General features: G+C 46.7%; 3 protein-coding genes and 1 pseudogene across 6 annotated transcripts in view; 3 read left to right on the top strand and 1 right to left on the bottom strand.

The window, feature by feature from the left end:
* Ccin (calicin) overlaps positions 1-73 on the top strand; it is a 1,911-nt gene extending 1,838 nt beyond the window's left edge. The window contains exon 1 of the mRNA XM_032887087.1: positions 1-73. This exon is cut by the window's left edge and continues 1,838 nt beyond it. Coding sequence (XP_032742978.1) covers positions 1-12 — 12 coding nt within the window. The 3' untranslated portion in view covers positions 13-73.
* Positions 74-35,781: 35,708 nt separating this feature from the next.
* On the top strand, positions 35,782-55,112 carry Clta (clathrin light chain A). Of its 4 annotated transcripts, XM_032891542.1 has the most exons (7): positions 35,783-36,145; positions 41,690-41,727; positions 42,713-42,830; positions 48,292-48,403; positions 52,456-52,509; positions 53,678-53,713; positions 54,671-55,112. In XM_032891542.1, the coding sequence occupies exons 1-7, from the start codon at positions 35,929-35,931 to the stop codon at positions 54,840-54,842; spliced, it is 747 nt and encodes a 248-aa protein (XP_032747433.1). In that variant the 5' UTR covers positions 35,783-35,928; the 3' UTR covers positions 54,843-55,112. The 4 variants fall into 4 exon arrangements, with proteins under 4 accessions (XP_032747451.1, XP_032747442.1, XP_032747433.1 ...); XM_032891560.1 differs by lacking the exon at positions 52,456-52,509 and having other exon boundaries at positions 35,782-36,145; XM_032891551.1 differs by lacking the exon at positions 53,678-53,713 and having other exon boundaries at positions 35,782-36,145.
* A 3,725-nt stretch (positions 55,113-58,837) lies between these two features.
* On the bottom strand, positions 58,838-99,438 carry Gne (glucosamine (UDP-N-acetyl)-2-epimerase/N-acetylmannosamine kinase). The gene is made up of 12 exons (XM_032891529.1): positions 99,295-99,438; positions 84,552-84,757; positions 78,926-79,377; positions 74,541-74,693; positions 72,366-72,578; positions 67,162-67,249; positions 66,004-66,214; positions 63,498-63,627; positions 62,966-63,187; positions 61,378-61,560; positions 60,220-60,336; positions 58,838-59,380 (listed from the first exon to the last, which is right to left on the bottom strand). The coding sequence occupies exons 1-12, from the start codon at positions 99,343-99,345 to the stop codon at positions 59,145-59,147; spliced, it is 2,262 nt and encodes a 753-aa protein (XP_032747420.1). The 5' UTR covers positions 99,346-99,438; the 3' UTR covers positions 58,838-59,144.
* Positions 99,439-113,922: 14,484 nt separating this feature from the next.
* Positions 113,923-117,778, top strand: LOC116885759 (annotated as a pseudogene).
* Positions 117,779-119,727: the final 1,949 nt, after the last annotated feature.

Genomic DNA, 119,727 nt, shown 5'->3' with positions numbered 1-119,727 from the left:
CAAAGAATTTAAACAACTTTTTAAGCGGGAGAATAAGTAAATGCATTATTATTCACAATTTAATGACAGAGAACAAGGGAGGAATGTGGCTTTGGATTCCTTTTACTGATGGTCAATGCATGGGTCCGAAAGTGGAGCGCTGGACTAGGGTTCCTGATGGGCAGAGGTCAGGGTTAATGTTTCAATAGAGGTAACTGGCAGAGGTGGAGTTCTCTGGTTGGTGGTTTGCAGTGGGTAGATTTATTTATTTTTTATTTATTTTTGTTATTCCAGCACTTGGGGGGGGTCTCTAAACTGAGGCAGGAAAAATAATTCTTGGTGGTGGGATAGAAGTTCCTCCCAGACCTCCAGCGCCTGTTTGCTTCAGGTCTACTGGGGAAACAGGAAAGGACCTGTCTGAAAGAGCAGTCGTGTGGGCAAGTCCAGGGACAAGCAGGTCCACGGCCTGTTGTATTTATGAACTCAGGGTGGTTTATGTCTCATTTGGAGGGACGTTGAGAATTGCTTACAACTGCTTCTGGTTGGAGAGGTTTGAAGAGAACTTTCTCAGGAATGTGAGGTTTGAATGGGGAGGGGGCGGCTACAGTAAAGGGAGAAGAAAGAGCTCCTTATCCATAGTGGAGTGGAGTGATGCTGTAATAAGGAAAGGGACGTATGGCTTGAGGACCAGTTCAAGAACCCACTAGGTTATTCTGGGTAAATTAATTTCTATCTCCGTGTCTTAATTCCCTTTTCCGTAACAGAGCGATAATGAGACCACCTACCTAACAGTGTAAGTGTGGCCTTTTAATGAGCAGAATGCCCAGGACAGAAAGTCCCCAGCATGCATTGTGCTGAGGGCCCCACCCCCACCCTGTTCTGTCCCAGGATCTTATTCTGTAGCTCAAGACCTCTTGGGAACTAACTCACTATGTAGCTGAGGCTGGCCTGGAATGATGAGCCCCTTGTCAGCCTAATGTCTCGTTTGTAGCTTCAAGTGCTAGCATTACAGCCATGTGCTCCCACACCTGACTCAGAATTACCTTGTTAAAGGATACGCCCTGCTCCATCCCAATATTCCCAAGTTCCATTGCTTCTGGATGCCCCAGAAGGGTAAACTGTGTCAAGAAGGCCCCTCTTATGAAAACCAATTACCTGAAGAATTCCCAAATGTTTTCTAAATTACCCCTTTAGATAACAGGTATAAAGTCTGGAATTCAAAATTGGAATATTTTGGTCCAAATCGTATTATTCAGAAATGCAATATAATTGTTGTTTTTAAAGCTTTATGAGAAATAAAGCCCCCCCCATAATTGACTTATTTACAATATACAGCTTAGTGGGGCACGTGACTCCTATAATCTGAGCAGTTAAGGTGAGTTACACAGTGAGCCTCAGGCTGGGCTGGGCTGCAGGGGGAGTCCCTGGTTCAGCAGGGGATGGGGGCTGGAGAGATGATAGCTCACTGGCTAAGAGCACTGGCTGCTCTTGCGAAGAATCCAAGCTCGAGTCACAGCACCCACATGGTGGTTTACAAGCATCTGCGACTCCAGATCCTAGGATCTGATTCCCTCCTCCTGGCCTCCATAGTCACTGCACAGGATACACATGGTGCACGGACAGATGCACAGACAGGCAAGCAAAACACCGATAGGCATAAAACAAAAGAAAAGCCCAACAAGTAAACAAAAGGTATGCAGCTTTTGGGGTGCAGTGGTGCACACCTGTAAGTCCAATGTTTCCTGGAGAGGATTGGAATTTCAAGGTCATTCACAACTACTCCATAGGAAGTTTGAGGCCAGCCTGGTTGCATGAGAACCCTGTCTAGCTAGGCATAGTGGCAAATAGTTTTTTATCCCAGTACTTGGGAAGCAGAGATCTCTGTATTTGAGGCTAGCCTGGTCTACATAGCCAGTTCCAAGCCATCTGAGACCCTATCTCAAATTATATATATATATATATATATATATATATATATATATATATATATGCAACTATATGGTTCTTAGTCACTCACAGAGCTGTGCAATCATCACCGAAACTTTAGAATATCGTCTGTCTCAGAAAGAAACTCTGAACCCGGGCATCATGGCTCATACCTGTGGTCTAGCACTCCCAAGTCTGAGGCAAGAGTTTGCCAGGAGTTCAAGGCCAGCCTGACCTACCCAATTCTAGGTTACATAGAGTAAGACTTTGTGTCAAATAACACCCCTCCCCCCAAAGACCTGCAATTCTGCTGACACCTCCAACCTCACCTCCTCAACCCTAGGTAGCCACAGGTCTATTTTCTGTCGCTGTGAATCTCTGTTTGGGACAGTAAGTGAGATGTTCGTGTATCTGATCTGCCATCCCCGACTTAGCTCTGTTAAAAGGCCACACATTTTATACCATAACGGCTGATAAACACTTGGACGATTTCTTCTTTGGGGCTATCAGGAATGATACTGCCTTGAACATTACTATACACATTTTAATGACAATGTATGTTTTCATTTCTTTCGGGTGAACACTGAGGAGAGTATGTCCAGGAGTTCTGGGTCTAACCAGCTGAGGATAGGACAGACTTGGCTTCCAAAGCAACTGGTCTCACTCTCACCAGCAATGCATGAGGGCTGTGAGGGCTCCCGTCTGCCAGGCCTCCACCCACGCATTCTGTCCTTCTGCATACTAACGTGACGTGACACCTATTGTGGGTTTGACTGCATTCCTCTGAGAGTTAAAGACAAAGGACAGGGCTGTCTGACTACGGTGCCTGCCTTTGGATCCCTTTCCCCTAACTGGTTGCCTCAGTAGACGATGCCATGTGGTCTTAAGGCTGTTTGATATCCACAGGAGGCCTCTTGTCTGAGGAGAAAGGGAGGAAGGGTAGATGGGGAGGTGGGGAGGAGAAAGGACGAGACTGGGAGCAGAGGAGGGAGAAGCTGTGATCAGAATGTGTAAACAATCAAAAAAAAAAAGGACAATGAACACTTTTTCTTGGGTTTATTGGATGAGTTATTAAATAGCCTTGCTTTTTCTGTACTTAACTGCTATCAGAGAAATCGCTTCTATCAAAGAAACGGGTTTTATCTGAGGCAGGATCTTGTTATGAAGTTGGTCTTGAACTCAGATCCTCCTGCCTCACCTTTTGAGTGCCAAGAAAGAGGTTTAAAATGGAGTAAAGGTTAAGGGTGAGACTAATGCTGTAGCATATCAGCTCAGACCACAGAACAATGGGGAGTCAGTCTGTCTGTCAGCCTGTTACAATATCCCAGACTTGCTAAGAGTACATTATAAGCCAATCCTGGTGGCGTACACAGGTGCACTGTGGGAGTCATAGAGAGCCACCCTCCTCCGCGTGGGTCCCAGGAACCAGTTAAGTTGTTAGGCTTGACAAGCACCTGTGAGTTTAAGGTTAAAATCTCCAGTGATGGCCAGACCTGATGGCACAGACCCGTAATCCCAGCCCTCGGGAGGTGGAGAGGCAAGACCATCAGGAGACAGAGGTCATTCCTGGATGTATAGGGTGTTCCAGTGGGTGTAGCCTGCAGACTGACATCCTGTTGACTGGTTTCCCAGGGCTGGAGGGGTTTGAAGAAGCTACTATCAGAGGGTATGGTCTTCCTCCAGAGGTGATGGAAATGTCCTAAGAACTGTAATTGCACATCATTGAATATATTTGAATATATGAAACATGTAAATTCTATCTCAATAAAACTGTTTATCACGGCCTTGTTCGTTCCCACTCTCCTCCCTCACTCTGAGGAAAGCCAAGTTCTGTGTTGTCTGAGCCTTATTCTGCCTAGGTGAAATTTTCAAGGGCTGTGTTGGCAGCCTCGACTTTGGCCTCAGGAGAGCTCCTGAGCCAGAGCCACCTGGCTGTCATGCTCACCCAGAGCTCTGGCCTTAGAGACCGTGTGAGATGATGTTCGTTACGAAGGGGCCGAGTTTCGAGATGGTCAGTACACAGAAATAGACAAGACAGGTTACCTATCCCTTTAAGTAATATAAATTACACTTCAGAGCTACCTGTTACTGCTTTCCTGGCATATTTTCTACCTCTGATGAAGTGTGCACTGTACGTGGAAAGGTCGTGGGGTGTCTATGGAGAAGACGGCTTGGACCTGGGTTTAAGCCAGTAGGAAGTCTGTATTAGTCAGCCGCAGCTACACCGGGTGTTCAGGATGGCAGTGTAGCCCTGAGCCTTCCTCAGGGTGAGCTTTCAAGCACAAAGATCACGTTGTCAACGTCGGTTGACAAGAACAGCCACAGGCAGAACTACAGATGCCAAAAAGCAAGGCCAGTACATTAGAGACTTTCCCAGAACTGTGAGCTCTGACGGATTAGGGCTTTGTTGTAATTCTGGCCGGTGGTGCAGGTTTTACAACCTGAATGGGACTTCCATCATGGAGTCAGCTGTGCTAAAGTCTGGGGGCCTACTAGTTACATAACGAAGGTCAGTCTAGGATAAAAAAAAATGTTTGTGGCTCTGGGATCAAATCCAGGGCCTTGCAAAGCTAGCTATCTCCAAACCCCGACACAATTCTTTTTTTTTACAATTAGAGCTTTATAATAAATATTTTTTTTTTTCGGAGCTGGGGACCGAACCCAGGGCCTTGCACTTGCTAGGCAAGCGCTCTACCACTGAGCTAAATCCCCAACCCTTATAATAAATATTTTTAAAAAGGGATCAATAGATCGTGGTGGTTAACACTGGTGATCCTAGCACTCAGGAAGCTGGGGCAGGAAAATGGTCTTGAAGTCAAGACCGACATGGACTATAGTGATGAGGCGCTCTCAAACCACCAAAAGAAAAAAAAATGGGGAGGGGGCAGGGTAGGATGGATTAGACAGAATTCAGGGGATGTGCGTCTGGAACACAAGCAGGGTCTGAAATGCTTTATCTCCATGTTTTTCTTTTGCTGTGTTGGAAACGAACTCAGAGCCTTCTTCCCTCTAGGCAAGTGCTTTACCAGTGAGCCACAGCCCTGTTTACTGGTATATTTAGTGGATGAAAGTAGATCTCAAATCTAGGTTCCATTATGTTTAGTGTCTTTTTTCTTTTCAGACAGTCTCATCGAGTAGCCCTGGCTGACCAAGAACTCAGAGACTCACCCACCTCTTCTCCATCAGAAACATTTAAAATATTTTTAAAACATTTGTGGTGTGTGTGTGTGTGTGTGTGTGTGTGTGTGTGTGTGTGTGTGTGTGTGTGGTGTGAGTGCCACGTGCGTTCAGGTACCCACAGAGGCCAGAAAGGGTTGTATCCCCTGAAACTGGAGGTACCGGTGGTGTGGGCCACCTGACCTTGGTGCCGGGAGCCAAGCTCTGGACCTGTAAGAGCCGAAGGCCCTGCCAGCAGCTGGGCCGTCTCTCTAGCCCCTGGAACCCAACTAGAGAGCAGCTCAGGTTTGGATACCAGGGTCACTCGGTAAAAACAGACGTGAGGACCTGAGTTCTCACGCCCAGCACCCACAGAACATCTGGCTGTGGTGGTGCCCATCCGGAAGCCCAACGCTGGGCCAGGCAGAGGCAGGCAGGTCTTAGTGCTCCATGCAGCCGGTCTGACTGAAACAGCAAGCCCCAAGTTCACCGAGAAACCCAGTCCTCTGGCCTGCACACCCAGGCCATGGCACTTTCCCACACTGGTGTCCGACTATGTCTACTAAGATAATAAAAAATAAAGACGTTTTGCCAAACACTTTGTTTTTTCTTGGTGGAACTCTTTTTTTGTTTTGTTTTGTTTTGTTTTGTTTTTTTCACGAGGAAGGGAAGCATTTATTTGGCTTACAATTTCAGGTTACAGTCCATTACTACAGAGAAGTCAAGGCGGGAACTCAGCAGATCATCACATCCCACAGGCAAGAGCAAGGAGATGTATGCACCATTGTTTGCTTCAGCCAGCTCCCTCCTCTCTCATGCTGCTCAGGACTCCCTGCCTCAGTAATTTTGACACTCGCAGTGGGCTGGGTCTTTTTACATCAATTAAAACTCAAGGCAATAGGTCATAGACATGCTGTGTCATAGACATACTGTGGTAGTTTGAGTGTAAGTGGCTCCTATAGGCCCATAGGGAGTGACACTGTGAGGAGGTATAGTCTTGTTGGGGGAAGTATATCACTGTAGGGGTGGGCTATTGTAGGGTTGTAGGAGCGCCCCACTCCACCACTGGGCACTGCCGCTTGGGAAGGCAGAATGGGGGGGGGTTTAATTGCGCTTCTCCCACTTGGCTTCTCCCAGGTGGGTGCTGGGCTTCAGAGAGGCACCGAGACACCACTCGGGGGTAGGAAAACTGTCTGAGATGTGGGAAAGCCAGAGCTGGTTCAGGGGGTCCCTGGACCTGTGATAAGGCTGGGTCATGAGGTTCTCAGACTCTTGAACATCCAGGAGCCACTGGATGCAGAGAATGGAGTTGGGGACCTGCAAGCCGGGAACAGCGTCTAGCCAGGGGCAGAGGGTAAAGGGAAGCTCCAGCTTCTCTCGCAGGGTGATTGTCCTTAGCTTGGCAGTGGATGCAGGCTTGGTGGCAGCTGTGCCTGCGAACACAGAGAGGCCTCTACGGGAGATTAGACTGTGGCTCTGTAGAGGAGGGCCTTCTTTATGGCTCCTCATGGGGGATCTGGGGCTTGATGAGCCTTGAAACATTGACTTCCTTCCTTCCTTGTCATGATCAAGCACAGGGGGAGGGTCCAAATCTCCAGGCCATAACCCAGGAGGAAGTGTGATGCCATGTGACAGTACCAATGACGTGTGTCCTGCAGTCTCTTGCACCTCTGTACCCTGGTTCCATCCTCAGCAGGCAGAGTTTAATTCTGACAGGTCAGGGGTGCAGTCCATCATCGTCAGGGCGGGAGCATGGCAGCATTCAGGCAGGCACGGTGCAGGAGGAATTGAGAGTTCTACGTCTTCATCTAAAGACTGTCAACAGAACTCTTAGTGGAGCTCTGGTGGAACTCTTAGTACTAAGCCAGGTGTAGATCTCTAATCCCACCATTTGGGAGGTAGAACTAGTTTAAGGTCATTTTCTGTCACACTGCAAGTTCAAGGCCAACCTGAGCTACAAACCAACAGACCCTGTGTGTGTGTGTGTGTGTGTGTGTGTGTGTGTGTGTGTGAGAGAGAGAGAGAGAGAGAGAGAGAGAGAGAGAGAGAGAGAGAGAGAGAGAGATCAAGAAGGCGTAGAACTCTTGGCTTCTCCAGTGTTATGCCTGCCTACATGATGCCATGCTTCTCACCATGATAATAATGGACTGAATCTCTGAAACTCTTAGCCAGCCCCAGTGGAATGTTTTCCTTTGAAAGAGTTGCCATGGTCATGGTGTCTCTTCACACCAATGAAACCCTAAGAAAACCTTGACACAACAGGGCAAGCAGGTCAGGTTGTTTAGGGTTGATGAGGCAGATAAAGAAACTGTGCATGACTATTACCATTTGAAAATCATCTAAATGACTATGTCTTCTCAAAGTTAATTAGCTTGGCTAGGCTATGAGACTAAATTACATTTGAGAGAAAAGTGGTTTTTGTTTCATTTTGTTTTTTGTTTTTTAAATTAAACAGAAAGGGCCATGTGTAGGTTGATGTCAAGGTGATACATGACTGGACAGTAGAGAGTGGGGTGGGGACAAAGTTTTTGTAAGGGGGGAGAGAGGAGGAAGGAGGGGATCGAGATGGAGTCTATGGAGGAGGATGGTTCAGTTTTGCGAGTGTCAAAATTTTATCTTGTCTTGGTGGGTGGTTTATATCTTTATCAATTGGCAGTGAATTTATTGTGTGAATAAATTGTAGATTGAGAATGTAAATCTAATACTAAATTACAAGTTTCTGGAACTGTGATTTTACTGGGGTAAAGAGGACAGCGTGTGAAAGAAACGGCTGAGAGGCAGTTGGAGCGTGCGGATCTGGTTCTGCTGCCCTTGAGGCGAGAACCATGGGCTCTGGGAACAAGGTGTGTGTGTGTGTGTGTGTGTGTGTGTGTGTGTGTGTGTGTGTGTGTGTGTGCATGTGTGTGTGTGCGGCGTGCATGCGTGTGTGTGTGTGTGTGTGTGTGTGTGTGTGTGTGTGTGTGTGTGTGTGTGTGGCATGGTAACTACCACCTAGGGAGACCCGAGCAGAGGGGGCGCTAAAGGGAGACAGCCAGGGTGGGCAGCTTCGTGGACTGTGTGGCAAAGTAGCAGTCAGATCGAGCAGATCCAGCTCTCGGGAACTGACAGAAAACATTCCTTTTTAATTTTTACCAAAACAAACCTGGAATTCACTGAGATAGGCTGGCAGAGCAGCAAGCCTGAAGGGACAACCCGTGCCTTGTGCCCAGTGCTAACGGACATTACAGATGTGTACTTCTTTTTTTTTTTTTTTTTTAACCTTCAACATAATTTTTAATCGTTCAGAAACTCTTACAGGGCTTGATTGGGTGTTTTTTGGTTAGTTGGTTGGTTGGTTTTCTATTTGGTTTTTCTAGACAAGGTTTCTCCAGATGTGTACTTCTACACCCAGATTTTCACTCAGTGCTGGTGATCACACTCAGTGCACTTGCTTGTGCAGCAAGCACTTTACATATACATATGTATAAGGCCACTTTTGTGGCAGCGAATTAGTTTACCTGCTTTTGCTCCCAGCAGGTTGTATGCACTACACCCACCCAAGAGCTCTGGACTCGTGAATGAAACACACACACACACACACACACACACACAAAAGCTAATTTTGAAATGCTTTGACTTGCTTAATGTCTTGGCACTTCCCAACCTCCCCAAGGCTAGCAAACACACCACTACAGTATTCCTGGCTTAACACCTTCTAAATCTAGATTTCATCTCTACTACCTCAGACCCAATTGAGGGAATGACCCCTAGGGTCACTTTCCCAGAATCTTACATGTCAGCAGGTGACCCTGAAAGGGATGGTAGGCATTTTGTGTGACTCCTGGGAAACCAGCCCCCCGCCCCAATCACTAGCTGCAGCCTTCCATAGATTTGTGGCTATCAGTCACGTAAGGGCAACACCCCAAAACCCCTCCACAGGTAGAGGACATGACCACAGGTAGACTCAAGACAGATCTCCATTATAATGAGGTACCTAAAGGCCTGGAGGCTTAGCTAATGAACTTTCCTTCCCAGACACTCCTCCCTGCAAAAGATATCTAATCTCAGGCCCACCCTGAGAAGTGGGGTACGGTTTAACTTATCCACCTTCCACCATGACAATAAATGTCTTAAAACCAGGGACTGCCTTTTTTCACTGGGATCTGCCATGGGGAGCCATAGAGAAGGCCTTTGCCTACAGAGCAGCTGTGGGTCCATAGAAGGTCTCCTTGTGTTCCCAGCCAAGCCATTATCAAGTCAAGGACACCCCCCACCACGGGACAGCCAGAGCTCCTCCTCTTTCCCCTTGGGCCCTCGGGCCCCCACTGTGTTCTCACCTTTTCTGTGGCATTCCAGCAGCACCTGGATGCCCAACAGCCTGAGAACCTGACAGCCCCTTGCAGGCCAGAGACCCCTGAGCCAGCTCCAGCTGTGTCCTGCACTCAGACCGCACTTTCCCCCGCCCAGAGTGGTGTCTGACAGCTGCCCTATGGCCGGACTCCCGCCTGGTGGCGTGGTGGTATGGGGTAAGCATGGTCAAACTTCCTGGGTCCTGCCTCCCCAGCGGCCGAGCCCTGTGGCAGAGCAGACATGGGACCCAATAACCCTACACACCACCACTGCCAGGTATCAGGGCTTCTAAGCCGAACACAAGTAGCCTCCATCTTCTTAGCGCCCTTGTCACCCAACCTTATAGTCACCACTAACACCTTATAGTGATTGATATCAATTTCCTACAGCCCTTCTTTTGGCTAAGACCCTTTCTACTTTAAGGAGTAGGAACTGTGTCATAATCACTCACTCTAGATCTATCAGAAACCCCAGAACCTGGGCTGGCCCTCGGAGAATACTGAGGGAAGGTTCCACACAGGTCCACTCCTTGCTAAAGCTGGGTTCTTTCCTGATTTGCTGGCCAGGATTCCTTTCTCTCTACTCCTTCCTTCTGGCCCACACCAAAAGCTCCCATCAACACTTGAATATGAGTGTCACCAAAACCTCATAAGTCAAAGGTTTGGTCTGCGGTTGATGGATCAAATCATGGGGGTTCTGGCCTTCTCAATGATTAACCTGCTGATGGATTCATAGCATGATAGCATCATTGGTAGAGACGCCAGGGCCTGCTGAGGAAGCAGGTCAGTGAAGCATGCCTTGAAGGTTGTATGTGGGTGGTTCTTAGCCTTTCCTCATAGGCTTTCGACTTCATCTGCCATGAGGTGAGTCACCCTGCTCCCCTACCTGTGCCCTGCCATGGTGTTCTGCCTCATCAGCCTCGACAGGCATGGTCCAGAAAGTACTTAGCCCAGTTATTGTGGGTTAACTGACACCTCTGAAACCATGAACAAATGCTCCCTCCCTTAAACCGTCATAGTTGGGGAAACCAGCACAGCCCTCAGCTTCTTCCCCGGTCAGCTTTTCTATTCCAGTGTCAGTTTTCATATCAATAAATGTCTTCTGCCTTCCAAGTCTCAGGCATCTAGAGGGTCTAAAAAAGCTCCCCACCCCCACCCCAGCCAGACAGGATCCTAATATCTATCTATCTATCTATCTATCTATCTATCTATCTATCTATCCACCCTATCTCCAGGACTGGCCTTGAACTCCTGATCACCTTGCCTCAGCCTCCCCAGAGCTGGGAATGGGACACTACATTCCCCTTAAAATGTGCTTAGCCCTGCAGAGATTTGATTAGCCAGGGCAGACGGATACCCAGGGTACGCCCACCCTCTCAGAGGAGAAGGGATGGAGGATGGGGAGAGAGATTGTGTGAAGGGGGGACCAGGAGGAGGGGCAGTGACCTGGATGTAAAATGAATAAATACATTAATGGAAAGAAAAGGATTAAAGTTAAATGAGGTTCTAAGAATGGAACCCTACGACCCTAATCCAATGAGAGTACCCATTATTCCCACTGGCAAAGTTTGCACGTTCCAGCTCTGAACCTTTAAACACTTGCATTTCTCTCTAAAGTTCACGAGTATTTTAAACTGAGCCCCAAATCACCTCTGTGAAGTTGTTTAACACACCAATTTGATTTGGCAATTTAAGTGTTGTTTTTCCATGTGGTATGTGTCAGGGGCAGGCTTCTCTTCCTGTCAGCGAGGGTGCAGAGGATACCTGGAAGAGAATGAAGGACAAGAGATGCCAAGAAGGACACCAAGACAAGAGTCTGATCAAGGCAACAATTTTATTTTTTCCCAAGGCTGAATTTATACCATAACAGGGGTAACAGAGAGAGGGGAAGTGTGAAACATTTCCACAGGCCAGGGACACAGTATTCATGTGGTCAGGGAATTGGCTGATGTTGACAGGATGTCAGAAAGGTCACAGGTTTGTCATATCTATTAGTCAGCAGGATGTTGGTTTTTCAGAAAGGTTACAGGTCATCACATTGGGTATCTTGACGTCAGATGTCTTTCTCAGCAAGGTCAGAGCTTTATCATCATTATTCATCCTGACCACCAGATCTGTATTAGTCTTCTGCAGCTGACTGGGGATTTTCCATGAACCCAGTCATACTTAATTCTAACCATAATAATAACATCAATAATGGAGGGTTTCAAGGGCATCACTCCTAACATCTTCCAACAAGGGAAGTCAGGGTAGGAACTCAAGCCAGGAACCTGGAGGCAGGAGCTGATGCTAAGGCCCCTGGGAGAGTGCTGCTTATGGCTTGCTCCTCATGGCTTGCTCAGCTTGCTTTCTTATAGCTCCCAGAGCCACCAGCTCAGGAGTGGCATTACCCCAGTGAGCTGGGCCCACTCACATCAACTGTCAGTCAAAGAAAATGCACTACAGACTATAGGGGCCTTCCTTCCTCTGTAGCTCCATTCCCTGGAGACTATGCCAAAACTTGTGGTGGACTCAACTTTCCCCGTCCCTTTTGTGTCAGCTGGCTATACCTAGAAACACTGTCTACAGAATTCCCAGTGGCCATACTTGTCAGGGACTCAGGAAGCCAAATCACATTATCTTCCGGTCCTCATTTATGAACTTTCCATTCTCACGCTCAGATCAACGATAACCTGCTTATAGGTCTCCCTCCCACCTCCTCTCCATCTGCCTGACTCCACCTCTATGTTCACTCCAGGGTCCCCCACCCGCTTCTTCCCTGTCTCTCAAACAGCTTACTGCCTTTTTGCACATACTTCCTGGATCCCCCCTTACCACCCCTCAACTCCTGGGGACCCTGCCTTAGTGTGAGGAGGGTCCCGCTAACTCTGTCCTGAACTGGGAGCCCTGCCTAGGCATGAGCAGGACCCCCTCTGTCCTGAAGCCTCTCACAATCTTTTCACCTTGCCAACTTCTGTTCCTCTCTGCCATCCACCAACTGCAGAAGCACCCTTTCCAGGAAACCCACAGCATCACACTGTCCTACAATCAGAGAGCACAATAGAACACCCACCTAACAAAGGCAAGACCAGATATCAGCACCAAAAATGACCTCGTCATCTCAGTTTCAGAAGCCTAAGATAATCAGTACCAGGCAGGACACCGCACCTCCACTAGAGCCCAGCAGCCCTCCTGCAGGAGACCCCAAGACGTAATAGAACTGTCACACAATACTTCAAACTAGCAATTATGAATATGTTTGTCTTAGTCAGGGTTTCTATTCCTGCACAAAGCATCATGACCAAGAAGCGAGTCGGGGAGGGAAAGGTTTATTCAGCTCACACTACCACATAGCTGTTTATCACCAAAGGCAGGCAGGACTGGAACTCAAACAGGCCAGGAACTTGGAGGCAGAGGCTGATGCAGAGGCCAGGGAGGGATGTTACTTACTGGCTTGCTTCCTGGCTTGTTCAGCTTGCTGTCTTATAGCACCTAGGACCACCAGCCCAGGGACGGCACCACCCACAATTACCTGGGCTCTCCCACCTTGATCACTAGTTGAGAAAATGCCTTACAGCTGGATCTCACGGAGGCATTTCCTCAATGGAGGCTCCTTTCTCTTGTGATTAACTCCAGCTTGTGTCAATTTGACACACAAAACCAGCCAGGACAATGTTCAAGGACCTTAAGGAAAGTATGAATAAGTCTGTTAGTGAAGTCTGTGAAAACACAAAGGAACAGTGGAATCAAGTAACGTAGGGAAAATCTCTCTGCACTGTGCAGAAGCTCACCTGTCAATAAAAAGCTGATTGGTCAATGAGCTGAGGTGAGACTTCCGGGAGAGAGATTGAAATTCTAGGATAGAGTCAGGAGCAGGAAGAGATTTCCCCTGAACTCTGAGGAGACAGACACATGAAACTGAGGAGAGGTAAGCAGCCGTGTGACACTCATAGAATAGAGTAAACAGGTTAATTAAGTTACAAGCTAGAGGGAAGGAGCCAAAGCTCTTGGCCTAGGCATTTATTCGGAGATAATTTGGTCTCAGAGTCGTTACTTTGGAAATTTGAGTGTGTTTGGAAAAGCCTGTGGTTACAGTAATAAAAACAGCTCAAGTCAGGACAGAAGAAATAGAATCACTAAAGAAAACTCAAACTGAGATGAAACTGGAAGTAAAAATTTTTAATAAATTAAAAACCCTTAGCATCGGGGCTAGAGAGATGGCTCAGTGGTTAAGAGCACTGACTGCTCTTCCAGAGGTCCTGAGTTCAATTCCCAGCAACCACATGGTGGCTCACAACCATCTGTAATGAGATCTGGTGCCCTCTTCTGGTGTCTGAAGACAACTACAGTGTACTTAAATATAATAAATAAATAAATTTTTAAAAAAGTATAAAAAAACCCAAAAAACCTTAGCATCAAGGCTCACCAACAGGATACGAGAGATGGGAGAGAGCATCTCAGGGACTGAAGACACGGTTCAGCAAACCTCGGTCAAAGAGAATGTCAAGCTTAAAAACGTCTAGGTGCAAAACATCCAGGAAATCCGGGGCACCACACAAAGACTAAACTTATGAATTACAGCAATAGAAGACAGGGGAGAAACCCAGGTCAGAGGCACAGAAAATATCTTCAACAAAATCATGGTTTAGCCAATATTCTATTGCTGTGTGGCCACGGCAACTCTTATAAAGGAAAGCACTTAATTGGGGCTTGCAGCTTCAGTGGTTTAATCCATTGTCACTGTGACAGGAAACATGGCAGTGCGCAGACAGACATGGCATGGTGCTGGAGAAACAGCTTGAGAGTTCTACATCTGGATCTGCAGAGAGCAGGAGAAGAAAAACACTAGACCTGAGTTGGGCCCTCATACCCACCTATAAATAAGACCTGGTGCCCTCTTCTGGCTACAGGCATACATGCAGGCAGAATGCTGTATACATAATACATGTATTATATAAATTTATTTTTTAAGCTCTGAAGTTCAAAGTCTCTTCTGCGACTCATGACAATCTCTTAACTGCAACCCCTGTAAAATCAATATAAAAAAGCAGACCGCATGCTCCCAACACACAATGTCACAAAACGTACATTACCGTTCTGAAAGGGAGGAAAGGGCCACAGTGAGGAAATGCTGGGCCCATGTCGGGTGTCAGTCGCCTTTCAGATCCCCGGCTCCTCTCGGCTTTGCTGAACACATGTCAGCTTTGCCACACGCTTCTCTCTCGGGCTGGTTCCACATTCTGTTAGCAGCTCTCCTTGGCAAGTATCCCACGGCTCTGGCACCTCCAACATCTTGGTCTCCAAAAAACTCTAGGCTTCAGTGTCACAGGTTCACACAATGGCTGCTTTGGGCCTCTGTGCAGGGACACCCCTGACAGCCTCCTGGCCTCAGCGCTTTTCCTTGGTTGGAGAGTTTTGTTGTGGAATATCCACTAGAGAAGACTGCTCCGGCATGGGTTTAAGCCGATAGGAAGGCTTTATTGCTGGCCGGTGACTACCCTGGGTATTCAGGATCCTAGTGTAGCCCCAGCCTTTCTCGGGGTTAGCTTTTAAGCACAAAAATCATGTTCTGGGCTGGCATACTTCAGTCGACAAGAACAGTTAGCTAGAAACAGAGCTACAGAAGCTAAAGAGCGAGGCTGATGCATTTAGAGGCGTTCCCAGAACTATATGGACTTGGTGGATCAAGCCTTTGCTTTAGTTTTGGCAGCTGGTGTTGTCTATGAGCTGTTTCACAGCCTGCATGGTACTTCCATTGTGAAATCACTGTGCTAAGGTCGGGGTCCTGTTCCATTCTCGACTGATCTTGGTGTATCAGTGGACTCATCCAGCTTTAGAGAGGTATAGTTGGTCCCATTAATTTTACTGAACTGACACATAATTGGCCGCATAGTTTAAGATGGAGGACCTCCATGAGAGAGCAGTGAGCTGACCCTGTCCCTTGCCGGCAGCAGCACTCAGGAGACAGGCACTGTGTGTCACTTGGGCAGCACAGTAGGGCTGGCCTTGGTGGAGGGGGAGCAGATGAGCTGGCCCTAAGAGAGAGATGACCTGCCTCACCTGCAGTAGCTGGAAAAGCTGGCCCAGAAGAGATGAGAGCAGGACAACTAGCCCTGCCCCCTCTTCACTGGCCGTAGCACTTGGGAGAGGGCACCATGGACCTCACCTGGGCAACACAGTGGAGCTGACCCTGGTGGCGAAGGCACAGGTGAGCTAGCCTCAAGTGTGTAAGATCCCAGCCCCTCACAGGCTGTAGCACTTGGGAGAGTGGGCCTGGTGCAGCACAGTGGAGCTGGCCCTGGTGGCGTGAGAGCTGAAGAGATATCCCTACCTCCTGCCCATGGTGGCATGGAGTGGCTTAGGCAGAGCGGTGCTGGAGAGCTCCCCCTGGTGGTGCAGATAAGGGAGAGCCTATGGGCTGACCAGCTCAGCTACACCCAGGCTCAGATCCAGGGCTCTGAGCCCCCCACCCCGCAAATCTACATCATCTGTGAACAGTTGGTGCATGAAAGGGCCAGCCCTGCCATTCCAAAGCTGCAGGATCTCCATGACACAGAAGAATAAGAACAGGTAGGAGTCCTAATGAGGACCCAATATTGATGGTGTCACAGAAGCCAGAGATATCAAACCAGACCAATGACTCATTACAATGGACATTTGCAAGTAAAGTGTGGTCAGAGGAGTATACTGAGAGACACACTGTGACATACACACTGAACGCTTTCACGAGATGTTTTCTATGCTTTGTTGTTGTTTGTAAGTGAGTTTTTATTTGGGAGGGGGTAGGTTGCAAGGGTAGAGGGCAGATATGGAGGGACAGGGAGATAGATGAGTAGGACTGGGGTGCATGATGTGAAACTCACAGAGAATCAATTAAAAGGTTTTAAAAAATGGAGGGTCTACCATTAATTCAGCCAGAACGAGAATTAAAGGCCCAGTGTGCTGGCAGCAGAGTAAGCCAGGGGGACCCAGAGAACAGAGACTGGCACCAATTATCTGACAAATTATATATTTGTTTCTTTTTCCATTTTGATTTTCCCCAATCATAGCAAGATTTTTTAAAATTACTCCTGATTGAGTAACATAGAACAAGTTTTCCCAAAGTCATAAACAGTGTCCATTATCTCACGAGAAGTCTAAGTTGCTATCCTGGGAAGTACAGGGCTGCACGTCTGAGTGTGACCAGCAATCCTGGGTGGTTTCTGGCTGGGAATGGTTAACTGTATTCCCGGTCCCTTCCTGTAGCACAGAGTCCGATTCCCCAAGTTCTCCCTGTCTCCCAAAGACTGGAATCTTTTTAAAAGAATTTTCCAGGAAGCTTCAGTTTCACAACCCCAGTTTTTGCAATGGAAACTCCCCTGTTCCCAGAAACCAAGGAACAAGCTACAGGGCATGCATAGATTTATAAACTCGGCATTCCTATCTCAAAAGATAAACTCTTTCCTTTCTCCAAACAGCAGACACCTAAGGTAGACATCAGTAAGCAAAGGCCAAGATGGGTGTGGGTTGCTGGTCTGCAATCACACTAGCTCTCAACTCCCCTGTGTGTCTTCCTCAGTTCCCTGGTCCAGACCTGAGGTGGGTGGGCATTGGCCCAGGACTCTCTTTTCATACAAACAGAAGACTCGGGAGAAGGTAGAGGGCCAGGGAGTGGAAGAGCCCAGGGCCCAGTGAAACCTTAGTTTTAATGAGTCCACAGTCTGCGAGAAAGTCTATTTGACAGTAGCATCAGCAGCTTCTGCTTGCTTGCTTGCTTTCTTTCTTTCTTTCTTTCCTTCTTTCTTTCCCCCAATTTTATTTATTCTTTTGTGTTATGAGTACACTGTAGCTGTCTTCAGACACACCAGAAGAGGGCATCAGAACCCATTACAGATGGTTGTGAGCCACCATGTGGTTGCTGGGAATTGAACTCAGGACCTCTGGAAGAGCAGTCAGTGCTCTTAATCAGCGAGTCATCTCTCCAACCTGGCTTCTGCTTTCCTTATGTAATGCTAGCTTCCTTCATCACGGTAGAAGCAGAGAGAATCACCTCGTAGGGTCCTTTCCAGGTTAGTTCTAGAACCTCCAGGCTAGGTGCTTGACCTGGATTGGGTATCACTGAACTCAAACAAGGGACAACTGGTGATGGACTTGGAGGTCAGTTGGATCTCTCAGATAGTTTCATGACTAGGCTGTATGGAGAACTGGAGGGCCGTAGTGACTTAAGAAAGGAACGGTTAGAGATTTCTGCCAACTGCTGATGTCTGAGCCTGGGAAACATAGGGGAGTCTTCTAGATATAATCTCAGAGGGTAAAGCCTTCCTTATATGGGGCTCAGGGGGCCCAAAGCAAATCAAAGCAAAGCAAAGAGGTCTGTCCACCTTTGCAGGACTCTGGGTCACACAGGCATTACACAGCCAGCGTTCCGTGTTCTGTTTCTGGTGTTCCTCAGAGGAGGGCTTCAATGGCATGGGGTCCTGTGGGTGTGAGGTCTTGACTAGAGTTAACGTCTTCGTTTGTTCTCATTTGTCTACAGCACTTAGACGAGTGGGCCATCCTGTAGCTACAGGGTCTAATCAGTTGGGAAAGCGTGTGATAGAACATTTCAAGTTGGGTTAAAGTCCTTCTGAGGTTTTGAGACATCTGCACCAGGGCTGGAGTAGAAGACAGAACTGTTTTAAAAGTCTGAAATGCCTTTTGTTTAGTCTCAGTACAGTTTAGGGGTTTGGTGCACCCCCACTTTGTGCTGGTGTATAGAGGCCTTGCTATTTCCACAAACTCTGGTACCCAAAGACCTCTCAAGTGGTGTCTTAGTCTTGGGGTTGGGATCTGAAGATGGCAGCACTCCGACTTGGAAACCGGCTCCCTCTGCCTCTGCTCAAGTGGGGCACAAGCCAGGCAGCCCTGATGTATGGAACTGGGCTTTAGTCACCATTCTGTAGCCAAGGTCTGTAACTCTAACAGCAGTCCCTCGGCTGGCTTTTTTATATTCTATTTTCCCAGGAAACCTCTGACAGGAGTGCAGGAGGTTAACACTTAGGGTCTCATCAAACAGGGCTGGAGGATGTTTAAATTGTTGAGGCAACCTGGTCCAGGTAGGTGGCCCACTGTAGCTGCCCTCTGGGTCTGTCCATTTAAAAGCAAATATGGATTGACTCACTTCTGCCAATGTGAGGCAGCCTAAGACAGTATATATCTGTTTCTCTGGAAGAACCAGACTCATGAGAATTAGAGGTCCTAGGTTTCTTTACAGGCAGGAGAGGTATATCCCAGGGTGACTGGCAGGACATCACGATGCCTGTCCCTCCAAGCCTGGCGACATGGTTGGCAATTTTCCCTTTTGTCTCCAGGGTCATTGGGTATTGTTAAATATGGATGGAGCAGATGAACCAATTAGTTGAACACTTATAGGAACTTGGTTGTAGTGGCTATTCCTGGTTGTCAGCTTGGCTGTATCTGGAATGAACTACAACAGAATTGGAGGGCTCACCTGTGGTCCAGATCTTGAGGCTGGGAGATACAAGTTTCTGACCAGGATCTTGGCATAGAGATCTTTAGGGATAGTAGCCATGAATCCCAGGAGACTAAGGCAAGGAGATCTCTGAGTCCAAGGTCATCTGGGACAAAGCAAGTTCCAGACCCAGGCTTGGAGGTACACACCCTTAATCTGGACCACATCTTTTGCTGGAGACCTACATAAGGACATTGGAAGAAGGAAGATTCTCTCTTCTGCTTGCCTTGTGGGGCTGAGCTACTGCTAGATTCCATTCACAGCTGCTGTTGACCATTGTTGGGGAATTGGACTGCAGACCGTAAGTCATCAACAACGTCCTTTACTATATAGACACTACCCATAAGTTCTGTGACTCTAGAGAACCCTGCTGGTATCTGTAGGTCTAACAGCATCTCAGCAGAGAAGGTGATGGTGGCTTATGCAGAAGGCCTCATGGCAACCAGCTCTCTGTTGTTAAAACACTTTCTGAGCTACCTCAGCAGCTGGGATCTGTTTATAACTTTAAATTTTTCTAAACTTTATATTTTTTTCTAATAGCTGGGACTGACTGGTTGACAAAGGAAATCTTTTTAGTAGCTACCTGTAAGCCTTCTAAAAAGGCCCAAGCAAAAGTAGTTTAGTTTCAGACCTTGGTCAGTGTTAGACAGAAGAGAAAACCCACTCTATCCAGCAGCAATTCTCCCCACCTGGCCCTGGGAGGGTTTCTATTTTTTTAGAGAATGGTTAGGTTTTGAGTTTTCCAGTTATATGGATAATGGGTTGAAAAACAGACATAAACCACAAAAGACAGAGTAGAGCTTCCTCCCTCTGCCTCCACTAGGGTTGCTTAGAGCAGGAGGAGGGGCAAAGGGACTCTCACCTCAGGCAGTGTGTGTGCATTCCAGGGGCCCTGGACGAGAACCTAGCACCTCCCTACCTCCACAGGACCCTGAGTGGGAGTCAAACAATAAACAAACAAGTGTTCCTGCTCTGAGATTTGAACAGGTAGAAGCTTTTTGTGTTTGTTTGTTGGTTGGCTGGTTGGTTTCTCTGGGTGACCTGGCAGAGCCAAAAGAATTCAGGTACCTGAGGGGGAATAAATCTTAAGCCAATTACACCAGAGAAAGCCACTGGTCATTACAGGGAAACCAAACTAACAGAAATAGAAAGACACACAGAGACGCACAGTAAAGACAACCAGTGGTGGCCACCACACATTCATAAACATGAACAGATAGGGGAATCTAGTAACATCTCACATGGGCCCTGGACACGGGATCAGCAGCCGCCTCTAACCTCTCCCAAGTCTCCAGATAGAAGGTGTCTTATCTAGACTTACCTCCGGAGGTGACAGACTTTGTAATTTAGTTCCATTTGGGGTGGAAGTATCAGATTCCTCAGGGTAGAGGTTGATCCTGGGGATCTGGATCATTCCAGGATCCTACCCTGGAGGAGTCCCTTGACCACCGCAGTCTTCACCACGCCAAGGGCCTCTGAGACTCCCAGTATCTCTTGGGATCTTGGTGGGACCTCCAGAAACGTTGTGTGGCATCCACCAGAGAAGAATGTTTTGACATGTAGTTAAGCCAACAGAAAATCTTTATTAGCTATCTGGTGGCTACACTGGGTATTTGGGATTGAAGTGTGGTGGGGTTGAGGAGTCGCCTCACAAACACAGGACGCCCATCTCAGTCAGACAGGGACAGTTTATTGAGCATTTGCCCCAGGACAGATTCGAGAGCTGGCTTCGACCCTAGGTCAAGATCCTACAGAGCTTTTAAGCCTTGAACTCATAAACATCTGTGACAAGTTATTAGACCAACCAGGATTTAGGAATAGGGGACTTCCTTAGGAATATGTCTTTGTTGTACACTTACTCTGCTCCCATTAGTTGGGTATTCAACTGTGGCAGGGGACTTGACCTGTCTAACATTCATACCTGAACTTGTCAACCAGGATGGGACTTGTCTTGCCTAACATGAATGTCTTAACTTGCCAATCAGGATTTCAGTTACCCCAGGACTTACCCTTTCTGCCAACTAGGATGTCAATTCCCAGGGAGGTCTTGGGAACTTAAACTTTATTTGACCCCTACTCAAAGTGGAAATCTTATTCCAAATACCTTCTTATATTGGGGCAGGTGTCTCTCCTATGTTGGGGTCCATTCCAGGGGCAGCTTATAAAGGCAGAGATCATAGAAGCTCACACACAGGTGCAGGAAGTGCTGCCTGGCAGTTGGTTTGGGTCCAAACCTGTTGTGGGTAACTCTACAGAGCAGCTCTAACTGACCTCTGTTGTGACTGGATTCCAAGAACACCAAAGCACAGCATTTAACAGAATATGCAATCAAATTAATCATGAGAAAGTTTCCTAGTAATGGCACAAAATGGCAGGCTAGACAGGTAATAGTTACAAGGCCTTAACATTTTACCTAGGCCATAACGCACTTAACAAAAACAGTTAGCCAAAAGTAGAATTACAGAAAAAGCAAGATTATTACATTTAGAGACATTCCCAGAACTATGGACTTTGATGGATTAGGCCTTTGTTTTAGTTTTTGCAGGTGGTGCTGTCTACGCGCTTTATTTTATAGCCTGACTGGTACTGGCACCATGGAATTAGATATGCTAAAGTCTGAGGTCTTCTAAAGTCTGGGGCCCTGTTACAATTCCATAACCCCTTTCTTGTATCCTTGACTCTAAACCCAAAATCATGTGTCTGAATCTGCAAAGTTCTGTTGTTTGCTGGAGTCAAAACATGACCCCCATTATTCAGTTACATCTGCATCAACTTCTGTTTTAATGGTTTCCTTCATAGGTTGGAAGCTTAGCTCAGTACGGTCTTGTCCTAAGGCTACCACTCCCTTTATTCTATTCAGCATCAGGCTTTTTTTTTTCAAACTTAATCTCCTTGAGTCTGGACTTGGCTCCACTATACTTCCTGGTGCTCCTTTTCTCTTCAAGTGCTACACTTTGTATTTTTCCTTGTTCAGCTTTCTCCTTTTCATAATATATCTGTACAAGAGTGTCCACTGATAACCGTATGACACAGTCAATGCTAGGCCATCTTGAGATCTCTGCCAATGCCATGAAGCCAAAACTCTTCAATTTAGCCTCAGACAGATTTCTTTGGTACAAAAAGCAGCCACATTCTTCTCCAAAATATCACAAGGCCATTTACTAATATTCTTTCCCTCTGAAGCCTCTTGAGCATTGCTCTCAACACTACTGTCTTTCTCTACATTCACACTAGTATGGCCATTAAGCACTGCTTAAAGCATCCAGAGCTTTCCTAATCTAAAGTCCCAAAGTCCACATTCCACCAGAGAGCAGCGTGGTCAGGCCTGTCTCAGCAAAACGCCATTCCCAGTACCAACTTACGTCTTGGTCAATATTCCAGTACTTTGAAGAAACACCGAGACTGTGACAACTCTTACAAAGAGAAGCATTTAATTAGGTTCTACTTACAGGTTCAGAGGTTTAGTCACCACATCACAGAAGAAAATTTGCCTAACCTAAAGGAGATACCTACCAAGGTACAAGAAGCATACAGGGGGTTGGGGATTTAGCTCAGTGGTAGAGCGCTTGCCTAGCGAGCGCAAGGCCCTGGGTTCGGTCCCCAGCTCTGAAAAAAAGGAAAAAAAAAAAAAAGCGTACAGGATCTAAAAATAAATTCTCCATAACACACTATAATAAGACACCTAAACATACTATACAAAGAAAGAATATATTAAAAGCTGCAATGGAAAAAGACCAACTAACATATAAAGGCAGAGCCATTTTATTAACACCTGACTTCTCAATGGAGACACTAAAGTCCACAAGGGCCTGGAAGGATTGTCTATAAACTCTAAGAGACCACAGATACTAGTCCAGACTGCTATACCCAGCAAAACTATCAATCAAATAGACAGAGAAAGATAAAGCCAAATTTAAGCAGTATCTGTCTACCAACTGTCTTCCAGCTACATAGAAGCCACAAGAAGGAAAACTTCTATGTGAAGAGGTTAACAACACCCAAGAAAATGGAAAGAATACATAACCCCAGGCCAATGAATCAAAAGAGGAAAAAAATCCACACCGTAATAACAAAATAATAACAGATCAATGAACACTGCTGTTATGGTTTGCATATGCTTGGCCCAGACAGTGGCACTATTAGAAGGTGTTGCCTTAGAAGGAACACCCATGAGCCTGCCCCACATGTGGCCCATACATATACAGCCACCAAACTAGATAAGATGGATGAAGCAAAGAAGTGCAGGCCGACAGGAGCTGGATGTAAATCTCTCCTGAGAGATACAGTCAGAATACAGCAAATACATAGGCGAATGCCATCATTAAACCTCTGAACTGAGAACGGGACCCCCGTTGAAGGAATCTTAGAAAGGACTGAAAGAGCTTGAAGGGGCTCAAGACCCCATATGAACAACAATGCCAACCAACCAGAGCTTCCAGGGACTAAGCCACTACCCAAAGACTGTACATGGACTGACCCTGGGCTCCAACCTCATAGGTAGCAATGAATATCCTAGTAAGAGCACCAGTGGAAGGGGAAGCCCGTGGTCCTGCTAAGACTGAACCCCCAGTGAACGTGATTATTGGGGGGAGGGCAGTAATGGGGGAAGGATGGGGAGGGGAACAACCACATAGAAGGGGAGGGGGAGAGGTTAAGGGGATGTTGGCCCGGAAATCAGGAAAGGGAACAACAATAGAAATGTAAACGAGAAATACCCAAGTTAATAAAGATGGAGAAAAAAATTTTTTTTGATAAATTTAAATAAGTTGGTTGGGGCTGGAGAGATGGCTCAGTGGTTAAAAGCACTGACTGCTCTTCCCGAAGTCCTGAGTTCAATTCCCAGCAACCACATGGTGGCTCACAACCATCTGTAATAAGATCTGATGCCCTCTTCTGGTGTGTCTGAAGATAGTGTACTTAAATATAATAAATAAATAAATCTTAAATAAGTTGGTTGTTGTTTAAAGATTGTCTGTTTAAGTAAGGGAATAAATATCACTCTAATTTTCAAAAAAAAAAAAAGGTGTTCCCTTGTTGTAGTAGGTGTGGCCCTGTTGGAGTAGGTGTGTCATTGTGGGTATGGATTATAAGATCATCCTCCTAGCTGCCTGGAAGCCAGAATTCTGGTAGTAGCTTTCAGATGAAGATGTAGAACTCTCAGCTCCTCCTGCACCATGCCTGCCTGGTGTGGCCCCAATTAAATCTTGTCCTTATAAAAGTGGCCTTGGCCATGGTGTCTGATCACAACAGTAAAATCCTAACTAAGACAACTGCTAACTGATAATTCTCAACATCAGTGGTCAATTCTTCCAATAAAATGACACAGACTAACTGATTGAATAAAATAACACAATCTATCTTTCTCCTGCACTCAAGACACACACCTTAACATCAGAGATAGACACCATCACAGAGTAAGAATGGAAAAGGGTATTCCGAATGGTCCCAGGAAACAAGCTGGTGTAGTCATTTTAATATATGAAAAAAAAAATAGACTTCGAACCAAAACTAATCAGAAGACCCAGGGAAAGATACTATAAACTCATGAAAGGAAAATTCCACCAAGAGGATATTTCAGTTCTAAACATCTATACACCAAATGCAAGGGCATCCAAGTTCATAAAAGAAACACTACTACGGCTAAAATCACATATTCACACACACAGTGATAGTGTGAGAATGCAATACCCCACTCTCTCAGAAACAAGTCATCCAGACCAAAACTAAGTAGCAAAATGCTGGGGTTAATCAATGCCAGAATTCAAAAGAAACTAGAAGACATTTACAGAACATTTAGCTCAATACGAAAGAATATACTTCTCAGTAGATCATAGACCTTTCTCTAAAACTTACCACGTACTTAGGCACAAAATAAGTCTTAACAAATAAAAGAAAATTGAAATAACACCCTGAATCCCATCTGACCACCATGGATTAAAGCTTAATATCAACAACAATAGATTTTGTTTTGTTGTTTGTTTTGAGGCAGGATTTCTCTGTGTAACAGCCCTATCTGTTCTGAAACTCACTTTGTAGACCAGGCTGGCCTCAAACTCACAGAGATCTGCCTTCCTCTGTTTCCTGAGTGCTGGGATTAAAGGTGTGGGCCACCACTGCGTGGCTAGCAACAACATCAAATTTAAAAACTCTTAGAAATTGAACAACTCACTGAATAAAAAAATGGATTAACATATAAATTAAGAAGGAAACTAAAGACTTTTTAGTATCAACCTAAAATGTGAAAATGAAATCACAACACAAACAAATGAAGGTGGTTGGTTCTAAGAGTCAAGTTCATTGCACAAGTGCCTACACAAAGAAAATGAATAGATCCTTATATTAACAACTTAATGGCACACCTAAAAGACCTAGAACAAAACAAATAAGTGACACCTAGTAGAGGGGAAAAAATTAATCAAACTCTGGATTGAAATAGATCGAATTAAAAAAACCAAAATTGTTTACATAGACTCAATGAAATAAGAGTTGGTTATTCAAGAAAATCAGTGATATTTTTTTTTTTTTTTTTTTTTTTTTTCTGAGCTGGGGACTGAACCCAGGGCCTTGCGCTTGCAAGTGGTATACACTGAGCTAAATCCCCAACCCCGAAAAATCAGTGATATTTATAATTTTAGCCAAATTGAAAGATAGAGAGAAAAGATTCAAATTAATAAAATTAGAGACAAAAAGAGCACATCACAACAGAGGAAACTCAGAGAATCATAAAGACATACTTTAAATCTGTAATCTACCAAACTAAAAAACCTAAGAGAAACGGATAATTTTCTTGACATATACCACTTACCAAAGTTAAATCCAAATCAGAAGGGTTGGGGATTTAGCTCAGTGGTAGAGCGCTTGCCTAGCAAGCTCAAGGCCCTGGGTTCGGTCCTCAGCTCCAAAAAAAAAAAAAAAAAAAAAAAAAAATCCATATCAGATAAGCAATCTAAACAGACACATAACCCCAGGAAAATAGAAGCAGTAACCAAAAGTCTCCCAAAGAACAGCAACAAAAAATAAAACAAAACAAAAATTCAGGGCAAATAGACTCAGCACAGAATTTGACCTGAACCTCAGGAAATAATTGTTACTCCTTCCCAAACTATGTCACAAAAGAAAAACAGAAGAAACACTGCCTAATTTTTTTAATGAGGCATTAATTAGTCTGATACCTAAACCACACAAAGACCCAACCAAAAATATCTACAAACCAATTTCCCCAATACACATAAAGAGCCAACGAAAAAGAAAATTACAAACCAATTTCCCTGATAAACATACATATAAAAGTTCTCAATAAAATACTTGCAAACAAAATTCAAGAACACATCAAAAATTTCATCCACCATGATCAAGAAGGCTTCATCTAAGAGGTGAAGGGATTATTCAACATTTGTACAAAATAAATGTAATCCACCATATAAACAAATTAAAATTAAAGACAAAAACCTCATTGCAGAGAAGGCCTATGAAACATCTTTCCATGATAAAAGATCTCAAGAGATTAGGGATCAAAGAGAGATACCTCAACATAATAAAGGTGACTTACAGCAAGCCTGTAGCCAGCATCAACTTAAGTGGAGAGAGAGAAACTCGAAGCATTTCCCCTAAAATTAGGAACAAGACAAGGTCATCTGTTCTCTCCATACCTATTCAATGTGGGACTTGAAATACAGCTCAAGCAATAAGACAACTGGAAGAGATCAGGAGCAATGATAGGAAAGGAAGAAGCCAAAGTATCTTTGAATTCTATCTAAAAGTTCTACCAGAAAACCTCTACAGCTGAAGAACCCTTTCAGCAAAGTAGCAGAATACAAAATTAACATGCAGAAACCGAGAGCTTTCCTACATACAAAAGTCTCATGGACCAAGAAAGATATCAAGGAAACAAAACTTTTTGCAATAATTTCAAAAAATATTTTGGGGCAACTCTAACCAAGCAAATGAAAGACTTGAGTAACAAAAACTTTAAGACATTGAAGAAACGAATTGAAAAAGATAAAATATCAGAAGATGAAAAGATCTCCCACGCTTGTGAATTGGTAGGATTAATATAGTGAAAATGGCCATCCTATCAAAAACAATCTACAGACTTAATGCAATTCCCACCAAAATTCCAATACAATTCTTCACAGGATGATTTTCAGTGTCATAAGGAAACACACACACACACACACACACACACACACACACACACACATGCACACACACACACACACACATGCACACACCCCACACCACAGTATGGCTAAAATAATCCGGGATGAAGAGGAACTGCTGGAGACAGCAGCGTCCGCAGTCTCAGGATGGACCACGAGCTATGGTAGTAAAACAGTGTGGCACGGGCACGAAGCAAACGTGCTGAGCAGTGGGATCAAACTGAAGACCCAGACCTCGATGTACAGACCCATGGACACCAGATTTTAAACAAACCCAGAAATATTCGCTGGAAAAAAGACGGCATCTTCAACAAATGGTGCTGGTTAGACTAGATGTCTGCATGTAGAAGAATGCAAATTGGTTCAAGTCTATCATCCTGTACAAACCCCACGTCCAGATGGATCAAGGACCTCAATACGAGGCCAGATGCCCTGAACTTGATAGAAGACAGAGTGAGAAGCAGTACTGAACTCATCGGCATAGGAAAAGACTTCTTGAGCAAGAACACCATTAACACAGATGCTAAGATCAACAACTGATAAATAGAACCTCACGAAACCGAAAGGCTTCTGTAAGGCAAAGGACACTGTCATTCACACAAAGAAGTAGGCTGCAGAATGGAAAAAGATCTTTACCAGCTACATCTGACAGAGGGCTAATATCCAAAATATAGAGCTAAACCAACCCATCCCCCAAAACCCACAAGGACCCCCTCCCTGAAAATCAAGAAAACAACTCAATTAAAGAGGGGATACAGACTAAATACAGCCCCCAAAAGAGGAAACATAAATAACATCTTTAACTCAACATCCTTAGTCACCTGGGAAATGCAAATTGAATCTACTTTGAGATTCCGTCTCACACCAGTCAGAATGGCAAAGATCAATAAAACAAATGGCAGCTCATACTGGTGAGGGTGTTGGGTAAGAGAAACTCTCTTTTATTGATGGTGGGTGTTGGAATAATTTTTTTGTATGCTGTATGAGGTGTGTTTCTGTCCTTCACCTGCCTCAGGCATTCTCTGATTGACTTTAATAAAGATCTGACAGCCAATAACTGGGCAGGAAGTAGAAGGCGGGACTTCCTGGTAGAGAGAGGATTGTGGGAAGAATCAGGAGCAGGAGGATTCCACACAATGTAACACCAAGGTGGAGGAAACAGGTGCCGGGTCTGAGAGAGGTAACAGGCCATGTGGCACATATAGACTAGAATAAACGGGTTAATCTAAGTTAGACAAGGTAGTTGGGAGGTACCCAGCTATAATAAAAAGGCTCCGTGTCATTATTTGGGAGCTGATGGGGTGAGACAATCTGGCAATAAGTGTGAGTGTAAACTACACAATCATTATGGAAATCAGTGAGGCAGTGCCTCAGGAAACTGGGAGATCTACCTCAAAACTCAGCTATACCACTCTTGGGCATATAAAAGACTACATCCTACTGCAACAGTGGTTCTCAACCTGTGGGTCGTAATGCTCTTGGGGTTGTTGAATGACCCTTTCATAGGACTCACCTAAGATCAGAAAAAAGATAATTTATATTACAATTCACAACAAGAACAAAATTGCATCTATGAAGTAGCAATGAAAATAATTTTATGGTTGGGTGTACCACAACGTGAGGAACTGTATTAAAGAGTGGCAGAATTAGGAAAGTTGAGAACCATTGTACTACTGAGAAATTTGCTCAACTGTGCTCACTGCTACTCTGTTCATAGTAGCCAGTGTTGCAGGATATTGGTGATTGTACAAAGAAAACTATGTGTTAGCAAAACAGGGAAGCCTAGAAAGATACTGTTTGTCAGAGGTAGGTAGGTGTGTCTGGAAGAGCTGCAGTTTGGGTGTTGCCTCTAAAGGCCTAGTAGATAAGAATGCTAAAGAATTGAAAGTTCCTGCCCATTTCAAGGCAAATTGCTTGGGTGAGGTCTTTGGTCTCTGCTCTATGACCTGAAGCAAAGTCAGCTGGATGGCCTTGGGTTGCCCCACTGTACAGGTGACATGGTTTGGCCCCCACTGACTTGGCTTGGAGCCACTACCACCACCATGACCGTGGCCTGGCTCAGCCTGGCCAGGGTGTAAGGAGGAGCTCGAGACGTCTTTTATAGCAATGGACCTTTGAGAGAGCTCTACTGGCTTTGTTTTGTTGGGGCTTTCTCCCTAGGGATTCGTTCCTTGGGCTAGCAGGAACCTCAGAGAAGCGGCTGGCAGGACGCAGGTGAAATGGGATTCTAGGGGCCCTCTTGGGTTTGGAGGAGCTCAAGAGAAAGGTAGACAGATAGAATGACACAGACAGAACGATTTCCGTAGCACTAGCAGTTTAGTTGTAGAATCAGACTGGTAAGAGACCTTTTGTTAGGAAAATAAAGTTAGTTGCTGAGCTAGCAGGTTTCTACCACAGCTTCCGCCTCCAGTGTCTTTATGGGAATAAATATTAAGTAAATCTAAAAAGATAATTATTACAAACCAGGAATTGGAAACACCCTTGATGCCTGTCTAAGGGTTTCTATTGCTGTGAAGAGACACCATAGCCAAGGCAATTCTTATAAAGAAAAATTTAGTTGGGGCCGGCTTACTGTTCAAAGGTTTAGTCCATTACCATCACAGTGGGAAGCATGGGGGCATGCAGGCAGCTGTGGTACTGGAGAGGTAGCTGAGTTCTACATCTGGATCCAAAGGCAGCAGGAAGGACAATGAACCACTAAGCCTTACTTGAGCTTCTGAGATCTCAAAGCCTGCCCCCAGTTAACCACTTCCTCTGAAAATGCCACGCCTACTCCAACAAGGCCACACCTCTCAATAGGCCTCTAGGAGTCTATGGGGCCATTTTTTTTTTTTTTTCCGGAGCTGGGGACCGATCCCAGGGCCTTGCGCTTGCTAGGCAAGCGCTCTACCACTGAGCTAAATTCCCAACCCTCTATGGGGCCATTTTCAAACTACCACGATGCCCATCAGTAGAGGAATGAACCAGGAAAATGTGGTATATTTACACAATGGCATATTATTTGTTACAAAAATGAAATCATGAGATTTTTTTTTGAGGTGAATGGATAGAAGTAGAAAAAAAGTCATCCTGAGTGAGGCAATGAAGAATTAAAAAGTCAGATATGGTAGTATGATGCTTGGAGTGAGCATGGCTCCCAAAGGCTCATGCTTAGCTCCCAGCTGATGAACTGTTTGGGAAGGATTAGGAGGTGTGACCTCTTGTAGAAAGTGCGTAACTGGGGATGGGCTTTGAAGTTTCAAAAGCCTATGCCAGGCCTAGTGTCTGTCTGTCTGTCTGCTGCCTGTGTGCATGAGGATGTATGTAAAACTCCCAGCTACTGCTCTGGCAGCATGCCTGTCTGTTCCCTGTCCATGATGAACATGGCCTAACCTCTGAAACTACGCAAGCCTTTAACTAAAGGCTTCTTTCTATAAGAGTTGCCTCGGTTATGGTGTCTCTACACAGCAACAGAGCAGTAACTAAACTGGGTATATATTCTTTTTTATGTGGATATTAGCTTTTAAGCCTTCAGTAGGCAAGTTACTAAGTGAACAACTGCAGAGGTTAATATGTAGTGAGGAACTAGAGGGGAGAGAAGAATCCTCCCCCAAGGAGGGGAAAATAGGATACATAGAGGAAAACGGCAGGGAGGAGGCTGGAACCGGAGGAGAGAGTGGAGAGAGGAGGAAAGATGGGGTAAGGGAGGAAGTACAGGGAGGGCAGCTAACAGTAAGGTCATTTGAATGGGCCATGGAAACCTACTGAAGTAGAAGCTTCTGAAAACTCTACACCCTACCAGAGGAGAAAGTTAAACACTAACTCGACTCAAACCCTTTTACCTACATCTGTGATGTTCCTGCATGGTAACAGTGGCATAGATGTTGCTGGAGAAACCAACCACCAAGCAGTTGGATCTAAGGCCCACACCGCATGATAGAACCCAGGCCTGTTCTGGTGGCCAAGAACCTGAAACTACATAGGCCATGGACCTAGGGAAAAACCAAATACTATTGTTCTGCAAAAGTAAAGAAGCAATAATGTGTGTCCTAAGAACATTCTGCTCTAGATCGGTGCCTAAGGTCAGTGACCCGGATCAGTGTCTCCCTCGGCTATCAGCAGAGAGGCCGTCTCCTGCAGTAGATAGCAAAGAGACTTGAGGCTGAATGGTGTGTAGAGTGGGAGAGACCTTGGAACACTTAGTCCTAAGTGGGATGTCACCATCAAATCCTTCCCCTCAGGGCTCAGGGAACTCTGAGGAAGGGGACACACAAAGATTCTAAGAGCCAAAGGAGATGAGTGGTACCAAGGAAACTGTCTCCAGGTACAAAAGAGCCGATGAACACACAAACTCAGAGTCCGTGGCAGCATGCATTGGGTCTGCATAAATCCAGACCAGATGCATTCCAGCACCGAGACGGAGAAGTAGGCTTATGCTCCCATCCCCAACAAAGGAACGACCTCCAACTGACAACGGCTTGCAAAGAAAAAACTGGTTTCCTCAAGTCTCAGTGGCCAAACAACTACACTTAAAGAAAGGAAGGCCCTGTGCCAGCAGCAGATGTCCAGCACAAAACAAACTCAAAGGAATCTGTCTTAGTTAGGATTCCATTGCTGGGAGGAGACACCGCCACAAAGGCAACTCTTATAAAGGACAACATTTAATTGGGACTGGCTTTCAGGCTCAGAGGTTCAGTCCAGGAAGCACAGCAGCATCCAGGCAGACATGGTATTGGAGAAGGAGCCGAGAGGAGACAAATTCCACACTGGGTATAGCCTGAGTTTATGTATGAGACCTCTACCTCCAATGACCACACCTCCTAGTAGTGCTACTCCCTTTAGGCCAAGAATTCAAACACATAAATCTATGGGGGCCAAAGCTATTCAACCCACCACCTTTCCCTGCCTAGCTCCCACAGGCTTGTAGCCATAATTTCCAATGTTTCTTAGTTAGGGTCTTATTGCTGTGAACAGACACTGTGACCAGTGTAAGTTTATAAAGACAACATGTAATTGGGGCTGGCTCACAGGTTCAGAGGTTCAGTCCATTATCATCAAGGTGGGAGCAGGATGCAGGAGCTGAGAGTTCTACATCTTCACCGGAAGGAAGCCAGGAACAGACTGAGCATCCCCAGGCAGCTAGGAGGAGGGTCTCCAAGCCCACACCCACAGTGACACACTTCCTCCAACAAGGCCACACCTAATAGTGCCACTCCCTGGGCCAAGCACATGCAAACCATCACACAATGCATTTAGTCTAACTTCAAAGTCCCCATAATCTATCATAATCTCTAAAAGTTCAAAGTCTCATCTGAGATTCATGCAGTCTATTAACTGTAATCCCCTATAAAATTAAAATAGAAAAGCAGATCACATAGTTCCAACATTATGGGGTATACATTACCATGCCAAAACATCATAAGGAAATACTGGACTAAAACAAGACCAAAACCAGCTGAGTTCGTTCCAAACTGTATCTCCATGTCCATCTGCATATCCAACTCCTTTCAGCTTTGTTGACTGCAACACAACTCTTTCTCTTGGGCTGGTTCTACTCCCTGTTAGCAACTTTCCCAGCAGGTATTCCATGGCTCTGACGTCTTGAACAATTGGGGTCTCCAAGGCTACTTCGACGTCACAGCTTCTTGTTCTAATGTCTGGAATCCACACATGGTCTGCTGGTCATATCTCTGGCTCTGCCCTCTGTAGCACTCTAGGCTCCACCATGCTACTGGGGATGATTTCTCTATGCTGGGTTCTTCCACTGCAACTAGGCTGCACTTCTGCTAACAGCTCCTCAAGGGTTCTCTTCATGATGTGAAACCTCTACTTCTTTGCGTGACTCCTTCGGTCCTGGGCCTTCAACTACCACTGAGGCTCTACCTTGACCCATGGCTTTTCCTGACCTCGTGCATCAGCTGCTCTCCATGACCCTTCCATGCCTTCAAAGCCAGTTCTACATGGGTGACTCTTGCACACTCCCAAGTCTGGCTGTCAGCACAAGATCCTTGACTGTACAGCCAGAACCACATAGCTGAAAGATGCTAAGGTCTCCTGCTTGCTGGGACTGGAACTTGACCCCCTTGTTCAGATACATCTTCACTGGCTTTCTTCTTTGCAATGGTTTCCTTCACTGTCCAAGCTTGGCCGTCATGGAACTTGCCCTGTAGACCCAGCTGACTTTGAACTCAATGATCTGCCTGCCTCTATCTCCTGAGTGATGGGATTAAAGGCTTGTACCACCATTCCTGTACCTAAACTTCTCTTTAATTCCTTTTTATTGTAGATATTTATAAGCATGGCCATTATGCCTCAAGATCTGGATTAAATGTGAGTGTGGATCTGGATCAAGATTGGGATCAAAGGCAGGCTGTCTTCCTGCTTCAAGGTCCAGATCGCGGGTACACCCTCCATTTCAAGACTGTAGCTCATTCCAGACATAGTCAAGTTGACAACTGTAAATACCCATCGCAACCCATCCCTTGTCAACCTGACGCAACATCATATCTCCTGTGCCTAAGTGAAAACAGTAACAAGGTCATCATAATGCCTAGTAAATTTAGATTAGGTGGCAATGTCCCCTTTTCAATATCCCTTTCACAAGATGGAGCTTAGGTGGGTGGGATCTTCTCCAAAGTCACCACTCTCTTAATTTCATTTAGTCTCTTTAATCTGTTTACCTTCTTGTACACAGGATTTAGCTCCATCCCACTTCCTGGTGCCCCTTCAATCCTTGAATCATACATTTTGTATTTTCCCTTTCTAAGCTTGCTACACCTGATCAAAATGCTCTACGTAAGAGTGAACCGCAGACCTGGGTTGGTGATTTAGCTCAGCGGAAGAGTGCTTGCCTAGCGAGCGCAAGGCCCTGGGGTCGGTCCCCAGCTCCGGAAAAAAAAAAAAGAAAAAAAAAAAAAAAAAGAGGAACCGCGGGCAGAGTCTATGGTAGACTTTTTGAGACTTCCCTTGTCAATGCAATTAATTTGAATCTTTTTATCTCAGCCTCAGGCAGACTCTTCAGACAAGCAGCTCCATTCTTCCCCAAAATATCACAAGAACAGTCTCTAGGCTACATAGTAAAATTCTTCTCCACTAGAACCTCTTCAGCCAGACCCCCACAGTTCAAGTCATTCTCACCACCACTATCTCCCATTGCTTCTACTACTCTTGCCCATTAAGCCTGGCTTAGAGCATTCCACAGCTTTCCAAAATCTCCATTACTCCAAAAGCATGGCCAGGTCTATCACAGCAATATCCCTGGTACCAACTTCTACCTTAGGGTTTCCATTGGTATGGAGAGACAACCTGATCAAGGCAACTCTTACAAAGGACAACGTTCAATTGGCTTAGTTTCAGAGGTTTAGTCTGGGAAGCATGGCAGCATCCAGGCAGACATGGTACTGGAGAATGAGTTGAGAGGTCTATATCTTTGGAATATTATTTGGAGATTATTTTTTATATTGCTTTGTTGGGTTATGCTTTGGTTTTTGTTTGTTTTCTTATATATATATGTCTTAAACCTTACTGGTCTTTTGCTTGTATAGTAAGGTTTCCAATTTTGAGTTTTTGGGCTTTGTTTCCTCCCCCTTTCCCCCCTGTACTCATGTTCCTTGTGATCTTAGTTTTTTTTAATTTTATTAATTTGTTAATTTCATCTTACTTTTGTTTGTCTTTATTTTCCTTTTTTTTTTTTTTTTAAGACTTTATAGTATATACACTATTCTGCCTACATTCCAGAAGAGGGAACCAAATCTCATTACAGATGGTTGTGAGCCACCATGTGGTCGTTGGGGTTTGAACTCAGGACCTCTGGAAGAGCAGTCAGTGCTCTTAACCGCGGAGCCATCGCTCCAGCCCCCTCCAAATTTCTTACAACCATGCTTAGAGTGGTTCAACCATGCTTAGGATGGTTTTAGAAGGCCCGGATGTAGTTCAGTGGTAGAGAACTCGCCTAGCAAGTGTGTAGTCTTCTGTTCCCATTCAGCAGAACTAAAGAAGTGGTTTCTGTAGTTACTTAAAAAGCAACAACAACAAAAACAAATCAAAGATAGTGTATTAAAACACACAAGGCTGGCCAGATGGCACACTGGATAAAAGGTGCTACCACCAGGCCTGATAACTTGAGTTCCATCCAAGGGAACCCACAAGGTAGAACTGGCTCCCACCGAGTTGGCCTCCGATCTACGCACGCACTTTAAGTAACTATAATTTAAAAAAAAAAATAGAACTCACATTTTCTTGTCCTTACTATTTCTGAAGGCATCTTGTTTGACCCAAGGGTTGGTTGGTTGCTTAATGGGGTTTTCTACGTGATGCCCAAGCTGGCCTCAAATTCCTAGGCTCAAAGTGACCTTTGTCTTTTTGTTTCTTTCTTTCTTTTTAGGGTGGTGACATTAAATGGTAAATGCACTTCTCTTGGGTCTATGTACCCATAAAATTTTTCAATTATCCAGGAGGGAGGCAATGTAAGATTCTTCTACCAGTCTTCCAAGCAAGGACACTGAGGTTCAGAAACACCAAGTGGTTGGGGGTTGAGTAGTCCGGAAGAGCTCATATCCCTGGTCCCCGCAAACTCCTCAAACCCTACTAACGGCTGTTCCAGGTCACTCAGGCTCCGGACGCTCGACGACTCCCAGCTTTCCAAAGTGGGCATTTCCGCTGGCTCCTCCCTCCGCTCCGGGTCACGAGTTGTCTCCAGGGCTCCACCCCTTTGCCAGCTGATAGGGTAACTTTCACCTTCTGATTGGCTGTTCTTTTTGTGGCTCGCCAACCTAACCGGATATAGAAGCAAGGCTTCCGCTTCCACCTTCTCCCTCCTCTCCGCTCGTCCTCCGGTAGCAGCCGCCAGCACAGTGTCCGCTGCTGGGCGGGGTGTCGGCGGATCGGTCGGTTGGTTTCGGCTTCGGTGTCGCTGCGTTTGAGTTGGGCCGTCATGGCTGAGTTGGATCCATTTGGCGCTCCCGCCGGTGCGCCCGGTGGCCCCGCGCTCGGGAACGGGGTGGCGGGCGCCGGCGAGGAAGACCCGGCCGCGGCCTTCTTGGCGCAGCAGGAGAGTGAGATTGCGGGCATAGAGAACGACGAGGCCTTCGCCATCCTGGACGGCGGCGCCCCCGGGCCGCAGGCACACGGCGAGCCGCCGGGGGGTCCTGGTGAGAGGGCTGCGGCGTTCGGGCGGGAGGACCTGCGGGCACACTCGGGTCGGTTCTCTTCCGCGGGACTCGGGCTTCTGGCTGAAGCTTTAAGAGCTCAAAGAGGAAGTGAGACCCCGGCTGGGTCATTGCACAGACCTCCGCTGCTGCAGGCTGCCGGTGAACGGAGTGCTGCTGGGCCGGGGCGGAGGGGAGCGCAGATGCTGTGACTGTCAGGATCCGGGCCCGTTCTGTCCAACTTTTCACCAAGCACTTGCTTGTGCTTGAAGCCTGGTCTGGGAAGCTGCCGCATTGGCGCAGTTTGGCCAGACTTACAGACGTGTCTGAGTCCACTCGGAAATTGCTTATTAGGAAAAAGTAAGAATAATAGAAACTTTGGGGCACACGCGCCAATAAAAATGTCAGCGTAGTTCAGCAGTTAAGATATATAAAATGTTGGATTGTGGGGAGGAGAGGAAGATAAGGAGTTCTTAGAAGATGGGCTGGCCGTGGAGAAACTAGTCCAGAGGATAGGTGTTACGTTATATACATTGCATAAATTGTTGAGAGTAGGACTCCGGGTGCTTGTCTTTGGAAACAGCTTTGGAGGTAGTTACTGCCTCAGGGATAGTCCGGACCGATCAAAGAGAGAAAAAGAAGATGAATGTGGAGTGCAGTGTGGGCCTTTTCACAGCAAAGCATAAGGAAAAGAGAAGGGATAGGATGACAGTCTGGCCTTTGGATGGCTTCCTTGTGTGATGCTCATGATTGTGGTATGGGAGGAAAGATGGAGTGGAAAAGGCCTATTCAGTCCCAAAGGAAGTAGGAAATTAGCTAGAAAAGAGAGAGAGAGAATGGCTTTCCATTTACAAGGAAGAAAAGCTTGGCATTGCAAAGCATGCATTTAGGTGTTTGGGACATGGGTACTAGAGGCTTGCCACCAGCCTGAGTAACATAGGGGGAACGAACGCTCCATCAAAAAAAAAAAATGCAACTTAAAAAAATAAAATGGCAGTCTCTGGGGGAGAAGGAATATCTACACTCCAAACTTCGACTGTGAGGCAGGTCACTGAGGAGAGCAAACAGCATGGAGACCTCGAGTGGTGCAGGCACAGGCTTTGGTGCACCAGAGTAATGCTTTGTGGGTATTCCAGGCCAGAGATCACAAATGACCATTCTAAGCAAAAAGAATATTTTGAGGCACACAAGTCATCCCCCAGCAGGAGCTGACATGGGAACATGTACTGTACCCCAGGTTTACAGTTTCCAGCAAGCTGCCTGGACAGAACTGGGCCTTAACCTAGAGCTGAGGCCGATTTTAAGTGACAGGGGCTGTTTTCTTTGGTCTTTTGCATTTGCCTGAGAACTTCTAAAATGTGCGTCTTACCCCCATAGTGTCCTTCCTTCACTTAATAGAAAGCTGAATCCTAGAGAGTCGTGACTTAGTTAAGAAGACAGCTGCGCCTTGACTCAGACTGTACCTGACTCCTGCAGATGTGTCAGTGGGGTGCACTTGGATGGGAGAAACGCTTTGTGGATGTTGAATTGGGAGAGGTAGCACCATAGAAGAGTGTATGATTCTACGGTCAGTGTCGTATGTGTTCAGGGCAGAAAGTGCCCTAACAGCACACAGCTCAGGGAAGGCAGCTTGGGAAGATAAAGTGGAGAGACTAGAACTGCACAGTTGGGCCTCTCCCAGCAAAGGGAAGGAAAGGGATGATTGCTGACTTAGTTCCTGGGAAAGACGTTTTTATGAACTAAGCATTTAATGACTTAATGCCAGATCCTGACAGTGTGTGGTGACACTGTAGTCTCAGCACTTCCTCTTGGGATTAGAGAACTTTCATACTCAACACAGTAGTGGTTGGGATTTGGGCTATCCTATGCTGCTTGAGGGTGAGTTTAGTCACTTAAGGTAACAGCCATCACTGCCCAGCCGGTTTCTTCTCTGTCGTAAGATACATAATGTATACCACACAGTGTTTTTAGAATTACATTAATTTGTCTGTAAAGTGCTTACTGGTGTGTAAGTAAGCAGCCAGTGAATTTTAACTACTATTTTCCTGGAAGGAGGAGGGGCGTTACAAGGCTTGGAGGCTTTGAAAGAGTAGGTGGGAGCTCTGCTTTCCAGAGGGACAGAGGAAAAGACATAAACGTGCTCCTTCTGTGGGGAAAATTCCCATGGGAGATGTACACAGGTTAAACAGAAGGCTGGGATTAGGAGGTAACCAACAGGTGAGATGGCGGGGATGGGGGGCGGGGGTGTAAAGAGGAAGGGCAGATGGTCAGGAGGGAGGCGGGGCAAGTCCAGGTATTGAAAAAATCCCTCACTGGTGGGGTCTGGCAGGAGAAGAATCTAGAAGGGATTGAGGAACCACTGAGCGTGGCCACAAGGTCCTGTGCTTCCAACGAGCCCAAAGAGATGAATTAAGGGGTGTTTTCTGGAAGGAGATTAGTTTTATTGGTAGAAATGGGAGAGAGAAATAAAGAGTGTTACACATGCTCTTTAAATATCTGTGCATTTACTGCATCCAAACACCCCTTACACCTCTGCTTCCACACAGCATCTGCCAGCTAAGCTGAGGGGTTTCGGATGAGAGCTGTTTCTGTGTCAGTTAGGCGGTGTCCTAAGGTAGCAGGCTAATCAATCAGTGCTCAGCGAGGAAGCAGCCCTAGGTCTGCCGGACCTCACTTGCTGACATAAACATAAGCTTAAAGTTGTTTTGCTCCATGGAAACTTTACTCTGGCCCTTGGTTCTTTAATTTTGGGCAAGTCGGGTGGTGGTTTGAGACAGGGTCTGTCCCTGTATCCTGGACTCTCCTGGAACTTGGTGTAAAAGCTGGCAGAACTCAAATCCTCTGCTTCTGTCTCTAAAGTTCTGAGATTAAAGCATGTGCTATTGTGCCTGACTTGGCCTTTGTTTCTTTCTAGACTTTCTGGTTTTTTGAGAGGGTTTCTCTGTATATCCCTGGTTGTACTGGAACTCACTCTAGATCAGGCTGGCCTAGAACTCACAAAGATCTGCCCATCTCTGCCTTGAAAGTGCTGGACTTAAAGGTGTGCCCCACTACTGCTTGGTTTCTTTCTGGACTTCTTAAGATGCCTGAGAAAGTCTCTTCTGGATCATTGGAGTTAGTGTAGCTATCCTAAATCAAGGGCCATAGATATAATTTCCCTGTTCCTGTAGACTGTCCTTCACTTGGGTCATTTGATTCAAGTAAGAATATGAGAAGAGGACTGGAGACATGGCTCAGTGGTTCAGATCACTGGCTGCGCTTTCAAAGGAACTGGATTCAGTTCTAGTATCACATGACAGCTGTAACTCTGGTCTCTGGGGATCTGATTACCTCTTTTCTTTGCAGGCGTTGCATACAGGGCAGCACACACACACATACAGGCAGAGCACCCATACACACAAAATGTCAAAAGAATAATGGAGTATCTAATAAAGAGCTCGCTGCAGCAGTAGTATGGGAGCAGTTGAAGCATTCCTCTGTGGGAAAGAAACTGTTACACAGTTTTATGCCTCTTAGCTACATAGAAAGGGGAATATGCTTGACAGACACAGGCAGGAGGGGGGTTGGGGAGGGGGGAAGAGCTCAAAGCATGTGCCAGAGGGTCGGGATGAATCCTCAGACCCAAAGGACAGGCTACAAGTCGTTTAGGAGGTGTGGGATGTGCATTGCCCTGGTTTTACGTAGAGAGTAAGGGCCAAAGTCTTCTTTTGGAAACGGCCCTAAGCTGAACTATATTAACTGTGTGGCTGTGAGGTATTAACCATACTGTAGGACTGGTCAGGCTAGCCACCGCAGGCTCTAGGATGTAAAACTCTCTCACTCTACCTTACACAAGAACGAATTCCGGGTGAAGTACCAGAAGAGGAAGGGCCAGTGAGATGGCTCAGTGGGTGAAAGGCCCCTGCTGTCAAACAAGATGGCCTAAATAAAGTATAATAAATTATTTTTAAGTACCAGAAGAAAAATACAATTGTGGCATAGTCTGTGCAGAAGCCACGAGTTGGTAACATTGGCAGACAAATTGCAGTTCTCAGTATTAATGTCCTAAGCCAAATTGAAAAACAAAATGGGGTGTTGGGATGTAACTCAGTTGGTAGAGTGCTTGCCGAGTATGCATGAAGCCCTGGGTTCAATTCCTAGCACCATATAAACCGACTTACACGGTGGTGTAGACCCGTCTTCCCAGCACTTGGGAGGTGGAGGCAGAGTATTAGAAGTTTAAGGTCATTCTCACCAACATACTCTTTGAAGACAGCCTGGGTTACAGTGAAAGCCTGTGTGCGCGCGCGCGCGCGCACACACACACACACACACACACACACACACACACTCACTCTGAACGTGGGAGATGGCTCAGGCTGGTTGAGTACTCCCTGCACAAGCTTGCCACCCTGAGTTAGATCCCAGTACTCGTATAAAATCTGGCTGCTTGGTGGATGCCCATGACCTCAGAGTTGGGAAGAGACAGGAGGATCCCTGGAGCTTGCTGGTCTACCAGCAGACCACGTCTCAAACAATAAGGCTGAAAACAATTGAGGGGAGATAGCAAGAACCCCTGAGCTCCACGTGTGTGCACAGAGAGAGGAACCTGGGGAGGGAGGTGAACAAAATGGGAAAATACTTGCAACAGAATAGGTTTCGTAATAAAGGAAATTCAGAGATCAGAAGACAGGAAAAACAGGCAAATCTCAGACAGTTCATAAAGAAGAAAGTCAGGTGTCCGATACAAATACCTGACAGGGAGTAGGGACCTTCGCCGTTGTGCATACCTTGTGACCCAGCATTCTAAACAAGGAACTATCAAAGGAGTAGTTGACTACACCAACCTAATACTTGTATTCACTGTTAGGAACCACTGTTAAGATCGTTAGGCCATGTGCTGCCTACCTTTGGTGTCTTGCTGTGTGGCTGAAGCTCACCTGGAATTTGCCCAGGCTGGCCTCACAACCCTTGATCTCCTACCTCAGCTTCTGAGTGCTGGCACTATAGGCGTGTGTGAACATGCGTAGTTCATATCTACACCCCAACCCCTGTGTGTGTGTGTGTGTGTGTAGGTCGGAGGAAAGCTTGCAGGAATCCTGTCCTGCTGTTTGGGTCACGGGGATGGGACTCGGGGTGTCAGGCAGCTTTTTTTTTTTTTTTAAAAAGTGCAAATGAGTGTTTTGCCTGCATATGTGTTTCTGCACCACTAGGGTGCCTGGTACCCATGGAGCTCTTCGAACTGGAGTTACAGGTGGTTTTAAGCTGCCCTGTGGGTGCTGGGAATCAAACCTGGGTCCTCAGAGGGCCTCCAGTGCTCTTTACCCCTGAGCCATCCTTCCAGCTACCTTCTCCACTAAGTATTTTGCCTTTTGATCCCATGGCCTCACTGAGGCATGCGGGCTAGGAAGCTGTCTTGTCACTGAGCTCTGCTCCAGCCCTGCCACCACTTCTTAAAGGCTACTTAGTAGCGCAGAGCTGCTACAGTAGCAATACTGTGTTCTGCTGTATAGTCCTTAGTCCTTCCCTCCAGCCCTGATTGACAGGCTGGAATCTTATGTCTTGCAGATGCGGTTGATGGAGTGATGAATGGCGAATACTACCAGGTAGGAAGTGCTCTTAACTATATTAAGTGATGTCTTAAGTGTGATTTGAACTGACTGACCTAAAAGAGACCCCAGTGCTGGTTCACTGCCTACCAGAGTGGACAGTGGAAGTGGTAGAAAGAGCTTTTTTGAAAAAAACAAAAATTGAAACACTGGTCGTCATCCTCAATTCAAGCACTGTGTGCCTTAGGCCATACCCAGCACTATGGAAGTCACTAGTGACAGTGTAGTCCTGGCTGTCCTGGAATTCACTGGACTGGGCTGGGTTCCCTCACAGTTTCACTTGCTCCTCAGCTGGAATCCACCACTAAGCCCGGCAGTCACAAGAACTTTAAGTAATTCCCCTTTTCCCTTTGTTAGAGTCTAATAAGGCTAAGCTGGTAATGATCCCCAGGTGGCCACACAGTATAATTCTCCAGTCAGTTCGCAACTATGGGTTTCCGTCAACCTGTTATTAGCTCTCAGGTCTTTACCCACCACAGAGAAGCCTCCCTGCCCTCTGACTCATAGTCACCCCCATTTTTTGATCCTTCCCTGATTTGACTACAGTTGCTATACATTTTCTTTTGAATTCTTTCCTAAAGTTTACCGTTTGGCTAGATGTTATTCAGTGACTGTTCCCCTGTGTGGTAAAATGGCTTCTGAAGTCTTAGGCTCTAGGCTTGGCTTTGCTCTGTGCTTATTAGCTTTGAATAAGCACATAATCTCCGAATATGTCCCATCCAGCCTCAACTCTCCTGTCACCCACTGTGTCCACCTTTTAACAGATAGCAGCCAGTCTGCCTCCCTCCTGAGAGCGCGAGGACCCAGCTCAGTAGTGTCGCGATGCAGGAGGCTCTCTGGTGGCTTGTAGGGTTCTCTTACTGCTTTAAGTAATCCTTTAACAGTTACAAGCCCGCCTTCTATGTGACCTGACGTTCTACTCTTGTGAAAAACATTTCAGAAAGACTTGGGGCACTGATGGATATAATTGTTCTGTGTTAAGGAGAGCAATGGTCCAACAGACAGTTACGCAGCCATTTCGGAAGTGGATCGATTGCAGTCAGAGCCTGAAAGCATCCGTAAGTGGAGAGAAGAGCAGACAGAGCGCCTGGAGGCCCTCGGTAAGGAGCCCGCTTTGCTTTCGGGGGTCGGCTTCCAGGAGGGTGGCTGACAGAGCTGGACTCTGATCCCCTTTAGGCTTGCATCGGCCATAGTGTCTCTGTTCAGTGTTGAGGAAGTTGTATTTCTCAGCCTAAAGGTCACAGGCCACTGGCAAGGATAGGCTTCATCAGCGGCTACTGCATGAACTCGGGAGTGTAGGGAGGCGCCTTCTCCAGAAGAGCCCTGCGTTTGAAGTGAAAGGCTCAGTTCAAGATTGCACCTTGCTGACTGGGTGCCTGGGTCCCGTCTTTCACTCTGTCATCATCTGAGGGAGTCAGTGATGCCGACTGCAGCTGAGTGCTGTTGACAAGCATATGGGAACTTGAGGTACTGCTCGTGTGAGCGACACTGACGGTTCACTTCTCATCTGAAGGAAATGTTAGGAAATGTCAGTACCGTCCCATGCTGTGACAACATAGTGGAGAGGATCAACTGAAGGAAGGAGGTTTAATTGGCTCACAGCTTCAGACATGGCTGCTGGCTCTATTGCTTTCAGGTCTGGGAATAGCAGATAGGAAGCAGAGAAGTAAGGATGTCATACAGTTCAGAGGGACTCTCCACAGCCACCACTTCACCCAGCCTTTACCTTCCCCTGTTACCACATCTCCCAGTGGTCCATTCAGTCATGGATCAGCCCATGGATTAGGTCGAGTCCAACAGATAGCACCATGAGCCTTTTTTTTAAAGTTCATAATTGAATTTGTATGTGTGAATGTTGTAGCAGTGTCTTAGGGTTTCACTGCTGCGAACAGACACCATGACCAAGGCAACTCTTATAAGGACATTTAGTTGGGGCTGGCTCACAGGTTCAGAGGTTCAGTCCATTATCATCAAGGCAGGAGCATGTCAGCATCCAGGCAGGCCTGGTGCAGGAGGAGCTGAGTTCTACATCTTCAACCGATGGAAGCCAGGAACAGACTGAGCATCCTCAGACAGCTAGGAGGAGGGTCTCCAAGCCCACCCCACAGTGACACACTTCCTCCAACAAGGCCACACCTTCTAATGGTGCCACTCCCTGGGCCAAGCACATGCAAACCATCACATTCCACTCCCTGGCCTCCATAGGTTTGTTCAAACACATGAGTCTATGGAAGCCATACCTAAACATAACATAATAAAAAAGTACGTTTAGTCCAATTTTCCAAGTCCCCATAGTCTATAGCAGTATCAACAATGTTAAAAGCCCAAAGTTCAGAGTCTCTTCTGAGATCCATCAATCACTAAACTGTAATCCCTGAATTAAGACAGGCAACCAGCTGGGCAAACTCCAAACTCCGCCATCTCCATGTCTGATGTCAAGCGGTCTTCAGATCTCCAACTCCTTTTTCATCTTTGTTGACTGCAACAAACTTCTTTCTCCTGAGCTGGTTCCACTCCCTGTTAGCAGCTTTCCTCAGCAGATGCCGTGGCTCTGGCATCTTTAACATCTTTGGGGTGTCCGAGGCAGCTTGTTTCAATGTCTTGGATCCACACACGATCCTCTAAAGGGCTGGCTTCACTTCTCCAGCTCTGCCCTCTGTAACACTCAGGTTGGTCCACTCCACTGCCTCAGCTGTTCTTGGTGATCATCCCATGGTACTGGCATCTCCAATACACTGGGGTCTTCTGTTGCAACTTGGCTTCACCAGTAGCCTCTCACAGGCTCTCTTCATGGTGCCAAGCCCCAGCCCCTTTGCATGACCCCTTCAGTCCTGATCTGTCAACTGCAACTGGGGCTGCACCTTCACCAATGGCCTTCCATACCTCACAGTGCCCAGCCTCAGCTGCTCTTCATGACCCCTTCAAGCCTTCAAAACCAGTACCACCTGGGTGACTCTCACGCATTACCAAGTACAGCTGCAGCACGGGGTACAACCTTGTCTATCTCTGGAACACAGCTTCTCTGTGCTCTCAGAAAACACTTCCCAGAAGATTTCACCTCAGTGATGCTTGTCTCTTTCTTAGCTCCAGGTAACCAGCATCTATTGTCCCAGTCGTCTCCTTCTCCTCTTGAATATAAAGCCAGGGACACATGGCTGAAGCTGCTTAGTTCTGCTGCTTGCAGGAGCTGGAACATGGCCCCTTGATCTATTACATTATCACTAGCTTCCTCTTTTCCAACTCCTTCACTGCCTAAACTTGGCTGTCCTGGATCTTGCTCTGTAGATTGACCTTGAATTTAGAGGTCTGTATGCCTGTCTCCTGGGATTAAAGGTTTGTGTACTAAGTTGTACTAAGTTGTCTGGTTCTAATTCAGCTGGGTGGGGTCTGTGAACAGACACCATGATCAATGCAGGTTTCCTAAAGGACAGCATTTAACTGGGGCTGGCTCACAGGTTCAGAGGTTCAGTCCATTATCATCAAGGCAGGAGCATGGCAGTGTCCAGGCAGGCCTGGTGCAGGAGGAGCTGAGTTCTACATCTTCACCCGAAGGAAGCCAGGAGCAGACTGAGCATCCTCAGGCAGCTAGGAGGAGGGTCTCCAAGCCCACCCCGACAGTGACACACTTCCTCCAACAGGGCCACACCTTCTAATAGTGCCACTCCCTGAGCCAAGCACATTCAAACCATCACAAGCAGCATGTCTGTCTGTGTAAGTGTGTCTGGTACCTGCAGAGGTCAGAAGAGGTTGTTGGATCCCCTGCACCTGGAGTTACAGATGGTTGTGATCCATAATGTGGATGCTGGTCTTCTGCAAATCAACAAGTGCTCTAAATTCCAGAATCTTCTCTTGTGCTCTCTACATGAGTCTTTTTAGGGGATCCTATCATATCCAAATCATAACATGGACTTTTTTTCTTTACCTTACTATCCCTGTAAGGTAAGGGATCTTTTTGCATTTTAAAAAAGTATTTATTTTTTATGTGCATTGGTGGTTGTGACTGCATGTATGTCTCTGTGAGGGTGTTGGATGCACTGGAACAGGAGTTTCAGATGATTGTAAGCCACCATGTGGTTGCTGGGAATTGAACCCAGGACCTCTGGAAGAGCAGCCAGTGCTCTTCCCTGCTGAGCCATCCCTCTGGTCCCCCCTTTGCATTTTTATGAATAAAGGTATTGAGGATCATAAGTAGATTACATTTGAAGCACACAGCTAAGGAGTGTGGTAAAAACAAGTTTGGGATTGTCTGCTCTGCTGAGGCTCCACATTCACCCCACGAGCCACGTGGCTTTCTACGTGCATTTTGTGTACAGGGCCATCTAACTGGGCAGGCCAAGCCCTACTGTGGCATCAGCTTCTTGTTTCTCTGGCTTTCCTGGAACTTGATACTTCGATCAGACTGGCTTCAAATTTACAGAGAACCATCTGCCTCTGCCTCCCAGGTGCTGGGACTAAAGGTATATGATATCATGCCTAGCCCTAACAAAAATAATTGTAATGATTGTTAGAATACATAGAAAGAATATAGTCCAATCAAAACACTTAAAAATTGTAAACATGTCAAGGTTCTATTTTGAGACCCAGGATTGGACTCAGGCCATCAGGCTTCTACCCCAGAACCATCTTGCCAGCCACAAAAGGGCTGTGATTGGGAAGTGATTCCAGTTTGCAGTTAGGTTAGGTAGTAGATTTTTATTTCCTTGAAGCTCACGTGGCCTCCTCAACTTCTGGAGTCTGACGGCAGAGGAGTTTATCCTCTGCCCTGTGTGTGCCATGGCAGGACTGTCGGCAGTTCTCTGCCCGTGTGTCAGAGGCGTTAGTGGGAGCTCACAGTACAGTCTTGTGTGAGTGCCAGGCAACTTCCGGTGAGTTAAACAACAAAGAAGAGAGTCTGTAATAGCAGGACGCCTGGAGATGGCTCTAGACACGGCCTGGCCCAGGAGGTTAGGACGTGTCTGGCAAAGGGCAGATGCCCAGGAACACTCTGCTTCTTCAGGCCTTCCTTTACTTGATGCCACCCTGCTTTCACTCTCCTCCAAGATGCTAATTACAGGTTGGGCTCTTACTCTGCGCTTGGAGACCTCTCTGGATTACTTGATGGTTATATAACCATGTGATTATTTCCAGGTTTGTGTACTGAAGTGAGTCAAGTGTGAGCTTGAGAGCAGACTGGGTCTTTGCTCGCCCCTTATCCATGGCAAGCTTACTCAGCTTTTTGAGGGCTTTTTCCTCCCTTACTGCTGAAAAGGAACTTAAAATTTATCTTCTTGGGAGTATTGTGAAGATTGAGGTCCATGTACGACACGTGCCAAAGAGCATGTCCCCAAGACCATGTTTAACTGTTAGCAACTCACATGTGCCACTAGCGGTGATCATGCTTCCCTGCCTTTGTGACAGGTGGCCTTCAACCAACATCGTGCGAAACTACATTTAATCTAAAACTTGACTTTGGTGGCTAAGAGTACTGACTGCTCTTGCAGAGGACCCCAATTCAGTTCATAGCAACCACATGGTGGCTCACAACTGTCCGTACCTCCATCTCATGGGTTTTCATGCCTCTGGCCTGCATATGTGCTGGATTGTGTGTGAGCACACACACCAAAAAAGAGCTTACAAAGGAGAAAATGTTTGCGAATCCAGGCTAGCAAACCTGCAGATATGAATTCTCTCTGAACTTACTACTGTCTTAAGCCTTTTGGTGATTGTTAACCGGTGACCCTGTGTCCCTGGCCCCTGCAGCTCCCTCCACCCCGGTCTTCTTTCACTTAGCTCTGTTACAAACTGACTTGTCCAAACTGGAGTAGATATTCTGTGGTCCTGTGTCCTACCATTCTCTGATTTGTGAGCCATTTCTACCTCTGCTAATTTTACTGTTAGTTTCCTGCCTCGCCAAATGTTTCTGCCATATTTATAATTAGAGTAACTTTGTGTTGTATAAAAACATTCGGGGTGTGGACTGTGTACATTTCTAGAAGAGTTAGAAGAATCTGTTCAGTTAGTTGGGAGAGTACTCGCCCAGCATGCACAGAGTCCTGAAGTCAGTCCCCAACGCAATACAAAACTGGGCAGAGTCACACGTTTCTGTAAATTAGCATTCAGAGGGGGAAGCAGGAGGCAGAAGTTCACGGTTTTCACCAGTATCATAGGTTAAGGGTCATCCTGGGCTACATGAAACATTGGCTCAGAAAAAGAAAAAGTTGCTATTTATGCCCGTGCACCATATGTGTGAGGTGCCTGTAGAGGCCAGAATGAGGGTGTAGGATCCCCTGGAACTGGAGTGGACGATGGTTGTCAGCTACCATGGGATATGGGTGTTGGGATGGAACCTGGTCCTCTGCAAGAGCGGCCGTGCCCTTAACTGATGAGCTGTCTCCCATCATTTCCCCAACATCTGTCTGCTCAGAAGATACGCCGGTAACTTCTATAGGACTGCAGTGTTACGCCGGTAACTTCTATAGGACTGCAGTGTTACGCCGGTAACTTCTGTAGGACTGCAGTGTTATACGTTGAAGTGAACTTATTTTTGCTTTCCCTCAGTCGTATTCTTTTCTCTCCTAAAAGATGCCAATTCTCGGAAGCAGGAAGCAGAGTGGAAAGAAAAGGCAGTGAAGGAGCTGGAAGAGTGGTACGCGAGGCAGGACGAGCAGCTACAGAAGACAAAAGCCAGCAACAGGTGGGCCCTCTGTGCGTCTAGAACAGCCTGCTCTCTGAGACCGAGTAAATCCATTTTCTAGAACCCAGTCTAGGTTCTTGGCTGTGCCTGCCTTCTTAGAAAAGCCTTGGAGATCTGGAAGAAACTGCTAGAAACAGAGGCTGCAAGTTTCCTGGGTCTTATGAGCAGAATCAACTTGGATTGAGTTTGGCTCTTAAACTGGGTTTGGCTTCATCAGCTGTGATGGTGTGATCTGGGGAAGTTAGGTCCTGGAGAGCCCTGAGATGAAAGGTCAGTTGCAGTCTCGTGACTTGTGAGAGAGACAATTACAGACTAACATACAGATCCCCTAAGTGTGGCCCTGCCCTCTAGAGAGGCTTTCTGAAGTCCTTAGCAGGGATGTGCTCTGTAATTACGCAGCTCAGGGCGTTCCAGCTTGGACTACAGGGTGAAGGCTTCACTGACTGCTACCTGTGCTTAAGAAGCTTCAAGTTGATTTCCTAAAATTGCTTTAAACACGTGAGTGCGCGCGCGCACACACACACACACACACACACACACACACACACACACACACACACACACACACACACACACACGCCCTGTGGGGAGAGAAAACACTCATTTTCCTATCATTACCAAACAGTAGCTGTGGGATGCGCTCATTTCTTAGGAGCCCTTACTTGGGTGTAGCCTAGGGGAGACACTCGAGTGGCCAGGCAGATTAGCTCCGTGCAGGAAGCAAGGCCACTCATTTCATTGTTAAAACAAAGCAAAGCCCAAGGCTGAGTCTGGTGTTTTTTTGTGGGCAGCTCTTAGGTGGAAATCTGACAGAATGCAGCTAACCCTCACCAGCCAGCTGGTGCCATCTGAAGCAGCTGTGACAGGATAAGTGGGCTCTGCCATATGACGGTCCTTTAAACCCTCGTGTGTTTCCTGGTCATCTTTGGCACTGTCCTTTGATGCCGAGCCCAGGCCTCTCCACCTGGTCGTTTCTCTGAGGGTTGTCCTCTTATCTAAGACAGTGCCTTTCAGGTTCCATCTGAGTAAGGTGGGGACCACTGTGAGTCAGGGTTGGTTGCCAGGGGGACAGTTGCCATCAGGCTGCCCAGAGCTGTCGCACTGATGGGAAGTGTGAAATGGCAGGCTCCCCTGCTCTATCCACCTCGATGATTCCCTCCAGGGTCCAGCACAGCTCTGCAGTAAAGAGAGTACCGCAGTGTGGTGCTTCCCAGCAAAGGCCTTCGGCACCCGCTCTGCTCTGAAGTCCCGAGGTCAGGCCCACCAACTCTTCCTGCATCGGGTCCCCAGGCTTCAGCAGCTTGACAGACGGATTTTCAAACTTGATAAGGAAAACATGAGGCTTTCTATTGCAGAGGGCTTTGCTCACTCCCTTTATCAGGACTGCCCCGTGTCTGATGTAGGGGCGTAGAGGGCGGGCGAGGTTCTTCATGTAGTCAGACTGGTACTTTGATTTATTTGGAATTATAGAGTGTTGAGTTCACTGACCCTCCCTAGTTTCAGAGAGGAGAGATTTCTCGTGGAGTGTTAGCATATTACTGTCAGAAGCCCGCTTGTCTGCCTTGTAAAACTTGCTTACAGGCTCGAGTCCGTGTGTGTAAGTAAAGTTAGGGTGTACTAGCCACCATCCCACAATACTAGGGCAGAAGATAGTTTTTTATGTTTTTGGTTTTTGTGTTTTATCTTGAGACAGTCTTTCTGTGGCTGGCGTCACTCAGAGAGGTCCCCCCCGCCTCTGTCTCCCGAGGGCTGGGACTAAAGGAAAGGCCTGTGCTACCACTGCTGGCTTCCAGTGATTTCTTCAGAGGATGGTGGTTAGGTGGATTTGTGAGGGGCTAGGAATGAAGCTCTGTGATGTGCTAAATCCTCAAAATGACTAAGGGAAGGATGGGCACCCATCAAGCCATTGGTGGTACCACACCACTGTAATTGCATGCTCTGAAGGCTGAGACAGACGTGGGGCTAACCTGGGACATACAGACAGAACACCTCACCAAGACACCGGAGCATATCCCGGCCAGGTCCTCCTGAGCGCTCGGTGTAGAGCGTCAGCAGAAGGTTGGGGTTGGGTCGGGTGAGGTGTTAAGTTCCTATGTAGATGGTACTGTGTTGTCAGTGCCAAGCCACATCTTTTAGCCCAAGTTAGGGCCAGAGCATGAATCATTCAGTAGTGGCCTATGAAAAAGCATGGAGGACAACTCTAGAACTCCCTTCCCAAGTCAGAAGAGAGACATTCCTCTTGTGAGAGGTCTCTTGTATTAGGACTTTCAGCTCTAACCAAGGCCTAAAACCACTTGAGGAATTAAGTCATTAGTCTTAGCAATGGTAGACTTCTTTTCCCATGCCCACTGTGGGGCTATTTCTAGAGTGAAGCTCTGAGTTGTTATTTTAGGCCCTTGGTCAGACATTCCTCTCCCCTTTCCCAGGTCCGCCTCATCCTGGAGAAGAGCAGCCAGGCGGGCGCCTGTGCTGTGCTTGCTTTGTGCAGTTTTGTCCCTCAGAGGCCCTGCTTGTCCATGACAAGCTCTTTAGTGTTGGGCCTGGTTGTGAAGAGCAGAGCCTCACAAAGGCCTTTGTTGTGAAGTGATGCCCTGGGGTGGGGGGAAGGAAACCTTTCTTCTCCCCCAGTTGGAGCAGGGCAGCATTAAATGGATTAGACTAAGCCTTCTGTAAACTGAAGGGATCAGAGCTGCCTGCCCTTCTTTGCCGCCTACTTGGTGACTCACCGGCAGCTGCTTCCCTGCTGAGTCCCTGAGTTACAACCAGGCTGCTCCCTTTGCCTTCTTTAAATGTCCACAGATAGCCTCTGTGGAGAGTTAGGAAAGAGTGAAGGGTGTGTCCGTGAGGGATTGCACAGTGTGTGAGGCCCTGGGCCTGGTCTGCAGCACTGCCTGAAGTGGATATTCACGATCCCAGCATTCCTAAGACGGGTAGAGGCAGGAGAACTAGGACTTCAGGTCATCCTCAGTTACCTGTCAAGTTTAAGGCCAGCCTGGGCTACACGAGACCGTTTCAAAATGAAATATATACTAGAATGTATGTTACTAGAATTTGCTTTCATATAAACGTGTGTGTAAGTTCAAGAGTGATTATGATTGTCCTTTAAAAATGTCCCTCCCAGCCAGGTTCTGCCTCTCAATATGAGAGGCCAGGGCTACAAAATGAGATCCTGTCTCAAAAAATTTATCCTAAAACGATGTAGCAAAGGATAAGCTGAGACTTAGCAAGGTTTTTCGAAGTGTACCTTCTTGACGCACTGTGCCCTGGTTAGTCAAATCCTGTCGAATGATCCTCTCCCCATCCCCACCGGCCCGCCACCCTGGAGCTTACAAAAGCCCAGAGTGGCATATACGTGTGTTTAGAAACTGTCCTGGCTTCCTGAGCAGACACAGAACCCCGGGGCCAGAGCCCAGACTTCCGCTTCCCAGACCACTTACCCTCCAGCCTCTCTTACGTCTGAGACTGACATTTTGCAACAGGTTTTTTCATTCCACGAAGCAAGTATGGGGAAGCAGTGATTAGGCTGAAGATTTGGGATTAAATCTTTGGGACTGTGTCCATCTCTTGCCTGGCAGTGATCATACCCAATGATAATTCCTGAGGCTGGCAGAAAGGCAGCATGGCGTCCTGAGCTGGCAAATGTTAATTTATAGTGAGTAAAACATGTGCACTGCGAACCACACTGCCACTAGCTGACCAAGTCTTCACCACTGAGCCTCTCCTTCCCTGGGGAGGAGGGCGAGAACACCGGCAGCACGGGTGGTAACCGTTGCCCTATGGAATGGCACGTGGCCCTTAACAAAGCGCTTACTAAAGGTTGTCGCCAGTGAGGCCCAGAGCTCTCCATAGGAGAGCCCATGAAGGCCAGCTCCCAAGATGCCTCTGTCCACTGCAGCGCCCACCGCTGGAAGCCCCCTGGGGTCAGATGGAGCCTTGGGAGCAGCTCCCTGGGGTGCTGTCACGCCTACTGTGGATTTTAGATGTTTCTGCTTCTCAATGTTTTCTCTTTTTTCCTGCCTGCTTGCCTGCCTTTTGGACTTCTTGCTGTCTAGGGTGGCAGATGAAGCTTTCTACAAACAACCCTTCGCTGACGTGATTGGTTATGTGTATGTTGCAAAACTAATTCCTTTTCTTGTTTGATTCTTTCTTTCTGTTTAGAGTTATTGCTCCTAGTTGTCACAAGTTGCTTTGCTTTTTAAACTATTTCACATTGGCTCTTGAGAGTTGATAAGCTAGATATGACTGTTGCTAATCTTGCAGAACTGTCACTCCACACACTCCCTGGTGACATTTTCACATTGAGGTCCTGGAGGGAAGCAAGCTTTCATGCTCCCTCTGGGAAGGGTTTGTTTTGGGCTTAGATGGGTCTGACACTTGCTGGTGCTGCCAGCCTCCAGGCCCTGCTGCCTGCCTGTCTGCCTAAGCTGGGAGGAGTTTCCCCTGTGGAGCTGGGGATGACCTAAGATGTTGGGCTCCCATGGTCAGCAGCACCATATATTACCAGAGTCAGCGCTGGGAAGTGTGTGGTGGGGGGAGGGGAAGGGTGGGGTGGGGTGGCAGGGGGGGATGGGGGCTCTGCCTTGCCAATTCCTGATCCTTAAAGAACGTGAAGTGTCACTCAGGCAGCGTGGGTCTCTGTCACTGTTTTTCTCTGGTCTTAGGTGTCAGAAATTGCTATTTTAGTGACCAGCTTCTGGTGCCCTGTCCCCTCCCCAGCACAGAGGCCCCCAGCTGCGAAGTCAAAACTGTCCAGTAAACGACTTCAGTTTCTCCCAGAAAACTGTCTTTTCTGGAAAGGTTTTTTTGTTTCAATAACATATCCTTGTTAATGAAAACAGTATTGCTGAGGACTTGGAAATCGTCCTGTTTTCCTGTTGATGACAGAACTAGGAGGAAAAAATGACAGCTGCTTGGGCAAGGTGGTAGACAGAGTCTCTTGGGGCCCATGACCCTGAGATGGCCACCTCATTAGACAGCAGAACTGGGTGTCCTGGGTCCCCGGGTGAGTTTGCAATGAGACTTGTGAAATGCTGGACTTACAGGTGGTGTTCACTGTGACTTTTACACGTTCTCTGGAGTAGAAATGGAGACTGAGAAGGTTGAGTCTGGGTTTGCTGGACAGCAGGGTGGCTGGCAAAGGCAGCTGCACGCTCCCGGGCCTAGGAAGAGCGGCAAGGGCATGTGTAGCTTACTGACCATCTGCATTGAGTCATTCTCATTTCTATATCTGACCTAAAGTTTCTCCTTGTTTCTTTTCTTCTCTTCACCTTTAAGCACAAACATAAACCATCCTTGCTACAGCCTAGAACAGTTAAGTAAACCTTCCTCACTGCCCTAACTGTGTGTGCCATGAAGTCGCAGTGTTGTAGTGGCTCTGGGCTTCAGCAGTGTTTGCCACGGCCATCCCTGTGAGAGTGCCACCCTCTGTCCCCACAGACCGGTCATCTCCATTGCTTTTGCTTTGCCGTGATGCTTGTTGGAGTAGCTAAAGTACATTGTGTCTTTCCCACTTTTACCACCGTCCTTTGGGCTGTCGCTCTAGCCAGTAAGTTCCCACTGGGGGCGGGCTGGTCCTGATGTGAAAGAACGTTGGGGTGGCATCCTGCCAAAAAGCAGCTCACGTTGGCTCTCCTGCCAGGGTCTTCCCTGAGTGGCTCCAGATGCCTGGCTGGAGAGAAATGGCAGACTTGTTGGCTGAGCTGGTGACTGTCCTAACGCCCCCTTCCAGAATGGCTTTAGTCTCTAGTACCTGCTAGCATGGGAGCTTTGTCTTGAATGCCTTTTGCTCTGCCCTGTTTCTCTCCAGCCTTAGGATAAGTTTGAGGCTATTATGCAGTGACCCAAGGGCTTTTGGGAAATCTTAATTCCCTTGAACCTCAGTGTAGCCCAGCATAAGCTACTCTGTAAGCCCTTGATCAGCCTGCTGCTTTCTCTTCTTGTTCAGAGAAGCAGTTTGTAATTGGCCAAGGACTTGCTTTTTCATGCTCTGATGAGCAAAGCCAGCCATAGAGACAGAGCGAGCCCTGAACCAAACCTGTACTCCGCCATTTCACACAGCAGCCTGGGTACTGTATCTAGGAGAGCTGGCCACATGTCTGCCCTTGGTTCTGACCTGAGCTCTAGGGGCTGATATGATACTCTCTGGAAAACCAGAATGCCACTTTTGAGTCAAAAGTCACTCACTCTGTAACAAGTTAAAGCAAGGCAGCCATCAGACTGCTCAAAGGGTTTTTACATTAAACCAACATATTCTGTTATTGCTTCCAGGGCAGCAGAAGAAGCCTTTGTAAACGACATTGACGAGTCATCCCCAGGCACTGAGTGGGAGCGGGTGGCCCGCCTGTGTGACTTTAACCCCAAGTCCAGCAAACAGGCCAAAGATGTCTCTCGCATGCGCTCAGTCCTCATCTCCCTGAAGCAGGCGCCCCTGGTGCATTGAAGAGCCACCCTGTGGAAACACTACGTCTCCGATCTTAATCCTACTCAGTGAAGCTGTTCACGCAATTGGATTAATTATGCCGAGTTCTTTTGGACCAAACCTTTTGTCTTTAGAGTTGATCATTGTTTGTGATTGCATGTTTCCTTCAACTGTGTTCTCCCTGGCATTCAGAGAAGAGAGAGGAAGAGGAAGGGAGGGGAGCTCCCAACAGTAGCCTCAACCTGTGCTTTTGTGCATTATTCTGAGAATAAATTTCTGTTTCAAACAATATATACGCGAGGCATTTTTACTTGATCTCAAAATGGTGCTGCAGCTCGGGGCAGGCTTAAAGGGGTGACAGATTCGCAGTTATTTCTGGGACTGAGAAGGCACCGCCCTTGAGCATCTGCCCTTTTTAAACTGTAGTAACTCCAAATTTCTGGTGTTTGGTGGGGCTCCTAAGGTATGCTAGGTAAGCATACTATCACAGCCCATCAACCTCCCTCTTTCCCTTTTGAAATAGGGGTTCATTTTAAGAACCAGTTTAAAGCCCCTCCCTCCATGATGCCTTACTCCTCTCCCTGAACGTCCATAGCCCTTGGTTTTGGTATTGGCTACATGCCATTGTCTTGGATTTTCTTGGATACGTGACAGTTTTAAATTTTGATATTATCCAGATGAAGTAGAGGACAGAAGTGATGGCTGTGAGTTCCAAAGCTAGACCATATAGGGCAGCACAGCTGACGCATTAAATCTCTGCCTGGTAACCCCGAGTCACTCTATATGAGACGCTCTTTGTGGTGAAGCCACCACGTATCAAGGAAACAAGCTCACCCGGAGACCACCTGAGAGCCCTTCGTGTCAGCTCTAGCAAATGCACAGTGCTAGGAGCAAAGGCTCTCCCACCTGACTCTGCTGTTTTTACAGTCTGTTGTCCTTAATGCACAGCATTTGCAATTCTTAGCCACATGTAGCTTCATAGGTGACAGAATGAAGGAAGAGGCTGGCCCTGATGGCACACACCTTTCATCCCAGGCAGGACTGGTGAAGTAGAGACAAGTTTGAAGCCAGCCTGGTCTACACAGTGAGCTCCAAGTCCACTAAGGCTGCACAGTGAGACCCTGCCTTTAACAAAGAGGAAGCAGTCATTGGTTTAGGGGTTATTTATTGGGTGTTCAACGTCAGTTCTGAGCTTCCTTCTTGGGGCTACCTTTTCTCCGTGTCAAATATAAATGCTAGTTTAGTAATGGTCTCTATTAATAGCTCCTTTTCCCTTGGTTAAGAAAGCAGTGGTACTTGATTATGATAATGTAATGTATGATAATGTATGTAATGATAAAAGTAAGGCCACAAACACAAAGCTCTTGGGAAAAGAAATGCTTTTAGTTGACGTAAGGGTAAGCATGCTATAAGGGTGTTAGGACTTACACAAGGAGGGGTTGGGGATTTAGCTCAGTCGTAGAGTGCCTGCCCAGCAAGTGCAAGGCCCTGGGTTCGGTCCTCAGCTCTGGGAGAAAAAAAGACTTGGACAAGGAAGTGTATTTTGTCTTTTAAATTGGGTTCAGAATCGCAATAAAATATTTTAATTGAGACATAGGTTATTTTGTCAGAATATATTACACTTTCCACAAGATTCGGCTTTCAATTTGGTATCATCCTTTTAAATACCTGGCTCACAGCATGGTGGCAGTGCAGTCTGGTGTGCAGTAACTACAGGTACATCCTCTGCCCAGACGTGGCTGCCTGGATGATAACTAGGCCCGGGTGACGAGTAAAGGCAGCAGTTTAACCTGTGGGTTGTGACCCCTTTGAGGGGTCATATATCAGATATCCTGCATGTCATATTTACATTATGATTCATAACAGCAGAATTAGCAACAAAATAATTTTATGCTTGGGGGGTCACCACATGAGTTCTATTAAACTCATTTAATACGTGGAACGGTATTAAAGGATTACAGCATTAGGAAGGTTGAGAACCACTGGTTTAAGGGCTGGCTATAACCAGCCCAAGAAAGGTATGTATGTAGGTGACAGGAAAGCTGGAGGGGCTGAGCCTCGAGCCTCTAACCTCTTGATGCTGACGGCCCCGGTGTAGGCATGAAGCTGCAGGGGTTGGAGTTTGCCCTGCTAGTTTGGTTTATGTCCATTGTTCTCACTGCTCCTGTCTCCCACTGTGCCCCTAGTTCCTTCCATGCCCCATTCCTCGTGTCCCTAGTCCTATGCCTCCATTGCTCTTCGGAAGTTAAATGTACACTCTGCCATTGTGGGTTGGAAGTCTGTAATTTTCATTTTTCCCGGGGGGTTGTAGTTGAGAGATTCCCTTAGTCTCAGAAGAAACTTAGTACTGAGACTGTTAGAGACTACAGGGACTTTAAAGATGTCCAGGAGTTTATGGGAGTCAGGAGTGGATGTGTTCGGAGTGAGAATGTCTTCCGTGGGCTCAGGTGTTTTCAGTATGCCCCTCAGGTAGCTGAGCTGTTTGACGAGGGCAGCCTGGGTGAGCCCATGGCCTTCCCCCAGTTGCCGTTCACTTACCCTGCTGTTTGCTTGTAGTTGATGTGATTTCTCAAGCTCCCTGCCCTGGCCTCCTGCCTCTGCCTTCCCTGCCTTTATGGATTCTCTAGAACTGTAGGCTAAATGCTCCCTTCCGTAAGTTGCCTTGGTCACCTTCACAGCAGCAGAAGGTGCTGACAGACTGGCATTTGCTGGTGCTTATGCCAGGGTACAGTTAGTGGTCAGAACCTCAGACTTTTAATATTTTGTCATTCAAGAAAGCAGATTTTAGGCTGAGTGTGGTGACTCATTATCTATAATCCCAGTACTCTGGAAGCTGGGGCAGGAGGATGGTTCTTCATTTAAGAGAAACCAAGGATACAGAGTGAGACAAACAAGATTCTGTCTTAAAAACAAACACAACGAAAAGACAATAATTTAGTCAGAATCCAAATCCATGGCTTTCAGCTGTAGGTGTTACACAGCTCTCGGAACCATGCACGCACACTCTACCTCTGCTGACACTCTGGGTCCTTCCTGCTAGCTCTGGGAGGAGAAGGATGGCCACTAAGGCCACCATAACTTGGACCTCAGTCTGAAGTATCTCACAAACTCCACAAGTAAGGGGTGGACGCTGGGATGTGACAGATCTGTCCAGTTCCTTTGTCTGTGGTAACTATTTAACAGGAGTATGACTTCTTGAAAGGTATGAAATGTATAAAGTTAACATTGCTAAAAAATAAAGTGGGCAGGCATCTCTGGTAAGCTTTTCTTCCGTTGTGTGACAGGCTCTCTGTGGTCTTAGGAAGGACTATGACTGTTAACCCAAGCCTTGCCATGATGCTCGCATCCCAAGGTCTATAAGGAGCCCCACGTCTTCTGGGTCAGTTGCTGTCGCTCCTTTTGGTGTGGGAAGTGTCCCTGGAACCAACAACAGGGTTTGCAGTAAGATGACCCTATCAGAGCAGCCTTGGCGAAAGTTGGTGAGGAAAGGTGGATTTGAAAGGTGTGATACCATTCTTGGTTACCAACTTGATTACACCTGGAATTAACTAAAACCCAAGAGGCCGGGTACACCCGGGAGGGATTTCTTTATTAAATCCTTTGAAGTAGGAAGGTCCACTTTTCATCCACATCTTTTTGAGGTGGGACGGTCCACCTTTAATCTGGGCCGCACTTTGTGCTCACAGCTTCTGTAAGGGAAGAAGCGATGGGAGAAGGAAGCGATTGCTGTTGCCTGGTTACCCTTGCTCTCCATTCACGAGTACTAAGCCTGCTTGACACTTCTGACGTGTACTGAAGACCAGCGGAGACATCCAGCCTCGTGCACTGAACAAGACACTCGGGCTTTCCCTCCATTGTTGGACTAGCTGAACCACACAGCCTGTGAGCCATTCTGATAATCCCTTTTATAGAGAGAGAGTCGTTCTATCAGTTCTACCCTAAGGAATCCTGACTAATACAGAAGAGAAGAAAAAAAAGCAAAGATTCCTCTGGTATTTCTGGGATTAAATATCAAGTTTGCCTTTTAAAAAATAAGATTTATTTTAATTTACGTGTATTCGGGAGAGGACTATGTACATTTGAGTGCAGATGCCCGAGGCAGCTGAGGCACTGGATCCCCTGGAGCTTGGCTTTCAGGCAGTTGAGCGCCTGACATGGGTGCTGGGAACTGAACTTGGGTCTTTGGCAAGAGCAGTTCAGGCTCTTGACCACTGAGCTGTCTCTGCAGCCTCCCACATTGGCCTTTGAAGAAATACTGATCTAAGAGAGCGTGGTTCCACTGAGTAGCTCTTGGGTCTCAGTCCAGGTCTATTCCCAGGAGGCCTAGTGGATCCTGCGGGTCGTGTAGTCCAGAACCATGCTGGCCGCACCAAGCAGGGCCGGGTCAACCAAGTCTGAAACCACTACATCCACGTCCTGCACGGAGGACAGGGCTTGCTGGCGGATGACGTCCCTCACAATGTGGATGTAGTGACTAGCCAGGACGCCAGACAGGATCACCAGGGAAGGATTCATAGTGTGGAGGATATTCACAACTCCAAGTCCCAAAGCAGTTCCAGCTGCAGGAGAGCAAAACCAGAGAAGTTTAAAGGTTAAATACCAGGAAGTGCTACGTTTAAAAGCTGTTGATGAAGGCCGGGTGTGACAAGCGTTCCTCGTCTCACCTCAGCTCCCGAGTACTTGCCTGAGGGCTGAGCTGGCTTTCTGTTCTGCTTTGAGACAGGAGTCTCACTACATGACTCAGAACTACCAGGATCAGGCAATTCCGCCTCCTGAGAAGGGGCCTGTATGAGAATGTCCTGATATATTCCTCCTGCTTGAGACAGTGCTCATTCTGTAGCCGTGGCTGGTCTTGAACCCACCTAATCATGCAAGCTGCTACCTAGATTTCTAGAGCTGATGTTCCGTCCTCCCTAAGTCTCCTAGCTACCACATCTTTCTTTCCCATTTCTCTCTTGGTGTCAGCACAGACAAGAAAGGAGACGCCATCCAAGACAAAAAGAGGGATGGGAGTCTAGCTTAGTGGCAGAGTGCTTGCCGGAATGCACAAGGTCCTGTGTTTATTCTAAGCACTGCAAAAATAAACAATATTTTGTATATACTGTTAAGTATGACCTTAATTATGTGACCTAACAAGAAGGCTGGAAAGACATCCTAACAGTTGATGACTGAGTGGGAAAACTCAGCAGGTTTTCTTACTCCTATACTTCTCTAAACACCTATAGGTAAACTTGTAATATTTTAGTATAAAATAAGGATTACAACACACAAAGGCAGTGCTTGTAAACATCAACACTTTCCCTCTCAGCAGTATAAGTGAGTGCACAGTGCAGAGCACTGCGCCTGAGGGAAACTGAGGCTCTCCGGGCAGCCCCGGGCATCTGGGACGCAGGCTCACCTGTCCGTAAGATGCTCTGGGCCTTCACGTTGCCCAGCTTGGCGGCTTGGATGAGATGGAGGGCGCCCACAGCTTCGTCTTTTGGCACTGACATCCCTTCCACCAAGAGCAGGTCCTCTGAGCAAACAGGAGGAGCAGTGGGAATGAGCAGCGCTGAGGGGACCTCGGCCACACCTGTGCCCACCGGCAGCCGCCCACCGCAGCGAGGCCTCCTCACAGGCAGGGCCACGTGACACACACACATCGCCTGAGCCTCTGCTGCCCTCTTGCCACACAGTTCTGAACTTACTCACATGTACAGCCCCCTGCCTGCTGCTTCCCTGGCTCGCCTCGCAGTAGGAGAGCCCTTGTTATACTCTCCGCCCACTCCTCCTTCCCAGCTCTGCGGTCACCACAGCAAGGCTCATGGCTAGGGAGCTGGGCCCTCTCCCACTCAGACCTGTCCCAGCAGCCACTACTAGCCGCACAGGCCTGCCCACATCATTTCATTCTCTATGTCCTTTTCTCTACAAGACTTGGATAATAAAATCTAGAATTATTTAAGGAAGTCGACAGTGGACATGGATTATGTACAAAGCTGGCTCTACTGAGTGTTAATTAAACAGTAGGGGCAGGGTCTCTAATGGAGCCTAGAATTCACCTGTCCCTGCAAGCCCCAGGGCCCTCCCTCCACAGGGATTGCAGATGTGCACCAGGTGCCGGGTGGGTGACAAGCGCTTCACAGACTGCGCCATCTCCCAGCCCCGACAGTGGACACCACTGTCTCTGTCCTGGAACGACTCTTTGCCATCCACACTTCTTTCCCAATGCATGTATTCCCTAAGGCTCGGCTCCCAGGATGGTGCCCTGACACTCCCTCCTTTCCCTGTATGCAGGGCAAGGAGGGAACTCTAGTGTCCCCTGTACAGATTGCCGCTGCCTTGGCCACTGCTCTCAGTGCATTCCCACACTGGAATGGAAGATGTCCACTGTTTATTTCTTCACCAAAATGTACATGGAGTATGGGCTGTGTGCACTGATGGCTGAGAAACAAAACTGAAGGAACGCCCCTGCGATCTTGGGTGGTAGACCCCTGTGCACCTCCCTCAGCTCTGATCGCTACTCCCATGAACTAGTCTGCCGTGTGGTTGGCTACTTCCCCAGGTGACAGAGACCCACCATCGTGGAGCTTCTTTGCTTCCCTCTGCAAGGCCATTCCAGAGGCGTAGGCTTCAATGCACCCATGGCTTCCACAGGAGCAGTCAGGACCATCCAGAGACACCACGAGGTGGCCAAGCTCTGCCGCACAGAAGGAGCTGCCGTGGATCAGCTCGTGCTGGTGGATGATTCCCCCACCGATCCCTGCAGGGAGAGACGGGGCGCTGGGTGGCACAAGCTCCACGTGGAGCAGGAAGCCAGACTGTGGCTGAAGTGCCTGCTTCTTTAGATGGCAGGGGCTCACTGTCCTGAAACTGTCTGGTGCCACTCCGGAAGGCAGTGTTTGTGGCACATCTTGCTTCCCATCTGGCTTCCTAGGACTTCAAACCGCCTTGTGTTGGACGTCCGTCAAGCACACGCTGCCTACTCTATGCACTGGAGTGAGAGGTCACCAGCTAGCAGACCGGGGCAGACGACTCCAGACAGTGCTGGGGGAAGCTGCTTCAGAGTCCTGGGAGATGGTGGCCCTTACTGCCTCCATGGGACTTGGATGGCACAGCCTTTAGTGGCTTCACTGCACTTTACCTCCCCCCGCCTCCCTCATGCTTCTCCAGACCGTCTGCACCAGAAAAGGGCAAACTCTGCCTCAGAGAAGGCAGCTAAGACAACCTGTCTAATTGTGTTCAGGGCTTGTTCCAGAAGCCCAGAATGCGGAATATGATTCTGAGGCCATGGCTGAGATTCTACCATTCTAAAACAACGACAAATATGTCTTCTGTGAGTACTAACGCACTAACTCTCTTATTAAGGAGTTCAAGGGCATTTTACCTTAGAAGCCCCCATTTTAAAGAGCCATCCATTATTTTTAACTTTAAATTTTATGTGTATGGGAATTCTTTCTGAACAGCTAGAAGAGTGTATTGGATCCCCTAGAACTGGAGTTACAGATACTCAGGAGCCACTGTGTGATTGTGGGAATCAAACCTGGGTCTTCTGGAAAAGAAGCCAGTATCCTTCACTGCTGAACCTCCAAAACTTACTCTCGATTCTTCTTCCTCGCCCTGAAGCTCACTGACTGTCCTGAGCAAAATGTATCTAGGTTGTTAAATTGTTCAATACAGAAGGAGGGTTGCATGAAAACCCACGAGCTTAGTTAGGATGGTGGCACACCACTTGGAACCCAGAGTTTGCAAGGCTGGGGCAGCAGGTTCAAGTGTTCAAGGCCAGCCTTGGGTACACGAGATCCTTGTCAACCAGAGGCTGAAGGGAATAAGACAAAATGTAAGAGCTGTGTAGTCTGGCTGACCTGGAAATCACAGCAAACCCCCTGCCTCTGCTTCTCGAGTGCTGGGACTCAGGTGTGACCCAACATGCCTGGCCAAATTCTTCTCCCTTTTCTTCTTGGTGATACTGGGGATGGAACTCGGGACTTCACATGGTGGACACAAGCTCCCACCATTGAAAGGGGCTGAGGGGGCGTGACCTCTGGTGTGTGCCTCCCCTTCATGGTCTACGGTGGGCAAGTGAAGGCTGAGGCATGGTGGTAGGGCCTCAGTGACGGCTGAGTCCAACTCTGGCACATTCTGACGGCACCTTCTTCCCGTCTCACCTGTCCCTGTGATGAGTGTCACAAAGTTCTCCTGTCCTTTTCCTTGGCCAAACTTCCTCTCCGCCATGGCAGCGCAGTTGCCGTCGTTGTCCACCCACACGGGGAGATGCAGGGTGTCGGAGAGCGGTGTCCTGAGGTCCACGGAGTTCCACTCCTGTATCAGCTTGGTCGAGTGCAGCACAACTCCTTCCTGGGGATTCACACGGCCACCTGTGGAGATGCCTGAGCTCCACCCCAAACAGGACACAGTGTGATTACCGATTTTAGGAACGCCTGCCGACATAATTAATTCATCCAGCATCCTGGACGTTACCAAGGACTGCAAGGAATCGACAGTTGTGAGTGGAATGTACGGTGGTGCACAGACCATCCGAGCTTCTCCCTAACGCTGGCTGCCATCTGAGGCATGTGTGGGCCCGTGGGGAGCCTGGAACCTGGTCACAGGCAGACACTGGCCCCAGGCTGAGTGTGAAGAGTCTGAACTGGGAACACAGACAGGGACATTTCTTGGACTTGTAGTTTAACATCTCACCTACGCCCAGAATTCTGCAATTGAGCTTTACGGCTTCCGCTGCAGCTTCCACGCACATCTGCAGGATTAGACGAATCCTTTCCTCATAGGTTTTAGGATTGAACTGGGTGTACTTCTTAACTATTTCACCCTAGAAGGGGAGAGAGAAAACAAAACACAAGTCTGTCGTGGTGGCCGGCTGAGCTAAGGAGCACACCCCGTGAATAGTGGCCTTTGCGGTGACAATCAGCGCTTGTGGAGAAGGTGCTGCGGGAAGTGTCTGTGTGTGGAGGGCCTGAGATGAGCCTAAGTCATTTCCTGGGAATCCATCCCAACACAGGCTGCTGACACAATGGCCGCTCCATAGCCATTGGGAAGACTCTCTTAGACTTCTGGTCAACCGCAAGCAATCTAAACCTAGTTCATTAAAAAGTCATAATCCCTCTTTTCAGGTTGATACAATTATCTAATCAATACTGAGGCAACTAAATTGTTACCCTAATGTTTTCATTTTAGTCATCTACTGTAACGAAGGCCAGTAATGGTGTGCATACTCAACTCAGGACACATTTCCCTGCGGACTGGCACATTGCCACGTCTTGTAGAATACCGTCCTGATTTAATCCAAAGCAGAGACAGCCCCTCCTCACTATTCCTGGGGTTCCCGGGCTTTGTTTTGTTTTTTCATTCACCTCAACTGTGTATTATTTTGCTTCAGAATAATGTTATTAAAAATTCCCAATAATGTATGATAATTTTATGAGACTCTAAGAGCCTATTGAAATGTTGACTATAGTTATGTTAAATTTATAATCCAATTTGTGAGGTGCTGACATTTAAAAATACTCAAGACTTTCAGATACTTTTTTCAGGCCTTTGACACTATTCCAGAATTTTATTTATGTAAATCACGGTTTTATGGTTTTGATTATTCTTAGGAATCTGGGTTGTTCTGAATCGGTAGCCTTCTCCCTTCATATTCTTTTGTATTGATGGATTTTTATATGTCAAATACAAGGATTAAAGCTGCTTATCATTAAAAAATAAATCTACAGGAGTGCTTCTCAACCCTTATTGTGTGAGTCGGCTTAGCATAACTACGGTGTCCCCATAGAGTCCAAACTAATGAGTCTGAGGCAGGACTCAGACACTCGGGGTCTTGCAGCATCTGAGCACTGTTAATGTGCAGGACATTGGACAATCACATAAAGGGACCCAAAGTCCTTGTCACAAATTCACTTAACCAGAAAATTACTGATACATGTTAAATCATAGTATCAGTCATTTACTGGATCACCCTAGCTCTACAATCCAGTTAAGTTCTTCACATGACATAAATAGTATCTTTGCTGTGTGTAATCTCCATGCTGTCCCTTGCTTTATTCTTTACAGGACAGAAAACACTTTTTCTTAATTTCAATTAAAATTTCATCTCTAAAAATGTTGTTTGTCAGTGGTAAAAACCCTATGTTTGGAGAATAATCTATTAATTTTTTTTTTTGGTTCTTTTTTTCGGAGCTGGGGACCGAACCCAGGGCCTTGCGCTTCCTAAGCAAGCGCTCTACCACTGAGCTAAATCCCCAACCCCTTAATTTTTTTTTTAAGTATAGGGAGGTCTTTTGCTTCTCTTAAGATAGCTATGGTAGGGGTTGGGGATTTAGCTCAGTGGTAGAGCGCTGCCTAGGGAAGCGCAAGGCCCTGGGTTCGGTCCCCAGCTCCGAAAAAAGAACCAAAAAAAAAAAAAAAAAAAAAAAAAAGATAGCTGTTTTTTTGTGTGTTTTGTTTTGCTTTTCATTAATTGGCCTAGTAGTATTAAATTTCTAATAATTCATGTTTAAAATCTTTGCTATTTCTCAAGGACTGTTGAAACTTTATATGTCTCTGATATAGTAAACAGATTTTTCTGGGAGGCTCGCTTTCTTAAGTCAATAAGACATCATTTTAACATAGTCTGTTCTTTTTAATGAAGGCCCTCTCACCCTGCCAGAGCCCCAGCGGTGTGTGGCTCTCTGTGAAAACCAGGCTATGAAAATGAACCAGAGATGTACCCAGCTGACCACTCCTTAGACCACTCACCCGAGAGGACTCTCAGCTAGGTGCTCACTGGACTTCACACTCATGGTGTCCTCAACTCAGTCCTCCAGCGGCAAAGCGCTCTCTTCCGTCTAAGGGAGCCTCCCCTTTGCCAACTCGAGATTTACTGCATTGGATTCCCTAATGGTTTACTCTGAAATGTCTGTTTTGTTTTTTGAGACAAGATCTCACACTGTGGCCCAGGTTGCCCTCAAGCTTGCAGGAATTCTGCTGCTTTGGCTTCCTAAGTCCAGGGATTATAGGCATTAGCTACACACCAGCTTGAAATGCTAACCATCGGTAGACACGAGATGCACATTGTAATGGACCTACGGCCCCATGGGTAAAAGATGGCCCACTCCTTCCTGTGTGCTTCCTACTCCGGCCCCCACGCACACACTCTGAAGGTCAGCCACTCGTTCCAGGTGCACAGCTAAGCTTGCCGTGAGTTTACCTTCATGCTAACTATCGCCACTCTCAGATTCGTCCCTCCGAGATCAACAGCCAAGGCACTCAGAGTTTCGAGGATATGGTCAATATCCTGAGAGATGTTCTCCTTCACGGGAGGGAAGCAGAATTTCTTCTGTAGTGGCTCTTGAAGGTCGATGGATTTGAGAAACTTTAAAATCCTTGGAACAGCATTTCCATCCCCATATATCTTTGAGCTGCAATATTCAACAAAGTCAGTTCAGGGAAATGGTTTAGCCACGCATGACAGGTGACACTGAGGTCACTGAAATCTGAGTCTTCAGGGAAAAACAATCTGTTCTTTTAAAATAACCTCTCTGGCTGGGGAACTACCCAGTGGTAGAGCACTTCCCTGGTATGCAGAGACCCCAAGTTCAGTCTCTTGCATTGCAAAACAATAAAACAACATCCCCACAATGTGTGTGTGTGTGTGTGTGTGTGTGTGTGTGTTAAAATGTGATACACATGATAAGTCATTCCGTGAATTTATTTTCTGTCAATTAAAACAAAAACTAGAGCTGGGCACGGTGACACACAACTTTAATTGCAGCTCTTGGACGGTAGAGGCTGAAGGATCTCTCTGAGTTCGAGGCCAGCCTAGCTTACATAGTGAGTTCTAGGACAGTCAGGGCTGCATAAAAGAGACCCTATCTCAAAACGCAAAGACAAAACCAAAACAGCAACAGCTCTACAAATAATGACACAGAGCTCAATACAGAGAGGGCTGGGCCTTTGGAAAACACTGTAATTTAGAATCTAAATTTGAGGCTTTCTGTCTTGGTTTGGGTTTTTGCTATTTTAGAAGTTTTAATCTTTACATTTCTGAAAAATTACCATATTGAAATAAAAGGGAGAGCAGTGGAAATTAAGTTTTAAGGAAAATCAGATACATTATTTTCTAGTATGTAATCAAATTATTCCAGTGAAACCCACTGTAGGGGCAGTACTATTGTAATTAGCAGAGCCAAACTGTAGAAGTTCTCCACTGGTACTGGGCAGACGACCTGTCTTTCCAGCTGCTAGGGTGTGCTAACGGAAGAAGGAAGTTCTGTTAAGATGGTTAAATGGCGATGGACCATAGCTTCAGTTGGTGCCTGAGGTAGCTCCCGTTTAATTACTCCAAAATGAAAGGCTCTATACTCACCAAGGGTACTGTTTACCAAACTGGAGGTGTAGTGCTTGTAATATTTTGTCTTGGGTGTCAGCATCCCGGACATGAAGAACATTCTCCCCTAAATAAAAACAGAGACATTAGAATGACGTGCAGTGTGACTGTCCAGAGGAAGGCAAACAGCAGTGCTGGGCTCACACAGACAGCAGTGCACAGACAGCGGCGCCCGGGCTCACACAACAGGGCGCTGGCTCCACACAGACAGCGCGCCTGGCTCACACAGACAGCGGCGCCCGGCTCACACAGACAGGCGCGCCGGGCTCACAGACAGCGGGCGCCTGGCTCACACAACAGCAGTGCTGGGTTCAGTTCACTCCTAAACCCAGCAGATCGTAAAATGCTCTTGGTAAGATTCCCCTGCAGCAGACAAGATCTTTATCCCCAAAGAAAACAAACCACAGCTTTGTTCATTTACTGAGATCAGATAGATCAATGTTTGATTTTGGTTTTACAGACAAGGTCTTACTATGTAGACCTGGCTGGCTTCTAACTTGTGGCTCTCTCCTGCTTCTCCCTATGTGCCAAGATCACAGCTGTGTGCCACCACACATGGCTTCTTTTGTTGTTTTGGGGTTGGGGTTTGTTTTGGTTTGGTTTTGGTTTGGTTTTTGGAAGTCTTGCTCTACAGGTTGGCCTCAAACTTAGGACCTTCCTATCTCAGACTCTTGAGATAACATGCACCACCACATCCGGTTAGGATGAGTTAATCTAACGCTAACAAACTGTTTGCCTAGATATCTACCAAGTCCATTCTCAACTAGCCAGACAAGCCAGCCAGTCAGTCAGTCAGGCAGTCTGCCAGCCAGCCAGCCAGTCAGTCAGGTAGTCAGGCAGTCAGGCAGTCAGGCAGTCAGGCAGTCAGGCAGTCAGGCAGTCAGGCAGTCAGGCAGTCAGGCAGTCAGGCAGTCAGGCAGTCAGTCAGTCAGTCAGTCAGCAGTCAGGCAGTCAGGCAGTCAGGCAGTCAGGCAGTCAGGCAGTCAGGCCAGGCAGTCAGGCAGTCAGGCAGTCAGGCAGTCAGGCAGTCAGGCAGTCAGTCAGGCAGTCAGGCAGTCAGTCAGGCAGTCAGTCAGGCAGCCAGTCAGTCAGGCAGTCAGTCAGTCAGTCAGGCAGGCAGTCAGTCAGTCAGTCAGTCAGTCAGTCAGGCAGTCAGTCAGTCAGGTCAGTCAGGCAGTCAGGCAGTCAGGCAGTCAGGCAGTCAGGCAGTCAGGCAGTCAGTCAGGCAGTCAGGCAGTCTGTCAGCCAGCCAGTCAGTCAGGTAGTCAGTCAGTCAGGCAGTCAGGTAGTCAGTCAGTCAGGCAGTCAGCCAGCCAGTCAGTCAGGTAGTCAGTCAGTCAGGTAGTCAGTCAGTCAGGCAGTCAGGCAGTCAGGCAGTCAGGCAGTCAGGCAGTCAGGCAGTCCATCTGTCAGTCAGTAGCCAGTCAGGGCTGGCCAGCCCACTGTCAGGCAGGCACTTCCTCTCTGTACATTTCTCAGCCAGTGTGAGAGAGTATAAACATCATGGATAGCCAGGTTTTCAACAGGCTTGGCTAAGGGGAGTAGAAGAGAGGTGACTGGAGAGAAGCGAGGGGCCAAGGGAGGGTTTGGTTTTGTTTCCCAAAATAGGAGAGCCTAAGTATGTTCAAGCAGTGAAGGAGTTAACACACAAGGAAGAGGAAGGTTCACTGATGGGCAGGAAGGTCCCAGAAGAGGCAGAGGGGAGGCGGAGGGGTTTTGAGCGTAGGTAAGAGGCTGGGCAGACACTTTTCTGGTGTGTCTGAAGACAGCCGCGGTGTACTCATATAAATAAAAATACATCTTTTTAAAGAGGCTGAGCAGAAGATAAGCAGGAAACACATTCATCTCTGAGACCCTGGCTCCACTGAAAGCAGCTTAGAAGGAAAGGGAACCCGATGGGGCACGTACATGTAAGTGCGCTGACAGGAAGTGCAGAGACTACACTGTCATACCCACCTCCAGGGTTCCTTCACCTGGGCTGTTCACTGCTTCAGCCGGATCCCCATAAAGCTGACCGCAGTTTAAAGTGTCAACTTTAATGCGTTTAAAGGGTTCCTTTAATGTAGCCCATCCCACTACCTTGCATTAGCAGTCTACATGGCACCTAGAAATCCTAGTAGTTTCCTTTCGGGTTTGCATACTTATCTTCCCTGAACCACTAAAATGCCAATTATATAAGAACTCGGCCCTTGGCAGTCCCTACAAATCACCATGAAGTTCTGTTGGGTCTGCCCATCTTTCTGAGTTCTGAATCAGAAAACCATAATGGTGCCTTTTCCTTCTCTTCTGGGTTTTTTTTCTTTCTTCTTGGATGAAATAGAGCCAAAGTACACTTTCCCCAGGTAATCTGGGCTTCTTCCTCCCTCGTTTCTAAAGCTTTCTCCCACCACAAGGCACTAAGTGATCCTGCGCTTTCCGCTCCAGGGCACAATCTCACAGAGCATGGCCGGCCTCAGCTTGCTACCTGAACTTCTGACCCTGCTGCCGCTACCTCCCCAGTGCTAGGATCTCAGGTGTGCACCACCACGCCTCGGTGCCGGGACTGAAGGCAGCTTCAGGCACGCTGGGTAAGCACTTGCAGCTACCCTGTGACCTGAGTTACTTAGTCTGACACTGCCATATTCCACAGCCTCGCACGTGGTAAGCGTTTGTTCCATTTTTTAAAAACAAACCTGAAAGAATTTCCCTGTTGGACTTCTATTTTCCCTATGGAACAGGAAGCAAAGTAATATTCTGGGAATGATGTGAAGATGGTAGAAACAGGGCGGCGATGAAAGGAGCGGGAGGAAGGGCGGCAGGGCTGGGGTTCATCTCCGTAGCTCTAGTCCAGATCTCTCTCCATTAACGACATGCGTTTTCCCATGAGCTACAGACACACATCTGCATGCACACAGCATTGGAACCTAACACTGGTAACACCCATAGCTCAGTCAGCATGGGGTTAACAACCCTACACACACTTTCATTATGCAGGGCCGCCGCACTCCAAGGACCAACTGAAAGCACACATGCCAGCTCAGAGAGCAGGCTGGCATACACCAGACAGCTACCGAGTCCCTTTCAATCAGGCTAAGAACCATACTTGAGGTCCGCTAAGCTCAGGCCAGGCATGGTGGAGCACACCAGCCTGCTCTACAAAGCAAGCCCAGGACAGCCAGGGCTACACAGAGGAACCCTGTCTCCAAAAACAAAAACAAACAAACAAGTGAACTGTTTAGCTCTAATTGATTTTACAAAGCAATAAAAATGTTATTAGATCTATAAAAGTGGTGATCACGTGTGTTATTATGGATATCAGGCTATGACTGGTGATTCGCTTCCCTCACCTGCTCACTGACGCTCTAGTCACAACAGATAGGAGACAGAAACAACCTGCAAGCCTTCAGCTGATGACTGGATAAATCATGACGTGTGTAGGCAAACAGACTGGAAAACACACCAATGAGGTGACCCACATGGAAAATCTAAACGCTGTGTGTTCTCTGATTTGCAGATCTCAGCTCCAGTCTTTAGATCTGTGTGGTTATCCTGGAATAACCACAGACGCCAGAAATGTAGAAAGGGTTCATGGGGACAGGGGGACAATATGACACGGGGTGGGGGTAGGGAAAACGGGGGATGCTGTAGCTGGGGGGTCTGGGGGAAACTAATTCAGAGGGAGAGGGAAGAAGGAGCGATAACAGCAAGGATGTTTGGGAAAAAACCAGGAAAATGCATACTTTTATAAGATGCATTTATAATGTTGTCTGCCCCGGCCCCCTACTCAGAAAGGGCCACAGACTATCTAACAAAAACCCCAGTGCCAAGAATGGGAAACCAAGTTAAGAGCACTGGCTGCTCTCCCAGAGGTTCTGAGTTTAATTCCCAGCAACCACATGGTGGCTCATGAACATCTGTAATGGGATCCGATGCCCTCTTCTGGTGCATCTGAAGACAGTGACAGTGTACTCACATTAAATAAATAAATAAATAAATAAATAAATAAATAATAAATAAATAAATCCTTAAAAAAGGAATCTCCCTTTGAATTGTTGGTTTGGGGGGGAGGGTTCAAAAGAACCCCTGAACAGTCCAGGCCATTGCCATTGTCCCTGTCGTGTTCTAGAGCTGGAACACAAAGACCTGGATGAACCAGCACATGGGACACAGGACTCGGAGTGAGCTGGGCCTGACCTAGGAGCCTCCTCCTCAGGACCGGCTCTCGTGGTCTCAGAAGGTGGCACACAGGCTGCGAGGGAGAAAGGCAGTCAGCAGTCCTACCAGGCTGGGGAGCCCACAAACCACAGTGACTGCTGGCAAGTTATCCCAGCAGCTGTTTAACTGGACTTCAGGATGGCTTCAGGGCTAGTACTGTAAACTTAGTCAACTAGCAGTAGCTGGAGAGGTCACAGAAGCTACCGGAGAACTAACTACCGCCATTTTCCTAAATCATTATAACTTCTGCTACACTCTAAGCAGTTACACGTATACAGATATGTGCATCTCACCCCTCATTAAAGAGGCTTCTTTTCACATTAATCGATTACAGAGATTGATCATGCCTGGTCAACATGCAGGGAAGAGACTGGGGTGGCCAACCTCAACTAGGACATCGATGAAACAACCCTACACGTGAGGGTCAGGGAAATCACGGAAATTTTAAGAGAAGATGACGAGGACACCTACTTTGAAACAGTGTCTTCTAAACTTGACAAGGAAGCCACACCCACTAAATCTCAACAATATGGCTGCCGAAACAAGGCCAGAACAACACCAGCTGACACGACCGTGTGGAGGAGGAATTTCACAAGGCCTCACCCTGAATGGAAGACTTATTGGCCATCAGTGGTTAGTGAGAGGGGATAAGCAGCTCCCCTACAGGTTAGCCCAAATGGTCCACTCTAAACACACGTACAAACAAGCAACAGGAACGGATTCAGTAGGTGTGTGTGCGTGTGCGCGCCCATGCACACGCATGCGTGTAAAGTAATAAATCAGAAATCATGATCTGAGAAGGAGTTGGGGGGAAACAGGAGGCGCTGGAGAGTGAGAAGGAGTAGACGTGATGTGAATGTAAATACATTGTTTATGTATGACGTTCTCAAAAAAAAAAAAGGGTAAACATAAAGAATGTGGTCCGTGCCAACCCATCACACACAGAGCAGAGCTGGTCAGCTGAGATCCAGGCAAAGGCAGGTACCCACCCGTTTCTCTTCCTATCTGCCGCGTGCCCAGGTTGATCACAGGGGTTCCAAAGGCGCCAACCTCACGCACTCCACAGCTGCTATTCCCAATCATGCAGCCAGCGTGGGCAACCAGCTGAATGAACTGGTCAAACGGGACGTGCTTGACTGCCCGGAAATTGGGGTGATGCTCGATGCCCTTCTTCCGCATCACTCGAACCATCTCCTTGCTGCCTGTGAGAGTGATCACACCGCATGATGAAATGCGACTGCTTAATCAAAGAGACAGAGACATTACTGCTTAGTGATGAGTGCAGCCCCGATCCGCACCCAGTTGCTAGGGAAAGTCATGTGACCACTCATCTTTCCCTGTTTTGCGCTGGGGTTTTCGTGAGCGGCTCTCTGCACCTCATCCACAGCAGCTGGGGGTTTCAATTAGAACTTAGCAAGTAGATATATTTTAGTAAGACCTCCATATAAACTTTCACCTTAGTTAAGAGGCTAAAACAAGCCAGCAGTTTCTAAGCAGGAAGGTCATAGGCTCCACATAGAAGCTGGATAGAGCAGCTTTGCCTAACTCTGCCCACATCTTCACAAACTCTCACCTTTGTGAACTAAACTCAAGGCAACATGGCTAGGGTTCAATGCCACAGCTGCCATTTTATTTTAAACTGCACCACTTTAAAACAATTTAAAGCTATGAGAGAAAAAAAAAAAACAATACTTCATGATCTCAGCTCCCTTATCTTTTTCTTTTTCTACGATTGTGTGCGTGCGGGCACATGCGTGTACATGTGTACTGGTCATCTGATTGGAAGGCACACAATGCTCACCAATGGGTAGGGGCCATCAACCCACCAGAAGCTATGCATCTATCCCTTCTTTTTCTTTTAAACTTTCTCTATGTGACAAGATAGGTAAATGGGCTCACGGTCCAACGCCCTGCAAGATGACAGGTCACTTTTCTTACATGCCAACCCTCACCTACAATTATGGGAGAGCTTGGCACTCTGGAAGTTCCTGCTATCCCAAGGCTCCACTTCGGCTTCAAGCCTAAGCCATGTGCACTAATCTAGTTCTTCCCTATAGCCCACCATAGGCAAATTGCAGGCACACTTGGGCACTCAGCTGACAAGGTTCTGGCTGCTCACAGACAGTGGAGGCACAAGTGGAGACCTGACTCAAGTAATTTTCCTTTAAATTGAAATGCCTTTTTCTTTGAGTCAGTGTTCCAAGGGATCCTTCCCCTAAGCACCTGCGTGGCTGTGACTGCAGAGACACAGCCACTGCATCTCAGGGGCCGTTTTATTTTGAACAGAAGAAAACTCTCTCTAATTCTAAAGTATACACATTCAGGAAAGTTACTACAAACAACACATCATTTGGAGCTGAGCAGATAAATTATAATTACTGATACAGGACTTACAGGATCTAAAAAGAACCTTAAAGGTTTTTGAAATATTTTATATTGCCTGATCAAAACCTGGCTAAAGAGTCTTGTTTCTTCTAACAGAAAAGATTCTTCTGGATTGGATGGTAATATCTTAGCATTTCAAAGAAAAGGTCCCACTTCTGTTACGAAAGGAACCCAAAGAGTCCTCCGGTGAGTAATGTCCACACCAGTATTTGAAAGTCCCTTAGTGTCAGACGCTGACTCAACCTCTGTCTTACATCTCAGATCCCCATCAACTTGCCTACGGTCTTGATTAGCACTAAAGGTCACGGCTCTCAGGTGACCATCCACAGCAGGCCCAAGGAATGACAGGTTGGGGACTCCAGATCCAAACTCCCTAAGCTCAAGATTATACTTTGAGGCACAGCTAGCATAAATAGGAAAGAAAACAATAATAAAAGTTATCTTACTGAGGCCAGTGGCATCAGCACTTGCCATGAGACGTTCTTCACCCTGAGGTCTAAGGTTTATGTCTCACAGGCCTTAGAGTTGAACACTGGAGGGAAAAGACTGAACATGGGAGCAAACTGCACATTGGCAAGATCCTCTAAAAAGTATTTACTGCCTGTGGTCTCTACTGGACTTGACAGAAACATCACAACCTCTTGATCTACAGCAAGCTAGGTAACCTTTGACCAGGATGCACTTCAGAAGAGCCTTTAATAAGATGGGCAAGAAAAGAGGTGACAGAAATCAAAGTTTGAGAAGGTTCGAGACGTAATCTCATCTTCAAGTTCCATTACCTGCGTCGATATTTGGAAACAGAACTAGGGTCCTCTTGTTAAATGAGATAAGAGCATCCAGTGTCAATTCGAACATCTTTATGGAATGCTTAATGTCGGTGGTCACCGGGTGTTGCAGGGCAACAATGTAATCTTTACATTTTACATCATCACCTGTTTAAAGAAAGGGAACCACAGAGCTTCATTAGTTAAGACTTTCCTTGGTGTTTGTTTTTGAGGTGGAGTCTCATGATGTAGTGTGGCTGGCCTGGAACGCATTTTCAAAGGTGAAGAGGGAGCCAGCCTCTCTCATTGTGTTAGCAGAAGTCTAGCCTTTAGATTACCAGGTAACCTCAGTACTGGTACCATAATCGATGGGACGATACTATGTATCGTTCTCCCGACTCACAGCTGCCACCCGTGGTGCTGTAATGTGAGTAAGCTCCTTCCTGACAGGTAAACAGAGGGATGCTCTCCGGCTTCACCATGGCAGTGGAGGTACCCACCCTCATCCTCACAGTGTATCTACAGCACCAACGTCTATGCAGACAATCCGCTCCAAGGATACCAGCTCCTCTCAGAGTCTCTCCACCCCTCATGTTTCCCCTTACCTTATAGAGAGCAAGTTCTGATCTCTTCTCAGAGGGTTTTCTTTGAAAGGGAGAGGGACCCCTCACCCCAGGAGTCTGGGAATTAAAGCCAGGGTTCACCAATCAAGTAGCCAGCTACACTAGCCCTGAGGGTTGGGATGCTAAGGACTTCTATAGTCCCATGCAAAGGAGCGTCCCGTACAGTGCATGGGTAAGCAGATGACTCAGGGGAACTCTAGCAGTTCTCTCCATGAGTGATTTCCACTTCCCATGGACCTACTTTGAGTGGAATTTTATAAAACTGTTTATTGTTATTACTAGTGAGGGGTCATGTGAATGCTATGGCACACACAGGAGGACTTCAGTCAGTCTCCTTCAACTATATAGGTCCCAGAAACCAAACTCAGGCTTGGGTCACGTGTCTTACCAGCTGAGCCATCTCACCACCCTGGACTGTGTTTCGTTTTGGCACAGGGTGTCCCGTGTTCAGGCTAGCTTTGCACTCAATATAGCCAAAGAGAACCTTGAACTCTTGATTTCCTCCCAAGAGCTAGGATTACAGGCATGTGCCACTATACCTGTTTGTTTGTTTGTTTGTTTGTTTGTTTGTTTTTGAGGCAGAGTCTCACCATGTAGTGGTGACTGGCCTGGAACACATTTTCAAAGATGTTCCCCTTTCAAAGAAAATCCTCTTTCTTCTGAGAAAGAAAGCTCAAGGCATTGAGCCAAAACTGTCTATTCCCAGCAGTGAAGTCTGATGTTAACTGTGTGGTGTCTCTCACTATTACGAGCTTAATGTATCCTTTCGATCTTGCTAATATTTCATTGGGATCATATTAATGTTCAAGTAATAAAGCTGCATGTTGTAAGTGACCTGCACAATTTAGTTTCCTGTAAGCACAGTGAGAACATAAGAAGCTGTTAGTGGAGAAGCAAAGTGTATTATTTGTACAAAATCCATTGTTGCCAGATAGACAGTTCTGTTCACTGTCTTGTGTTTACTTTTTTCACTGGCTTAAAAAACAAAACAAGAAGCTGGGTGTTGTGTGCACACTTGTAAGCCCTGCAGTACATGTGAAGATGAGGCAGGAATGCCACAAGTTCAAGACTAGCCTGGGCTATGCAATGAGTACAAGGATAGCCAGAGCTATAGAGCTAAGCTCTGCCTGAAAATAAAGAAATAAATATAAAAACTAAAAATCCAGGTTTTGCTCTTTCTAGAATGAAGTATAAATGGTCAAATAGGCTTTAAATTTGAATTACAGTCTTAATGCACTGTTTTTTCATTTAAAAAAATTAGTATTCTTTTTCAGGCATGATATGCGGGTGGGGTGGTCAGAGGTCAATTCTGTGGAGTCCGTTTTCTTCCCACCTTTATGTGGGTTGTCAGGACAGCACTGAAAGGAGGCAACAGCATTTGCCGCTGAGTTCTCTCACTGGCCCTCAACTCTTGCTTTCTAATGGTCACTTTCTATTCATTAGAGGTTTTCAGTGATGCATTTTCATAATAGAGAGACAGCTGATGGTATGACCAGAGCAGAGGGCAGGAGCATTTACTCAGACCCGTGAGGTGGGGAGAAGAGACAGGTTTATTCCACCAGCATTATCTGCACGACATCCTTGACAGCAGCACACCGACCCAAAGATAAGGCATGGAAGAAGTGGATGAGCTTACCTGTGAGAAAGCCCGATGGCCTTCCTGTTTTAACATGTCTGAACTAAAACAGCTAATCTGGGCCCACCAAGAGGCTCCAGAGATAAATGTGCTTCTGCTGACAACTGGAGCTGGAGGTCAGGGCCCACAGGGTGAGAGAACCGGCCCCCCCACAGTGTCCTGACCTCCCAGGGTACTGCGGCACACGCATGCACATAGACACACACAAAATACATTTAAAAAATAGATAAAAGTAACACTTTATTTCTTTGATTATGCAATTACCAATTTCTGTCCTTTAATTTCATTATTCAACAGATCTGCTTTTCATAAAAAGTCCTAAATAATTATTCCTCATCGCCAACATAGTATTTTCACTGTAGATTTAGTTTCCTGCCTTGTTTCGTTTTCTCTGTGTAGCCCTGGCTGTCCTAGAACTTGCTCTGTAGACCAGGCTGGCCTCGAACTCAGAGACCATGCGCTGCTATTAAAGGTGTGTGTCTCCACCGTCCTGCAGTGTTCTTACTAGTAAGTTGGTTCATTCATATTTCTGTTTGTGATCTGGTTTTCCTTACTCGGTTAACAAAAGGTAATTTTTGTTAGCAGAGTAAGACTTGAAGGCTTATTTATGAAGACCACAAAATCTAATACTTCGCCTGCTACTGTTTAACAATACCAGCGCTTTAAATGCTACTGTTTAAAATACCAGCGTTTTAAAGTGCTTGGTGTGTGAGCATGAGGGCCAGGGTTCAGAGCCCTAGAACCCACATTTAAAAACAAACAAAACAGAAAGCAAACAAAAACCAGGTTTGAGTCAGGCAGTAGCGCACACCTTTTATGTAGGACTTGGAAAGGAATCAGGGGAAGAGGAACTCTGTGAGTTCAAAGCTAGCCTAGTCTACATAGCAAATTCCAGGACAGGCAGGCCCTCACAATAAACCCTGTCTCAAAAACAACCAAACCCCCCAAACCCAAAACTAAAAAAGCAGGTATGGGAGCGTCTGCCCAGAACCCCAGCGCAGGCATGAGGGAAGACAGAAGCTCTGGGGCTTGTCGCCCAGCCAGTGTGGCTGACCAGCAGCTGCAGTCTCGCTTACCAAAGCTAGAGTCCAGTGCCGCTGGACTGGCTGGCCCTCTGCTCTCTACCTTCCCCCCAAGCTGGGACAAGGCCTCACCACCACAGCTGGCTCTTTAATGTGGATTCCTAGGCGTCGCCTCAGGTCCTCATGCTTGTTTGCCAAACATCTGACCCCATGAGCCATCTCCTTGTCCTTTTCCCCATTTGTTGACAAAGTAGGAACTGTGACTATCAACAGGTGTGGTAGCATAGGAGGGAGATCAGGAGGATCAGGAGTTCAAGGTTATCCTGAGCTATATAACAAGTTCAAGGCCAGACTACACTAGATACTGTCTAAAAAAGAAAAAAGAAAAAAAGGAAAAAAGGTGGTGGAGTGGGAGGCTGGAGAGATGGCTCAATGGTCAAGAGCACTGACTGCTCTTCCAGAGGTCCTGAGTTCAAATCCCAGCAACCACATGGTGGCTCACAACCATCTGTAATGGGGTCTGATGCCCTCTTCTGGTGTGTTACAGTTACAATGTAGTCATATACATAAAATAAATAATAAAGAAGGAAAGAAAAAACAAAATAAAAACAATGGAAGGCCATTAGGTTAAAGTGCTCATTAATCCCTAGATCATACCATAGAAGGACATACTGACTAAGGGTCGTCCTTAGACCTCTGTACATAATGCACATCAAGATTTAAATATATACACATGTGTAAATGTACACAATAATGAAATTAATTTTTTAAAAATATTTTTGCTTATTTATCAACATATATTAAAACTGTTAAAGAACTATCCTTATGAATACCATTCACTGAATTATGAAATATAATTAATAAATACACTAAAGTATTTAAAATACTTAATGGAATAAAAGCACTCCATGTAAAAACATTTAAAAATCAATCAGGCATGTCTATTTTATAGATAATCTTGGAGGTAAAGAGATGACAGAAAGCAAGAACTATGAAGTAAAAACCTTAGTTCTCTGGTCGCTAATGGAATATTGTGTCCATGTGTTTCCAAAAAGACTGAAATTCACTCAATGCTTTGTGGCAAAACAACCATTGGCCCGAAAAGTTTGGCATACATACCTAGCCACATCCGAATGATGCTCATATAGTCTTTATTCTTGGCTGAGAGCAGTTTGTCATAGGAAGGGCAGCCGGCCAAAAGGATGCGGTCGTGGTCCTCACACATGGAGATCAGGTGTTGCTCTGCACTCCTGGTGCAGCACACGTGGTAGTGAGCCAGTTTTGTTATGGCGTGTCTGATAGAGTCATCAATAGTCCCGCTGACCTCTCCTCCTTCAATGTGAAGGATGCGGATGTTCATCAGGGCAGCAGATGTAGCCAGAGCGAGGGCGTCAAATCGGTCTCCGTGAACAATCATGATGTCGGGCTTCAGGCGGTTGAGGACATCTGGTAGCTTCACAAGCGCTAGGCCCACTGACTCTACCATGGCTGCTTCGTCTTCCCCTCTAACAATCGTGTGTAGCCTGGTGTTGATGTCAAAGTCGTCCTGCTCGATCATGCGGTAAGTGTTTCTAAACAGGAGCAACAAGACGTGACCCCGTGTCCTCACATACGAAAGCAACAATGCTAACCCTGAAGTGAGACACTTGCTTACATCGCTCTTGCTAAAACAAGTAATTACACTGAAGTATGAAGTGCAGATAGAGAGCAAAGGCGGTAAGTGCAGTGTAGGATCCACACTGTTACACAGAATCAGTGGCAACGCCTTCCCTGGGGAGCGCAGCTGTCCCCCCACTCCAAGCCCAGACAGTACTAGGAGGGAGACATTTTCTTTTGGGGGGCAGAAAGAAATTGGACTTTTAATGATGGTCAGACCTTTTCCTTTTTATCACTCATCTATTTTCTTTTCAAGAAGCAATTGTCACTTTAATGGGGGAAAAAAGTTTCCAAAACACAGTTGTTTGTTTGTTTTTTTAAATAAAAAATAAATATATAAAGTAAAAAGCAGGGCACCAGGATGCCTGGCAGGGCACTATAATATACATTTCTTGGGGCTGGGGATTTAGCTCAGCGGTTTGGTCCCCAGCTCCGAAAAAAAGAACCAAAAAAAAAAATATCTATATCTATATCTATATCTATCTATCTATCTATCTATCTATATATATATATATATATACATTTCTTTTAATTTTTAAAATGATTTCGGGGTTGGGGATTTAGCTCAGTGGTAGAGCACTTGCCTAGCAAGCACAAGGCCCTGGGTTCGGTCCCCAGCTCCGGAAAAAAAAGAAAAAGAAAAAAAAATTTTTTTAAAAATGATTTCTTCAGTTAGGATGCAAGAAAGTAACGGGGTCACCATGACACTGTATACATAGTATCATTATATTGTCTTCTTACAGACGCTCCCACGGCCCTTTCTCCCCGACCCTCCATCCCTTGGTTGTAGTCCCTTCTGCTTCCCCATCCCATAGTACCTCTCCTGTCCCTTCCCTCAGTCCACTGCCTACTCTCATATCTATGCATATAACATATGCATGCTTAAATATTACTTCAAATCTGTGTTCTACATGAGAAAGCAAACAGGCGGTCTCTCTCTCCAAACCTGGCTGACTTTACTTAACATAACTCTCACAATATAACCACATTTCCTTCAGCGATCGCCCCAGTGGCCAGCACCAGGCTAGGCTGGCTCCGTAACTTGGCTGTTGTGAATTGGCTGTAATAAGCATGGGTATGTGCGTCTCTGTAATGTGCTGACTCAGGCTCCTTTGAGAAGTACATGTTTAGTTTCCAATGGTCAAACACTTCTAGTTGCCTTTCTCTGACTGAATGAGCAATTGTTTCTCATGTACCCCACCCACCCTATCCCTGTGTGTGTGTGTGTGTGTGTGTGTGTGTGTGTGTGTGTGTGTGTGTGTGTGTGTGTGTGTGTGTGTGGTGTGTGTGTGTGTGTGTGTGGTGTGTGTGTGTGTGGTGTGTGTGTGTGTGTGTGTGTGTGTGTGTTACTAGGGGACCAAGTCTAGGGCCTCCCGTATGCTAAGTACCACACTAGCCTAAGCCCCTAGTTTTATTTTACTTTAACATAAGGCCTCACTAAGATGTCTAAGCCGGCCTGTACCACTGTAGTCATTCAGTATTTAAAAACCCTTTTACAGAGCTTTTAAGGGGAAACTGGGAGAAATAACCCCATAAGCTGCTCGGACACTCCTAGAAACTGCACTAGTTTTTCTGCAAAGCTATTTTATAATTTGAGTTGAACATTTATTCCCAATGCCCCCTAGTAACACTACAGACTGTAAATTTATTCCTTATGATGGAAGAGAATGATACATAAAAGTATCACGGTAGTCTCTGTAATTATTACATATGTTTATGACTTATCCAGAGATCAGTTTCCCCGCTAGCGCTAGGTTCCATGTTGGCAGGGTCTTCGTTCGCTGCCGCCGCCGTGCGCAGCCCCCGCGCGAGCGGAGCCCCTAGCGGAGCCCCTGTGCGGAGCCCCGGAGCGAGCGGAGCCTGGAGCGGAGCCCCCGCGCGAGCAGTGCCCCCGAGCGAGCGGAGCCCCGAGCGGAGCCCCGGCGCGCGGACTAGCCCCCTGCTAGGACAGACGCATTTGCACGCAGGCTGCTCACAGTCACAGTCAACTGTGAACGTGGTTTTGCTTATTTTATTTCACCTGTGTGAGTATTCTGCCCGAGTCTGTGCACACGTGTGTGCTTGGGGCCAGTAGAGTTCAGAGGGAGGAGTCAGATCCCTGGAACTGGAGTTACGGATGGCGGTGAGCTGCCATGTGGGAGCGGGAATGCATCTGGGTTCTCTCCAAGAGCAGCAAGCGCTCTTAACTGCCGAGTCATCGGCCAGCTCCCCCATTCAAGTCTTAGAGAGTGCGTGCGAATGCCAGCTGAAAGCAATCCTGAGGGCGAGTCCTTATAATAATTTCACTGTAAATCAAAATGTCACAAACTGAAACTGCATTCGGGCACTCTTGGAAGCACAGGCCTGCCTGCTATGGCAACATTTGGGAAGCAGAGGCAGGAGGCCTGCTGCGAGCTCAGACTAGCCTGGGTCACACAAGTTTTAAGCCAGCCATGCTACATAAGAGTGTCTCAGCACAAACAAAACCACAGCAGAGAGAGAGAAACTGCAGTGCCCACCCGTTCTACCAAACAGCCAGGCTTACAAACACCGCCTAGCAGAATGGTCGCACCCTGAGTTCTTACTACAGACTTCTAGCCCAGGAAAAATCCAAATTCAAAATCTGAAGCATAGTTTCTACTGGATTCTTATCCCTTCAGATTAATTATAATAAAGTCAAAGTCTCCTTAAACTGAACCAACATAAAACTGTGACTGTGCAAGTGGGAACAGAAATCAGCTGACTTTTTCAGCTGATTTATTGTCATTTTAAAGATGTTATCATGTGAGTGGGTACATGCACTGTATATGTGTGTGTGTGTGTGTGTGTGTGTGTGTGTGTGTGTGTGTCGGTGTGTCTGTGCCCACGCGTGCGCTGAGGCACACAGAGGACAGCTTTTAGGAACTGTCCCCTTGCCCTCTGTGTAGGCTCCAGGAATTGAACTCAGGTCATCAGGCTTTTGAGGAGCCATCTCGCCAGCCCACACTGTTCTAATGTCTTGTGAAAGTAAATTATACAGGTCAGGCATAGTAATGTGTACCCAGGCCCCACCTATTTGGGAACCCAAGGCAGAAGGCAGTTAAGTCCAACTCTTGGGAGCCAGCATGGTGATGCACTCCCCTACTAACTTCCAGGTTAGCCTAGGCTACACAGATGGATTCTGTCTCTAAATAAATAAACAAACAAACAAAATAAGCAAAAATAAGCCAGGCACCGTGGCACATGCCTGTACTTTCAGAACAAGGTCATTCTTGGCTACATAAGAGTTTGAGGGGTTGGGGATTTAGCTAAGTGGTAGAGCGCTTGCCTAGGAAGCGCAAGGCTCTGGGTTTGGTCCCCAGCTCCGAAAAAAAAGAACCAAAAAAAAAAAAAAAAAAAGAGTTTGATGCCTGCCTGGGCTACAAGAAACCATCCCACAAATTGAAACAAAAATCTCCCTAAAACAAAAACTAAAAAACTAAATAAATCTGTAAAATGTAGCCTCACAGTTTAAAACTGAAAAGGTACAAGAAGGTTATATGAAATCTCTTACACTCCTGTCTTTTGTTACTCAGTCCCTCATGTTAGAAGGTACCCTAAGCATGCATTTTCCTTTAGTACTAGCTGGTTTTCCTACTCACCAGTCTCACCGGCAAATATTACCTTTCTACCTCAGGTGCTGGCTGCTCCACTTCCCGGAGAGCCTCCCGTCTTCCTGCCCAAGCTCTGTCACTCAAAACCTTCTGAGACTTTCACCCCCACCTCAAACTACGTCCTACCAATCAAGTGTCTTAGAATGCCAGAATTCATTTCAACTTAAAAAGAAACACATCTGTGGGAGCTCCCATAAGCTTGCTCGCTGCTCCTTATCTGTCTTCTTACAGCAAGCTGCCGCGGGGAGACTTGGACACAGTGGAACTCTTCTTGTTCTCTATGTGCATTAGTGTCTAAGGTCCCATTGCTCCAGCAGTCTCTGGAGGCTGCATGGACATTTTCACACCACAAGGGGGCACTAGATATATGCTGAGGACAAAGCCAAGCTCCTTTCTGGCGTATCCACACAGGGCTCTCTCAAATTACCTACCCTGAAGTTTTCAAATAGACCCTGCATACAGTGCAGACCTTAATGTCACACACGTAATACCAACGATCTTGTTGACAGGACATTTTAATTTGCCTCAAAATAAGTTAGATTTTTGTATATCTTGTTTCATTTATACTACCTTATAACCAGAGCTGATTTCTGTTGTCGTTTGTTTGTTTGGATACAGGGTCTGTGCAGCCGTTACTAGACTAAAATTCACTGTGTAGTCTGGGCAGGCCTCAAACTCAAAGCAATCCTCCTGCCTCTGCCTCCCAAGTGGTAGGATTATAGATGTGCACCAATACACTCAGTTTGGTAAACTACTTGAAGAACTGCCCTCGGAACTCACAAGACACAACGGGGTGGGGTAAACGGTGCTCAGTGGTAAAGCACATGTTTAGCATGCTTGAAGCTCTGGGCTCAAACCCCAACACCAAATACACACATACACACGCGCGCGCGCGCACACACACACACACACACACACACACACACGTATGCACGCGCACACACACACATATGCACACATGAATGTGCACGCGAACGCGCACGCACACACGGGTGCACGCGCGCGCACACAGGCCAGGCACATGCACACGCACACACACGTGCACACACACAGGCACACGCAAACACACACACACGCATGTACATGCACATAGGCATGCACTCAGTGCTTCTGAGTGAGTAACAAACAGCCTTCGGTTATCTAGCATCTGCTACTAAACAGCATCCCTGTGGCAGGCTCCACCACCATGTTGGCTTCACCCTGTTTTTTTTTTTTTTCTTTTTTTTTTTTGGTTCGACCTGGGGACTGAACCCAGGGCGCTATGCCTTCCTAGGTAAGCGCTCTACCACTGAGCTAAATCCCAGCCCCATTCACCCTGTTTTATAACTGAAGAAGCCGACTCCGATATGCTCCCCAAGTTCTCCAAGGTACGGGGAGACTAGGGAAGAAGTGGGGCGTGACAGTGGGTTCACAGCCTACAGAACCCAAGCTCCCCAGGGCACACGGGAGGCGGAAGATCAAGGAGGCACTCAGCTCACCCGTAGTCGTCGATCAGGTGCGAGCCCAGCACCACCACGTCGAGCTCGAAGAACGCAGGCTCCGTCTTAATGCCGAACATGATGGGGGCCAGTTTGGAGTAATCGGCTCGGTTGCAGGTGGCAACGCAAACCCGAAGCTTCCGGTTATTCCCGTTCTTCTCCATGACTTGCTTTTTTTTACTTGAGAGTTTCTTAAAATAGAGTTCCTAATGGTACAAAAAATAAGTTGTTTATAACTGAGATAGGGATCAGTGGTGTATGTCTGTCTCTAGTCCTGCCTTCTCCTACAGACTTCCAAAGTGACGCTTCCAACTTCATAGTTCAGAGAGCCTGTGGTTTCACTAGGGGTCTATGCCATTCATAGATCTAGGCACCTCTACCTAACACTTCCTTCCCCTCTTGCCCAGACGCCTACTCAGGCTTCAGAAGTCAGCCAAGTGTCACCTCTTCTGGGAAGGATTCCCATAAACCCCAGGTCCTTCTCACCCCAAACCTCATAGACGCCACCTTCCTCTTGGCATTGTCACCCTACCCCATACACAAAAACCCTTTAGTGTAACTCCTCTGCCCACCTATCTTCCCATCTGCTCTCATGCCACACCCTTCATTCACGAAGTCTAAAATTAGGACGAGAGAAGCTGCATTGTGGAGTTTGTCCCTACAAGCGGCGTATCGTGTAATCCCAGCACTCAGAGGGCTGGGGCAGAAGGCTCTGAAGATCTTGAGTTGGAAGTCAGTCTGGGGAGACATGACAGGAGAAAGGGGCAAAGAGATGAGAGGGGAGGGGAAGGGAGAGGAGGGAGAGAGACCTACAGGGAAGGGATAGGGGAGGGATTTGTTTTATGGAACATTTTAAACTTCCCAATAGCGATGTTAAGCTTCCCCTCCTTGGACTCTGAGCTTAGTGGGTTTAAGGAGGTACATCGATATTTGGAACGTGAATTAAGGATCTGGACAGCTTGAGTAAGAATGTGATAGAGTTGTACTCTGAAGCTCACTAGAGAAGCCTGTCAGGAGTCTTCTGCAGTGCACACCATCGAAAGCAACTGTTCGTGTCCTTCAGCGTGGAGCTCCCTGACCATGCAAACAGTTCCTCGATGAGACCCATCCTGAAAGCACAACACCCAGCAGAGGATAACTCTACCCAGGGAAACCTCTTGTGAGATACCAAATGAGCGGGCTGGAGAGGCAAAGCACTGCTCACTGATTAAAGACGAAACTGCTCTTCCGTATCAGCTGTCTCAAGTGTTCTTGCACAGAATCCTCCCTCCGATGACCAAACGTGGGCTGACTAAACTGCCGGTGACATTTAATTTGCTGGGTGAGGCAGAGCAAATGACTGGCAGTTGGTCACCTTCTATTTTATTTTACACAACAGTGAGCTTTCTCTCTTCCGGTTCTCTGTGTTTGCCAAGTTATACTGAACTATTGTTCCAACGAACCCAAGGAAGCCAGTGGTATAAACTGTAAAAGCACAAGTGTTCTTTTGTTGTTGTTGTTGTTGTTGTTTTTTAAGTAAAGCATTTTTAGGGAAATAAATTAAATCTTAGAACATTTAAAGAGGAGTGTTTCTTGAATTTTAAAAACTATTTCAGAGGAAGAGGAGGGTGGATCCGGGGGAGAGGGGAGGTGAGGAGTGTGGGGAGGAGAGGGAGAGAGGCTGCAGCTGGGATGTAATGTGTGCGAGAAGAATAAAAAATTAAAAAATAAAGATCCACACACAGCTGATTCTTTCATAGTGGGCATGGTGTGGCACAAGCCTTTACTCCTAGCACTCAGGAGGCAGAGGCAGGCAGATCTCTGTGAGTTCTGGACCAGCTTGGTCTACATGCAAGTTCCAGGCCGGCCAGAGTCCTATGGTAAGATCCTGTTCCAGTAAATAAACAAGTAGATAAGCAGATAAATACGTAAATTCATGATTAGGTGGTATAGCCCCACGACTTCAGATAAAGAAGTCACCACACATCTCAACGGAGCGTGCCAGGCTGAGCTCTCAGTCGCATGACTCTCCTTAGAGGCTCCCAGCACCAGTTTGGTTTCCTTCTCTTTCTTTTCTTTCCGTCTTCTCTCCTCGCCCTGTCCTCACCATTTGTTATTTGGCCCTATTTATGGGTTTTGGTTTCGTTCTTCTGTTTTGTTTTTGTTGGTGTTTTGTGTTTTGAGCCTTCCGTAGCCCTCCCTGGCTGGCCTGGTCTGACATTCATTACATAAGCTCCTAACTCATGGCCATCCTCCTGTCTTAAGCCTCCGGAATGCAGGAATTATAGGAATGCACCATCCTCCTATATATACATATTTATTTATAAATATATATAATGTATATTATGCAATGGAAAACATTTTACAAACCGTTGCTACATTCTTTAGTTTTTAAATATTATGTTTCTGAATTAAGTAGGAACACGGACAAATTTAAAGCCAATAGAATATCAAACCATGGTTGCAAGTTATCAGCTTTACAATAAATGAAGGGTTATGAGTGCCACGAAGGCAAGCCCTTCCCGAATGTTAGGCTCTGCAAAGAAGGCAGAGACAGGCGCAGAGACAGTCTCGTTCTTGATTTGGGGGCTGACACTGGGGAAGAGGGCCTACAACACACAGACCCCAACCATTTTGCTTTCACAAACAGGAGCATCAGAACTCAGAATCTTTAACAAGTTGTTATTTGCTCTGCATAAAACATTCCAAAAGGGACTTCTGTTTGGTTCTGTTTGGTTTGTATTTGTGAGACAGAGTCTCTCAATGTAGCCTTGGCTGTTCTGGAACTCTCTCTGTAGACCAGGCTGGCCTCGAACTCACTGAGATCTGCCTGTTCTGCTTCCTGGGCTCAGGGATTAAAGGGCTGAACCACTAAAAGCACATTTTATACTGAAGATAGTGACCAGCATCTTCATTGTCAATCTGGGATAGGGAATGTGACAAAATGGACTTAAACCATTTAAAGGGAATTTAGGTTTCATAAAGCACAATGCAAAGCAAGATAAAACGTGCTACTTTATATAGCGAAATGTTGGACAAAAACGAAAATTGATCAACTGTATCTATATTTGACAGTGCATACTGTGGATCCCCATGCAAAAGGCTGAGGCCCCAAACATTGCAAAACGCAAACGGTTTTGAGCACAGGAGCTAATGAGATGGCTGTCTGCGTAGGTAAAAGTGGAGGCCGGACGGCAAGCTCTAGTATCGGTCTGCCCAGCTGAGGGAGTTAGAAATGGGGTAGAGATAAGGAGTGGAGGGGCTTGCTTCTGTAAGACTTGGCGGGGTGGGTGGTGGGTGGGTGGGATTGACAGGAACACAACAGCAAACACCCAAACAAACAAACAGCAGAAAGGAAAGAAGGCTGCCCGGGGCAAATACTTGGACTGGAGGACCTGACAATAAGGGAAATGGGAAGACAGACGACTGATGCGAAGACGGACTTGAAGACCGACGCATGGATTTTATAAAATGCCTCACCCAGAGTCCACCTGTCAGAACTCCCAAGTCTGGGGCCCATCCCATCCCAACAGGAGCTGTCAGCTTGCTTCAGTAGAACTTTTCACTTTCTCTGCCTTTGAGTCTTCTATCGATTCTATGCCTGTCTCACAGACCCACCTCACCAGCTCCCTGCTACACTTTCACCTTGTTGGAAACAGGCTCTCTGTTGTCTCCCTGCCCCCTCCCAAAGTCCCAAGGCTTCGGATGGCTGGGATTACAGCTGCTTGAACTATAGGACTGATTTTACTGGGTTCTGAGCACCCAAAATCAAGCCAAGTTTTCAGCGTTATACCACCACCAGCAGCAACATCCCCGGCTCCAAGAAATGGCAACACTCACATACTACATTCAACCCAACTGTGCTTTAAGAACGCTGCAAAAGAATAAATGAATGTCCCAACCACGAGAAAGTATAAGTACACTTGTGCAAGTAGTCCCCAGCAGAGAAAACAATAGTAAAGTAAACATTTGCTAAGCGCTTTCACCAGCACTTGGCTAACATGGCGTTCTAAGCGTCCTCCTTCACTCCACCATACAGACAGGGACACTGAGGTATTGAAAAAAAAAAAATCCACTCGCTCTAAATCACAGCTAGTTAATGACTGACACAACTTCAAATCCAGGTCTAGATGACCTTCCTACACGCAGGTCACTGCCCTTACACACCTTCTACCTTGTGTATACATTTCACAAACATCCACGTGTGCAAACCTTTCCGGAGAACTTGGGACACTCCTTCCTTTCACTCAGAACGGATGGAACTCGCCGCAATAAAAAGGGTAGGGCTGCACAGAGTTCTCCGAACCCTGCTGCCCAGCTATAATAATTCAGTTTGCTGTTCCTTTCAGAGCCTTTACAGTCGGGCTAAACCATTATCTTTACTGTTAAACCTTTCCCCGCCACCACACCCCTCCTATCGAGGAGCAAAGCCTAGCCCTTGCTCTAACAATTTTACAAGCCTGTTCAGGGATGGATATAAACGTCTATCAAATTTCCAAGGACACCGAGAGTCCAGACGGTCAGAGTTGGGCGGGTCTCTGAAACGTCCCTCAGTGCAAACCCTCTCCACCCTAGGCAGTGGTGGGCCCTCGCAGGTATCTCACGCCTCTGCTCGGGTACCCAGGGCCGTGCTGTCTGCTGCCCGCACGGATGGGCTGGAGCCTGGCCAGGCCTACCTTTGCACGCCCCGGTCCCCATTCACCCTCGCGCTGAGCCTGACAGCTCCGGGATCCCACGCCGGAGCAACGCACCGGGATAGCAGAGGCGCCCTGCAGTGCAGAACCCGGGCACACAGCGCGAGGCCCACAACTGCAGCGATGGTGTCAGAGCCTGGCACGATGCTCGTGAGTCACCGACTGACTCGTGGCCTCCGCCGGGTTAGTTCCCTCCGGCGCCACCTCGGCACTCTGCAGGCTCGGGTCCAGCGAGTCCACGGGGCAGGCCCCGGCAAGCGCACCCCGCGGCTTCCGCTACCCGGCGCCGCTCGACGACTCGGCGCTCGATCCAGCACAAGCCATTGCTTCTGCATTAGCAACACCCACACACGGCTCTTGCGGAGCGCCGAACTGTCGATCGCTCCAGCTCGGGCTCCGCCCCCCGCCCCTCCTTGGCGTATTTCTGTTGGCCAGTCGTGTAGAGAGCCTTCCGCTGTTGTGTCACCTCTGGTAGTGACTCGGTTTCCTGAGCCTATTTTTCACCTGCGGGTGTCCTCTCCTCTAGCAGAGCCCACAATGAAGCCCGAGTTCTCCCACGAGATGGTTGTTTTAGCGTTGCACCCAAGCTGAGAGCCATCTCGTGGACCAAGCTCCAAGGCAACTCTGTGTTTGTGGTCCTAGAGTGGATCCTGCAATTTAAACTTTGCCATCCCTGCGACGGGGCTCTAGCGGAGCATAGAGTGGCAATACACATGCTAGCTGAGCGTAACTGTCAACTCCGAGTTGCCGGCCACTCCAGGGATCTAGGCAAGTTTGTTACCGAACTTGGGCGTCACAGTTTGTGCCCTAGAGGCCAGGTTCTGTCACCTGTCCTCCATAAGTTAACGAGAACAAACAAGTTACTAGCTAAAAAGCAGAAAACGGAGGTTAATTCAATGTGGCCGTATTGGGAAGAGAGACAGAAATATCCAAAGATATATCCCCCGGGTTCATTTGGGGAGATCAAATTTTAGGTTAAAATATAGAGAGTTGGAGACGAGCACATCTAAACGGTCCAGGTCAAGCTGTAGCCTATCCAGTACTGCCTGGACTCCAACTTCTCCAGTAAAGTGGCAGTAGTAAATTGTCAGTCCCGTGTGGAGTCTCTTTCCAGTACCACAATTCTGCCTTTTCTTTCTCTGAGCATGAGATTCTTGGGGGCGGGGGGTGGGGTGGGGATTCCAGTTTCTTTGAGTCGATTGTTTCAATAGTCTGGTAGATTGAGGGACACAGACGTCTCTAGAATATCTCCAGACTAATTGCAGCTCCAAGACCCAGGAAGAGGGGAGAGGGGTCTGTGCAGCTAGCTCCTGATGAAGTATTTGGATTTTTTTTAAAAGATTTTATTTTAGCTTATTTTTATTATGTATATGGGGAAGGGTATGCATGCATTAGAGTGCACATGCCATGGAATCCAAAGGGGGGCATCAGGTACCCTGGAGCTGAAGTTCCAGGTGGTGGCGAGCCTCCTGACAGGGGTGCATTTACCACAACCGGATGCAAGAGCGTAAGAAGCCAGATGGCATTCTCAACAAGATAGCTACCCCCATGTCTCAGACAACAGCAGAAAGCCACAAGTGGAACTTTCAAATCTATTTGTTTAGTTTTTTTTGAGACAGGATCTTACACTGTACCTAGCTGAAACTGGCATGGGATTCACTGTGTAAACCAGTCTAGTCTCAAACCCATATTAGTCTTCCTGCCTCAGCTTCCAGAGGCTCAATCCAGTAGCATCCCTAAGGGACACTATTTAAACAATCTAGCACTCCATTGGGGTTTCTTGCTATAGGCTAAATGTGAACCCCATTAGACTTTTACAGCTTGTGGTCTATTTCAGTCAAGGATGAAGCTCTGGTTTACGTGGTATTCGTGTAGCCTTGTTAGATCCAGCAAAGTTCACCTCATCCTGGAAGGACAGATAGGGAGTGGTTTTGTACACAGAGGTGACATTGTCTACCTTTCTGTCTGAGGTCAGAGCAACCATCGATTTGTAAGTTGACCAAGTCACCATTCGTGTATGCTCAGCTAACACATCCCTTTCCAACACATTTCACATCACATGTCTTTTCTAAACACCATCTTGGCCGCTGGGTGGAGAATGGATTAGTAGAGAGTTGAGAATTGCTGTCAGTGAAAATTCCACTGAAGGGGATATGCAATTCATTTAGATGTAAGAGTGATGAAACTTATTATTGACTGGTTATGAGGAAGAAATAATGACTTCCCAGTTTCTGTTTTTAGCAATTGGCTGGGTGTCTGTGGCACTTTCTAGGGTGATTTGGATAGACTGATGAACAGGTTTGGGAAGGAAAGTTAAAAGATTGCATTTGGAGTATGATACATTTGAGAGTCACAGGCAGCCATCAAGTACTAATAAGGATGTGAATCTGGACATAAACTCCCAATGCCAGACAGTAAATGGTTTGCTAGCCTCCTACCATTGCTGTAATGCTCTTTTACTTCCCTTATCTTATGTTTCCAGAGGTCAGGGGTATGTACAGAACCAATATACAGGCAGTAGCAGGGTATCCGCCCTTTGGAGGCTGAAGGAGAGAAGCCATTTCCTTGTTATTTCCTAGTGGAGCTTGACAAAACTCTTTGGCTTGTGACCACTCTCCCAGCAAGACTTCCACTAAAATCAGGAATAAGACAAGGCTGTCTACTCTCTCCATATCTATCCAATATAGTACTTGAAGTCTTAGCTACAACAAGACAACTGAAGGAGAAGATCAAGGGGAAACAAATTGGAAAAGAAATTGAAGCATCACAATTTGCAGGTGATATGATAGATAAGTGACCCCAAAATTTCTACCAAACTGATAAGCACCCTCAGCAAAGTGGCTGGATAAAAAATTAACTTTAAAAAGTCAGTAGCCCTCTTTTATACAAATGATAAACAGGCTGAGCAAGAAATGAGGGAAACATCACCCTTCACACTAGCCAGAAATAATATAAAATACCCACAGACCCAGATATTACCTCAGAGGCAGGACAGGTATAGCATGAGGAGAGAATCCAGTGCCTGGCTTATCTGGGATCACGAACAGCTTTCTGGCTTCAGTCTATTTAGAAGTTGGACTTTTCCCCTGCCCCCGCCCCTATTTTCTGTGTTTTTGCAATACCAGTACTCCGCTACTGTGCTGTCTTCTCGGCTCTGCTGTCTCTCCACTTTTAGCATCAGGATAGATCCTCTTTGTCTTCAGATGCCTTTTCCTGCCAGTCATTCGACCAGAAGAAACAACAAAGCTGAAGGTCAGGGAGAACCTCCAGATTCATGACTTTGGTCCCCAACTCCAAGTCACTGCAGATGGCTGCTTGGAGAATTGTGTCGACCATGACTCAGGACTGAATATAAGTGAGACTGGAGAGAGCGTTTGTATGTCTGCCATGTTGTTTGGAAGGGGCCCCAAGGGAGGCAGAGATGTTGTCATATATTCTCTGTCTCTGCTTTGATTCATGAAAAAGGCAATGGGGTGAGGGGCAGGGAAGGGAGAGGGAAAGGGGGAAGGGGAAGAGAGAATGGGGAGGGAGAGGGAGAGGGAGAGGGAGAGGGAGAGGGAGAGGGAGAGATCGATCAAATCAGCTAGATGGCAGATTAGGTCTATCTGGAATCCCAGCCCTCAGGAAGAAAAGAAACAGGTTTGAGGACAGCCTGGGCTACAGTGAGCAACCATATGGATACATAGTAAACATTCTTCATTTAGTTGTTCTCACTTATAATATTTTTGATTGATAGGGTGCCTAGAGTGTGAAGGGTAAAGCATGCTGTACGCTCTGTTGCTTCTAACCTCCCCATGAAGTAGAATAAGGTATAAAAAAGACAAAATATAGAAACTGACTTGTTGATGTAGTTAGCATGGCTTTTCACCAAGTATAACTTCACTTTTGACCTGGAACATCATGAATGACCCGGAAGAGCAGCTGAAACAATGGGTCGATTGCTCTTCACCTGACCAATCTTGCTTGCTTGCTCATCTTAGCTTGTGGTGTTAGAGTATAAAATGAGAACACAGGCAGGACCCTGTCCTGGGCCTTTCAGGAGCTGCCCTGGCTTCAGTCCACCCATGACACCTCCTCTCTTCTGCTCTCATTGGTGTTAGAGTGCTTGTTCTAGAAAGGTCCTGTAGCACTCAGAATACAGAATGGCTCCTACACGAACTTTGCCTTATGTGGCTGTCTTACACAAGGAAGCAATTTTTTTTTTTTGCCCTAGGAAAACCATAAGGATTAAGATTGCATTGTCTGACCGTGTAGCTTATTCAGGGGAGTTAAAGATCAGTGAGAGACTGCCTAAAACAGGACAACATGAACAGCACTTGAGGACGATCTCTGACCTATATACACAGCTACAATGTGCAAGTGGGCCTTCACACACACACACACACACACACACACACACACACACACACACGAGATTACATTGTCTGAAAGAATCCAGAAACATCCTAAAGTGTATGAGTGAACTTTAGTTTAAGGTTAAAAGATAGGCTAACAAGAGACTGGTTAAGGTACCCGTTTTGAGACTCATATTTCAAAGCGGTTAAATGATTCTTCATAGCTGCAGTTACCAGTCAGCATGCTTTTCAGAGGTCCGTGATGGCAAGCTGACTCTGCTAATGTTGCCAGCTATAGAAGAGACCCGCACAATAGAGAAGGCAAACATAAATCGGACCTGCTGCGTTTGTTACTATAGAAGGTTGTGCTTTATTGAGGTTTTAAAATGTAGCTTTCACTATGGACTAGGGAGATAAATTGTTTCACTGTGGACTAGGGGATAAATTGTTTCACCAATGTAAACCAGGAAGCACTCAGCCATCCCTGGTTAATAAAAGTTCAGGAACTGGCACAAATCCCGGAAAAGTGTGGGGAGAGAAACTAGTTTGCCTTTAATAAAAAGTTGGGTCAACATAGTTGTTCTCTAAAATAATGTCCCACTGAAAGTTATAAAAGTTTGTTCCGTTGGACTTCCTGGTACTTAGCTATAGTCAACAGAACTCAACCAGCAAGGAACCTTCGGAGAAACTTCCTGGGTTCCTGACAGAGGCCAAGGAAATAATCTGCTGTTGGTCCACAACTCCTGGTGGAGGGATAACCCATGCTTGTTGTATGAATGCCACATGTTAATCCATTGTGCTGCTGGAGCGCCCAAGCCATATTGGTTAGTGAGCTAAGGATGAAGGAAAGGTCCTATGGGGTCTGGCTGTGCAGTCCTGGTTGACCTCAACCCTGTCTCCTAAATTGTCATCCAACTTGCTCCCCTTTCACCCCAATCCTTGAATGCTGGATGACAAGGATGTGATATGGTGCCTAGTGGTTCAAATGGGCTGCTTAACATCCGCATGATATTGGCCAGGAGCTCAAGACTAGCCTGGGCTATGTCGTTAAGACGCCATCTCAGACAAAGCAACAAGAAGAGATATGTGCTTAAGGCTAACATCTCTGAGGCCTTGGCATGAGCATAAGGCCTCAACCCAGTTCTGTGTCTTCCTTTCCCCCACTGGGATAATATCAATTCTATGTTTCAAATCGTTTCTTCCATTTCTTTTCCTCTTCCTCTTTGCCTCTTGTCCTGTCCCTGAATGTGAGCACTGTCATGGTTGCGAGCACTTGTCCATGGTTTTCTCTGTCTTCAGAGCTTCTTTTATTCTTAAGCTTTCCATTTCGACCTCCGTGGGTAAAGCCTTGTTTACAGCATCTCCTCTCCTGGCCTCTCTACTCCTCTCCTCTGCTCTCCTGTCTTCTCCTTTCCCCTCCCCCTCCTCCCCTCTCTTCATCCCCTGCTCCTTCCTCTCTCTAGCATCTCATGGATACCAGGCTAGCCTCACACCCACCCCACAGCAGAGGACAACTTTGAAAATTTAATCCCCCTGCCTCACCTCCCCAGCGCTGGGAATTACACCATCCCTATGCTCAGGTTAATGTGGGGCCGGGGGATTGAGCACGGGGCTTTGTGAGCGCTAGACAAGCACTTTACCGAACTACACCCCAGCCTTAGTTCCTCTGTCCTGAACACTTTCCTCTTTGTTTCCCGTGTTCGTGTTGAACATTTGCAAGACCTAGCCTCGTCTGTGCTTCTTGTGCCTTACTTGAATTTTAAGTCCTATCTGTTCTGAAACTTAATCTGAACTCTCCACACCAAGACAATCCTCCCTCCACTGAATTTGTTTAGCATTTGGCTTGAGTGCCCATTTTGTGTTTGTTAGCTCCTGGGCGTTTTTGAACGGATACATTTTTGACTGTGATGATAAACATTACAGTTAACGTTCTGAGAGATCAAGTCATACTAGCTACCTCCTCACCCGTGACACAGTTCTTAATCAGATTTTAGATTCCTTTAAGTTAGCTCTGTGTGCTTCTCTCTGATAGTTCCTGGAATCACTACTTATGTAAGAAATGTGGGCAGTAAAGACTGTGTCAGTTAAGGGTGGTCCTGGACATCTCTGGTTTTCCCCACCGTCCACATCACTCTGTAATCAACACACCCTCATTGGTCATCCTCCACCACCTAGGCTTAAATATCCTTTCCTAAAAAACAAAAATGATTGTCATGGTGTTTGCATGTGTATGTGTGCACTCATACATGCTATGACACACACGTGTACGTCAGGGACACTTTTGGGGAATTGATCCTCTCCTTCCGTTGTGAGATCTGGTGAATGAAACTCAGACTGTTGGGCTTATAGAGCAGAAATTTTACCCACTGAGCCATCTAGCTGGCCCCACAGTACTCTTTACTGCCAAGTTTTTAATAACGATCAAGTGTGAAAGGTGGTGATGAGCCGGAAGAACAAGGAGAAATCCATTGTTGCTATAAGATAGATAACTGTGATGTATACCTGGAAGGCCAGGTCAGCAAGGGCCATGCATAGTATCACACACTCAGAAAGCCAGACATGTTCCTCTCCGTATTTGAGGTGGCATTTGGAATTATGGGGGATGGGTTAGGAAGAGGAGGGACTAGAGGGAAATAACATCTCCAAGGGACAGGAACGGGAATTAAGAGAATCCTGTCAGACATGATGGCACACGCTTGTTATCCAAGCAGTTGGGAAATGGATGCAGGAAGTCCTGGTGAGTTCCAGGACCGTGTGAGAGCCTGACTCGAGAGGGCGAGAAGTGGGAAGGAAAGAGGAGGGAGGGAGAAGATGAATCCTGACAATGGAACTGAGAGGATGTGGGGACAGAATGGATAGGCGCAGATGGCAGAAACCGTAGTGAGGGACGGAAATTCCTGCCTCAATAAGTGGGTGGTTGGCAAGCTGTTATCCTACCCCAAGCAGAGACAGAGAGGATGAGCTGTAGGTGGGAGATGGTGCTCTAGCTTTGGATTTAATGAGTCTGTGGAATCTTAGGAGGTTTCCATGAGGTTCAGGACGTAGAGGAACGCATAGGTTACAAATACAGGCTTGTCATGGGCATGATTGATTCATTACCTAATATCTGGTTTTTGGTTTTGGCTTTTTGCTTTTTAAAGATACTGCTCACTCTCAGTCCAAGGCACCACTCTCTGTCTGGGGGTTTTGTTTTCGTTTGTTACTGGTGTTTTCCAGTCAAGTTTGGGGAAATCTTGGAGTGTGGTGAATACATCTCACCACGGGAAAGCCAACTTCGAGATTTTTTTTTCACCTACAGGATAAATGTCCGACTATACTTTTTACCGTCCCATTTTTTTTCTCCTGACTCCTCCTTAGTGTTACTTGTGGTCAACTCTTTTTGTATAAAATACGCTTCTATACTTGCAAGTTCCACATCCGTGGATTTAAGGAGTTATCGGCAGGAATATCCAGAAAAGCTGTGTCTGCCCTGAATCGCATGGCTTCTGTCCTTGTTGCTTGCTTGGTAGTTAACCCAGCCTAAGCAGGATGCGGTGTTTCCGTTGTGCTGCTGGTTGTGAGTGACTGAGAGGGGATTTAACTATGCAGGTGACGTGTGAAGGCTATCACTGTAGGAAAACACCCTCGTCTCCTGTAAGGGGCTTGAATATCCACAGGTTTTTTATGCCCTTGAGGCTTCCTGGAACCAATCCCCCTGTGGATACCAAAGGCTGACTGTTTTTTTGTTTGTTACATATGTTACTGTCTGGGCCTCAGTAGTTCATTATGAAATTGAATTGAATAAGGTGGGGAGTTCTGTGAAAGTGGATGCCTTCCTCTGGGAAGCTTTTCTGGACGTGAACGTCTTTCTTACTCAGGCTCGCTCCTTCCGCAGCCAGGGAGCCTCTTCCGTATGCTCGCTCGCTCCTTCTGCCAGCCCCAGCACTGCTTTTCCTTCCCTCTAGCGTCTCTTCATTTGACGTTTTCTTTACTTTAAAGTTTACGAAACTTTTTTTTTTTTCTTTTTGAGACAGAGTGCCATATAGGCCTGAAACTCACTACGGAGTCAAGGATGACTTAAACTCCAATCCTCCTGCCTCTCCCTTCTAAGCTGGGACTGCAACCACAACCTCTACCTCATTCTGGAAACACTCCATTTCCTGGGCTTCCAGGACGCTGGCCTTCCGGTCTGTCTCTCTAACCTCTAGCCACTACACTGCCTCAAATCCCGGTGTGAAAGTTGGCTCCCAGGATTATGTATCTAGTTTCGTATACACGTCATTTTAATACTCACGCTTGACCTCATTCGCTTGAGTGGCTTAGCCATCATGTAAAATTATTCTAGATCTGAAAATCGAGCCGAGGCGTCTTCCTCCAAGCTCACGCACTAGTCAGCTGCTCCCAGACACCTCAAGTCAAGCTGGCTCAAATAAAGATTTCTTTGACCTCATAAACCTGGCTGTCCTCCTCAACCACAGCTCCCAGTGAACGGCCTTCTAGTCTATCCAACAACTTGAGGGACACATTCGGTTCCTCTCTGTCCTTGCTCTCTCATATTCTGTAGGCAATAAACCTTAGGAGACTTAAAAAGACGCAGAGCAGTCGCTCAGAGTGACTGTTGTCCTTGTAAGTACAATAACTAGATCTCACAGAAGACCCGAGGGCAGAAAATAACAGCTTAGTTTTAGCCGGAAGCTCAGATAGTCTAAACTTGAATTTAACTGCTAAACAATAAAAATAATACCTTTTCACCAAAGGCAAATCAGAATTGGGCCTCACTAGACAGTTAGCTGTAGACTCTGAGGGAAGGCAATTGCGCTCACCACTGCACTGCCGACCTAAACTGTATGGAATGAACGGCACCACCTAACTGAAAAGGTTCTTTTTAAAACTTTTGTCTGATTTATTTACTTTAAAAAAAAAAAAAAACCAAGCTGGCACAGATTCAAGAGGCAGAGTTATGAACTTCATAAAGACAAATCTTTCCAGTGTACCGTGGAGTTTGGCCCATCCCCTCCCACACTCTCTTCCTTCCTCTTCCTCCTGGGCCTGCTTGTCTCATGCCTCCCCCCTGACAAGTTCTTAGAAGCGTTCCTTAACTGTAGGTGATCTTCTCACACCGAGACATTCGATTAAACGCACTGCTGCCCTAGAACATACAGCTGCTGGTGTCCTGCAGTCAATGCTTAGCTTAAACATACCACGTATTGATACACTGTACCGTGTGGTGATCTAAATATAGATAAACCTGGCAATTTTGACTTAGATACTAATTAACACAAAGAAACCGCTCGGGCCCCATATGGTCATTCAATAACTCAGCCGAGGCGGGTATCAATTAAGGCGGGTCTGTGGGTCATGTTTCAAAAGCAAAATGAAGTTACATCAAACACTGTACCTTTTGGAAAGAAACAGTATTTATGAAGTGAAGAATTCAAAAGACAAAACCAAACCCTTTCTCATCTGATAAGAGCCAAAGGCATCGGAAGGGAAGAGTTTGTTTTAACCTCTCCATTTGGAAATACAAAAAAAAAAAAAAAAAAAACCAAAACCCGGGATGATGACAGAGAGACTCCCCACAGCTATACAGTGACTAAACATACAGCTTCGAGCCAGGGTGAGCAAGAGGAAAGACGTTTAAGAAACAGTAGATGGGACAGATTTAAAACTAAAGCTCCCTTCCTCCTTCGACGGCCGGTGTCTCTGACAGCAAAGCCACCGTGCTCTGGGGATGCAGGGGTGGCCTGAGCTACTCACATGAGGTCCTGCGTGGCTCTGCTCCCTGTGGAGAGGCATGTGTGTTTCCATCCTGTGGCACAGCCGTTTCCTGAGGTGTGGTCAGACTCACTGAGCAGCCGTCTGTCCTCTTGACTTAGCTACCATGAAGTGGTCATTAGTAAGCACCTGCGGTCCAGACTAAGTCTCAAGCCCCGCCTCTTCGAAAGGGAGGGAAAGAGAGGCTCTGAATTGTTCCTGTGTTCCTGGACACTGGGTTTGAAGTAGGAGGACAGCTGGCACCTGAGGGCCACTTCCCTGTTCTTGATGGATGACTGAACTCAGTGATTTTATTTTCAATTAAAAAAAGTTTGGGTTGGGGATTTAGCTCAGTGGTAGAGCGCTTGCCTAGGAAGCGCAAGGCCTGGGTTGATCCCCAGCTCCGAAAAAAGCAAAAAAAAAAAAAAGTTTCTACTGAGCTTCTGAATGCACACTGGACGGACGGCATCCACAACGTGAATTCCACTGTCCTTTCCACTCGGTTTCCACACAGGTGATTTCAGGACATCTGCCAATGCATTCCTCTGAACAAAGCAATGGGGACACCGAAACTTACTAGGGGTCCTTAGCAACCACAAAGTTCTCCATATTTAGAAACCTTAGGCTCCTTAGATTGAAGGAAAATTAGATCACCTTCAGGTAAGCTGTTAGGACAGAAAATATGCTTCTGCTTACAAAGGGTGCACGTTTATGTTTTCAGTGTTCAGGGACCCCCAGAGGGATCCCGGCTAACGATCTGCTTGTTATAAATACAACCCTCCCTTTCAGCGGTAAGTGATCATCTCCACGGTCCCGTACTGACTCAGGCTTATGTCCCACCTGAGGTGATCTATAACTAAATGTCAGTGCCTTACTGGGTGGCACCCAGTAGTCTCTTGGCATTCCATGGTGTGAAGTGGACCTTGAGTTCCAGGTCATCCTGGAAACAGTCTATGCCGGTTAATTTTCTCTCAACTTTACCTAGGCTAAAGTCATCAAGAGGATGGAACCACAGAGGAGAAAATGTTTTCCCTTGTGATTCTCTGGACTTCCTTAGTGAATGTTGTTTTATGCCCCCGTTTTCTTTTCTTCTTCTTTCTATTCTTTTAAAGATTTATTTATTTATTTATTTATTTATTTATTTATTTATTTATTTCTCGTATTGTGAGTACACTGTAGCTGTCTTCAGACACACCAGAAGAGATTCCATTACGGATGGTTGTGAGCCACCATATGGTTGCTGGGATTTGAACTCAGGACCTCTGGAAGAGCAGTCAGTGCTCTTAACCACTGAGCCATCTCCCCAGCACTTATGCCCCACCCCCATTTCATCTCTAACTTTAACATGGATCTTCTTCCTCCACCTCTTAGTTAGTTTGGCTAAGGATTTGTCAATCTTAGTGATTTTTCTCAAAGAACCATCTTTGTTTCATTGATTTTTTTTTTTTTAATTTGTCTGTTTTGGTTTGGTTTCACTAATTTCGGTCCTGAGTTTGATTATTTCTTGCCTTCTACTCCTTTTGGCTGTTATTTCTTCTTTTTGTTCTAGAACTTTCAGTTGTGCTATTAAGTTCCTAGTATGAGTTCCCCTCCACCCCCTTTTTATGCAGGCCTTTGTGCTATGGGCTTGCCTCTGAACCACCCTCTTCGTTTCCCTCAAGTTTGTGTATGATATGTATTCGTTTTCATCCAGTTCTCTAAAGTCTTCAATTTCTTTCCTAATTTGTCTTGACCTCCCCCCTTTTTTTATTCAGCAGTGAGTCGTCCAGTTTCCATGAGTTTGTAGGCTTTCTATTGTCTCTGTTGTTGTTGATGTCCAGCTTTAATCCACGGTGGTCAGACGGAATGCAGGGAGTTATTTCAGTTTCCTGGTATCTGTTGAGACTTGCTTTGTTGACCGAGGATGTGTTCAGTTTTAGAGAAAGTTCTGTGAGGTGCTGAGAAGGTACACTCTGCGTTCGGGTGGAATGTTCTGTGGACACCTGTTCGGCCCATTTGGTTTCTAACATCTGTTGGCTCCAGCACGTCTCTGTTCAGTTTTTCTCTGGATGACCTGTTTATTGGTGAGCATGGGGATGCTGAAGTCTCCCACTATCAGTGTGTGAGGGTCAAGGTGTGATTTAAGCTGTACTAACATTTCATTTTAGAAATCAGTTGCCCTTGTGTTTGGTAACCAGCATAGATGTTAAGAATTGAGGGATTGGGGATTTAGCTCAGTGGTAGAGTGCTTGCCTAGCAAGCACAAGGCCCTGGGTTCGGTCCCCAGCTCTGAAAAAAAGAAAAAAAAAAGAATTGAAATGTCTTCTTAGTGGGTTTTATTGTTTTGTTGTTGTTTTTCTGAATATGTAGTGTCCTTCCCTATCTCTTTTGGTTTGAAGCCTATTTTGTCAGACATTAAACAGCCACACCAGCTCTTTAGTAGGTCTGTCTGATTTGAATAGCCCTTTTGGTCCCTTCACCCTGAAGTTATGTCTCCCCTGGATGTTGTGGTGTGTTTCTTGGATGCAGCAGGAAGTAGGATCCTACTTTGCTAATCGGTCTTGTTATTGGGGAATCGAGACCGTCGGTGTTGAGAATTATCAGTGAGCAGTGTTTGTCGACTCCCATTAGTTTGTTGTGGCGATGTCCCCCACCCCCAATTTGGTGGTCTGTGATTATTCCTTGTGGGTTTTTTTTTTTTTTTGTGGGGGCGGAGTTGGTTAACCTCTTTAGGCTGGAGTTCCTTCCAGCACCTTCTGTGGGGCTGGATTTGTAATCAGATAATGCTTACATTTGGTTTTATCATGAAGTGTCTTATTTCCTTCACTTATTGCTATCGCAACTTTTGTTGGGTGTAGCAGTCTGGGATGGGATCCGTGGTTCCTCAGAGTCTGTAGAACATCCGTCCAGGCCCTGCTGGCTTTTAGAGTCTGACTTTTTGAGAAGTCAGGTGTTAACAAAACGACTCTGCCTTTGTATGTGATTTGTCTTTTTCCTTGCAGCTTTTACTGTTCCTTCTTTCCTCTGCATCTTCTGAGGGGACTTTCTTTCTGGTCCATTCTATTTGGTGTTCTGTATGCTTCTTGTACCTTGATAGGCATCTCCTTAGAAGCTAGGAAATATTCCCCTATGATATTTTTAGAAAATAGTTTCTGTGCCTTTGACCTGTTTTTTCGTCTTCTTCTATTCCTATTATTTGTATATTTAGCCTTTTAATAGATTTCCTGGGAGTTTTGTGCCATAATTTTTTTGTTTGTTTGTTTTTTGAGACAGGGTTGCTCTGTGTAGCCCTGGCTGTCCTGTAACTCACTCTGTAGACCAGGCTGGCCTCCAACTCACAGAGATCCACCTGCCTCTGCCTCCTGAGTGCTGGGATTAAAGAGTTGTGCCACCACCACCTGGCCATGCCAGATTCTTTCAGAGCTACCATTTTCTTTGACCAAGTATCCATTCCTTCCATTGTGCCTTCTCTGTCTGAGATTCTCTCTTCCATCTCTTGTATTCTGGTGGGGAGGCTGGCCTCTGGCATTCTGGCTCCAGTGTCTACATTTTTTATTTCCAGATTTCCCTCAGGGTTTTTGTTTTGTTTTGTTTTGTTTTTTTGTTTTTGTTTTTGTTTTGTTTTTTTATTCTGTTTCCACTTTCAGGTCCTGCACTGTTCTATTCATTTCCCTCTACTGTTTGTGTCTTCATGGATGTCTTTAAGGAATTTTTTCACTTCCTCTTTAAGGACTGCCGTCATTTTCATGAAGGCTGTTTTTCAAGGCCTTGTGCTGTGTTTCAGCTATGTCATATGTCTCAGGGTCTACTGTGGCAGGGTTGCTGGGCTCTGAATACACGTTACACTGGCTGCTGTCGGTTGTGTTTTTATGCTGGCATCTAGGAGTCTGGGTCGGGAGGACTGTGATTCCCGGCACTGGTATCTGGTCTTGTCCTTTTTGGGTCAGGGTTCATTCCTTGGCTTCTGTTGCCCTCTCTGTTTTTTGGGCGTGTGGTGGCTGTGAGTAGAGAGTGCTGCTCAGATCTGTGGGTATTGCCCCTTGGGCTTTTGTTTTTAAAGGAGCTGTCTCTTGGTATCGGGAGCTGACATTTGGAGGTGATGGGCTAGAAGGGGGTGCACAGGGGTCCATGGGGGAGTAAAACAGGGTGTGCTGATTTCCTTGGGAATGGGGGCAGAGAGGGAGAACGGCAACAGCCTGAAGTCTGCTACTGAGCTGCGGCAGACACTAGGGCATTAGATTTGAAGGAGAGGAGGGAGAGGAGGGGCCTGAAAACTGCTCACCTGCCTCCCAGGCTGCTGGGGCCCACAGACTCCCCTGCCATGCTTATGAGAGTTGGAGGCAAAGCGATGGGTGGTGAGGAAGATCATCATGGTCCTCAGATTTGGGAGATGGGGCAGAGAGAAAGGGGGAGCCACTGCAGGGTCTCTATAGAGCTGAGGTGAGGCCGTGGGACTGGATTGGGAGCAGAGCAGGGAGAATGAGGGTCTGAAGATCGCCTACCTGCTTCTTTGGCCAGCAGATTCTCGGGGAGTCCCAACAATGTATCTTAAGAATGGCCCCTAATGGTCAAATGACCTTTATTGCTCAACCATCAGGATGGTTCGATTTTAGAAAAATCTCTCTATCTAATCTATTGTATTAACCACAAAAACTAAGTTAACTTTTGAAAAAGTATTTCCGATTTTAAAAGCAGACAACTGACAAAAATCCCAATCTTAATTCGATAAGAAAAACTGCGTGAATCGATGTTAAGGACCAAGGATGATGCTAAATGGCGACATCCTCACAGCCGCACATCGCTTCACCGTGCTGACAGGTCTAGCCAACACAAGACGGGCTACAGAAAGTGTAAGCATTGGGAAGAATTAAAACCATAGTATTTATGGATTACATGGTTGACCACATAGATAATCCCAAAGAGACTCGGCCTAAAAATTATTATAATCAGTGTTTGCCAATTTGGCTAGATACAAAATTGCCAGCAGTAAGTAGGTTTCTTTCTTTCTTTCTTTTTTTTTTTTTTTTAAAGTAACAAAAGAAAATTCTCATTCACAGAATGCCAAAGACATCTGATACCTAGGAATCATTCTACATGAAAACGTTTAAACCATTAACATGAAAAAAACTATAAAACCTTTCTGGAAGAACCTAAGAGACCACCTCATGAAATGTGAGGACTCTGTCCCTAGATGGGAAAGATACTAATTCTCCCATATAATGAACAAGCCCAAGGCAGTCCCAGCCGGCCTAAAGTCAGTTGATTAAACACATTGTAGGTTACTCAAAGCAGGAACAGTGGAAAAGATACAAGGTGGCTTTCTTAGAGAAGGATGATTTGGGTGCACTGGCTCCCTGCCTAAGGCCCACAGCAGAATTTAGGGGACTCCTGAAACCTTGCAAGTAGGAACTCTGTGTGTGTGTGTGTGTGTGTGTGTGTGTGTGTGTGTGTGTGTGTGTGTGTGTGTGTGTGTGTGTGTGTGTGTGTGTGTGTGTGTGTGTGTGTGTGTGTGTGTGTATGTGTGTGTGTGTATGTGTGTATGTGTATGTGTGGTACGTATGTGTGTATGTGTGTGTGGTATGTATGTGTGTGTATGTGTTTGTGTATGTATGTGTGTGTGGTATGTTGTATGTGTGTGTATGTGTGTGTGTATATGTGTATATGTGTGTATATGTGTATATGTGTGTGTATGTGTCGTCGTCATCATCATCGTAGTTTTGTTATTTTAAGGAAAACTCAAATATGGAGAAAGCATATTCTAACTCAGGAAGTGTTAACAGGTTGACATTACAGATTTATATCGATATATACGTGTGTGTATAATTATTTTGAGATTACGTAATCCACTCTGGCCTTGAACTTCTGATCCTCCTTCCCCAACCTCCCAAGTGCTGGGATTAAAAGCATGCTCCACCTTGCTTGGCCCAGTGTTTTCACCACTGGATTCTGTTTTACAGTGCACATTTGGGGAAACGTGGTCTCACACCGCAGCCAAAGCTGACTCAAAGGCAATGTCAATCTCGCCTCTGCCTCCCAAATGCTGGGATTCAAGGCAAGAGCTACCATGTCGAGCTACAGTGTCAACTTTTGTTGTTTTGTTTTGTTTTTTTGAGACCCTGTCCATACAGTCCTGGCTGGCCTCAAACTCAGAAACCTGCCTGTATCTGCCCCCTCAGTGCTGGGAGGCGTGTGCCACCACAGACACTAGTGTAGTTTGTTGGAGGGATTAGGATTTGAAGGTCCTTCTCACCTACATGGTGAATGCAAGACCAACCTGAGCTCCATGAGACCCTTGCGCTGCTCGGCAGGTAAAGGTGCTTGTCACGAAGTCTGATGACCTGGGTTTGAACCCGAGAACCCACATGGTAGATAAAATCAACAAGTTGACCTGCTCATGCCCATACACATATTAGACAAACACAAAAAAATAAATAAATGTAAAAGAAAAAGATCAAGATTTTAGATCAAACTTTTTGGTCGAAATCAATATTTAGGTAAACTTTAGATTAGAAAACACAACTTCATCGTCCTGCACCTTTTCTTATACAAACAAAGGTATCCCCTTAGTCAGCCATGGTGGCACATGCCTAAATCCCCAGCACTTGGGATGCAGAGAGAGGAGGATCACCCAGGGCCGACCTGGTCTATATAGTGAGTTCCAGACAAGTGAGGGCTACGCAGTACAACTGTCTCAAAACACAGAGGACAGGCCTTAGCTTCTTCTGTACTTCCACCTGTTGAGGTTGGCCCTGGCCTTGCTCTCATCGACTTACGTGTTTTCTTCAGTAAAAATCAAAAACTGAAACTACACATTGGAAAGGGGGCTTTGTAATTGTCTCTGATTCTAATAGCCAAAGGGGGTGTGCATCTCGTACTCTGCAAGAAGAAACAGATGCTTAGCAGACTTCTAGAGCCCTGGGGCACGTCATGCTTTCAAAGAGGCGGAGGACAATAAATCACTGAGCTGACAGTGACCTCGGATTTCTAGATGCTTCCATACCGAAGAATGCTGACTTGGGTAAATGCTCAACGAATGCTCTCTGACTTGGGAGACAGTGACAGGGAGTGTGTCTTAGTTAGGGTTTCATTGCTGTGAAGAGACACCATGACCACAGCAACTCTTATAAAGGAAAACATTTAATTGGGGGCTGGCTTACGGTTCAGAGAGGTTCAGTCCGTTATCATCATGGCGGAAGCATGGCAGCATCTAAGCAGGCATGGCGCTGGAGTTGCTGAGACTTCTACCTCTTGTTCTGAAGGTAGCTAGAAGACTGGCTCCCACATGGTTAGGAAGAGGGTCTCACTGGCCACCCTCACAGTGACACACTTCCTCCAACAAGGCCACACCTCCTAATAGTGCCACTCTCTGGGTTAAGTATATTCAAACCACCACAGTGAGTGTGTCCAGGGCTGAGCCAGCTTATGGCTTCGTAGGCCCAGAAGACAGAATCAGGGCTTATCTTTGAAGGTCTGCAGCTAGAATAATAGAGAAGACAGAGCTGAAGTGCTGACAAGTGAGAAATGCTGGCCAACAGTGGGCAGGATCGGGGCTCCTTCGGTAGAGTAGGATTTGGGTAGGAGGGTAGGAGGTAAAAGACTAGAGGTAAAGGGTTCAGAAGTGACTCCTGCCCTTGACGTGTGTGTGTGTGTGTGTGTGTGTGTGTGTGTGTGCGCGCGCGCGTGCAAGCACGTGCCCACACAAGCCCAAGGTGTGAGTAGCCAGGGTAGGGTAGGGAGAAAGATGAGCCACTTGATGTCTCCCAGATGTGTCAGCCTCCTCAGTAACATTCAACCACAAAGTAGAACAACACAGACTTACTCTTACACTCCTGATATCCAAAGCCCCATACTACCTGTGCTCCCTTTGCAGACTCTAGGGGACACCTTCCGTCTGGCTCTTCTAGCTTCTGGTGGCCGCTGTAGACAGTCTTTGGCTTATTTTGAGCGCCCACGTCCCTCCAGCCTCATCTGGGCATCCAAAACGCTTTCTTCTCTTCTGAATGGTCCTCTGCGTGGCTCTTATGAGGACACTAGTACTGGATTTAGGAACGACCTAGGATAACGTTTCCCATTGTTGTGACAAACACCTGACCGATTAGAGCAACTTGAAGAAGAGTTTGCTCTGGTGGGGGAGCCCTGGCGGCGGGCGTTTGAGGCAGCTGGTCGTGTTGCATCTGCAACAGGAGCCAGGTGAATGCTGATCCTCAGCTCGTTTTTGCCTGATTTATTTGGTCTGAGTCTCCAGCCCATGGAATGGTACTGTCTGTAGTTAGAGTGGATTTTCCCATCTCAAACCCAGTCTAGAAACCTTCAGGGATAAGCTCAAGACTTGTCTCCTAGGTGACACTAGATCCTGATGGGTTGACAGTCAGTATTTACCACTGCAGTAATGGGCTGTTCCCATCTCAGGATGCCCGGTCAAGTCCTCGGACAATTTCTTCAGATTGTCAAATACTCAGAGACTTACAGACCTATCTGTTGATAAGTGTGAAAATTTAAGATGTTAGTTTAACTGGACCATCATACCCAAAATTTTGCAATCTGGGGGCTACTAGGGGCTGAACTCAGGGTTATAGACTTTCTAGACCTCTGTTCTGTTACTGAGATAAACCATAACTCATACATTTGCTTAGATGTTATTTTGAGTGATTTCCTGAGGGTATTTTGGGATGACATTTACATTTAAAGGGATGGGCATTTACAGTAGATTATACAGTCAATTCAGGCCTGAATACAAGGAAACGCTGGCCTCTCCCACACAGGAAGGAGTCTGTCAGAACATTTCTTATTCATCTACAACGTGAACACTTCCTGGATCTCTGACCTAATTGCCTTTGAATTTGAACGACAAGTTTTTCTGGAATCTAAATGGCCTGCCACGTTCACCCATCAAGTTTTAGACTCAATAGCCACTATGATCAACTCCTTAAGCCTTTTTGAGTGTATGCACAACTGATCTGTGTCTCTGGTGAGTCCTGGCCAACCTAGGCTGTGGCAATCTCTGTGGGTCTCTTTTTGCCAGAGCTTTAATTCTTCTGAGTTTTCTATCAGAGAGAAAACTTCCACGGGAGGATTCCTTTATCAAAACCTCACAGTGGCTCATCAGACAGACTCACCACTGACATCACTGAGCTAAGAGCCTTGCACGGAAGCCCCACCACCCTTCCTTCAGGGAGCCCAACATCCTTGTGTTTCCTGACTCAGCCCTCGTCCTGGTCCACAGACTGGACCTACGCAGAGTGGAACCCCAGGCTTGATGCGTGACAGTGATGTGGGTCTCCATGTCTGCCTATACCTATATCTCCATGTCTGAGATATTTTACTATTTCTTATATCTGTCTGGAAATCAATCTCAGGCCCCACGAGACAAGAGCCTTATGGCCTCAGGAGTAACAGATAGGCGTGAGGTCACTTCAGGTTATGCACTACACCTGGCGGTTGCTGTTTTCTTATATGTGTTTCCATGGAGAAACACACTTCTGCCACATGCAGCTTGTCCTTGTGATTGTATAGACCTTGAGCTCCTGAGAACTTTACTCGGGTGACCGCTCTTAACCTTCAGGGTATACATTGTCCGACGCTCTGAATAAAGCTGGCCGTTGCCTGAGTCTTTGTGTGCCTCATTTTTAGGTTCCTTTTTCCCAGGTTCTGTCTCCTTCAGAGGTGAGCGTGCCACCAGCCCAGGTTGAGACCTGACTCCATGCTAGGAAAACACCCTACCAATGCAGCTACATCTCCAGTCCTTATATCAAAATAAAGCAGCAAAACAGCTCATTAAGTAAGGACGTTCCTGCCAAGCCTGATGACCTGAATTCGGTCCCCGAGACCTCCATGTCAGAGGGTGCAGCAGATGCTTCACATAGGGCGGGAACTTTACTCTACTTTTTATTTGCCTCCATGTGGAGGGATCAGAGACATTAGGGGAGCTAAGCTGAGAGGGCCTGCGCAGTATTATAACTAATGTTAAAGCAATCATCTGTTCTCGCTTCTTCATCTAATTTTCCCTGAAGGAAAATTGACTGAAAATGAAAACGCTGTCCTCTGACTCCCATGTATGTACCATGGCATGTGAGTGCCAACAGACACACACATGCACGCCTGTGCACACTCACACACACACACACACAGACCACAAACACACACACACACACATGCACAAATAAAACTATAATTAAACATTTTAAAACTTAGTTTTAACCAATTACATTTATGAAATCATGTTTAATGTGATACTTTTCCAGTCAAGAATAGATTCATTTGGTTACTCATTCAAGACAGAAAATGTCTCTGCTTAGAGAGAGATGGGGGGTTTTAGTTATGTACATATTTTCTAGAAAAATCAATGACAAATGCATTGATAGATTTCCGGCATATGGGCAGCATGTGCTTAGTTTAGTTTATGATTGTATTTTATGTGTGAGAGAGATCTGGCCTGCATGCGTTGCAGACACACATGGGCCGTGGCACACATGTGGAGGCCAGCGGACGACTCGGAAGGGCCACTTCTCTCGTTCCATTGTGAGTGGCAGGCATGGAGCTCAAGCGGTCGGGCTTGTGTGGCAAGTGCGGTCTGGCAGCCCCAGCATGCCTGTTGTGTTAGTCAGCAGCCTGGCTTTAAGTTCTGTTTGTTTTACTTGTTCTGTTTTGTGAGTCAGGTTCTCTCTGTGTAGCCCAGACTGGCGGGGAACCGGCTGTATAGCCTGGGCTGTCATTGGATTAACGATTCTACTGCCTCACAAGTACCACAGTGATGGATTATAGATGCACGCCACCATGCCCAGCTCATGTGAGCACCTTAGTGCCCAGGATAAGCCCCAAGCCCCTGTGTTCCTACAGAAGGGAAGACTGACTGACGGCTGAGGGAGCCAAGTGCACCGGATCCTCCATTTTGGCTGGAACTCTACTCTCTTTGCCTCCATACGGAAGGGAGCGACGAAGTTAGAGGAGCTAAGCCAAGTGGGGCCTGTGCAGTATTATAATTAATATTAAAACAATCATTTTCTCCATCTAATTCTTCCTGAAAGAAAAATAACTGAAGATGAGACCCCTGAATACCCCTGTATGGATCTGTGCGTGCGTGCGTGCGTGCGTGCGTGCATGCGTGCGTGCGTGGGTGCATGCATGCGTGCGTTTTCTGTTCCTTTGGGTCCTTTTTCCATGAAGCTCACTGATTCAGTTCTTGAAAGGACCGGCAAGCTAGTCACATGAACATTGCTTTATTCCTCACGGCTTGCCCTTCCTCATGTTGTCACAGGCGTCTAGGCTCAAGTTCGAGCCTTCAAGTCACCTGGAGATAGCAGTGAAAGCAGTGACAACCGCGATGGCTTATTTCAGTTGCCAAGTTGATGGGATTCAGAGTCACCATGGAAGCAGCCCTCTGAGCATGTCTGTAAGGGTGTTTCTAGATTAGCTTAGTCGAGACAGGAAGATTCGCACTAACCATGGGTGGCGCCATTCCCAAGGCTGGGGTCCTGAACTAATATAAAGGAGAAAGCAAACTGGCCACCACCATTCTCCCCTCCCTCCTGCCTGTCTGCAGACGCAGTGAGCCCCCCCAGTTGCTCCCGCTGCCCTGACTCTAACTGTAATGGACTACACGCTCAACTTGCAAACCAGTTGCTTTAGTCGGGTGTTTTCTTTCAGGGACAGGAAAAAGTCACTACTATGCCACCTTTGGACTACACTTTGATGGTAGCTTTATCAAACCCTGTAGCGTCACACTCTGCTTTAACTAACAGATGTTTAACTAACATCCCCATTGGGCATGATTTCCCAAGCCTCCTCCTGGCTGGGACCAGACTCTGTCTGTCTCTTTCTTATTCTTTTATTTTTTTTTCTTTTTTCTTTTTTTTGGAGCTGGGGACTGAACCCAGGGCCTTGTGCTTGCTAGGCAAGCGCTCTACCACTGAGCTAAATCCTCAACCCCCTCTTTCTTATTCTTTACATAGTCAAGGCTTTCCTTTCTCCTGGGGCCTTCCTTCTGTGGACTAGCATGGCCTTCTGTGGCAAAAACAAGCCCACTGTCCCAACTCCCCCTCTTCCCCTGAGGGTACCATCTCTTTCCCTCCTCTGACAACACCAACATGGCAAGCAGGCTTTCCACGGGCTCTGGGCTTGCCAGCTAGTCAGTCCTTAATATTGCCAGTCTGAGCTATGCAGACTATGACCTTGGTCTATCTCTGTAGCGAGTTACCCTCCAACCGTCCTTTAGCTGTGGCCCCAGATAGCTTTACACCCTCTCCAAGGCTGTTCCTGACATGTCTTCTCTCCCTGCCCTGTGACGTCATCGGGCCGTGTCCGCTGGCCTCAGTTCCTATCATTGAGTCTCAGAGAAGGCCGTGTGCGTTGTCCTGTGTCTCAGCAGTGTGACCTCACCTGCCTTCTCATTAGAGGCGCAGTGACATGATTCATCTTCATCTCCTCTCAGAGCTCAGAATAGAAATATGGAAAGCCTCATGATGTAAGTCAGTGAGAACAGTGTAGGTTTCCAGCAGGAAGTGTGACTGTGAAGCCAGTGGCTCAGAAGAACAAAGAGGTGTGGAGATGTGGAGAGGGAGGCATTCCAGAGCCACCACATTGCTTCCTGCTGACGAGCCGGTGTAGTCAGCTGGTCAGGAGTCCCCTGACTGGAGGCCCCTGGGGTTGAGAGCAGTGTCAGCCAAAGACTACCATAGTAGTCCTCTAGACAAAGACACCCGGGGCAGGAGAGAGGGAATAGATCCCTTTCCTGAGGCTTTATGGGTGGGACTTCTGAAAAGGAAGGACCCCAGGGCGCCGTGATGGTCAGAATGGCCCAGACTCCTCAAGGAAAGGAAATGCTTGCCAGGCCCAGCCTTGCTCACCCATGTCTGCGGAGACCTGGGGGCCTGTGTGTTCCTTTGCATCTGTAAGGCTTGTTTTCAGCCCTGATGGGTCCTGGCTGTTACTAGTGGACAGTTTCTTGTTCCGTCGAGCAGCAAATGGGGACAAAGAGCTTGGGAACCTGGTGAGAGATTCCCTCCTCAGCTGCACCAAAATGCTTCCTAGCACTTAGGGTCTGAGGGAAGCAGAGGCCACTGGAAATCCTACCCTGTCCTGCCTGCTCTCCTCTCTGTCTTCTGCTATAGAGAAAGCCAATGCCAAGGCAAGTGAGTTATCATTCTCTCCTTGTCCCCATTTTCTTTGTCTTAGTGTTTTTTTTCTTTTTTCTCTTCTCTTTCTTCCCCCTCCTTCCTTCCTCCCTCCCTCTCTCATTCCCTCCCCTTCTTCTTCCCTCCTCCTCTCCCTCCCTCCTCTCCTCCTGATTTACCCATTCATTTTGAATTTACTTCAAATTTAAAGTTTTGCTGTCTGGCTCAGAGGTTGAACTTTTTCTTCAAACCTTTTTAGATTTATTTAATTTACTTTATGCGTCTGAGTGTTTTTCCCGAGGGTGTACATGTGCCTGGTTCGTGTGAGCCTGGCGGATCCCCTGGAATTGGATTGCAGATAGTTGTAGCTTGTGAGTGCTGGGAATGGAGCCCAAGTCTTCCGTAAGAGCAGCAAGTGCACTTAACCACTGAGCCATCCCTCCAGCTCTGACCTCGAACTCTTCAGCTCCAGCTTCTCCCACATGGCCTGGCGCACAGGCATGTGCCACTGCACCCAGCTCCATCAATAAACTTACTGTTGGTAAAATCTGCTACATACAGAGACAGGCATTAAGAGGAAAACGGCCCAGCTTTTGAAGTTTAACCTCATGGCATTTTTGTACTAGTTCTTGTGGTTTGGAAAGAAAGGCATCAGAGGGCACAGATCTCCTGTTTCTAAGGGGCCTCTTAGCCTCAGTTGGCTTTGACCCTGGAGCTGCCTTCTGTCCTCACACAGGGGCTGGTCTTGAGGTGGGAAGGAGCTGCTGATGTGGACAGGGAGCGGGGCGTGTGTGTTAGGGCGGGGATAGGAGGAGCTCTACTAGGAACCAAGGGCTCTGGGAACAGGATCTCTAAAGGAAGCAATAGAGAACAGCGCCCAAGCTTCAGCTCTGGTTTTTCTTGTTTATGATGTTGATCAGCTGACCGTCCCTTCACTCACTTGCTCATTTATACTCTGCCTCCAGGACTCTAACTGCTGGCGAGCACTCTAGGTTTCCACTCACATGACAATCCGTGTCTCCATATCCGATTGCAAGATTCGGGCAATATCCGATTCAAACTTTTTCCTGAGAAGCTAAGCATGGTGGGTGGATCACGTCTGTATCACGGCATGGGGAAACTGAGGCAGTAGGATCACTGAAGCAAGGGTTCCAGGCCAACCTGGTCAAGGTAAAAGTACTTGCTATACAACTGGGAGCTGAATTCAAATCTGAAGAACTGACGTAAACGCCAGATGCGAGCATCTGTAATCCCACCTCTCCTGGGAGGAGATGGGAGGTGTGGACAGGAAAATTTCCAAAACCTCTCAGACCAGCCAGCCCGGAACATGCAGCAGAAGCCCAGCAAAGAGTCCCTGCCTCAGACAAGGTGAAAGGTTGTCTTCTTACCTCCACGGGAATGTGCCTGAATTCACACACATGGATGTGCATGTTCCTACATATTTACACATACACATATACAGGGTGTCACTGTGCAGTACTGGCCAGCCTGGAACTTACTGCGTGAGACGACCTGGCCTTGAACTCAGAGAGATCTTCCTGCCTCTACCTTCCAAGTACTAGGATTAAACATGTGTGCCGCCACGTCCTATCTATTTTTAATTATGTGTATGTGTCTCCGTCTGGGTATGTGCACAGGAGTATGGATGCCTACAGCGGCCAGAAGAGTACATCAGATCCCCTGGAGCTGGAGTTACAGGTGATTGTGTCACCCAATATAGGCACTAGGAACTGCAATAAGCACTCTTAACCACTGAACCATCTACCCAGGCTCACAACAGAATATTAACAATAATCTAATAGTTAATAGTTATAACAGGATTTAAATTATTTTGGTTCGCACCTGTAACCCTAGCACAGGGGGAGGCTGAGGCAAGAAAACTATAAATTTGAGACCAAACCTGACCTACACAGATCCTTTCCTCAAACCAAACCAGAAAAAATAATTATTTAAAAACTTTCACCCAAAGCACTGAGCCTAGACAAAGACAAACTCTACAAGGGATCCCGTGGGAGCCAAGCCAAACATGTAACGTAGGTTAGGAAAGGCGGGACGTGTTTTGAAATTAGCGGAGACTGAAGAGTATAAACATCACTGGAGAGGCTGGGTCTGCTGGTGGAGAAGCGGATCTGCTGGTGGAGAAGCGGATCTGCTGGTGGTGGAGAGCCCTAGTCTACTGCTGATGTTCCTTCCATATTTCTGAGTTGACCAAGTTGATTAAGAATGGGGCCTTTTGGGCTGAAGAGATGGCTTGGCAGTTAAGAGCACTGACTGCTCTTCCAGAGGTCCTGAGTTCAATTCCCAGCAACCACATGGTGGCTCACAGCCATCTGTAATGGGATCTGATGCCCTCTTCTGGTGTGTTTGAAAACAGCTAGTGTATTCATATAAATAAAATAAATAAATCTTAAAAAAAAAAAAAAGAATGGTGCCTTTTGTCTTCCTTATGATTTTATTGTTGTAAAGAGACACCACGGCCACAGCAAAGGAAAGCATTTGACTGGGGCTGGTTTACAGTTTCAGAGGTTTAGTCTGTTATCATCACGGCAGGAAACACGGTGCCATGAGAAAGGCTGAGATTCTACATCTTGATAGCATACGGAGACCATCACACTCAGAGTCGCATGAGCCTGGGAGACCTCAAAGGCTGCCTCCGCAGTGACACACTTCCTCCAACAAGGCCACAAGTCTTTGGAGGCCACACCTATTCAAACCACTACCCCTTTCACAGCAAGGCTTCAGTTAGCTATTATGGTGCATAGCTTGCACATTAAACTTGGACACAGGTATATGAAGTGAGTATATGGGATTCAGTACCATCTGTGGTTTCTGGCCCCCGCCAGGAGTCTTGGAATGTGTTTTCTATAAAATGTGTTTCCCAAGGAATGTGTTCGCTATGGATACCAGGGAACTCTTTATTCCCTCTTCTGCCCATTTCCATGTCTTGGACAAGTTCTCCCGATAGTGAAACACTGCTTGTGGACCATAAAGCCAGTCTGGTGGCTGCCTGGATCCAGACACCCTGACTTCGGTCCTAATTTCTTTATTACTCACACTCACTGATTACAGGGATCCCTCCCGCATTGGCACATTGTGGGGATTAAGGAAAGTACTTAGGAAGACCTTTGGGCATTACCTGTTTGATTTCCGTATTGAGGCAGCCCAGGGCTAGCTGTCCATGATTTAAAGCCTTCCCCCAGGAACTGCCACAACTGACTAGGCTGACTTCTCCCTTGCAAGCTCTTAACCTTTCACCCTTGCAAGCCCTCAACACGATCCAGAAAAAGAAAGTCACTGTAACCTTCAATTTGCAGATCACATGGCTTGTCATCATGCCTTGCCTCGGGCTGTCCCTTTTATCATAATTCAGCTCATCTGAAACAGTTATGAAGTGTCCTTACTTCTTACGCCTTTGATTAAGATGCGCTTCTTTGGTAGCAGGAACCACTTCCCTTTCCCAACAACTGACATGGCTGTTAAAAGACAGTTAATAAAGTCAGGTGTGATGAACAAACCAGTGATCCCAGTACTTGTGAAGTAGAGGCAGGAGGATTGGAAACTCACGCTCAGGACTGGAGAGATAGCTCAGCCATTAAGAGCAGAGGACCTGACTTCGGTTTCCAGCACCCACATCAGGCTGCCCACAACTGCTTCTAACTCCAGCTCCAGGGGAATCCAGTGCCTACTTCTGACATTTGCAGATGCCTTCATTCACATGCACAAACCCACACATAGGCACACATATACACACGTAGACACACAAAGGCACACATAGGTGCACATAGTCACACAAAGGCACACATAGGTGCACATAGACACACATAGGCACATGTAGACACACAGACACACATAGGCACACATAGACACACATAGATACACATAGACACTCATAGGCATGCATAGGCACACATAGGGACACATAGACACACATAGGCACACATAGGCACACATAGACACACATAGACACTCATAGGCATGCATAGGCACACATAGACACACAGAGACACATAAGCACACATAGGCACACATATACACACATAGACACACACAGGCACACATAGGCACACATAGGTGCACATAGGGCACACATAGGCATGCATAGGCACACATAGACACACATAGGCATGCATAGGCACACATAGGCATGCATAGGCACACATAGACACACATAGGCACACATAGGCACAAATAGGCACAAATAGGCACACACAGACACACATAGGCACACATAGGCACACATAGGCATGCATAGGCACACATAGGCACACACAGACACACATAGGCACACATAGACACACAATTTTAGAAATAAAGGAAATCCCAGGTGGTCCTTTGCCATGTAGTGAGTTTGAAGCCTGCTTGGGATGACTTAGACTCTGGGGTTGGGGGAAGTGAGAGCGCACTGGGCATACGGCTTAGCTGATAGAGTGCCTGCCTCATCTGGGTGAAACCCTGGGTTTAATCCTCAGCACCTTTAAGGTGGGCATGGTGGCATACGCCTGCAATCCCACCCAGCACTTGGAAAGTGGCGGGGCAAGAGGTTCATGATTTCGATGCCAACCTGGGCTATGTGAGACATAGTCTCAAAAAAAAAAAAAAGAAAGAAAAAAAAGGTGACTACCTAGAGGGCATAATTTCTTTCTGCCTGTCTTTAGAGTAATGACAACTTACCAGAGAGGGCTCAGGCTCCTCTCGCTGTCCTCTGCCTTCTGCGGAACCTAATACAGACTTGCAAAATGATATCCACTCTTCTAACCAGGACTGGTCTTTTGCTTTACCTTTAGGGATTAACCCTAATGCCCTTTCTTCTATTCACACGTATGAGGCAGGCACTCTACCAGCTAAGCTACAAGGAAAGTTAAAGTCTTTAAGAACTATCATTAAAAATAAGGTTTGATTTTTTTTTTTTTCCTCCTGTCTCCGCCAAATTGTGCGGAGGCGGAAGCTCAGGTGCGTTCAAGATTCAGCGTCACCCATAATCCACTGCGATGGCCGAGGAAGGCGTAGCTGCCGGAGGTGTAATGGATGTCAACACTGCTCCACAAGAGGTGCTGAAGACCACCCTAATCCATGGTGGCCTAGCACGTGGCATACAGGAAGCTGCCAAAGCCTTAGACTAGCGCAAGCCCATCTCCGTGTGCTCACATCCAGCTGTGATGAGCTCGTGGTGGAGGCATTTTGTGCCGAGCACCAAATCAACCTGATAAAGGCTCCCGACAGCAAGAAACTAGGGGCACGGGTAGGCCTCTGTAAAACTGATCGCTCGGGAGGGGAAACCTCAGAAAGTGGTTGGTTGCAGTTGCGTGGTGGTTAAGGACTTTGGCAAAGAATCTCAGGCCAAGGATGTCACTGAGGAGTACTTCAAATGCAAGAAATGAATAAATAAAATGTTGGCTCATTAAAAAAAAATAAGGTTTGAAAAATTAAAGTTACAGGCTGCTGAGTTTGATGACCTAAGTTCAATTCCCAGATCACACGTGGAGGAAGGAGAAAAGAGGCTCCTGTCTGGCCACAGGAGTTCCATAGCTTATATACAGACACAGAGACAGACAGACAGACAGACAGACAGACAGACACACACACACACACACACACACGTCCTAAGATACTACCACAGGACTGGTGTGGGCTACTTGAATTCATAAACTTATTCTGTGATCTTCAGCAAGTCACTGTAGGAGATCAGAATATGTCACCCCCAAATCTGTCTGTATGACACAAGGATTACTTTGAGGCGATTTTTTTTTGTTTGTTTAAAAAAAAAACAAAAACAAAAACAAAACCACCCAGGAAAGGAGGCTCTGCAAAGGAGGTAAAGGGAAATTTAATCTACAGAAGAGATCTCCATTTGTCAGGCATTTTCCTTTCTGTACCTCGAAAAGAAAGATAACCCCAGATTTCTAGAAGCTCCTATCTGTAAAGTGGGCAGCCGCTGGTCTACACCACAGACCTGACTGCACGCTCCTGGTCACCTCCCTCTTCCCAGCTTGTTCCACATCCTTCCTTCTCTTTGTATTCAAAGATGGTGCTTAACCCTAACTCCAAGGCCACCTTGAAGATTTACCCACATCTGAGAATCTTCCATTTGTACACAACCTGTTTGTGTCATTAATCATGTGTTTTTTTGTTTGTTTGTTTGTTTGTTTGTTTTCTGTTTGACTGTCTTTTGCTATTAGAGATCCCTTGAGACCAAGAACAAAGCAGGGCAGAGAGAAAATTCTTTCTCTTCCTCTGTGTTGCTAAATCACGCATGCCTGATTTTCTAATATCAAACGGAGGGTGTGGGAGATATCATTCACACCATAAACTGACTGTAAGGATTAAAAGGCTGATACACCCACGGCCTGAGGAGCTGCATAAACACAGTGAGTGCTAAGCAAGTGTCATCCGCCGACCTGAGGGGTTAGAGCTGTTCCCTAGAGACTCACAGAATGCTGAGAGAGAGAGAGAGAGAGAGAGAGAGAGAGAGAGAGAGAGAGAGAGAGAGGCCAGGCATGCATGGTGACTTATGTCTGTAACCCCAGCAGACTGAAGCAGGAAGGTTCTGCAAATTGGAGGCCAGCTGAGGCTACAGAATGAGACGCTGTCTCAAAAGAAACAAACAAAAACAAAAACAAAAACAAAAACACAAAAAAACCCCAAACAAACAAACAAACAAACAAACAAAAAAAAAAACGAAGCCAGGCATTTTGCTCATGGTATATGGACTCTTTAAAAACCACCAGCTCCCTGACTCTTGCATTCCCAGGCGTCTGTTTGGTCTGAGGAGGGATGTTTGGTTAGTACCAGTCCTGTGCTCCCGGATCTTCCCCTCATACATCGTTTTGGGTGTGTTTGTGTTCTGGGTGGAAGTCAAATAAATAATAAGCCAGGAGCCAGTTTGCGCAACCTCCTAGAATTCACAAAGATGGTTCTGTGTGCCTGGCAGTCATCACCTGTAGATTGTGTGACCTTAAACAAGGCAGGCCCACAGCGGTGAGCTGTTCCATCCTGAGCTGGATTGGCTGTTTGGCTTCTCAGTGCCATTCTGGGTCCTTCGGTGTCCTTTGGTGTGGCAAAAGCTGTCTGGGGTTCCAGGTTAGACCTTACCTGCAGGTTAGACCAAACCTGGTGAATTTGGTGGGAAGATCAAGTGGATGTGGTTCATGTGCCAGTGTGGAGAGCAGGTGTGGGCTTCGGCTCCAGGAGTGAGTTTATCAGCCGCCCCCTGGGGGTCCGGACAGAGATCTGCCTCCTCAGGTCTACAGGCAGCTGAGGACATCCAGAATGTCTACCCCTCTCGAGTTCCTGAACACCAGACCCAGTCTTGTCTCCTCCCAGTTGATTTTAAGAGAGCAGAGCCTTGGAA

Source organism: Rattus rattus, chromosome 1 (genome assembly GCF_011064425.1).
Source record: "Rattus rattus isolate New Zealand chromosome 1, Rrattus_CSIRO_v1, whole genome shotgun sequence".
Classification (NCBI taxonomy): domain Eukaryota; kingdom Metazoa; phylum Chordata; class Mammalia; order Rodentia; family Muridae; genus Rattus; species Rattus rattus.
The sequence above is the reverse complement of the archived record's forward strand: the minus strand, read 5'-3'. Positions and strand labels throughout refer to the sequence as shown.

Excerpts from the sequence above, each read along its gene's own strand:
- Clta (XM_032891542.1), top strand. The coding sequence starts at position 35,929 with ATGGCTGAGTTGGATCCATTTGGCGCTCCCGCCGGTGCGCCCGGTGGC. Across the intron at positions 52,510-53,677 it reads GCTGACGTGATTGGTTATGT|CACAAACATAAACCATCCTT; the intron begins GTATGTTGCAAA and ends TTCACCTTTAAG. Across the intron at positions 53,714-54,670 it reads CCTTGCTACAGCCTAGAACA|GGCAGCAGAAGAAGCCTTTG; the intron begins GTTAAGTAAACC and ends TATTGCTTCCAG.
- Gne (XM_032891529.1), bottom strand. The coding sequence starts at position 99,345 with ATGGAAACACACATGCCTCTCCACAGGGAGCAGAGCCACGCAGGACCT. Across the intron at positions 84,758-99,294 it reads AGAGCCACGCAGGACCTCAT|GAACTCTATTTTAAGAAACT; the intron begins GTGAGTAGCTCA and ends TTGTACCATTAG. Across the intron at positions 63,628-66,003 it reads TGGCGATAGTTAGCATGAAG|GGTGAAATAGTTAAGAAGTA; the intron begins GTAAACTCACGG and ends CTCCCCTTCTAG.